General features: G+C 51.7%; 2 protein-coding genes and 1 non-coding gene across 6 annotated transcripts; 2 read left to right on the top strand and 1 right to left on the bottom strand.

Moving 5' to 3' along the window:
* The first annotated feature begins 5,293 nt into the window (after nucleotides 1-5,293).
* KAZALD1 (Kazal type serine peptidase inhibitor domain 1) lies at nucleotides 5,294-14,749 on the top strand. Of its 3 annotated transcripts, none has more exons than XR_010135282.1 (6): nucleotides 5,294-8,715; nucleotides 9,142-9,700; nucleotides 10,868-11,028; nucleotides 11,108-11,255; nucleotides 11,433-13,166; nucleotides 13,866-14,749. XR_010135282.1 is itself a non-coding variant. In XM_019035651.3 (6 exons), the coding sequence occupies exons 2-5, from the start codon at nucleotides 9,193-9,195 to the stop codon at nucleotides 11,525-11,527; spliced, it is 912 nt and encodes a 303-aa protein (XP_018891196.1). In that variant the 5' UTR covers nucleotides 5,294-8,715; nucleotides 9,142-9,192; the 3' UTR covers nucleotides 11,528-11,550; nucleotides 13,866-14,749. The 3 variants fall into 3 exon arrangements, 2 of the variants coding, with proteins under 2 accessions (XP_018891196.1, XP_004050021.2); XM_019035651.3 differs by having other exon boundaries at nucleotides 11,433-11,550; XM_004049973.5 differs by lacking the exon at nucleotides 13,866-14,749 and having other exon boundaries at nucleotides 11,433-13,674.
* A 21,190-nt stretch (nucleotides 14,750-35,939) lies between these two features.
* On the bottom strand, nucleotides 35,940-80,441 carry LOC101149787 (uncharacterized). Its single transcript, XR_002007502.2, has 3 exons — nucleotides 79,859-80,441; nucleotides 76,039-76,177; nucleotides 35,940-37,345 (listed from the first exon to the last, which is right to left on the bottom strand). It is a non-coding gene; the product is annotated as an uncharacterized protein (transcript).
* Nucleotides 80,373-86,879, top strand: TLX1 (T cell leukemia homeobox 1). 2 transcript variants are annotated; one of them, XM_063709787.1, is made up of 3 exons: nucleotides 80,373-81,197; nucleotides 83,260-83,461; nucleotides 85,758-86,879. In XM_063709787.1, the coding sequence occupies exons 1-3, from the start codon at nucleotides 80,615-80,617 to the stop codon at nucleotides 85,759-85,761; spliced, it is 789 nt and encodes a 262-aa protein (XP_063565857.1). In that variant the 5' UTR covers nucleotides 80,373-80,614; the 3' UTR covers nucleotides 85,762-86,879. The 2 variants fall into 2 exon arrangements, with proteins under 2 accessions (XP_063565857.1, XP_004050024.1); XM_004049976.3 differs by having other exon boundaries at nucleotides 85,781-86,879.
* Nucleotides 86,880-103,186: the final 16,307 nt, after the last annotated feature.

Raw genomic sequence — 103,186 nt, forward strand, 5'->3', positions numbered from 1 at the left:
CCATGCTAAGCTATTTGGGGAGGGGGGTAGAGGCAGGGTATCCTTATGTTCCCAAGGCACCTGGCCTCAAGTGATCCTCTTGCCTTGGCCTCCCAAAGCACTAGGATTACAGGCATGAGCCACTGCTCCTGGTCCTGTGATTGCCACATTTTGCTACCTCTCTTCTTGTACCTTACCCTTGGGGAAAATGATAGAAAAGGCACAAAAAATTCTGGATGTTGGCAGGCTGAGTATGTTGACATGTAATGCTTATGAACTTTTATACATGCACAGCATTCTATGAATCATATTCTGATGCTCTGCTGGGACCTGAGATTCTCCATGTGGTTTGGTTGCTTAAAAGCCAAGTAGTTCCTAGCTAATTAGTCTTTTTTATTTCCCATCAGCCCTGAGAAAACCCCCACTGTTTCTTGCTTGGAGTTCTGAGCATACACTTGTCAGGCTCTTCCTTAGTTTCAGTGAACTGGTCAGCTGAGGGGAGTCCCAACACTCCACAGAAGCCAAGACTAGACTCTGTTATTTCTCAAGTGCAAAGGTTGAAAGTGGGATATCCAGGCCGGGTGCAGTGGCTCATGCTTGTAATCCCAGCACTTTGGAAGGCCGAGGCAGGCAGATCACCTGAGGTCAGGTGTTCGAGACCAGCCTGGCCAACATGGTGAAACCCCATCTCTACTAAAAATACAAAAAAATTAGCCGGGCATGGTGGCAAGTGCCTGTAATCCCAGCTACTCAAGAGGCTGAGGCAGGAGAATTGCTTGAACCCGGGAGGCAGAGCTTGCAGTGAGCCAAGATCGTGCCATTGCACTCCAGCCTGGGTGACAGAGACACTGTCTCAAAAACAGAAGAAGAAGAAGAAAAAAGTGGGATATCCAGTGCTTTGCGAGACCAGGAGTTTAAGATCAGCCTGGGCAACAGAGCCAGACCCTGTCTCTACCAAAAAAAATTATCCAGGTGTGGTGGCATGCACCTGTAGTCCCAGCTACTTGGGAGGCTGAGGCAGGATTGCTTAACGCCAGAAGTTCAAGGCTGCAGTGAGCTATGATCATGCCACTGCACTCCAGCCATGGCCACAGAAAAAGATTCTATCTCTTAAAAAAAAAAAAAAAGGAAGGAAATAAAGTGGGATGTCAGCAAAGATATTGTCACAATGTGGTTTTGGGGTCTAAGATCTCCCCCTGGTCCCTATGGTCTTGATGGGGCACTCAGGAAGATGGCCTCCTCCCTTTACAGGGGTTGTCTTAATTTTGATTTCCCAGAAAGCAGATCCCGAGGCAAGGATTTTGGTACAAGTAGTTTATTTGGGAGTTTATCCCAGAAAACACAGTGAGGGGGAAGGGAAGTCAGAGAGAGGAGGAAAACCAAATAAAGGCTGCATTAATGAGCAGGTTACCACTGAGGACAACTGTGACTCAGTCTCTCTAAGCCTTCTGCAAAACTGTGGAGAACACACCTCAAAATTATCCCACTGAAGGGTAAGGAACAGGATTATCTGTCCTCCAGTGTTTTTCCTCACCAGATGTGGCTTGCTCCTGAGTTGTTACCTCCACAGCATTTCCAGCCTGCCCTGCATGTCAGCCGAGCTCACTCTAGGGGCTAAAGAACTCCCTCAGACAGACAGACCCACCGGGTCATAAAGAAACTATCTGCAGGTAACCTTTGGTGTGAGCCAAGGGTATATGAGTGAGGTACTGACTGCATCTGCTATGGGGTTTGTAGTCCAGGGTGGTGGCTCCTGGGCCATGTGGTGAATTATTGTTGAGCACATCACCCAAACAGAGTCAATAAAAGGTTTCCCTGAGATGTGATATACTGATACATTTTTCTGGGTGTCCTAAGTATGATGCAGCCGGGAGCTGTTTATGGACTTCTTCCTTGGCTGTGGAAGAAAATACTAGAAGTGGTTGTAGACGAATCCATGGAGTGATGTTCAGGAGAGAGGTTTGGGCCAGAAATAGAAATCTGGAAGTCTGGCAGAAGGAATGAGGATGCTGTGGGGTGTCAGCAGAAAGTTATCTCATTGGCCTCACCTACAGAAAGTTGTCTTCAAGTAAAATTGGATGTAAGGGCAGAAACTTATCTTTCCTTCTGAGTGTGTCATAATGCAAAGTAAACTTCAACCAGTGACCCTGGGACTTTACCCATGTGCACAGCTCCCCCAACAGGTAGACGCACAGTGTGCAAATGTGTGAGAGTGGGTTTTTGTTGTTTTTATAGAGACGGGGTCTTGCTATTTCACTCAGGCTGGACTTGAACTCCTGGACTCAAGTGATCCTCCTGCCTCAGCCTCCTGAGTAGCTAGGACTATAGGCATGTGTCACCACACCCAGCTGTGTGTGTTTAGCTACTGTAACTAGCTGCCTTTCCTATCACTGACTTTTGATATAATAATTTTAAAGCTACTTATATATTAAATGACATTGTGTTTAGTACTATAGAGTCTACTAGCTTTTCCCTTGGCATCAGTTTTACCCTGTCATACCCCTGAAGACCCATTTACTCACCTCATGGTCACACAACTCTACACGTGCAATAAAATTTCAATTATACACACACACGTAATATCAAACCAGTGATATCTAAATAAGGTCCATTGTTTAGCTAATAGTACTGTATAAATTTCAATTTCCTGGTTTTGATAATTATATCATGGTTATATAAGATATTATGTTATCACCAGGGTAGGCTAGGTGACAGGTACATGGGAAATTTCTTTGCTATTTTCACAACTTCTATCCAAGTCTAAAATTCAAAATAAAAGGTTTTTAAAAAAATATCCAAGAGAGGAAATCCTTGCAGAACTGGCCATTTAAAAATTTTAGGCTCTAAAATTTTTACCTAATGGCTAAAATTTAAAAGAACAACAACAATACCAACTCTTGGCAAGGATGTGGCATAATGAAAACTCATCAACTGCTGAAGACTATATAAATTCATACATCACACTGGAAAAAGTGTATGGTAATATCTACTAATGTTGATAATCCCAGCATTTTGGGAGGCTGAGGTGGGAAGATTGCTTAAGCCGAGGAGTTTGGGACTAGCCCAGACAGAGCGAGACCCTGTGAGAAAGAAAAGAAAAAAAAAGAAAGAAAAGAAAGAAAAGAAGGAAAGAAAGAAAGAAAAAAGAAAGAAAAGGAAAGAAAGAAAAGGAAGGAAAGAAGGAAGGAAGGAAGGAAAGGAAGGAAGGAAAGGAAGGAAGGAAAGAAGGAAGGAAGGAAAAGAAAATCTACTAATGTTGAATATGCATATCACGTGAAGCAGTAATTCCAATCTTAGGCATGTCCCAATTTCTATAAATGTCAAAACCAGGTAAACTTAAAGTATAGAGTTAAAGGTGGTTATTGGCCAGGCACAGTGGTTCACATCTATAATCCCAGCAATTTGGGAGGCTGAGGTGGGAGGACTGCTTGAGGTCAGGAGTTCCACACCAGCCTGGATAACATAGTAAGACTTTGTCTCTGCAAAAATAAAAATAAAAAAATTAGCCAGGTGTGGTGGTGTGCCTGTAGTCCCAGCTACTTGGGAGGCTGACGTGGAAGGGTCCTTTGAACCCAGGAGTTTGAGACTGCAACAAACCATGATCACGTCACTGCACTCTAGCCTGGGCAACAGAGAAAGACCATGTCTCAACAAAAACAAACAAACAAACCAAAAAAACAAACAAAAAAAAGGTTATCTAGGGAGAAGAGGAGGGAAAATTATCGGGGAGGGGCATGATGGGGGCTTCTGAGGGTGTTGGCAATGTTCTGTTTCTTGACCTGGATGATCACATGAGTGTTCATTTAGTAATAATTAATTTAACCATATATCTACTTTGTGCACTTTTCTGCTTGTCTGTTATACTTCATAATGAAATTAAGTTAAAAACAAAATGAGAACAAGAAATGTAGAAAGGGCCAGGCGCGGTGGCTCACGTCTGTAATCCCAGCACTTTGCGAGGCCGAGGTGGGTGGAGCACTTAAGGTCAGTTCAAGACCAGCCTGACCAACGTGGTGAAACACTGTCTCTACTAAACATACAAAATTAGCCAAGCGTGGTGGTGCATGCCTATAATCCCAGCTACACGGGAGGCTGAGGCAGGAGAATCGCTTGAACGTGGAAAATGGAGGTTGCAGTGAGCCGAGATTGTGCCATTGCACTCCAGCCTGGGCAACAGCAGTGAAACTCTGTCTCAAAAAAAAAAAAAAAAAGAAAGAAAGAAATAGAAATGTAGAAACAATGTACATGTAGAATGATTTAAGCATCTTTTCTAAGTTTATCAATATAACATTTGGCCAAGTCATCAGGTTGGATGGAGCTATAATCACCATTTCAAGGGTCAATGGGATACTGAAGGTGGGTGCTGGGGGGAGGGATTGCCTTTTGAGATATACAAAGGTAGACTGAGGCCTGATTTAGATGTCCTGAAGCTTATTCAACTTGCCTTAATGCCTAGGTATTCCAGAGAGCCAGTTCCTGGCTATTCCAGTCTTCATTTTGTAACATTACTTATAGCTGAATTACGTTTTCCTTTTTCTTTTCTTTTCTTGTTTTTTTTGAGATGGAGTTTTGCTGTGTCACCTAGGTTGGCATGGTGGCGCGATCTCGGTTCACTGCAACCTCTGCCTCCTGGGTTCAAGCGATTCTACTGTCTCAGCCTCCCAAGTAGCTGGGATTATACGCATGTGCCACCATAACCAGCTAATTTTTGTATTTTTAATAGAGATGGGGTTTTGCCATGTTGGCCAGGCTGGTCTCGAACTCCTGACCTCAGGTGATCGGCCCACCTTGGTCTCCCAAAGGGCTGGGATTACAGGCATGAACCACTGTGCCCAGCCAATCTTTTTACCTGGCCATCCCAGCTTTGCTACATTTATCTTGACATTCTAATTTACCTATAAAAATAGCCTCTACTAGGAAGCCAAGGTGAGCAGATCACTTGAGGTCAGGAGTTCAAGACCAGCCTGGCCAACATGGCAAAACCCTGTCTCTACTTTAAAAAAAAAAAAAAAAATTAGCCAGGTGGCTACTCAGGAGGCTGAGGTAGGAGGATCGTTTGAACCCGGGAGGCCGAGGTTGCAGTGAGCTGAGATTGCGCCACTGTACTCCAGCCTGGGTGATAAAGCTAGACTCTGTCTCAAAAAAAAAGGAAAAATAACTTATAAAATAAAGGAGTAGTGAGTATTACACTCAACCATTAGCCTCATTCCAAATTCTCTTAGGATGTTTATTGATGATATAGATGATAAATACACATACAGTTGTGATCAGTATCCATATACTTCTTCTTTTCTCTTAACCTTATTTTTCCATACATACTTTTCACTTTGTTTCCTACATACATTATTTTGAGTTTACCTATTTGTCATAGTTGGTAGCTACAAAGTATTCCATTTTAATTATCTATGTTGAGCTTTTTTTTTTTACTCAACCAATTCTAATATTCACAGGAAGCACAATTTCTCCATATCCGTCTCTAATAGGTCAGTATGGACCATTTGTTTCATTCCTGCTTCTTCCTCAAAGTTGCAACTCTACTATTTTCACCAGCTGTGTCAAAACAGGGTTTGTGAAGTGACAGGTTAAAATATGCAGATCATTTGAAGTAATTTCTTTTCTTTACCAAATTAAACAATGACTGTATGCCTTGTTTCATCTTTTGTTGTTCATCTGTATAGGGCCCTTTTCACTCTTTTATTTTTAAAATTCTATGTTTTATTTTTTGTTTTGAGAGGGGGTCTTGCTCTGTCACCCAGGCTGGAGTGCAGTGGCGTGATCTGGGCTCACTGCAACCTCTGCCTCCCAGATTCAAGCGATTCTCCTGCCTCAGCCTACTGAGTAGCTGGGATTACAGGCGTGCACCACCACGCTGGGCTAATTTTTGTATTTTTAGTAGAGACGGGGTTTCACCATATTGACCAGGCTGGTCTCAAGCTCCTGACCTCAGGTGATCCACCCGCCTCCGCCTCCCAAAGTGCTGGGATTAAGAGGTATGAGCCACCACGCCTGGCCCTAAACTTCTATTTTTAAAGAGACATGGTCTCTTGAACCCCTGAGCTCAAGGGATCCTATTGCCTCAGTCTCCCAAGTAGCTGGGGCTACAGGCGTGCACCACCACACTCCAGCTCATCATTCTGTCATTATATTTCAGTTATTTCATGTGTCAGTGACTGAAAGTGAACGTATGATAATCTTGTGAACACAGGGCTTCACAGTGGAAAGAAAACTACATTCTATACCTCATTCCTTCTTCAATACAAGCATCTGCAGGAAAAGAGGAAAAAAGAGGCGGGACCATCTATTATTCAACAAATTTCAACTTCACCCTGCCCATCTGGATCTAGTCTCCCTCATTAAATGCAAAGGATGCTGCCACCTGGCTCCTCTCCCTAGCAGTATTCACATCATCTAGGCTAGAAAATCCCTTCCCTTTGGCCCGTTTTGCACAAAACCGAGTAAACATTTTCAAAGTATATACACGCAAAATCATTTGCTATCTCTTTACTATGTATGATGCGCATAGGTGTTACTGAATATTTTGGAGCCTTGATGGATAAAGTATGGGATGTTGAGGATCGGGGAATGTATCTAAACTTTCAAGTTGTGTCCTATTCAAAAAACTCCCTTCTAAAAGCATTTTTACGGTATGTAGGGTTTTACTGGAACAAAATCTCTACTTAATAACAGCGGATCCCCTTTTATTATCTTTGTGCCTACCTAGATGCACGGTTCCAGCATGTTCTCGTCACGAACCACAAGCCCACCAGAGGGCGCTGGTTCCCCGTCTACCTACTGTTCTCCATCAACGACTCAGAAAATCCAGGTTAAACACTCAGGCAGTCTTTCACATTTAATCCACAAATATTTACCGAGAATTTGACGTGCCACCAGGCGCGGGGCTAGGTTCACAAGATACAGTAGTGAGTTAGGCACGATTCCTACTACCAGAAGCTTAGAGCATAGGGAAGACTAAAAGTAAGCCACCGGCTACAATAGTAGGTATAAGTGGAGAGTTTCTAGGTCCGTGGAGTTTGTTGTTGAATATCTGCTCCAGGCCTTAGAAGCCGGCAGCAATTCACTAAAAGATCCCGGACTTGTTTCTGCTCTGTATCCCAGGCAAGGAGCTCCGTCCCCAAGGTGTTTTGTTAGAGTCAGAGACCTCTCCTTGGGTGATTCCATTCGTCAGCCCCACAAGTCCCCGTCTCTGGCCTTTTTCAGGGTCTCCGGCAGCTCTCTGACAGTTCCCCTTATGCCTCAGGTCGACACTTACTCCAAGGACCAGGGATTACTCACAACCATCCGCCAGAGTTTGCTCCGCCCTTTCTTTTTCCTGTTTAAAATCCGCGGGCTCTTAGTGTTCTCGGTTCCTAGATTTCCTGTTCTGATTCTCGCGACAGTTGCGAGGCCTCGCGTGAAGTTCCCTTCTAGTCCCTATTTCGAATTTGAGACCGGGAGAGAGTGTCTGCCCTTGCCCACCTCCTCAGAACCCCTCTGGCCAGGGATGGCGCCTACGTGGCTCGGGAGCCCCTGAATGAATGGGCTTGGCCCAACTCAGGGGCACATTCCGACGGGAGAGTCCTGGCTGTATTCCGGCGCCCCAGTGCGCATGCGGAGTCGATCCCGCGCAGGCGGGCGGGGACGGCAGCCGGGTCTTGTGGGCGGAGCCTGACTAAGTACCGCCCCCTTGCCGGCTGCAGATTGCTATTTCTGCCCCCGACCCTCGCCCATCCCCCCGCGAGCTGGACTGCGCCGAGGCTTCTGTGAGCCGCTTGGGGCCGGCCGGGGCGGGGCGGGGCGGGGCCTGCCCGACCCGGGTTTGGCTGGCGGGCTCCTAGGAATGCTCTCCTCCCCGCCCCCGGCCCAAAGTGCCACGGTGGCGGTGGTGGCGGCCGCGAGGCCGAGTGTCCCCGGCCCTGCCAGCCTCGCAACCGTAACCTGTAATCCCGACCCGAGGGACGCCCGCCGGGGAGGCGCCAGCCCGCCTCTCCCTGCGGCCGCTGGTCGGCTCCGACCTCGAATCACCCGGCTCACCCGGGGGTCGCAGCACCTGCCAGATGTGGGGAGGAAGAAGGAGGCCAGATGAGGGAAGGCGGATGTAGGCGCCCAGTCTGTCCGCGCCTTGGTGGGGCAGCTGGGTGGGCAAGCCTGCGGTCGCTCCCGGAAACCAGCCCTGGGCTGCGGGGAGACGAAGGTGGTTGGTCCTGCCCTCCAGGAGCGCCCCGACATCGACGTAAAATGACTTGGCACCAGAGCTCCTGCCGCCTCCCCCTTATGCAGCTGCCCTCGCCGACGCCAGGGACTGTAAAGTCAGATGGGACAGGGCCTAGCCGTTCAGCCAACACTTTGAGCTTCCCAGCCAAATTCCTACCCCTACTCCCCGCCTCCGGTCCTCACCCCCTTCCTCTCTCCCAGCCTCGGTGTCTGGTTACGGCTCCTCTGCTCGCATTGTGACTTTGGGCCAGGCTGGGGGAAATGACCCGGGAGGGTCCCATGCGGCTACATAAAATTGGCAGCCTTAGAACTAGTGGGAAGGCGGGTGCGCGAAGTCGAGGGGCGGAGAGACGGGGGCGGAGGAGCTGCTTTCAGAATCCAAGTTCGTGGGCTCTCTCAGAAGTCCTCAGGAAGGAGCAGAGGTGGCTGGCGGGCCCAGCTGACTGCGCCTCTGCTTTCTTTCCATAACCTTGTCTTTCGGACTCGAATCACGGCTGCTGCGAAGGGTCTAGTTCCGGACACTAGGTGAGCACTCTGTGCCCCAGGCCATAAGCGAGGCGGAATCAGCTCCCCCAGTTCTCACCCCCCATTAACAGCTTCTTACTTCTGGAGCCGCCCATTCTCTTTGGGCAAGGATGCTCAGGGGCCAGGGATCGGAGTCGGGTGGTGCACGGAAGTGGTGCTGGTGGTGGGTGTGCGTGCGCCTGAGCCTTATCACCCTTTCGTCACCTCTCTTCACTCCCAGCCCTCCCAAGAACAGCCCAACTGATTGCTAACTGCCATAACTGGATAATCCCTAGAGGGTCACTAGGCCTGTGTGTTGGGGGAGTCTACTTGGTAGCAGGGGAGGGGGCGATGCTAGTGTCATGCTTTGGTACAAGAAGCAGTGAGGTTGGTCTTTCGGCACAGGCCCTGTTTCTGACCTCCTGACCTGGCTTCCCTTCCTGGCAGGGTGCCCGAACGCGCTGATGCCCCGAGTGCTCGCAGGGCTTCCCGCTAACCATGCCGCCGCCGCCGCCCGCAGCTGCCTTGGCGCTGCCTGTGCTCCTGCTACTGCTGGTGGTGCTGACGCCGCCCCCGACCGGCGCAAGGCCATCCCCAGGCCCAGATTACCTGCGGCGCGGCTGGCTGCGGCTGCTAGCGGAGGGCGAGGGCTGCGCTCCCTGCCGGCCAGAAGAGTGCGCCGCGCCGCGGGGCTGCCTGGCGGGCTGGGTGCGCGACGCGTGCGGCTGCTGCTGGGAATGTGCCAACCTCGAGGGCCAGCTCTGCGACCTGGACCCCAGTGCTCACTTCTACGGGCACTGCGGCGAGCAGCTTGAGTGCCGGCTGGACACAGGCGACGACCTGAGCCGCGGAGAGGTGCCGGAACCTCTGTGTGCCTGTCGTTCGCAGAGTCCGCTCTGCGGGTCCGACGGTCACACCTACTCCCAGATCTGCCGCCTGCAGGAGGCGGCCCGCGCTCGGCCCGATGCCAACCTCACTGTGGCACACCCGGGGCCCTGCGAATCGGGTACGCACGGCCCGGGGCCCCCACCCCAGCACTTAGGTTTCCTAAAGGCGCTGCTCCCCGACCCCTGACAGCATTGGTCTCTGGCCAGCAGAGCAAAAAAGATAAGGCCGTAGAGGCCTCGAGTCCAGTATAAAACCCTGCTCTTGCTACTGGTCCATAAAAGCTGCCACCTTAAGGTGGGGGTGGGGGGTGGAGTGGAGTGGGAGTCCCGGGCTTCGTCAGCAAGCTGCATGCGCTGAACCACGTGAAAGCTCCAGAGCTGGCTGGCAGGGAGAGACAGGTCCTCTGAGGGCGCAGGCACATAACCTATGGTTTGCTCAGAGACCCCCCCGACTTTTCCCAGACCAGTGGAGTCCAGGCAGCAAGACGGGTTCCTGTGAGATGTAATCACGTTTCATTCTTAGAGCAGTCTGTTCACCCAGTCTCCCCACCTCGCTGCTTTCTCCTGCGTTTAGGGATTAGTGAAGGGGAGCGGGAAGCTCAGCTAGTTCTCTCTCTATCCCTGGGGACTGGGGTCCATTCAGGCCTCTAGCTTTCCTTGGTAGCTTTAGCAACTTTCACTTCCTGAGCCCCGGCTCTGCGTCTGGCTCGGCTGGGGCAGCCAGAAAACAAACACCCCGTGGGGGTCCCAGCAATTTCCTCCACTCCTGCAGGCTTCCTGCCTGTCGCACAAGTCCAGCTTCAGGTTCTCTGCCTTGCCGCAGGACTCCCCCAGGGGGTACTGCGGAGGGAACGGCTGCTTTTCTTCCTTTGGGAACTGGGCCTGTTTAGAAAAGGGGAAGGGGGATCTGGAAGGTTTTGGTTACAGGCACTGCAGGAAAGGCTGGGGAGGGTGAAATGAGGACAGGGGAGCAGTTAGGGACAGAGTGGCTGCCAAGCTACAATGTAGATGTGTGTGCTTATTTGTGCATTGGGTCTGCATGAGGTTCTATGTGCACATGTGCATGTATACCTATCTCCACGTCTGCGTGGTACCCTTGTGTGTACCAGCATCCATATCTGTGTGTACCTGTGTGTGTCACGGTGTGTTTATGGATGTGTATTTACCTCAGCATATATTGTGTTCTGCCACAAGCATGTCCACAAAAATTTGTGTATCATGTCTTTGCCAGACTGGATGCCTTTGCTGGGCCATGCTATTCTCAGACCTCCCACCTTCACCCCCAGGGCCCCAGATCGTGTCACATCCATATGACACTTGGAATGTGACAGGGCAGGATGTGATCTTTGGCTGTGAGGTGTTTGCCTACCCCATGGCCTCCATCGAGTGGAGGAAGGATGGCTTGGACATCCAGCTGCCAGGGGATGACCCCCACATCTCTGTGCAGGTAGACTGGTGGGAGAGGCTTCCCTCAGGCAGCCCAGGGCCCTCCAGAAGGACCCTGCTGATTCCTTGCCTGGCTCCAGTTTAGGGGTGGACCCCAGAGGTTTGAGGTGACTGGCTGGCTGCAGATCCAGGCTGTGCGTCCCAGTGATGAGGGCACTTACCGCTGCCTTGCCCGCAATGCCCTGGGTCAAGTGGAGGCCCCTGCTAGTTTGACAGTGCTCACACCTGGTAAGGGGATTCCTGAGCTCTGGGGGTTGGGGGGATGGTGCTGGATTCCAGCTGTGAATGTGTAAGAAACAGACCATGTGTCTGTATACACAAGCATAGCCTTCCGCAGACTGGGCTATGTGGGCACCGACAGCCCCTCTCTCCTGTTCTGTCTTCTTTGCCCATGTGTGTTTGCAGACCAGCTGAACTCTACAGGCATCCCCCAGCTGCGATCACTAAACCTGGTTCCTGAGGAGGAGGCTGAGAGTGAAGAGAATGACGATTACTACTAGGTCCAGAGCTCTGGCCCATGGGGGTGGGTGAGCGGCTATAGTGTTCATCCCTGCTCTTGAAAAGACCTGGAAAGGGGAGCAGGGTCCCTTCATCGACTGCTTTCATGCTGTCAGTAGGGATAATATGGGAGGCCTATTTGACTCCAAGGTAGCAGTGTGGTAGGATAGAGACAAAAGCTGGAGGAGGGTAGGGAGAGAAGCTGAGACCAGGACCGGTGGGGTACAAAGGGGCCCATGCAGGAGATGCCCTGGCCAGTAGGACCTCCAACAGGTTGTTTCCCAGGCTGGGGTGGGGGCCAGAGCAGACACAGAGGTGCAGGCACCAGGATTCTCCACTTCTTCCAGCCCTGCTGGGTCACAGTTCTAACTGCCCTTCCTCCCAGGCCCTGGTTCTTGCTATTTCCTGGTCCCCAACGTTTATCTAGCTTGTTTGCCCTTTCCCCAAACTCATCTTCCAGAACTTTTCCCTCTCTCCTAAGCCCCAGTTGCACCTACTAACTGCAGTCCCCTTTGCTGTCTGCTGTCTTTTGTACAAGAGAGAGAATAGCGGAGCATGACTTAGTTCAGTGCAGAGAGATAGGTGAGGCCAGCTCGAGATCTTATACCACTCTGTATTGGACAAAGCCTAGCACAGGGCTAGGCACCAATAAAGATTTCTAATGATGCACAGACAGATGCACAGACAGTTTATGCAGATGTGCACATGAAAACTGAATATCCCTGGGAGGCCTCCCACACTAACAGAACTCTGGCTTCCAGAAGCTGCAGGGCCTGCTCTCTAAGCACATGCATGCCAGATGTACAAAGAGAAAGTTTGAACTTGGGCCTATCCCGCCTTTGAGGGAGGGAGGCTGGAGCCATCTGGCTGGAGGGAAGTTATCTTCCCAGTCTGCCCTCCATTGGGGCTGGTATACATTACCTGCTTCTTTGCTTATCTTATTCCAAACCCTTCCCCAGGCCAGAATGGGGAACAGGGCTATGTGGGTAGGCCCCCAAAATGAAAGCATAAACTGGATAGAGGAGGGTGGAAGTTTGGTCACCTGTGTGGTCCATACCCTTCCCCAGCTCCCATAGGAATCTACCCATTTCCTGCAGAAGCCAGAGCCATGGTAAGGCTGTTTCCTATCTGCCCCAATTGTGACCTGTCCTCTCTGGCTTGGGGTCCCCAAATCTCTTTCCTCATTCTCATTACCTATCCCAGGGACACTGGTGAGACTCAATGTTTATTTAATGATTGGAGGAAAGAATGAAAGCATAAGTCAGCGAGGCCGAGGCGCTGTGTGTAGATGGCGACAGCCTCCTACACGCCAGGGCTCCACCCGGATCCTGGCGCCACTGCGGGAGGGCCTGCCCTTGGCTCAGCGTCAGAGTTTGTCCTCTGGGGCCCAACGCAGGGAGCCTGGCCACATGGGAGGGGTGTGGTCCGGAACTCCAACCCCAGGTCCTGCTTGGCCGCCCCTCCCGCGGCTACGCACTACTCCATCTACTGCTGGCTTGCCCCGGGTCCTTAAGCCAGCGACAGTTTTTATTGCCGAACCCAGGCTGGAGGCGGGCGGCCCTAGGAGCCGCGCACAACAGCGCAAGCGGGCTGGATACCGGGAGCCGATTCCAGGGCGCCCACAGAAGCAGAATCAGAGGGGTAGGCGGGGGTGGGGCGTGCTGTTCGGCGCTGTGGCCAAAATCCGCCCGGCGCTGAAAGAGGGGACGTGGGTGTGAGTCCCAGCATCAGCCAGGGAATCCGCCCCTAGCTTGTTCTTCGCCCAGCTGGGCTCCAAGGCGCCCTCTGCGGGCCCATAGCTCCTACCGCGTCCACCTGCAGAGCAGAGGCTCCTCACCAAAAGCCCCACCCCACCGGAGAGGGTCACGCAGGTCCCGGGGAATCCGCACTCCTTGATCGCGTTAGCCGACTTTGTAGGTGTTCAGGATCAGCCTCCTTGCAGCCTCAGTTTTCCCCTCCCCGCCCTGCTGGTTCAAGCACCACAGCCTGGAATGGGAGAACTGTTGTCCACCGCCCCCTCCCTCCCCGCACCCCGCCTCTGCTGCAGCGGACCCGCTTTAATAATGTCGCTGGAAAGTGACACGCGATTTATTATTAAAGTAATGCGGGCGCGGGGACGGGAAAGGTTTAATAAACGTGCTGAGATGCCGAGGATTATTTACCGAAAATAAATGAGAGCGCGGGCGGCGTTTTAATAAATAATTTCCCGCTGCTCCCGGGGGAAGGCAGGGGAGGGGGAGGGAGGGGGAGGGAGGAGGAGGGGGAGGCTGAGCCGCTGCCAGAACTCCCGGTTTCGCCTGCCCACGGGCTTCCAAGCCATCCCCGCGTTTTGTGTCCTAGGTTGCTCACACCCGAGATGTGAGGTTCCAGGAGCGCCGACCCAGAGTTGCCAGGCCTGAAGGCGGGAGAGGCTCAGTCGCACCCTACATTTCCCACCTCCAAGATTTTAAGTATAGTTCGCTTGAAATCCCTGGAATGCGCTTTCTTCTGGCTCCTACCCGGAGATCCGGAGTCCGGACAAACCGGAGCGGGAAGGGTCCGTCGGACCAGCTCCTCCCAAGCCGAAGCTTCCAGGTCTCGGCCGGGCTCTTCTCCCTGCTTTTAGCTGAGCCGGGCTGGGCGTGCCTCTCTCCTCCATCTAGAGCAGGGTGTGAAGAGGAAGCCAGAGGGGGCCGTCTGAAAATGACCCTGACTCCCTCCTCGGGCTGTCGTGAGGAGGAGGGCCGCTTCGCCCGGCTGCTTGTCATCGCGAAGGCTCCAAAGAAGGGTTGCGCAGCCGTGCTGGTATAACCGAGGGTGTCCTGGCGAAGCCCAGCCCCTGGAGCCCTGGTGACCGGGGGGGTCGATGTGCGGACTGGGCAGAACCGGAGCCCGAAGCTGGAGAGCGCCCCTCAAAAAGAAGCCTGGAAGCCCGAGAGATGAACCCGACTCAGAGAGGGCCAAGACTGCAGAACTTGGGGACCGCGGACACCCTCGCCACGCTGGTGGGGGCTGGGGGGATGGCGCGGGCGGTGGCGTGCGGGGAAGCGCCTGGGGAACACCTGGCTCCGCAAGTTTTGTGCCTTAGCGGAAAGAGGCGACATCTCTAGCAAGTTGGGAGTACAGGAAGTAGCGAAGGAGTGCCATCTGGTGGATCCTTCTGGTAGTGACACTCAGACCTGGGCCAGGGGCCTTGAGACAATTTACTTGACTGGAAAAATCTGAATAAAATACAGATGTTTCAATTTGTATTCATTTAATGTATATGAATGTGCACATGTATGTGTAGCATATATTAGTATGATATCTATGTAAAATGTAATATAGTAGTTATGTGTGCATTGTATGTATACATGTATACATCTAATTTCATATATATATGTATGTGGATATATTATACATGAAGTTTTTTTTGAGATGGAATCTCACTCTGTCGCCCAGCCTGGATTGCAGTTGTGCTATCTCAGCTCACTGCAGCCGGGTTCAAGCGATTCTCCTGCCTCAGCCTCCCAAGTAGCTGGGATTACAGGCGTACACCACCATGCCCAGCTAATTTTTTGTATTTTTAGTAGAGACGAGGTTTCACCATGTTGGCCAGGCTGGTCTCGAACTCCTGATTTCCAGTGTTCTGCCTGCTTCGGCCTCCCAAAGTGCTGGGATTACAGGCGTGAGCCACCATGCCTGGCCTACATGTAGGTTTTGTATGTATGTATGTGTGTGCAAAAGTCCTCAACCCCGGGGAAAAAAAGAGGCCCTGAAGAAAGGGGAAAAAGGCAGTGAAGGGGCAGAAACCCTGGTAGTCCAGCAAGGGAGGGTGAGAAGGAAGGGGAGAGGTATGAGTATTACCATAGACCAAGGGTTGGGGTGGCACCTGGAGACTCCTGGACTTGACTGCATCTCTATGTATTGTTATATGTATATGTATAGACATTTATTTTCAAGTATATATTCCATTATGTATCATTCTTTCTTTCTTTTTTTTTTTTTTAGAGACAGGATCTTGCTCTGTCACCCAGGCTGGAATACAGTAGCGCTTTCATAGCTCACTGCAGCCCCAAACTCCTGGGCTCAAGTGATCCTCCTGCCTCAGTCTCCTGAGTAGCTGGGAATTACAAGCATGAGCCATGATGCCTGGCTGTGTCATATTCTTTCTACAAATACTTGTCATGTACCAGCACTGGGGCTACATCATGGGAAAAAATTGCCTGTAACCCAAGCACTTGGGAGGCTGAGGTAGGAGGATTGCTTGAGCCCAGGAGTTCGAGACCAGCCTGAGTAACATAGTGAAGCCCCATCTCTAAAAAAAAAAAATTTTTTTAATTTGTTGGGTGTGATGGCGCACACCTGCAATCCTAGCTACTCCAGCAGATAAGGAAGGTGGATTGCCTGAGCCAGGAGTTCGAGGCTGCCAGTGAGCTATGATTGCACCACTCCAGCCTGGGTGACAGAGCCTTAACAGAAAATTGTTCCTGCCCTCATGGAACTTGGATTCCAGTCTAAGATGTGTATGTATACTTACATTAGTTAGGTATGTTTATATTTCCAGGATTATGCGCACATGCACATATAATACTGTCTAATATGTGTATATGCGAGGAGTAGATAGGCCTAAACTCTGGTAGGCCTGGAGAGTCCCTGGTTTTTTACTCACAATCACTGGGCCTGTCACCTGGAGCTCTATTCTGAGCATGAAGGCAGCTGAGGGCAGAGGGAAAGAAACTAGAGACATAGGCCTGTTGCCTCCTAGGATGCATTGTGGTTATTTCCTCAGCCTTCTGAATGACTGAATTCTTTCTAAACCGGGAACAGCTGTGTAAGTCCACGCGTGGTAAGGAACTGTTAGTGCACATCAAGTCTTGCCTCTGCTCAGTGCTGGGGAAGGGTGGGAGCGGGGTCTGGGAGGCTGGGGTAAGAGGCTAGGTTCTCTGAGGGCAGTGATGAGGGCACTTAGAGACCAGGAGGGATCAGTTCTGGGAGGCAGTGAGCTCTGGGAGTCACTTGCAGATAATGAGGGGCGGTTTGAGGACACTTGGGGAGGGATAGGGTGGTGGGATAGAGAAGGGGGCAGAAGTGAGTAATGAGGTTGGGACTGGGGATGGAGTTGGGGTGGGGACAGGGCAGAGATAGAGGCTCTGGTGGCAGGGATACACCTGTCTGGGGGTGGAGCCTGGAAGCCATCTTGAGGGAGTCATCCCTCCCTCCCCACCCCCACCTCCCTTCCCCATGCTGGGCCCCAGTTTAGCCCTCTCTCTGCTGAAGCTGGCTCCCAGATGTGCTGGGGGCAGAGGAGAGCTAAGGCTCCAGGGCCTGGCCTGGCTTAGGTGACTCACTGAAGTGGTGGGCGAGGTGGGGCAGGGCTCACAATACCAGCGTCCCATGAAGCCTTGTCCCAGCCACCTGGGTCATCACCTACCTGGCTGCCATTACCAGCTTCCAGTTTGGGCTCAGCCCAAGGCGTTCAAACAAGGGTGGGGCATAGACCTGGAAAGGGTCATAGAATATCCACCCACTCCACCAACACACACATTTCTAGGACTGAAGTGGGAAGGTGCTTCTGAATCATTTCTTCCTTTCCCTGCTTTTGCTAGATGCTTTCCAGATGCAGTCAAGTCCGGGAGTCACCAGGTGCCACCCCAACCCTTGGTCTATGGTAATTTTCATACCTCTCCCCTTCCTTCTCACCCTCCCTTGCTGGACTTCCAGAGTTTCTGCCCCTTCACTGCCTTTTTCCCCTTTCTTCAGGGCCTCTTTTTTTTCCCCAGGGTTGAGGCCTTAGATCCCTGGGCTGTGTCCTCGCTGGTTAGGGAGTGGGGTGCGGGTGGGATGTGCTAAAAACGCAAGCTAGTTCCTGGCCTAGATTTATTTTTCTGATTGATTTATTTTTAGAGGCACGGTCTTGCTACGTTGCCCAGACTGGACTTGAAGTCCTGGGCTCAAGAGATCCTTCTGCCTCAGCCTCCCGAGTAGTTGGGACTATAGGTGCATGCCACTGTGCCTGGCCTGGATTTGGTTTTGACATTTACTCTGCCATTTCGGCAACTAAAGGCTCTCTGGACAGGGTGGACAGTTATGAAAGTCCAGTTGCGGTGACAAGAGTTACCCCACAATCAAATCTCATCCCATCCTCTTGGTGGGGAGCACCTTGAAGTACTCAGTATCTTCACTGAAATGAGGGCTGGAGTCCCCTGGAAGAAAAGACAGGGTCTCTATGAGAAGTGGTGACAGCTTGAGGGAAGTAATGGAGTCTCCCAGGATAAGGGTTGAGGACTCTAGGGACAATTGCTTCCTGCTACCCCCACCCCGAGAGCTGGAGTAGGGCTGGAGAAGGCCTCATAGTTCTCCCGGGCCTAACTCCTTGGTGTCAGAGGGGTTAAGTTCTGGGGGCAGTAGTGGGGGGTTTCTGGGGGCAGTAATCTCTGAAGGGTAATGGTGGGTCTTTGCATAGGAGGTTTTGCAGTATGGGATTGAGTTTCAGTTCTGCTTTTCTTTTCTTTTTTTTTTTAAGTCAGGGTGTCACTTTGTCGCCCAGACTAAAGTGGCACAATCATGGCTCACTGCACCCTTGAACTCCTGAGCTGGAGCAATCAATCCTCCTGCCTCAGCTTCTTGAGTAGTTGGGAGTACAGTCATGCACCACCCACGCAGCCAGTTCTGCTTTTTAAGTGCGTACATTGGGTAGGTTTCTTAACCTTCCTTCTTCTGTGTCCTCTTCTGCAATATACTGATAAAATTTACTCCATAGGGGTTGTGATAAGGATTAGAGATCTTATAAGCAATGTGTCTGTAACAAAATAGGTGCTCAATAAACGTCAGTTTTACTATGCATTACTATTTTGGGGTAGATGATCTGCATGGAGATGGGGGCAGGGTGCCCAGTGCAGAGCTTCCTGCTAAAGTGGGTGTGTTGGAGAATGGGGTGATTGCAGTCTTGGCATCTGCCTGGAGGAGGCCTTAGGAATTGGGCCTTAGGAAAAGGGGAAAGGCGGAGGCAGGATAGAGATGGGCAGGGACTGGGCTTCCAGAGAGCTCAGCAGTCTTCACCCCCACCCCTAACCCTCCTCAGGGAGCCCTTGTCAGAACCCAGGGCTCCACCTCTGGGCTTGTGAGGAGGGACATCCCCCAAAGTCACCTCCATCCATCTCTTTTATCTGGGCTGATGAAGGCCTAGAGCTCCAATGGGGCCTCTGATGGGGAACAGATACAGACCAGGCGGAAGCAGCCGGAACTGTGCTGGGCTGGAGCTGAGGACTGGGCCAGGGGGTCAGTGAAGACAGATAAAGCTCAGAGCAGCTGGAGGCTCAAGGGACCTGGGGCGGGGGAGCAGCAGGGCTGAGGGCCGGCTGTGTCCTGGGAGGAGGCAAGGCCGGAAGCTTCTGATGGGGACCAGTGTCCATCAAGGACTTCAAATGACCAGACAAAGCCTTTAATGACTCTTTGGGAGGAGGGAAATAGGGACGGAGCTGCCTCCCCCAGACATGTGTGCAGGAAGGCCAAGGTGCCTGCTGAGAGTGAGGGTTGGTCCTGGGGGAAGTCGAAACTTAAAACAGGAGGAACCCTCCAGGCACAGGGCTGAGGCAGCGGTTCTGGGGCTGCCTTACCTTTAAGGCAGAGAGAGATGGGAAAAGGATTGGGAAGTGATTCTGTGATTTTAGTTCCTGTTTTAATTAACTTTGAAGGGCTTGGGGCCTCCCTGAATGCCAGGGAGGGGAGCAGAGCAGACATTTATTTTCCTCTTTTCCCTTTTAAAGACAATTTTATTAAATCACTTTGTTTTCATTCTGGCTTGAACATGGGGCGTTTAAATGGAAAAGTAATTATTTCACCTCGTTTGCTTATGGAGAGAGGGGAGTCAGGAAAGGGAGGGACACCAGTGAGAGGAAGAGGCTGCAGTCTCGAGCCCTTTGTGCACACAGCATGCGTGCACACACAACCATGCTCACACTTACACCATAATCCACGTCCACATATCTCTCACACTAGCACACGTGTGTACAGTCCCAAATGCAGACACTTCAGTACTTGCACGCACACATCCACATTCTCCTGACACACACTCCTTTGCCACAGCCACACTTACAGACAGAAGCACTCTCTCATGCACACTCACAGCACATTGTGCTCACAGTACAGGCACCATCACAGTACCCTTAAACACCTTCCAAGCACCTGTGGGTGTGTATGCACACACCCGTTCACACAGGTGCATGCACGCACACACACAACCCCAATGTAGGCCAGTACTTCCAAGCCTATTGCATTACATCATCAGAAATACACACAGTTTCAGACACAAAATTACACAGATGCTCATTCTCAAATACACAGGCACACCCTGACAAGCAGCCTTGGGGACAGACATGTGAGGGGGACATTGTCATGGAGAAGGTGAAAGAGTGGTGGAACGCTCCCTCTTACTGGGGTTCCTGAGTCCCCAAATTGACCTAGGCTACTCCATGAGCCCCTTTCTCTGTTCCTGTAAAGTTCTCTGAATGATTGCTTGTGACCTTGATTCTGTAGCCTCTGGGACAGTCGCTCCCCGCAACCTAGCCCCCCACCTCAGATCACTGTGGCAAGGCAAGAGGCCCCACAGGTTTTCTGGGTTCAGCCGGCCCTCATCAGGACCCAGGTTCTAACTCCAGCTTCCCCGACTCCCGCCGCCCCTCCCTGCTATTGAACCAGCGTTGGAGGGGTTAAAATTTCTGTAGTGCGCCCCCCTCCACCCCCACCCCTGGCTGGTACAAGGAGGGCCGGTTTGCGCGGTACCTGTACTTTGTCTTCATCTGTCACCCCTTCTGACAGTCAGATACATCTTGTGGGGGGGGGGCGTGGGGGGCGAGGGAGCAATAATTAACCTCTCCCGCCTCATCCCCCAAATGCCATTGCCTCAGCAGCGGTTGCATGGGGGCTGCTGAGGAGAAAGAGGGAAGGGGAGGAGATGGAGATGGGGAGAGGGGAGAGGGGAGAAAGCGGGACGCTTCCAGAGCCACAAGAGGGAGCAGAGAGGAAAGGCCCTGACATTTTACTGCTCTGCCAACCTCTTTTCCGCACCCTTCTTTCCACCCCTCTTCCTGGGGGAGCTGCGGGCAGGTGGGAGAGGCAATTAGAGCGATAGGAGAAGCCTGCCGTACTCACCACCATTCCCTCATAGCAGAGGCTCCCGGCAGGGGTTGGGGGCAGAGCGTGGCGGGGAAGACAATCTTCATATATGAGCTCTTCAAGGGGACCCGCAGAACTTACAGCATGCTAGGCAGGGGTAGAGGGGGTGGCCGCCCCGTGCTGGCGTTTCATGTTGCTGTCAAATGAACAGAGCTTGTGTTAAGAACCAATTTTTCTTCCAATCAATGAAGGGGAAGATGTCTTGGGTCATTCCTGGAGCAGTCAAATGATTCCAATGCCAAAGAGCTGTGGCTCAAAGGGGACTTCAGATTTGGGCTGGGCAACAGAGGACACTCAAAAAAGTCAAGCAAGCCCCTAAGCAGTGGCTGGAACCAGAGCTTGGGTAAGGGGAAGACCAATTTGTCTTGGGCTGGGTCCTTGGATGAGGCAGCCGGTGGGGGAGAATAAGGATCTGTAAGAAACACCCAGCCAAGGAGAACTCTGTCAGGAGAGAATCAGCGGGGATGGAAAGGAGAGGGGTTGCTGTCACCGCTGGGGCTGGTGGGGACACAGAGAGAGAGAGACAGGGCCCGGCCTGTCCCCTGGGCAGCCTGAAGGCCAGGAGATTCTAGATTTTCCCACCACTCTAAGAAGTTGTTAGTCAAATCTATCATCTTTAAGGTTTTTTTGTTTGTTTTTGTTTTTTTGAGACAGAGTCTTTCTCTGTAGCCCAGGCTGGAGTGCAGTGGCACCATCTCGGCTAAATGCAACCTCTGCCTCCTGGGTTCAAGTGATTCTCGTGCCTCAGCCTCCCAAGTAGCTAGGATTACAGGCATGTGCCATCATACCCAGCTAATTTTTGTAATTTTAGTAGAGACATGTTGGCCAGGCTGGTCTCAAACTCCCAACCTCATATGATCCACCTGCCTCGACCTCACAAAGTGCTGGGATTACAGGCATGCATCACTGCGCCCAGCCTCATCTTTTAAGTTTTAATTTTAATTTAATTCAATTTAATTTAATTTTTTTGAGACAAGGTCTCTGTCTCCTAGGCTGGCGTGCAGTGGTGTGATTATAGCTCACAGCAGCCTTGAACTTCTGGGCTGCAGGGATCCTCCTGCCTCAGCCTCCTGAGTAGCTGGGGCTACAGGTGCATGCCACCAAGCCCCAGCTATTTATTTATTTTTTTGATTTTTAATTTTTTTTTTTGTAGAGATGGGCAACACCTTGTTGTCTGGGCATCTGTCACCTTTGTGGTGTCTGAGATATAGGACCTTTTCTCTAAGGTCTCTGAGAGAGTTGTGAACACAGTATTGTCCATGAGTCAGAATTCCTGGGTTTTAACCCTAGTTCTACCACTAGCTAACTGTGTGATGGAAGATAAGTTACTTAACCTCTCTGGACCTCAGCTTTCTCACTTATAAATTGGGGAGGGGGCTGCTGATGAGACAAACTCTATAGACAATGCTGGTACTGATATCTATAATCTTCTACAACCTGAGGAACCTTGGTTAGGGCCAGCTGTGCCCTCCTCCAGCACATACACATTCTGAACCCCTCCGTCCACTAGCAGCATACACACGGACCAAAAGGTGCTCTCTCTCTCTCACACACACACACACATGTGTGCACACTGTCTCCTTGCCCCATGTGCTGTGTACATCCCTGGACTCCCAATCAACTATAAAATTTGCTGTGTTTGGGAAGGACGCAGGGGCTAGGGCACCCTAATAGAAAAGCTGACTCTATGCATTTCTGTTAAAAGAAGAGCCTAGCAGAGGTGGGAAGTGGAGCACCAAGATAGGAAGTGAGCACTGGAAAGGGCTTCCCAGTGGGGAGAAGAGGCACTGGCAGGGGGAAGAGAGTCAGCCTGAGAGAGGTGGAGACAGAGAAAAAGAAGCCGACTTAGCTGCAGGGGACCTGCTGCTGAGAGTGAAGAGTGAAACGTGCTGACAGCCTTGTCAGGAAGTCACCTCGATGCATCCCACACCCCTGTCTGTCAGGTTCCATCTCCCCAGGGGAGGAGCTCTGTGAGTCAAGCTGCTCTCTGTCCATCCCCACCACCCCCCACAATACACACACACAGCCCTGCTCCCCAAGATGGAATTAATTTCTGGCAATTATTTTTTTCACCTGGAGAAGTACTGCGAGTTTTGACAGCATTAGGGAAGATGAGAGAAGTAGGAAAAAGTCAGGGCTACCCAGGGTGGGGCCACCTAGGCTGGGGCTGGGTCACCCTAGGTGGTGCCTAGGATCGAGCTGATCTTCTGGGTCGATGTGGCAGTTAACGTAGAGCTGGACTTTTCTCTAACAGCTCGGAGTCTGGAACAGCTGTGGGTCACCGAGGACACATCACGGCCCTGGAACAAAGCTGGGCTCTTGTATAGCTCTGTTCTCCTGAAGGGGATGGTTGGAGTTTGGAGAGACTGATGAGGGCAGCCTTACGTGTGAGGTGGAGATTCTATCTCCCTAGCCTTGGGAGTCAGAAGTGATTTCCACCCTCTTTGGCCACCCTCTGGGGTTTCTTTTCTGTCCTTGTCTCCTTGCTCCTAGCTTCCCATCTGTGGGAATAGGTCTCAAGTTTCAGCCCCAGTCTCTGGTTTCACCCACTCCTAGGGCTTCACCTATCCCCTTAATAACTCCTTAGTCTGTGTTTAAAAAATCCTTTTTTTTTGGTCCTTTACTTTAAAAATGTAGTCTAGGAACATACGCTTATAAAAATTTCCATTTTGGCCAGGCGTGGTGGCTCACACCTGTGATTCTAGCACTTTGGGAGGCTGAAGCAGGTAGATCACTCGACCTCAGAAGCTGGAGACCTGCCTGGGCAACACAGCAAGACCCCATCTCTACAAAAAAATACATAAATCAGCCAGGCATGGTGGTGCACACCTGTGGTCCCAGCTACCCAGGAGGCTGAAGTGGAAGGATCATTCAAGCCCAGGAGTTGAAGGCTGAGTGAGCCATGATCATGCCACTGCACTCCAGCCTGGGCGACAGACTGAGACCCTATCTCAAGAAAAAAAATTCGATGTCAAACTTCTGTATTGTATAAAGGAGTGAAAGCCTTTCTCTTTCCCTCTAATTCTATTCCCTTTTCCATAAGCAACTACTGTTAACAATTCAGTGTGTAGTCTTCTAGGTCTCTTACATAGTCACCATATAGACACACACAAAAATAGGGTTTAAAACAATTACTGTATATTTATCGTGTCATACTATTATTTTGCAATTTGCCTTTTTCACTTAAAAATACCAGAGATGGGCCAGGCACGGTGGCTCACGCCTGTAATCCCAGCACTTTGGGAGGCTGAGGCGGGCGGATCATGAGGTCAGGAGATCGAGACCATCCTGGCTAACATGGTGAAACCTTGTCTCTACTAAAAAAAAAATACATAGCTTTGGGAGATATATCTAATGCTAAATGATGAGTTAATGGGTGCAGCACACCAGCATGGCACATGTATACATATGTAACTAACCTGCACATTGTGCACATGTACCCTAAAACTTAAAGTATAATAATAATAAAATAAAATAAAATAATAAAAAAATACAAAAATACAAAAATACAAAAATTAGCTGGGAGTGGTGGCGGGCGCCTGTAGTCCCAGCTACTCGGGAGGCTGAGGCAGGAGAATGGCGTGAACCCGGGAGGCGGAGCTTGCAGTGAGCCGAGATCACGCCACTGCACTCCTGCCTGGGTGACAGAGTGAGACTCCGTCTCAAAAAATAATAATAATAATAATAATAATAATAATACCAGAGATATTTTCTAGGTCATATATGGATATACCTCAATATGTGTGGATATATTTCACATGACACTCCAGAATAGATTGAACCAATTCTTTATTCATAGACCTTTAGGTTATTTCCAAGCGATGCCACAATGATCCTGCTTTAATACATGTCATTTTTTGGTACAAGAATGAATATTTCCTGAAATTAACGTTTCTAGAAGTGGCATCTGTGAGTCAAAAAATATGCACTAGGCTAGGTGCAGTGGCTCACACCTGTAATCCCAGCACTTTGGGAGGCCGAGGCCAGTGAATCACCTGAAGTCAGGAGTTCGAAACCAGCCTGACCAATATGGTGAAACCCTGTCTCTACTAAAAATACAAAAATTAGCCAGGCTTGCATGCCTGTAATCCCAGCTACTCAAGAGGCTGAGACAGGAGAATTGCTTGAACCTGGGAGGCAGAGGTTACAGTGAGCCCAGATCGCATCACTTCACTCTAGCCTGGGCAATAGAGCGAGACTCTGTCTCAAAAAAAAAAAAAAAAAAAAAAAAAAAAAGCACTATATCTAACCCTGACTGTCCTTCAAGTTTGAAACACACATTGCCAAGCAAGCACCCATGGATGCTTGGAAGAGGGTGGTCTGCTGGTTATTGCAAGGTGAATGTCTCTAAGTGCTTCAAACTTGACAAGTCCAATGCCAAGGGCATTGCTCCCTCTTTTCCCATCCTGCTACTCTGCCTCCCAGCCTCCTTGCTTTGGTCAGCATCATTCCTACACATGCTTTTGCCCAAACATCATACTTTGAGTCATCTTTGACAAAGGCATCTGTGTGTTCAGATTTGCCCAGAGTTGTCCACAGTTCATGTCTATTGTCTAGGTAAAATCATTGCTAGAACTCCATTTATGCTCAAAACTGTTCTAGATTGCATGATAAATTATGTGCCCACATTATCTCTCTTCATCTGATTCCTGTTCAGTTCATCACAAAGTCCCAGCAGTTGTTTTTCCACTCTTCCCTCTGTTCCTTTGCCTCTGCATAGCTCAGGATCCCATCATCAGGCCTGAATGACAACAGGCTCTTAACTAGCCTCCCCACTCTTCATCTCTCATTCCTCCAACCCATCCTTCCACTCCACTCCCAGTCTGGTCTTTTTAGGCCACTTATTTTTATCATATAATTCTTTGGCTCCCCGTTTCCTACAGAATTGAGACCATTCAAGATCTGTCATAATGCCATGGCTCATCAGAGCAGACATCACCCATCCCCATAAAGTCAGAAATCTGCAGAACCTTATATGGAGCAAGGGCAATAATCAGGCACTAGAAAAACTTTTCCATGCCACTCAAATCTTCATGAGATGGCCTGGCATAAGAAAGGCAAATTAATAAGAGAAAAGACCCTTTGTGATCTGAATGAAGCCCAGAAGGTGGCTTGATGTCTCTTTGAACTCAGATCTGGGGCTAGCCATAGAGAGACCCCCTTGGGCAACATTCCTTCTAGCTCATTCTTTCTCTCCCTGCCCACTTGCTTTGCTACTTGCACAGTAATTCCAAGCACAGTTTCTTGTTCCAGAGCTAGAGTCTCTAGGGACATCTTTTTTTTTTTTTGAGACAGAGTCTCACTCTGTGTCCCAGGCTGGAGTGCAGTGGTGCGATCTCACCTCACTGCAACCTCTGCTTCCTGAGTTCAAGCGATTCTCCTGCCTCAGCCTCCTAAGTAGCTGGGATTACAGGCATGTGCCATGATGCCCAGCTAATTTTGTATTTTTAGTAGAGACGGAGTTTCACCATGTTGGCCAGGCTGGTCTCGAACTCCTGACCTCAGGTGATCTGCCTGCCTTGACCTTCCAAAGTGCTGGGATTAGAGGTGTGAGCCACTGAGCCCAGCCTGTAGGGACATCTTTTTGTTCTGCATAGTTTCTGATGGGCTCTTAACCAGCTGGTGCCTGCCCCCTGTACTCCATGCCAACTCCGAGGAATGCCATATATGATCAAAGATCAAAGAACACCCAATCCTTGAGTGAGTGGGAGGGTGGAAACACAGAGCCATATAGTATGATAAGAATTGACCCTCAAGCCACACCCTGAGGGGACTACCCTAGGGAACCTACAGGGAGGGCCTGGTCAGAGCTCCCTATTCCTCCCCACCATGTTAACTCTCACCCACCTGAGTCTTTAGAATGAGCTTCTGGAGCTCTTCACCAAACCTAAGGGCACCTGCAGCCTCCCCACTCCCTTCCCTGGCATCCCTTCCCTTCACTCAGATGTTGCCAAATGGATGGTGAGCTTGGATAGGTCCTGGTGGCGGAACTCCAAACAGGGAGGGAGGCATCCTGGCCCCCTGCCAGCATTCTGTCCATAGTAATTTGGCAGGGAAATGCCAGCTGCATATATCTGCACATCTGTTTATGCCTCTGGCTTGTTATTTATTCTCTGCCTTTCATGGGCAGCAGAGCCAGAGCACACCTCAACTCTTCCCAAGTCAGATTAACTGGGAAAGAAGGCTGGGACATTCAGTCACTACAATTGCTGATGCTCATTGAAGGGTTTGCCTTCTTCAGCAGCTGCTGCCACTTTTCATAGAGACACAGAGGAGAGGAGAGGGGGGAAGGGAGGGAAAGGGATAAGGGTGGGAGGAGAGGTGAAGAGAGGAGAGGGCTGTAGTGTTTGAGCCATAGTTGTGCTGGGAGTACTCAAATCAGGTGGGCTGATTCTGAGCTCCACTGGAGAAGGGGAGTTGGCCAGTCTGTCAGAAACAATCACCCTGACCTTCCTTCCTGCTAACCACCAGATTTTGGCGTGTGTGTTCTTGTATGGCTTGGGTAAGAGTCAGTCGTGGGAATAAGGCTTTTAACAGAGGTTTGGTGGGATAGGCTTCTTGGGGTGCTTAAATAACTTTTCTTTTTTTGAGACAAGGTCTCACTCTGTCACCCAGGATGGAGTGCAGTGGCACGATCATGGCTAACTTCAGCCCCGACTTCCCAGGCTCAGGTGATCCACCCACCTCAGCCTCCTGTGTAGCTGAGACCACCAGCACACACCATCATGCCCAGCTAATTTTTTGTAGAGATGGGGTTTCACCATGTTGCCCAGGCTGGTCTCTCCCTCCTGGGATCAAGCGATCCACCCATCTTGGCCTCTCAAAGTGCTGGGATTACAGACGTGAACCACTCACTGTGCCCAGCCTAAATAACTTTTCTTGAGGGATTCCTGGGGTGAAGTACCTGGTGGTGAAGAATCAGAAGCCAGGCTCTGTCCCTGGGATTAAGGACAAGGAATGAGAAGGAAGAGGGAGGAATAAGAGGAAGGGAACAAGAAGGAAAAGGAAAAGGTGTGTTGAAGAATGAGGAACGTTTAGCAGGGAAGAAGAGGGAAAAGCGGAGGGACCTGGAAGTTTGGTGATCCTTGAAATAGCGGGGGTGCTGTCCTTGGTCCTGACTGACAAAGGGCCCACGAATAGCCCAGACGGAGTGCCTACCCCAAACTCCCTGCAATTTCCCACGAAGGTGACCAGATGATTTTGGAGGAAGAACAAAGAGCTAGAGCTGCATCTGATGGGAACTGAATCCACAGGCCTGGCTTCGCTCTCACACCTTCTCTTTCTCCTTCTCCTACCTTTCCCCAAAGCAACTCCCTGTTTAATAAATGCTCCTTGCAAGAGGTAGACAGTTGTGGGCTCAGAGGAGATCTGGGCAGGACTCCTGGGGAAGGGTGCAGGTACCTGTGACCTGAAGACCCCTGGCCTAAGTCCCTCCTCATGAGATAAGTTGGCTGGAAAGTGGAGGTGCCCTAAGGTGGGAGTACTGGCCTAATCAGATTAAAAGCAACCAGATCCTGCTAAAAGCCTGGATTGACATTTTGCTTCCACTTTCTCTCCTGTTCCTTTGCAGAACTTGAATACCAACACCATTTTTCCCTCCTTTAAAAAATTGTATGTAACAAGCTGTTCACAGGCAGGCCTTGCACAGATGGGGGTTTAATCAGCTACAGTCTAAGCACACAAGCTTTCCAGCTTAATTCAATTCCTGTCAGTTCATTAGGGGAAATATTCATCACCCAGAGATTACAGCAGGGCCAAAACTCTGAATGGATTCTAAAGAGCTGTCAGTGGAGCAGCAACTGCACCAGCCTATGCAGGGGGCCATATCGTGTGGAGGGTGTCTGGCAGCCCTGGCCATGCTCTGAGACCCCTGATCCTACCGGGCTTCTTCACAGGGACTCTGTTTTGAGAATCACTGTTTGCAGACCTCAAGGCAAGGCACTGAGGGGGAAGATAAGAGAGAAATACAACTGCATTTGGGAGTCCCTATTTAAAGGGGACGTGGAGGCTCCTCCTTTTAGGGAGCCTCTAGTCCAATGGCGGAGACGTGGCTTCCACCCTCCAGAGTGCTCTCTGAGTTCTCTGAAGACTGCTGACTTATAAATGATTAGACTTTTCTTTTCTTTTCTTTTTTTTTTTTTTTTGAGATAGAGTCTTACTCTGTTGCCCAGACCGGAGTGCAGTGGTGCAATCTCTGCTCACTGCAACCTCCGCCTCCTGGGTTCAAGAGATTCTTCTGCCTCAGCCTCTTAAGTAGCTGGGATTACAGGCACCTACCACTATGCCCGGCAACTTTTTGTATTTTTAGTAGAGATGGGGTTTCACCATGTTGGCCAGGCTGGTCTCAAACTCCTGACCTCAAGTGATCCACCCACCTCAGCCTCCCAAAGTGCTGGGATTACAGGTGTGAGCCACCATGCCCGGCTGATTAGACATTTTTGTCCTAAAATCTCTAGCAAGAAATTACCTCCTCACAAAGGCACAGGTGGGAGTATGATTCCCACCAGTTCCTGCAGTTAAATTGGAGCAGAAGCTGGAAATAGAAGGCAGGGCACAGACTCAAGACCATGGGACACCATTACTTTTCTTGTGCCATGGGAGCCTAGGTCAGGTGAAGCTGGGCGGTGGAGGTAAGGGATCTCTTCCAGGTTGGATTTTCCCAAATAGATGAGACCCTCAATATCAAGTGACCTTAACCATCTCGTATGGAGAGGCTTGAGTATTTCCCTGTGTGTAGTTTCTGCCCACATCCCTATATGAAGCGTAGGAGCTTGTTTGTTGATCACCTCTGGCTTTCCCAGGGCTATCCTCTGCCTCCCATTTTTCTCCTGTCCTCCCTGGTGGTGGTGCAGAAGTCTTGCCTTGGATGGTTCACTAATCCTAGAGTGTCTGAACCAAAGGCAAGGCACTCACAGGGCTAGACTTTGGCCTCAAAGCCCATAGTGCTTCCTGCCATCCCGTTTCTAGGCTTCAGTCCTGGACATGTCCTCTGGACTGAGGAGAGCTGGTCACCTGTGAGGTCTATTTCCTCTGCCTAGGTCTTCTGCCCTTTTGCTCACCTGGGCTAAGACGGAGAATGGGAGAGAAGAAACACGGAGCATGTGGCCTACCCTCCCACGTGGGTGAGGGAGAGCTTCCTGCAGCTGAGACCCGAAAGATAACTGTGAGGTACCAGTTGAGGGGCTGGGGAGGATTTTTGCCCTCACTGAGCCCTTGTGCTCCCTAGACTTCTCTCCCAGACTCCTGAAACCCATTCTTGGCTCAGAGTCCTTCAGTCAGTCTCCATGAGCCCTCCCCCTCCACCCACAGCCTGCCCAGCATCCGGCTTCCTAGGGAGTCCCTCGGCTCTGAGACTACATCAGGACAATATTCCACAGGGATTCAGTTGGAAGACTTCTGACCTGGAGGGTGGGGTCTGGCTGTTTCTCAAAGGGAGCGACCAAAGCCTAGAAGGCACATAGGCTCTGCCACTCTCAGGCCCGTCTCCTTAGGAAGGAATCAGGGACAGCAATAAGAACCCAGAACAAAGGGCCAGGAGCCTGATAGAGGGGAAAAGATCCAGGTCAGAAACAAAAACTCAGCTTAGCCACAGTGATGCCTGAGAGTTATGAGATGGCTGGGGTGATCCACAAGCACCTTTTCATTGGGCACAGGTATAACCTACCTTGAACTTGGGACCTGGAGCCAGGTCCTGACACTGAATGGGCAGTTATAATCTAATTGGGAGCCTGGCTAGAAACCTTGTTTTCCCACTTACTAGCTAGGGAATCTTTGGTGAGCCACTTTTTTTGTTTTGTTTTGTTTTGTTGTTTTTATTGAGATGGAGTCTCCCTCTGTCATCCAGGCTGGAGTGCAGTGGCGTGATCTCAGCTCATTGCAACCTCTGCCTCCTGGGTTCAAGTGATTCTCCTGCCTTAGCCTTCCAAGTAGCTGGGACTACAGGCACGTGCCACCACACCTGGCTAATTTTTGTATTTTTAGTAGAGACAGGGTTTGACCATGTTGGCCAGGCTAGTCTCGAACTCTTGAACTCAAGCTATCGGCCTGCCTCAGCCTCCCAAAGTGCTGGAACTACAGGCATGAGCCACCATGCCCGTCCTGTTTTGTTTTTTAGACAGAGAGTCTTGCTCTGTCACCCAGGCTGGAGTGCGGTGGTGTAACCATAGCTCACTGCAGCCTTGAACTTCTGGGCTCAAGTGATCCTCCCATCTCAGCCTCCCAGGTAGTTAGGACTTCGGACATGTGTCACCACACCCGGCTCATTAAAAAAAATTTGGGGGAGCCAAACATGTTAGCTCATGCCTGTATTCCCAGTGCTTTGTGAGGCAGAGGTGGGAGGACTGCTTGAAGCCAGGAGTTTGAGACTATCCTGGACAACATAACAAGACCCTATCTCTACCAAAAAATAAAAAATAAAAATTAGCTTGCTGCAGTGGTGTGCACCTCTGTGCACCTGCAGTGGTGCGCAGTGGTGTGCACCTCTCAGCTACTCAAGAGGCTGAGGTGGGAGGACTGCTTAAGCCTGAGAGTTTGAGGCTGCAGTGAGTTGTGATTGCACCACTGCACTCCAGCCTGGGTGACAGAGCAAGACCCTGTCTCTAAAAATAATAAAATAAATTTTATTAAATACATACCAAATTTTATTTCAAGGAACTAGTTGATGCAATTGTGTGGGTTGGCTAAGTCTGATATCTGTAGGGCAAGCAGTCAGGAAGGAAAGATCAGGAACAAGCTGGAACCCCCTGGGCGCTAGCAAAGCTGCTGTCCACAGGCAGTCGGGATGGGAGAACCTAGCAAAGGGAGAACAATTCTACACCAAGCTACTGTTTGGAGCATCCTTCATCAGGGAGAGCCCTGACCCTTTACAGGCTCATCTGACTAGGTCAGGCCCATGGAGGATAACCTTCCTCATTTAAAGCCAACTGATTAGGGACTTTGATTACATCCTCAAAGCCCCTTTACAGCAGGACCTAGATTAGTGTTTATTGAGTACCTGGGAGAAGGTGTGTGGAAGCTGCAAAACACCTGCTTTTTTTTGGGAGGCTGAGGAGGGCAGATCACATGAGGCCAGGAGTTTGAGACCAGCCTGATCAACATGGCAAAACCTTGTCTCTACTAAAAATACAAAAATTAACCAGGTGTGGTAGTGCACATCTGTAATCTCAGCTACTCAGAAGGCTGAGGCAGGAGAATTGCTTGAACCTGGGAGGTGGAAGTTCAAGTGGCTTGAACTCCACCTGGGAGGTGGAGTGCAGTGGCTTGATCTCGGCTCACTGCACTCCAGCCTGGGTGAACCTATCTGACAGGATTCTAGCCATTGAGAAGCTGGGGCACCTCTTCCTTAGCAAAGGGAGGCTAAGGAGATCCCATCCTGAGTTTCCCATGGTCAGAAGTAAGTGTGTCTCTATGGGACTCCTGGGGCTTGTGGACATGGTGTAGGATGGGGAGAACCTCAGGATTAACCAGCACTCTTGGGGGTCCCCTGCTCTGGCTTTTTGGGGCCACCAGAGCCAGAGCTACAGTGGCAGTTGATGGGGATAGCCCTCAGTGACCAGTGGGGCTTCAGCAGGTAATTACCCGGCAAAAGCTGGGAACTGACAGGGTGATTATTAGTTTCTAATTGCAGGGCAAATTCAGGCCGGGATCCTTCTCTCCAAAGCAGAGGGCATTACTATTTGCATAGCAATTAATTACTTTGGGAGCTATGGAATTTAATTACCCACTAGTCCACAGGAGCCAATAATTAAATTACTCTCAGAAACAGGGTATTTATTTCCCAGTTAGTGTGAGCAGGTAGCTCTTCCTTTGGGGGGTGTGCCTGGGTGATGACCCCTAAATCGATTGTTGGTCCTTGGCCTGAGCAGGCACAGAGTGGTGACCACGGTGCCCAGCAGGGAGTGCCCGCACCGTGATGAGGACGGACACCCAAGCATACACAGATACAGGCCCTTGTAGGGCATGCAGACACATGATACCATGTGCTAGCCATGACTCATGGACTGGCGTTTGGATGTACAGTAACTCATTGTAAGTGGGGCACACACACTCAGTGAGAATTACACACATGGTGAGGAACAGGCAAAGAGGCCAAAGAGGGAATTTTGGCTCTATCATTTTGCCACTATTGTTTTGCCTAACTTGCATCAAAATGTGTTTGTGGTACTATGTACTTTGGTCAACAGGCTGTGGTTCTGAGCCCATATGGAATCCATCTTCATCCCTGATGCCTCTCAAAATGGGGTTTGGGTTGGGAGGGCCTCAGGACAGAGTAGGCGCTAGGGAGGGGCTGGCACTCTCTATTTTGAACATCAATTGATTTTTTTGTTTTTTGAGAGGGACTCTCACTTTGTTGCCCAGGCTGGAGTGCAGTTGTGCAATCTTGGCTCACTGCAACCTCCATCTCCCTAATTGAAGCAATTCTCATGCCTCATCTTCCTGAGTAGCTAGGATTACAGGCACCCACCCACCACACCCAGCTACCTTTTTCTGTTTGTTTTTGGTAGAGACAGGGTTTCACCATGTTGGCCAGGCTGGTCTCGAACTCCTGACCTCAAGTGATCTTCCCGCCTCAGCCTCCCAACATGCTGGGATTACAGGCGTGAGCCACCATGCCTGGCCACATAACTTGATTTTTTAAAATCCTGAAAGTTTAATGTTTTTGCATCAAAATGGCCATGCCAAAATGTCATATATGCCTGAGAGACAGGAGTTGATAGAAGACCCTGAGGTCTGGAGGAACCTAGAGACTTCCAAATAGAAAGCAGCCCCTTGAAGCAGAGCTGTGTTGGGTCCAGCATTTACTCTCCCTCTTCATAGAAAACAGGGTCCCAGAAGGAGGCATGAAGGGATGGGGTGTGTCTGGGTTAGCTTGCCCAGTGTCAAGACCTCCAGTCCCGAAGGAGAAAGCCCAGAGCTGGGTAGTGTCTGCCAGGTCCGCTCTCCCCGAAGTCCACTCCTCGCCTTCCTTGGCGTTGCTTCCCATTGGCTGCCTGGGGGCAGTGGTCGGAGGTAACTGAGGCAATGTGGTTTTCACCTCTATCTACTTAGAGAGTATGGGAAGTCCCTGGCCCTGGAGCTGGGGATTCTAGTGTTAGAGGCAGCCTTGCTACTTGGTGGGTTGCCCATTCCTCTGGGCTGGTGGGCCCAGGTCTTTGTGCACTGCTCCCAATAAGGAAGGGCAGAAGAATGGGGCCCGCTTCCCTTGTTCTCCACTCCCTTCGTCCTGAAGGTGTCTCAGGCAGGTCAAGTGGGCACTGGTTATTCTGTGGTTATCTTCCTTCCTCCTTTTCCCCAGGTGACTATGGAACCCCTCGCATGTGCAGGTCCAGAGCCAGGCCACCGCACAGCCCCACTGCCCCATCCCAACTGATGTCAGCTCCCAGCCCCTGACCCCTTGGAATTCCCCTCCAAAGCCTAGAGCTGAGTCCCTGCCGCCACCCTTCCAGCTTGGCCTTGGGCCCTTCCCAGGTGGGATCCTGTAGATGCTTCTAATGAAGTTCTCTCTGACTCTGTTTGGGGCACCCACCACCCGTGGAAAAGAGCGGCGGCCGCCCCGGCCCAGGCTGCTGACAGCAGCAATCCATCTCCATCACAGTAATGGCGTCCCCATTAATCGGCCATAAACTAATAAAGCAAGCACTTTCCACCCCTCACCCCCCCGCCCCAACTTCATTAAGTCTTTAGTACATTAATATGTCTTACTTAGTGTCAGCCAAGCCTCTTTCTCTGTTTGGGGTGGAGCATGCTGGGGTGGGCACCTCGCCCGGTGGGTGGGGGCACATGACCCCTCTCCTGGTCTGGGTAGGGGGCTGCTGACTCAGGGCAACCCACTCCCCCTCTCCCTCCTTCCTCTCCACCCGCTGTCCCCTTGAGGGCCTTGAAAGGCTGCAGAGAAGAGGAAGAGCGAGAGGAACAGGAAACTGTGGAGCAGGAGACGGAGGAAATGGGAAAGGAAAAGGAAGGAGGAAGACGGAATGAGCTGGGGAGGAAGGGGGGAAGCTGGGAGGAAGGGGGAGATGGAATGGGGGAGGAGCTGTGCACCTCCAAATTAAATTTGTGATTCAGGCATCAGATGGGCCGACAGCCAGAGATTAATTCAACTGATCGAGTTATAAAGAGCGGGAGGCCTGGGTAATCAATCTTGCAGCTGTCAGGCCGACAGGCAGGAGTATTAACCTGGCGAGACGGCACGTACCCAGGACTTTTTCATTTCATTCACCCCAACCATGTCCCTGACCACCTCTGGTCTGTCTCTCCAAGTAATAATAATTACGGCTGTTAACGATGACAGAGACAGGATGAGGGGACGGGCTCCTGCGGCAGGGCTTCCTCTCCCAGAGCTCCCACCCACTGCTCCGTCTGACCACTCCCAGAAGGTAGAGCAAGGACCAGCTCATGGCACTCTTTGAGAGGTGGGGAAATCGAGGCAGGAATTCCAAAAAGACCTTCAGACAGGCCAGAGGTGGGGCTGGAAAGGTACTTTGGGATAAAGGACAGTGTCCTAGATCCCTCTCAACTCTCGGGAAAAGAATTGTCCTTAAGTCAGCCAGCTTGGCCCCAACACGTTCAGCTGTGGCCAGGGAAGCTGGAATCAGGAAGGTGAGACAGATCCCCTCCTCCGGGCTATTTTGCCTCAGCCACAAACCTGAGCTCTGTGTGGCTTGGGTGGAGGTCCCATCCTGAGCACAGACTCCTGGGCTGGGGCTGCTGTTCTTCCTGGGCAGCCTTCTCTCCTCCTTCTCTCTCCTCCCGCCTGACAGTGTCAGTCCACACCTAGGGGGTGGGGGTCTCCCTGCAGAGACTTGTGGAAACACCACCCTTTGAGTAGAGAAGAGGTGGGGATGGGGGCGCCGCCTTGAAGTTGACACCTCTCTCAGCTCTGGCTAATTTTCACATCCTTCAAATTCTGATATCTCTTTTTCCCTCCTTGCTCCAGGGAAAGGAAGGGAGAAGACAAGAGAGGGAGAGAGAGGTAAATAGGTAAGAAGATGTGCTGGGCACCTTTAGGGTCTGCTGGGAGTGAGCCAGGGCCTCGTCAGTCCTCTGAAATTGTTATGCCAGGGTGAGCTGCTAGTAGCGGGGGCCTTGGAGGGCTGACGTGAACTGTGAGTTCTTTCTTCCATGCTCAGTGAGAACCAGGCACAGGGTTTGTGGAAGGGGCTATGGCCCCTGTGATGCCCTCACAGTATTCCCTATTATCATTGTCATTATTACCAATCAGGGACCACCCCGTCGCTACAGACAGCAATGCTGTAACAGTGACTAGTGCCAGAAACTGGCTAAAGGTTTTCTATACATTACTACTTTAATGTTCGCAAAGAGCCCTATGAAGCAAGTTCCGTGATCAGCCCCATTTTACAGATGAAAACCTGAGGTTCAAAGAGGTTGGAAGACTCACTCAAGCTCTCACAGCCAGGAAATAGCAAAGCCAATACTGGGCCCCTAGCCAGAGCCTCAGCTCAGCATAGGCTAACTTTCCCCCAAGGCCCTCAAATCTCACTGTCCCTTCTGACCCCTGCCTCCACCAAGGTTCCTCAGTGTTCTCCGTAGGTGGATTCTGGATTTCTCCAGCTGAGGTGACCTGGGCACCAGATCCTTCTGGGTTTGAGAAGGGTGGGGAGGGTGATGCTTCTGTTTGTTTAGAGGGTGGGGCGGGGGACCTGGTGTCAGAGAACACTCATCCAGGGCAAAGGGAAGAGTGGGGGCCCCACTCGGGGAGGCTCCCCAGTGCTCTGCCCTCAGGTAACCCCAGGGAGTAGGCTCTGCCCCCTCCCCAGGCCCCATGGCCTCTTGGGAAAGGAGAGAGTGCTGACTTGCCCATGCCCCCCGCCTTCCCCAGGGATGGAGCAATTGGAGGGGTGCCATGCTGGGTGTGTGTTGGGGTGGGAGTGGATCCTGACTTAGAAGGGCCTAGAGGAAAACTCTCCCTGTCACCTCCTGACCCTAGCTGGGGCTAGGCTGGAGGGGGACTGGGGACATGGGCCTGTCTGAGGCGCCAGGCGCTGGAGGCTGGAGCTAGGCCAGCCCCTCTCCCAGGCTCCCTAGGACCCATTTCAAGTGGTTGCTTCCAGGATGACGCAGCCCTGGGGAGGGGGAGCAGGAAGAAGGAGCCTGTTTCCAAGCAAAGGTTCAAGGGTTTCCTTTCCTGGGCTCCCGCCCCCTTGCTCAGGGCAGCCACCCATTCTGCCCTGTCAGTCATAATGTTTCTTCCTTATCTGAGACCAAAGCCGATGGAGGGACCCAAGTCCCTGGAGGTTTGGTGTGTGCCCCTCCTGTCCCATCTTGAGGTGGTTCTTGTGCTTGAGTGGGGATAGATGGAGACCCCTAGCACAAGGAACCAGAATCCTCAAGTCTTAAGGTTTTGATCAGTGGGGTGACTGGGAGAGTTAACGTATCATGGCTCCTCTCTGCTCCTGCCTCGTCCCGTTCCATGGAGCCTTCTTATTCCTGCAAGATCCTGCATCAGGGGCCTCTTGCGGCATTAGAGATGGGGGTGTTCTCTGGTTTCTAGTCCTCTCAACCCATCAAGGTGGATGTGGATTCAGATCCCGAGGGCTGTCTTGTCATGATCACCACAATTGTCCCTCGCACCTTCTCTGTGCTTTAATTCTCCGTCTGTAGGTAATGGAGAGAATGCTGTCTGTGATCTCTGCCTCCTCTGCCTTAGGATGGGGCAAGGTGGGTTGCTGGGGAAAAAGAGAGGAGAGATCTTTTCAGGCAAATCACATAGAACACCTGTTTCTAAACCTGTTGATCCTTCCGTGCCCCAGTTTCTGTGTCTGTAAATTGGGAGAAATCACACCTACTTCCCTGGGTTGTTGTGATGCCCAAGTGAGATGGCAGAGGGGGCCTAGCTCTGTGTCTGGCACATTGTGGTGCTGAATAAATATTTGAAACAATCAGCCAGAGCGGGGAAGTGCCTGGGGTATGGTGAGGGTGTGGGCTTCAGGGAAGAGGCTCTCCTTCCTCGCCCTCAGTCTTCTTGCCTCCCAGCTCTCTGATCTCTCACTGTGACAAGTCCAGGCAGAGGCCCTCAACATGAGCACCCCAGCTCTGAAGATTGCTTGGACGAGGCTGGAGAATGCTGGCGCGCTAGATTGGGTTGCGTTTGAGGGATGTGTATGTCCACATCCTTGATTTGAGACAGGGGCTATTTGGACATCAGCCAGGCTTTGTGTATATGTGAGTGTGTGTGTCTGCGTGTGCACATGTGTGCATGTGTGTGGATGTGTGTGTGGGTGAGTGGGCTCAATGGCTGGCACCAAAATACTTGCTGATTAATCTTTGTCTTCCGAGCACCCAGCCCTAGTCCCCGGGAAGCTCCAGGGCCTGAGCTGGTGTCCAGTGAGGCTGAGGGGGCAAAATCAGGCCCAGGAAGATGGATTTCCCTGTCCCCTCAGGCCCCACCCAGCAGGGAAGCAGGGAAGACTGCTTCATTTTGTTTAATGGGATACTGGGGGGGACAGTAGTCATGGGGCATTAACTGCTAATTGGGTCCATAATAAAGTTAATAAAGCTCTTATGGTCTTTGCCATTAAGTGTAATTAAGGGGGTGCTCTGTGGCGAGGAGGGGGTTGTTCGCGGGGAACGGGTAGTGGGCTCTCACTGGCAGGAGCAGGTGATGGGGAAGCTGGCAACCATGCCAAGGCCAGGAGCTGCACTGGCTTCTGGAACCACCCACCCCTGGCTGGGCTCCCGCACAGCTCCTCTGGGGATTGGAGGTGGTGAGGTGGACAGGAAGGGAAAGGGTTTACTCTGTGCTGTTCATAGAAGTCCAGGGGGAAAATCATTAACTTCAGCCCCAATGCCCACACCCTTGAAGAGGCTCAGAACATAGAAGAAATGTCATCTTCAAGGAGAGATGGCACGGACAATCTCTGAGCTTTAGGGCATGGCTTGACTTGTGTGTGCTGAATGACTGGGGACGTTGCATAACCACTCTCAGCCTCGGTTTCACCTTCTGTAACATGAGGATAAAAACAGCATGGTTAGGAGGGTTCCAGAGCTATGTAGTGGGAGACAGCTAGATGAGTGACTGTCGTGCTGTTATTCTTTTTGTGAGCTCTTGTTTGTTTTGTAATAACACAAGAATGTTTGATGAAGCCTTCTTGTATATACAGAAGCACAGAGTGACCCTCTCATCCCTCTGTCATCAATGTGGTTGTTATTTTTCCAGAGTTTTGGGGATATATTTATATAATATATGTGTACATGCAGAAACACATAGTTTTCTTTCTTTTTTTTTCTTTTTTCTTTTTCTTTCTTTCTTTCTTTTTTTTTTTTTTTTGAGACAGGGTATCACTCCATCACCTAGGGTGGAGTGCAGTGGCGTGATTATGGCTTACAGCAGTCTCAAATTCCAGGGCTCAGGCAATCCTCCCACCTTAGCCTCCCGAGTAGATGGGACCACACGTGTGTACCACCAAAACCAGCTAACTTTTACATTTTTTGTAGAGATGGGGGTCTCCCTATGTTGCCCAGGATGGTGTCAAACTCCCAGGTTCAAGCAAGCCTTCTGCCTCGGGCTCCCAAAGTGCTGGGATTACAGGTGTGAGCCACTGCACCCAGCCTACATTGTTTTCTTGGATGGCTGTATGATATTCCATCATATGGCTAAGTTTTAATCATGTTGCTTGTGCCCCAGATGGAACCTAGACTGTTTCTAGTCTTTAGCTCTTACAGTACTGCAAAAATACCTTGATATATTTCTCTGAGCACAAGTGCGGACATATATAGACAAATTCCTCAAAGCGGAATTGTTGGGTCAACTGACATGTTCATTGAACATTTTTGATAGATATTGCCAGACTGCACACGAAGATGATTGCACTGTCTACCCCCAGTGTCAAACCGGCAGAGGGGCTGCCTCCCAGGTGCTCAGCTCAGCCACCTCAGTTGCACTCAGACACACTCCTGGACAGCTCCCGGGATGGGGGAGTCCCAAGGAGAGCACGCAGGACAGGGAGCGCAGCTTCCCCTGGGAGGGGTGGGACAGGAGGGACAGGAGCCAGCCCTCCCCTCTAAGCCTGAGAAAGCCACTAGGTAAACTCGGTTGTCAGAAGGGAGGGAGAGTTTCAGTCAGGGTCAGGGGTTAATGCGATGGAGCTACTGGAACACGCTGTGCAAACAAAACAAGTTAGGGGAGGGGAGGGGCCGGCCCTCTGGCCACAGGGAGGGAGATGGGCCAGTCAGCCTGCACTTGGCTCTTCCCTGGGTAGCTGCCATCGTGGGCACAGGTTCTGGGCTGTTGAGGACCTTGTGGCCAGGCTGCTGGGCTCTAAGGCCAAGAGGGCAGCATTCTCCTTCTGAAGGCCGCCCCCCAGAGCTGGCACGGTAGGCCTGCTGAGCTGCCCTGCCCACCTTCAGGGCCCCTCCACAGGTAATCCCCCTGGAGCCCTGTCTGGGAGGCTTTGGGCGGTATTAGAGGTGAGCCGGGTGGCGGGCCCTGGAGCCAGGCCCAGCTTTTAGAGCATTCCTGAGCATTAGGCTCCCTGTCCCAGCCCAGCCTTGCCCTCACCCAATGGAGCCCCTGGGGCTTCTCTGCTTCAGCCGCTGCTGGCCTAATTACAGGTGTCCATGTCAGGGTCAGCAGTGGAGTTAATTCGGGGCTTGTCTTGGGGTGGCCGGGGCTCATTAATGGAGTCCCAAAGAGCCTAGGGATGAGCCAGGCAAACAGGGGATTAGGGGCTGAGGAAGACTGCTGTGGGGGAAGGCTGGCTAGGCAGGGCTGTGAGCTGGGCCCCGGGGAGGGGGTCAGCTTCAAGCCTGTGTGTTCACCCACCCACCCACACAGGCGCTCATGAGACCCAGCAGTGCTCAGACACGCAGATACACACAGCCACGGGCCAGACACTCTTCAGAGACACATATGGACTCTCATACACAGGCTCACACACACAGACACGCACCATTGGACTTAGAACTGCTCCCTGAGAAGCCTTGAGGTGTGCAGGAGGGGTGGGGGAGATGAACCAGAGATTTCCCTCTTCAGCCAGAAACTCTGGCCTGCCCCTGCCAGCCCCCTCCTGTGCCCTCTCCCACCCTGGCCAGGGCATTGAGCTTCCCTTCTCCCTTTCCTTCAGCATCTCCTCCCACCATGGACTGGAATTCCGAAGCACTGGTCTGTGGGTAGAATGACAGAGCCGGCTCCCAGCCAGGATGCAGGGAGGCGGGGGTGGTTTCTCCACACCCCTCAGTCCAGCCTGGCCTAGAGGGTCCCTGAGCCCAGCTGTCATCCCACCTCCCCCACACCAACCCTGTGCCTCATGACAGCCCTGGGGTTCTGTGGGGAGGCAGAGCCACACTGCACAGAGGTCACCAAAGAGAAGGAGGAGGAGGAAGACAAGAAAGGAGCTGACAGGAGCCAGGGTTGGGGCGGGGGCTGGGCAGGGGGAAATCGCTTAACCCCGAAGCCGCCACTAGTCTTTGGAGCCCCTGCATTGACGGGGGCCAGCTGGAGCTGGCTGAAGACAAGGGGCCCAAGTGTGGGAATCCAGGGAGGAGGCCTCCCCGGGCTTCCTGGGTCAGCTGGGAGGAGAGACCCCGGAGCCTTCTTCTCCAGCCCGCCCTCCTGCCGCCATCCCTCCCTAGAGTGTGGAGACAGGCCCCGGCTCCCTGGCTCTGTTGCCAGTGGGGGAATTTTTCCAGCATTGACCTCACCCCCACCCCACCCCAGGCTGGCTGGCTGATGTTCCTGCACTCCTAGCAGCGTGGCCATGGCAGCACAGGGCAGGCAGGGGATTCAGAAACCCAACCCTTGACTCTGGAAGAGTCAGGTTTTCCCAAGGATACCTCCTTCCACCTGTGCCCACTTACCAAGGCACCTCCTTGACTAGTATTTAGAAGTGACCCCAGGGATAAAGTGACTCCCATTACAGAAACAGCCACTGCTCCATCCCACTAACTTCACCTGCTCATCAGTAAAGGTGCCCACGGGTCAGACTGCCACCTGTCATCACCTCACTCTTGGTCCTAAGCATCAAGCCTTCCCTTCTGGGCCCCCAGTGTCCCCCATGCCATCCCAGGACCCCACACACACTCCAGGCCCATAATTGAATATAAAGGCCCAGAAGCTAGTGCAAACAGTGGCATTAATCACCAGCAACCTGGCAGCCTCCTGCCATAGATCTTTTCCACACGTAGAATAGCTCATGTTAATCACTGCCGCTGATTTATTGTCTTCTCCGCCTTGTACATAAATTATTCACTGTAGCTGGGCTGCGAAGGAATCCTGTAATGAGGCCTTCCATCCTCCCATCTCCAAGGTGAATCCTCAGACCTCCGGGTCCACCTAGTTGTGTTCACTGGTGGGTCAAGGCATGGAGCCACAGGCATGGGATTGAGGGGATGATAGGGAGTGGGGACCCCCATGCAAGAATATCTGTCCCCCCAGGAGCATATATAGGAGCTCTTCAGCTCCAGGAAACAGGGCTGTGGCCTTCGCCTCTCCAGCTCTGGACAGGAGAGACAGGGCAGAATGGGGCGGAGGAGGCTGTTGGGTGGCCCCAGGGCTTCCTAAGGCTCCGGGAGAGTAAAGCCTTCCAGCCTTTACCTGGAAGTTCCTGCTCACCACCTGAGAGACTCTCCCGCCAATCAAGGCCAACTCTTGGGAGTTCCCCATCACCGGAAGCAGGATGTGGGCGTGTCCACGGGGGCAGAAGACCTGCCTCTCCCAGCTCCCTGTCCTACCCTGGGGTCTGTGCTGCTCTCTGGCCACACCTCTGAAATGGCCTCAGCCTCAGGAAAAGGTGGTGGCAGTAGTTACGGCAATGGCCACCAGATGGCAGCCCTGATACCCAGGACAGTAGCTCAGGGAGGTGGGAGGCTGCATTTGGGTAAGGAAATGCCTTTGGAAAGGTGGGAATCCGCCAGCGGAGGGTGATGGGGAGTGGGTGGAGAGGGGGTCTTGCTGACAGGGAGAGCTCTTAGCCTCAGGGGACCAAAGTACAGGACCCACTTCACACATCAAACCACTCATGGTGACATCCTCAAATGGGATGGTCTCAGGAGAGGAAATTGGGGCCCAGGTGTATGTGGGCAAGTGGGACCCCAGAGGGTGTGGGTGCCGCCAGATGGACTTCCCTGGCCCTGGCCCAACACCCCTGCAGCCTGACTTTCAGGCTGTCCTTCCCAGGCTCTGGTCCATTGCATCCCAACCCTTCTCTCTTGGCTGGGGCACTCTCGGAGGCAGCCAAGACAGGAGCTACTGTGTACTGTGGTCAGCTGGGGGCCAGCAAGCCCCGCCCTCAGGATCTGTTTCACTGCACACATGCAGCACTGTGAGTTGCTTAGACCCAGTCCATCAAGAACACCTGTCCCCGCACAGGCCCACTGTCTCTTCCCACTCCTGTATGTAGAGTGGAGAGCTGCTCAGAGATACAAATGGGTCCTAAGATTCAGGAGACTTGTGGCTGCAACACTGGGCTTGCCAGAGGGCCCCTCCAGCCCTTCACCCCTCCACAACCCCCTCCCCACACACCTTACATCACCTACTGAGGCAGGGCGGAGCCTGCACTGGGATGGTGTAGAGGATGCAGAGTACTGCCTTGTTACCCAGCCAGTGAGCTGCTTTCCAGCAAAGATGCGGGCTCCGGTCCTTTAAATACCTTGAGCCTAGAGGGCAAAGCTGGCAGAACAAGGCTCTGAAGGCCTCCTTTTCCCCAGCTGCCTAGATGGGAGTCCTAGGAAAACATCTGGAACTCTGTGTCTCCTTGGCAGTTCTTGCCTAGGTGTCCTTGCTGTACATCCCACCGCTAAGCTCTCTGGAGATATCCGCTGGGATTCTGGAGTGCCCCTCCCGGACCTCAACAGGCCCTCTGGGTTCTGATGGGAACTCCCAACCCCAGGCAGGGCCCTATCTCCTGAAGGCAAGGTCAAGACATTCCCATCAATGAAGACCAGTGTTTCCCCAAGTGCAAGTCCTGTGCCTACTTCAGACCTACTGAGCTGGAAACTGTGGGGAAGGGGTCCAGATAACTGAACTGTTACCAAGCTTCCTAAAGCCTGAGAACCTCTGGACGAGACCCTTCCTTAGAGCCAGGCTCATGCCCTCGTTAGATCAGCTTCCTGAGGGCAGCCCCAGACCAGGATGGGTGAGTTGTGAGGTTTTTCTAGTTGGCCTCCGAGTATTGACTTCCCTGCCACCACCGCCCTGGAAGTGGGCACACCTTCGGCCTCCTCACTGTCCTCCTGCCTGGTCCCCTTCCCTTCCCGCCAGCCCTCTGGCCCTTCCCAGCCAGCTTGCCTGGCTTCCTGGACCTGCTGTCTTCATGTCTGTCTTCACATCTGTTCCAAGGCTGCCCCAGCCCCGCTTGTTTATCCTTCAGGGGGTCCAAGTGGGTGTTTCAACTTCAATTATGCTCTGACCACAGCCACCACAGATACCAAAACAAACGTCCTGGGCGTCAGAGGTGGTGGAGGCTCAGACAGGCTGGTGCCAGGGGGCCTGATAAAGGGGGGCCTGCTTGGGCTTGGAGGTGATGAGAGCTGCTCCTAGTGATAGGGCCCTGGGGAGCAGGGGCTCGTGGGTAACTGGCCTCCTCAGGTAGGCCCAGGCCACAGAGGGGACAGTGTCTTGGTCTTAGTACCTCTCTCTCTGTCTCCCAGCTTCTCTGCAGTCTCATGTAACAGAAGCCTTTTTTTTTTTTTTTTTTCAGTGGGGACGTGACTTGTAAAAGCCTTGCTTCTCCCCGGCTGCTGGCTAAGTCTGGCCTCACCTCCAGAGGACAAAGATCTTGACTCCTCAACCCAGGCCGGCCTATTGAGTTCTTTTTAAATCCCCTCTCAGACCTTGTGGTCAGTGTCTGAGGATGGTAGTAGAAGTCAGGGATCCTGGACCCAGCTCTGTTGGATTGTCCCTGTGACTTGGAGTGTGGTCTTTGCACAAGCTGTGCTTTGGTTTCCCCTCTCTAGGTCAATTAGCAGAACACATTTCCCAGTCTGATTGCCCACAAGGGAGAAAAATTCAAACCTTCCAGGCTCCCTGGAGTCCCTGGAGAATACAACGAGGTGTCTCAGGGAGCAATGGGAAGCAGGACGTGGTGCCTGCTAATGAGTGGGCCCTGATTTCCGTCTGGAGCATCAGAGGATGGAATGCCAGGCATCCATGACTAGAGAGAGGCCCCAGCTCCCATTGATCTCTGTGGCAGGAACCAGGAGACCCAGCAGAGGCCATGCTCAGCAGCCCCTCCAGCTGCACTTCTCCTTAGTGGGAAGGAGCCCTCTTACTCACTGCGCCCTCTCTGAATTCTCCCCCAGTACCTGCTTTTGCTCCTACCCTTGCCTTCTGCTTTTCCCAAATGGCCACCTCAGCTTATCTGCCCATTGGCTGATCTCTGCAATGATCACATCTGGGAACACCTTTAATAACAATGATAACAGGGCCAGGCACGATGGCTCACACCTATAATCCCAGCACTTTGGGAAGCTGAGGCGGGTGGATCACTTGAGTCCAGGAGTTCGAGACTAGCTTGGTCAACATGGTGAAACCCCATCTCTATTAAAAATACAAACATTAGCCAGGCATGGTGGCAGGCACCTGTAATCCCAGCTACTCGGGAGGCTGAAGCGGGAGAATCGCTTGAACCCGAGAGGCAGAGGTTGCAGTGAGCTGAGATGGTGCCACTGCATTCTAGCCTGAGTGACAGAGCAAGACTCCATCTCAAAAAATAAAATAAAATAAAAATAATGACAATAGGGCCAGGGGCGGTGACTCACACCTGTAATCCCAGCACTTCAGGAGGCTGAGTGGGGAGGATCACTTGAGCCCAGGCGGTTGAAGCTACAGTGAGCTATATATATATATATATATAATGATAATAGCAAGGAAAACAAAAAACAGCTCCTATTTATCGAACACTTCCCATGTGATGTGCCAGATGCTTTTGCGATTTGATCTTTCTCTCCGTCCTACAAGGCAGACGGATATAACAGCCCCACTTTATAGATGAGGGAGCTGAGAGGTTAAGTAAATGTTCCAAAGCTGCACTAGCTCCACTAGCAAGTGGCAGAACTGGATTCAAACCCAATTAGTTCTGACTTCTGAGCCCAAGGTTTTTGCTCCAGGCTTCGGATGTGCTGTAGAGAGCGGGGTTTACTTTGTGTTGGCTCCATCAGCCCCTTGAAATCTCAGGGTCATGGCTTCTGTAGGGGGCTCTCTCTCTTTAGTACTCAGGGTTGAAGAGACCCTTGGGCCACTCAGGGGGCCCCAGAGTCCTGCTGGAGACCCAGGGAAGCCGTCTCAGTCCCAAATGAACCTGGTCATGTGTCAGCTCCCTATCCACACGGCTGAGGGCAAACTTTCTCAGAGCTCAGCTCTGGCTCTGCTGCAGGATGTGAGTTGGGGGGTTCTGGTTCTCTGAGCTCTCGAGGAGGGTCTGGATGAGGGTGGGGTTTCTATTCTGATCTCTGTTCTGGTTCCTCTTACTCATTCAACCCTGGCTGCTGCCCAAACACAGGCAGCCTCTGCCCTGGGGCTGGAGCCACAATGTGGCAGGTGGAGGGATGGGAGGTGGACTATTGGAGCCAGACAGCTGCTTCCTATCCCTGCCATGCACATGCACACACACAGTGAGGAAGGGGCAGGGCATGTGAGCTCTGGAAGGAGGGAGGGCCACCAGGGGCTCATTAGGGTGAGTATGGGCACATTTGTGTCTTTGTGAGTGTGCACGCTGGAGATTGGGAGTGTGCTCGTCTGTGGCTGTGTGTGGGTGTGTGCCTGTGAGGTGGGGTCCAGGCTGAGTATGAGAGTGTGAACATGTGGGTCTTTGAAAGAATGAGTATGACAGAGCAGTGCACTAGTGTGACCAGGTGGGGTGTGACTGCTTACAAGTGTATGATTCTGTGAGCACACAAACACGCATGGGAAAGACAGTTGCTGTCTCTTAGAGGAAAAATCCCAGAACTCCAACGGCCAACGTCTGCTCTGCTGTTGACCAGCTCTGTGGCTTTGAGCACGTGACTTCTCTGAGTCTACATGTCGCTACCTGCAAATGGGGAGGAAACTGTCTCACAGGGTAATCATGAGGACGAGGTGCAGGTGTGGGTGGAGCACTTTGTCATCTGTCAAATGTAGGTCCCTGGGAAGGTCAATAAGCAATCTCCATCCTCTGCCTCTCTCCCCCACTTGCACCCCCACAACATGCTCAGGCCCCAGCCAAGTGCCAAGCTGGGGTGGGTGGTGTCCCAGAGCTGCAGGCTACATGGCCAGAGGTCCAGGCTCAGGAGGACTGGTTAGGGATGGTGAGAGTGAGCAGGTGTGGTGCCACACCTGTCTACTCCAGCTTCACATGTTTGACCCAAGGCTGCCCCGCCCCACCGGCACCAGCCCATCAGCACTCATTATTCTCCTCTGGATCTGAAGGGATTCTCCTCTATCTCACCCCAGCCCAGCATGCTGTGGCTTCTGCTGCCTCCTCCCTCTGGGGAGGTGAAGGCCCCCCCAGTAGGAGGCTCTCACTTCAGGTTCCCCTTCTGACCTTCTGAAGGCCATTCCCCACTAAGATCCCAGGGTCTTCAGCCCTGTTTCACTTCCATTCCCAGCCTCCCCTGAGCTTCTCAAATGATTCTGGGGCACCTAGTCCATGCACCTGCATTTGGAAATCATCTACTTAGCACAGTGGTTCTCAACCATGGCTGCACATCAGACAGGAATCACCCAGGGAAGACTTGAAAGATCCTGATGCTGAGGCTGCCCCCAGACCAGAATTTCTGGGTTGGTACTCAGGCATTATTATAGGTTTAGGCACAGAATGGTGGGTCACGCCTGTAATCCCAACACTTTGGGAGGCCAAGGCAGGAGGACTACTTGAGGCCAGGAGTTCAAGACCAGCCTGGGCAACATGGCAAGACCGCCTCTCTACCTAAAAAAGAAAAAAAGAAAAAAAGAAAAAAAATTGTTGGGCATGATGGTGCACACCAGCAGTCCTAGCTACTTGGGAGGCTAAGGCAGGAGATTACTTGAGCCCAAGAGTTTGAGGCTACCGTTAGCTATAATCACGCCACTGCACTCCAGATAGTCTCTAAAAAAGAAAATAAAATGACAAAATAAAATAAATATAGGTTTAAAGCTCTCCCAGGTGATTCTAATGTGCAGCCAAGCTTGAGAACCACTGCTAATGTTTCCCAAGCATCCTTGCTGAGAAGAATCATTTGGGACGCTTCAAGTATTGAAGTGTATTCAGGTATTGAAATGTATTGTGTTAAATACAGAGCTTCCCAGGCTCCCTCCCCTGGAAATTGTCATTGGGTGGGTCTAAGATAGGGCCCTGTAATTTGCATTTGTAATAAATACCACAGATGATTCTAATTATTAGGGAATTTTGGAGCTACTAGCCTAGAGCTGTGTTTCTCAAACTTTAATGCGCATCCAAATCACGAGGGGATCTTGTTAAAATGCAGATTCCAGTTGACTAGTTCTGGGGTGAGAGCCCGAGGAGTTATAGAAGTTCTGGCCAGTCGGAGCATAAATTAAGAGATGGTGAATAATAAGACAAGACCAGAGAAGAAGGCAGGGACCTTATAAACTGTGACAAGGAGCTCAAACTTGATCCCATGGCAATGAGGAGCCACCAGAGGATTTTAAACAGTGGGAAAGCTTGTTCAGATACATATTTTAGAAAGATATATTATTGTGGCTATGTGGGAGATGATGGATCATGCATCAGAGGATCAGACATCAGCCAGGAGGCTGTTGCCACATTCCAGGTGAAAGGTGGTGGCCTGGGCTAATAAGGTGGGTGCAGAGGGAGAGAAGTTAGTAGTCTTGTGGAAGACTCAGTGATCAGTTGGGTGGAGGCTGAGGGGGAAGATGAGGGAGGCTCCAGAGTAACCCCTGAGCTGGCTACTGACTTGGCAACTGGTGAAGAGGCGTGCCCATCTTGGTTGGCTCTGAAGCTTCCTTCCACATCTACTGACTCTATGGTCTGATCATTGTTTGGCTTAGCTTCTTGTGGGACCAGGGTGGGAGAGAGGCTACAGGAAGCTGCCTGAAATGCGTTATGGAACTGGTGCCTTGGAGAGCCCTTCTCCTTGACTTTGAGTGACTCTGGAGGCTCCCTGTCAGCAGTTGCCAAGGCTTAGAGGCTGCTTTGGGGATTCGGTCTTCTGCATACCTTGGCTCTCCATTTTTTTCCTCTCTGGCTCCCTTCCAGAGAAGGAAGCCCAGATGAAGAGAAATCTGCATCCAAATGGCACCCTTGCTCTTGGATCCCATCTGGTGACTCTCCTTGTGAACCCTAAGTGCCCCCTAAAGACCTCCCCCAGGCCATTTCTCCTGACATCTCTGCTTGGCACACCAGTCCCATCCTGACCTTGACCACAGACCCCTCCCCACATTGAGCTTTGTCTACCCACTCCAAGGACACTTGGCCTGTTCTCCTGTTTGGGGACCTTATTTTTCCCTTTTGGCAGCTAAATGTTGGCTCAGCATCCCCTAACCAAGTAACTGCTTCGCAGTTCCCAGCCTGCTTTGTCACATCTCTCTCTGGTATAGCTCTTTCTGTGGTACAAGTGTGCAGTAAGACTGAGATTCAAGTCACACTCACTAGGCTGGGAGGGCCATTCTGTAATCAATTGTCATCATCTTGAGCATCTGGTGAGAGCTAATAGTATGTTGGGCACCAAACTAAGGACTTTATATGTATTATCTCAGTGTATGTTCACATCTCCAAGAGATAGATTGTGCAGTGGTGCGATCTCGGCTCACCCACAACCTCCGCCTCCCAGGCTCAAGCCATTCTCCTGCTCAGCCTCCTGAGAAGCTGGGATTACAGGCACACTCCACTACCGCCCGGCTAATTTTTGTATTTTTAATAGAGACGGGGTTTCGCTATGTTGGCCAGGATGATCTCAAACTCCTGACCTCAAATGATCCACCTGCCCCAGCCTCCCAAAGTGCTGGGATTACAGGCGTGAGCTACCGTGCCTGGCCAGGTTCTCCTATTCTTATTTTACAGATGAAGAAATAGGCAAAGATGTTAAATAACTTGCCCAAGGTCACTCAGCTAGGAATTGGGACTGGAGCCTCGTGCATCTTCACCACTGAACCGCACTGCCTGTCATAGTCCTCATCACCAGCCAAGGCTCAGTTAAGTCCTCTGCCTAGGATCAGCCTCACTGGATTTTTCCCAGAGAAAATGTCAGGCCAGGGCTAAGGCTCATACCCAGAAAGCTGAGGGAGGGAGCAGATGGTAACCCCAGGGGGATTTTGCCACAGTGGAGTTAGGGACAGGAGGTCAAAAGGACTGCAGTTGAGTCTTGCTCTGCCTCTTGTTATCTGAGTGAATGTGGCCAAGTCTGACCTCTCTGAACTTCAGTTTCCTCATCTGTGACATGGGGATGGCAGTAGAAGCTACCTCTCAGAGGTTATGAGGAACAAATGAGGAAATATGCAAGGCAGGATTGTATCAACTGCAAAGGGCTGCCTGATGTAAGTGACTGTTAGTGCCAGCAGTCACTCAATATTTATCATGAATTACTAGGATCGAATCCAGGTGCTGTGAGTACAGCCATGAGCCCCTGGGCCTGGACTTGTCCCTAAGATGACAAATTGCAAGTCAAATAAGAATACAGTCACCTTGCCACTCTCCGCCTTCCATGGGCCTTTTGTGATCTTTCTGAAGCTATGACTTGGGCCCTGGCCATCTTTCCTTACCTGTGTAAACTGAAGGTCTCTAGCCCTCTAACAGTCTAGACAGCCCCCAATTTTAACATTCCAGGGGTGGAATGGAAGGCAGGTCCTTGTGACATTTGCTAAAGCAGAATTGCTGCCAAAAAGGGGCCTCTTTCTTCACGCAATGAATAAAAATCTTAGTGCCTCGTGTTTATGTATGTCAAGTCTCACTGCTGAAACTTTTGTTAATTCATTTATTCAAATGAACCACATTTATTTAAATTTATTTTAAATTTCAAAAGTAAACTAAAAATGCATTCTTGTTGTAAGAAATACAGATGAAATAATCCTTCCAATTCCAGAATCATCTGCAGAGGTCACTGCTGTGGTCAATTCACTGTGTATCCTTCTAGATCATTTCCTACGCATTTACCTACATGTATATATTATTCAAAGAGAAACATATGATTTTTTTGGTGGGTTTTTACCTTTGTACCTGAGTATTTTTGTTTTTCTGCAATTTGCTTTTCCAGTGAGCGGTGGCTCACGCTTGTAATCCCAGCACTTTGGGAGGCCGACGCAGGCGGATCATGGGGTCTGGAGTTTGAGACCAGCCTGGCCAACACAGTGAAACACCGTCTCTACTAAAAATACAAAAATTAGCTAGGTATGGTAGCGGGTGCCTGTAATCCTAGCCACTCGGGAGGCTGAGGCAGGAGAATCACTTGAACCTGGGAGGTGGAGGTTGCAGTGAGCTGAGATTGTGCCACTGCGCTCCAGCCTGGGTGACAGAGCTAGACTCCATCTCAAAAAAAATGTATCTATCTATCTATATATATGGCTTGGAATGAAAATATGGCATGCACATTTTCCCGTATCAGAACATGGAGGTCTACCTCATTATTTTTAATTGCTTCACCTTAAGTATTCCATAGATGGGGGTGCCACTGTTTATTCACCCATTCCCACTGGTGGACTGTTAGGTTGCTTCTGATTTTTCATTGTTGTAAATTTGCTTAGTGAACTCTCTGGTATGTGGTTCTGTGGGCAGACATGGCTATTTTGTTAGGATAATGGATATCTAGAAATACAGTTGGTCAAATGAAGATGGGTATTGTTAATTTTAATAGAAACTGCCAAAATACCTATCAAGAAGACTGAACCAATTCAGGGCACTTCCAAGAGAGGATGAGAAGACCAACTTACGTACACACTCTCTCCCATGCTGGATACTGTCAGTACGTTGAATTTTTGCTAATCTAATGGATGAAGCTAAAACAAATCTTATGTCTATTTTAATTTGTAGCTCTCAAATTATGATTGCATTTCTCTCATGTTGAGCATATTTTCCTCAGTTCATTGGACATTGTATTTTTATTTCTGTAAGTCACCTCTTCATATACTTTGCTCATTTTATTTTTATTTTTATCTTTGGAGACAAAGTCTCACTCTGTCACGCATGCTAGAATGCAGGGGGCGATCCGGGCTCACTGCAACCCGCGCCTCCCAAGTTCAAGAGCTTCTCCTGCCTCAGCCTCCTGAGTAGCTTGGGTTAAAGGTGCCTGCCACCACGCCCGGCTAATTTTTGTATTTTTAGTAGAGACAGGGTTTCGCCATGTTGGCCAGGCTGGTCTTGAACTCCTGACTTTAGGTGATCCACCTGCCTCAGCTTCCCAAAGTGCTGGGATTTCAGGGGTGAGCCACTGTGCCCAGTTGCCTATTTTAAAAACTGGGGTTTCAAAAATATTTTTCTTATTAATGTGTTGGAAATTCTTAATTCTAGTTATTAATATGTGTTGTATTTTGGCTGAGTGCAGTGTCTCATGCTTGTAATCCTAGTACTTTGGGAGGCCGAGGAAGGAGGATTGCTTGAGGCCAGGAGTTTGAGACCAGCCTGGGCAACATGCAAGACTCCCATTTTTACAAAATATAAAATAAACAATTTAGCCAAGCATGGTGGCATGTGTGCCTGTAGTCCCAGCTACTCTGGAGACTGAGGTGGGAGGATCGCTTGAGCCCAGGAGTTCGAGGCCGCAGTGAGCTATGATCTTGCCACTGCCCTCCAGCCTGGGTGACAAACCAAACACACACACACACAATTTTATTTTAATTTAATTTCTTTTTCTTTAGAGATGGTGTCTCCTCCTCTTGCCCATGCTGGAGTACAGTGGCATCATCAGGGTTCACTGCAGCCTTGACCTCCTGGGCTAAAGCAATCCTCCCACGTCACCCTTCGAGTAGCAGGGACTACAGTCACGCCACAATGCCCAGCTTACTTGTTGTATTTTAGTTGCTTGTCTTTCAATGTCCTTTGCCATCTTCTATTATACAGCAGTTTCAAATTTAGATGTAAATATTTTGTCAATATTTTCCTTTATGGCTTTTGTAGTTACTCTCTTATTTTAAATTGCTGTCTCTAGCCTGAAATTATTTAATTTTAACCCACATTTTATCTTAACATTTTTAGAGTCAACTCTTAATTTCCTCTCCAATCTACATTGTGAATAGTGTGAGATAGAAATAACCCTTTCGTGAAGTTTGGAGGGCCTCCCTGCCACTGTGGGTATCTGGACTATGAGTCTGATTTACTAATATCAAAGCACACCATTAGTGATTTCATAATTTAGAAGCAAGAGGATGTGAAGCAACAGTGGGCATCAGGTGAGGTGAAGGAAGGGTGCAGTGGAGTGGGAGTGATGGGAGGGGACCCCTCACAGGGCTCAGCTGACTGGAGATACAAAAATGGCTCCCTGCAAAGAGAATAGCAGGTGGCCCCCAGGGATCCTGGGGGGCCATCTACCCGTGCCCTGGTGTACAAAACATCTTTCCAGTACACCCTGTGTCATCATATAAATGATCCATTTCCTTAGCAAGCAACCTCTTCCCAACTACAATGTCAGTTGGAGGGCCAGGCATGGTGGCTCACGCCTGTAATCCCAGCACTTTGGGAGGCTGAGGTGGGCAGATCACCTGAGGCCGGGAGTTCGAGACCAGCCTAGCCAATATGGTGAAACTCCATCTCTAGTAAAAATACAAAAAAATTAGATGGGTGTGGTGGCACGTGCCTGTAGTCCCAGCTACTCAAGAGGCTGAGGCAGGAGAATCACTTGAACCCAGGAAGTGGAGGTTGCAGTGAGCCAAGATCACGCCATTGCACTCCAGCCTGCGCAACAAGAGTGAAACTCCATCTCAAAAATAAAACAAAATAAATATAAAATAAAATAAAATAAAATAAAATAAAATGTCAGCTGGGGGACAGGGACTGTGTCCTCCTCATTTTTGTCTCCCTTGCACCAACACAGAGCCAGCACCCCTGGGTGAATGCGCATACACCTTCCCGTGCCAGGCACATGCCCACACTTCCCTGTGCTCAGGCTGGTGTGTGTGGGGGGTGTCTCTGGGTAAGCACGTGCATGGCAAGTGTTGAGACTGCACATCGACATAGCCCACATGCTTGCGTCTCAGTGTGGCCATATGCATGCAGCTAGCACACCTGTGCTTGTGGGCATGAGAATACACATGTGTCTGCCTTTCTTCCCTTGACAGTTTTCTGCCCTCTACTTCCTTGGGTCAGAAAAAGCAGGAACTTTTTCTCTTGGCAGGAGGAATATTTATTAACAGGGACAAAGTGAGGATACTGCAATCCTTGTAGTTTCTCCTGGGAAAGCCTCATTCTTTCTGAGGCCTCTGCCCGCCTTCTTTGCTCTCTTCTCCCCTCCTTTTTCTATTTCACATCTCTTTCCTTCCCCGCTTTGGGAGGAAGCTCATCTAAGCTCAGCCTTCGCTGACAAGGCCATTTGGGCCCATTAGTTGCCTCCTAATGAGTGACTGCCTTCTCGGCCCCTTCCCCCACAGCAACTGGGAGGCAGGGATCAATTAGCTGCTGCTGTAAACACACACACACACAAACACACACACACACACCCTTACATGTGTATTTATGCTTCCACATGTATATGTACACATCACATACTATATATGATCATAAATACACTCATAGCAAATACACATACATCTTCTCTTCTTGACCAGTAATATCTCCTAGGAGTCTCTACTCTGCTCCTTGCTCTGTTCACCAAGAAGAACACCCATGGCCAACCCCACACTCCCCAGCTCAAACCCAGATTCCCATGATTCGAAATGAAGTTCAACTCTCATGTTTTACAGGTGGCCAAATTGAAGCTCAGAGTAGGGAGGTGACTTGTCCAAAATCCCTCAGTCAGTTAGAAGCCAAGCTGAGCTTATGCTCAGTCCTATGCCCTCTGATGCCCAGTGCAGTGCTACTGCATCCGAGAGAGAAACGGGGTGTCCCATGCAAGCCCACCCTGATCACGACAGAGCTGTGGGGCTTCGAAGGTAGCATGTCTAGGTTAGGGTGTGCAGGCATGATCCTTAAGGTGATAGGGACTGGGGAGGCTCTGCCATGAACCAAGGAGGGAGAGGGTGGGCTTTCAGGGAGGCCTGCCTTGTCCCCTGGGTTGGCCTGGCCTGGAAATTGTAGAGAGAGGGGTCCAGTCTCAGTCTCCCTCTGGCTTCTGCAAGTCTCACCATGGCTGTCTCTCCCTCCACCGAGTACTGACCTCAGGAATCCCTGATTCCTGGCAAGCTCCCTCTTGGCCAGATAGGAAGGGGGCACCTCACTGAGTACCCTGTTCCAAAGTGTCCTCTGGGGGAAGATAGGTTCCATCCTGGCCTTGGCCCTGGCCTGTTCTCCAGATTCCACACTAGGACGGGAGGTGTGAGGACTGGGTCTGGGCCTGAGGCACGCAGGACCCAGCAAAGTCCTACATGACCAGCCTAGGCCACCTGGGTCAGAATGCCGTGGCACCACTGTGGCCAGCCACTTGGAGACATTCGTAACAAATACACATACATCCTCAGCAGCTGGGTTTATGGCTGAGTCTTAGCAATTTTGTCTCCTAAGGTTCCAGCCCTGCCAGGGACCCAGGCCCTGAATGGAAGAGCTGAGGACGGGTCTGAGCGGCCCTTGGGGAAACTTACCCAGGAGGGGTCACAGCAGGGGCAGGGGCTTCCAGAGCCCCATTTCACCCCAGAAGCTGGAAATGATACTCTCCTTGCCCCCGCTCAGTCCCTCTCCCAGAGGCGGATGTTGTGGGGGGGCTGCAGTTCTCATCTACAGGCCCCTCTTCTCCCTGGGAGCCCCAGACCCCGCCTCCTCTCCCTATCCTGAGTCCCTGGCTGGAGGTACTGTGGAGACCGAGGCGTTACCTGCCACTCTCCATAGCCCTCAAGGCCGCAGTGAAGCCTGCCGGGGGCTCGAGGGGGCATCCTGGGAGCCCATCCCTTGGCTGATCTGGGTCTCAGTCAAGTCCCCAGGCCTGCTCCCTGGCCTCCCCCTCAGCAGGGCTTAGCTCAGCAAGTCCTCCCTTAGATTAAGTTTCCAAAGGGAATGTCCTTTTCCAGCACAGCCCTCACCCTACCCTGAAAGGCTCAGAGCAGCAGAGTCTTGGCTCTAGGGGTGTTGAGCCATCAGGTGCCAACAGGGGATGGAGGAGGCAATGGGCCCTGGGGCAAGGGCAGTGGGGGACACGGGCTCCAGGTCGGGAAGACTTGGGCTGAAATCCTAACTTCCACTTAGTACCTGAGTGGCCTTGGAGAGCTATGCCACTTTTTTCCTAGAGAGCTTGTTAAAATACAGTACCGGGCCGGCGCGGTGGCTCACGCCTGTAATCCCAGCACTTTGGGGGCCGAGGCAGGCGGATCACCCGAGGTCAGGAGTTCAAGACCAGCCTGGCCAACATGGAGAAACCCCATCTCTACTAAAAGTACAAAAATTAGCCAGGTGTGGTGGCACATGCCTGTAATCCCAGCTACTCGGGAGGCTGAGGCAGGAGAATGGCTTGAACCCTGAAGGCGGAGGTTGCAGTGAGCCAAGATCACACCACTGCACTCCAGCCTGTGGATGGAGCGAGACTCCATCTCAAAAAAAATAAAAATAAAACGCAGTACCCCACTCTTAAGAGTTTTTTGTTTGTTTGTTTGTTTGTTTGTTTGTTTTTGAGATGGAGTCTTGCTCTTCGCCCAGGCTGGAATGCAGTGGCACGATCTTGGCTCACTGCAACCTCTGCCTCCTGAGTTCAAGCAAGTCTCTGCCTCAGCCTCCCGAGTGAGTAGCTGGGATTACAGGTGCCTGCCACCACGCCCGGCTGATTTTTGTATTTTTTAGTAGAGATGGGGTTTCACCATCTTGGCCAGGCTGGTCTTGAACTCCTGACCTCGTGATCCACCCGCCTTAGGCTCCCACAGTGCTGGAATTACAGGCATAAGCCACCGTGCCTGGCCAGAGATTTCTTAATGTGTAAAATGAGGAGAACAAGGGGTTCTCCACAAAGACTTCCTCGCAAGGATGAGAAGCCATGTATAACCTCTATTACTGTTTACTTACGTGTGCACTGACAATTTTTGGAAGGGCATACCTCCAGAAATGGGAATAACAGGAGGAAGGAGGGAGCCTTTTACTTTTCACTTTATTCCCTTTTGTCCTGTTTTAATTTTACTATGAAGCATGCTTTATTTTTATTTAAAGAAAGGAAGGGAAAGAAAAGAAAAGATGAACTGCTCCCAGCCAAATAGCTGAGCCCCAGTTGAGTCAGTAAACGTAGTCTTAATTGTTATGTGTTAAATAGTTAACAACCCATCCTTCACTGGGCATTGTTTCTGGGTGTGAAAGTGATTTGTAAATAAATTGCTGTATAAATGTTAGTTATGATAAACAACTAGGTAATGATGTATTTCTATGCACAATTATGTATGTTAGGTGGCCTGTCCTAAATATGAGTGGGTGTGTATATCCTTCAGGGGAATTATGCAAATGTTGTAAAGCGGTGGTGAAGAGCACGCTGTCAGTAGCCATGCTGCCTGGGTTTGAATCCTGAATTCAGTATCTATTGGAGATATGATCTTGGGCAAGTTACTTAGCCTCTTTGTGTCTCAGTCATTCTGTCTTTAATATGGGGACAATTAGGCCAGGTGTCTCACACCTGTAATCCTAGCACTTTGGGAGGCTGAGGCAGGAGGATAGCTTGAGCCCAGGAGTTTGAGACCAGCCTGGACAAGATAGTGAGACCCCATCTCCACAGAACAAAAATAAATAAATAAATAAAAACAATGGGGATAATTAGCCAGACATGGTGGGGCACCACTGCACTCCAGCCTGGGTGACAGAGCAAGCTGCCTGCCTCTCTAAAATAAAAAAATAAAAAATAAAAAAATAAAATGGGGATAATACCTACTCCATAGGATTGCTGTGAAGGTTAAAGTGAACTAAGTCATGTAAAACTCTTAGAACATCCCCCAGCACATGGTAAGTGTTCAACAAATGTTTTTTATTTTGTGTATCTATGTGAGCATGTTAATGTTTCTCATCCCTTTAACAGGAGGAGCAGGTGGCCAGACACGGTGGCTCACACCTGTAACCCCAGTACTTTGGGAGTCCAAGTGGGGAGGATCACTTGAGGCCGGGAGTTAAAAATAATAATAATAATAATAATAATAATAATAAAAGGAGGAACATTGTCTGACCCTTCCCCCATTAGAGGGGCTTTGTGGCTCTGTCCATCCTTTCGGTCTGTTTGTAGACACTTAACTTTGGTAACTGCGAGCATCTGGAGTGCTTGAGGAAGCTGGGCTTGCTCAGAGCTCCCATCTTAACAGGGAGCCCTGGGAGCGGAGGAGAGACACACATCTAGCTTGCATCCCACCATCGATGCTTCCAGGACACTTCTGGGGGTGGCAATATACCCATTGTGCCCCTGGGTCACTCAGATAAAATATCAGCTGAGCCAGGAGGGAACCACTGAGGGTGGGGGTGGAGAAAAGTAGGTCACTCTCAGAGGCCATCCAAGAGCCAGGGGCAGGGAGGGGCAAGGCGGGGGCGGGAGCAGTTTATAAGGGAGGCTCTGCAAGCTCAGGTCAGAGAGAGGTGTCATTCCAGCAGCAGTGGCAAGCTTAATTCCCCATCCTCTTCTGCAGGGTCAGCCTGCCCTCCCACCCACCCCACTCCCAGCTCTTGCTGCTTCTGATGCTGCTGGGAGGGCTGTTCCAGTGCATCCCACCTCTGGAGGCACCTCTGGGAGATGCTGGGCTGCCAGGCAGGTTGAGCAGGTTTGAGAGAAGGTGGGAGGGACCCTGACTTGGAGGAGGGACCTGGGCCTGGAATGGAGCCGGGTTCCTCAGGCGCCCAGATAGGTGGCAGCCTGAGGAGGGGTGCAAATGTGCTCAGAGCCAGAGCCCAGCCTGGAGGGAGATGGGGGAGCTAAGACAGGCTGACCTCCACCCCTGGGCTGCACAGCCTCGTTCCCAGTGTAGGCCCTATGTCCCAGAGACCTGCAGAAGTCAGAGATTCTGAATGCAAAACTGGGACATAGGGTCAGGCAAGGGCTTGTGAGACACATGGGATAATGTAATTTAAAATGGGACCTACCGCTCTACCCCCTCCATGGGGCATGAGCACGCACACTGGGAAATCATCACCTGTCGGCTTGTGTGTATTCATCACACAAGCACACACTGTCAAACACATCACCCGCAGGCACGAGTACACAATCATAGATACTCGCAGGCACAGACACCACACGGGGATGGTGCTGGAGCCCAGAGTGCTCTCTCTCGCTTTCCAGGTTCAGAAATCAGATCCTGGGAGTTTAAATAGTGTGACCAAGGGCCTCCTTTGGAGGGTCCCCAAAGAGAGGCCCTCTTCAGGCTTTTGTCTCCTAAGAAGCCACTCCTTTTTTTTTTTTTTTTTTTTAATTTTAGAGCAAACATCAGCCAGAAGCCACTCTTGCCTAATACCCCGCAGCCACGACCTCCCTCCATAAGTCTTTTGTCCCTCTGTGGAGTGGCTGGCCTTCCAATACTGCCACATTTGTGTGCACACCTGAGGTCTGACCCCTTCCAGGACTCCAACTTGGGGGCTCCTGGAGGGCTAACTCCTCCCTGATCAGGGTTTTTCCCCCAGGGACACTGCTTTATTATTATTATTTTTATTGTATTTATTTACTTATTTTGAGACAGAGTCTCGTTCTGTCGCCCAGGCTGGAGTGCAGTGGTGCGATCTCGGCTCACTGCAAGCTCTGCCTCCCGGGTTCACGCCATTCTCCCCCCTCAGCCTCCCAAGTAGCTGGGACTACAGGCGCCCACCACCACACCTGGCTAATTTTTTTGTATTTTTAGTAGAGACAGGGTTTCACCATGTTAGCCATGATGGTCTCGATTTCCTGACCTCGTGATCCGCCTGCCTCGGCCTCCCAAAGTGCTGGGATTACAGGCGTGAGCCACCGCGCCCGGCCGGGACACTGCTTTAGAAGGGGATCAATGAGTTCCAGTGAGGAGGCCAAGAAAGCTGAGGTGGAGGTGGGCAGGAGGGCTGCGGCAGTGAGGAGAGACTTGGTTTGGACAGGTGTCTCACATTGAGGCTGGCCACCCAGATCCACGGGCCTCCTGCACAGAGGCACCTCACCTGGAGGGGTGAGGAGCAGAGAGGAGGAAGAGCACGGGGCAAGTTGGCGAGATGAGCCATATGGGCACAGGTAGGGGAAAGTGCAGGCAACAGTATTCCTATTCTATTTTGGGGGTAAATGGATATATGTAATACTTGTCCCCAGATACTCATGTTTATATACACACAGGTTCTCACACACATGAAAACATTCTTAAAGCAGACACACCATATGGACCTGGGATTTCACCCACAGATGCCCACTCTCACCCTGCACTCTCAGCCCCCACGCCGCCCTGCTTCTCACACACACGTGCTCACTCTCACATGCCGGCCAGCTCCCAGCTTCTCTGGCTCAGGCTCTGAACAGAATGTGAATGTGATAAAATCGACAGCTGAAAACTGTCCTGAGAGCAAAGCTGTACTTTGTTGAGAAACCTGAGCCCTTATTGGAGGAATACAAGTGTCTGTGTCTGAGGGCTCGGGGAGAGGGGAGGTCGTGGGGTGGTCCCCCAGGGCGCCTGTGGCCACTGGGCTGTTTCCATCATAAAAAAAAAATGATGAAAGGAGCCGGGCAGTGAGAGCATGGCTGTGAGTAAATAAAGCTGCCACCTTTGACCCTGGGAGGCCAGAGCTCATCCCAGAACGAATGCTCATTAGGGAGGGGGTGCTCAGGCCCAGCCCAAGTTCTCCAGCACCGGAGGCCCAAGGCCAGATTCCCAAGGGGAGGGGATATGAGAACCCCTGTGTGAGGCTAGGGGACATGTAGAGGGAGTAGGGGGTGGAGAAAGGAACAGGGGATGTGGGAGGGGGTTGGGGACATTAGGGAGAGGATGATGGTCATGGGGGAGGGATGAGGACAGGTAGGAGAGCTCTGACTTCTGGCTCCCCCCTCCCTGGACTCCTCTCTCTGCAGCCTCTCCAGGTCTCTTCCGCTCTTGGGCTCTGAAACAAGCATACATCTCTCTTCTCCTGCTGTAGGCTCGGTTTGCTTATTTTTCTGATCATCAGGAACTATAGGCAAACAGGGGTTAGCAAAAATAACAAACACAGGGCAAACTACAAAGTCACCAGGAATCCCAGAAAGGTTGAGAAGTGGTTGATTCTGGCTTTGATTCAGAAATAAAAGAATTGGCCAGGCATGGTGGCTCATGCCTATAATCCTAGCACTTTGAGAGGCCGAGGCAGTTGGCCTGCTTGAGCTCAGGAGTTCGAGACCAGCCTGGGCAATGTGGCAAATTGAAGAAAGAAAAAGGAAGGAAGGAAAGAAGGAGGGAAGGAAAGAAGGAAGGAAGGAAGAAAGGGAGGGAGGGGAGGGAGGGAGGGAAAGAAGGAAGGAAGGAAGGGGAGGGAGGGAAGGAAGGAAAGAAAGAGAGGGAGGGAAGGAAGGAGAGGGAGGGAAGGAAGGAGAGAGAAAGAGAAAAAGAAAGAAAGAAGAAAGAAAGAAAGGAAAGAAAAGAAAAGAAAAGAAAAGAAAGAATTGCCAAACCCACATCCTATGGGTCTGTCCCAAACTCCTTTCCTACAGATCTGTTCAGCTCAGCACCAGACAGTCCTGGCCTGGAGCAAAGCTCAATAAAGTTGGCTGCATAGATAAATAAGTGGGTACATAGATAAATGCATGGCTGGATGAATGAAAGAAGGGTCTTGGTCATCAACCCTGACTCTGTCTGGGTTCAAACTTCAAGCACTTATGTGGGGCTGGCCTCTCGGTGGGGCCAGGCAGGATCCTCTTCCCCTTCTCTGCAGCTGACCTCTGGGCCCCCCTCCCCCAAGGGCTGACATTCACTTTATTCTGTAGTCACCTTGGCTCTTACAGGCTCACCTGGTCCAGTCTCAAGAGAAGAAAGCACTTGGCCGGGCGCGGTGGCTCACGCCTGTAATCCCAGCACTTTGGGAGGCCGAGGCGGGCGGATCACGAGGTCAGGAGATCGAGACCATCCTGGCTAACACGGTGAAACCCCGTCTCTACTAAAAATACAAAAAATTAGCCGGGCGTGGTAGTGGGCGCCTGTAGTCCCAGCTACTCAGGAGGCTGAGGCAGGAGAATGGCGTGAACCCGGGAGGTGGAGCTTGCAGTGAGCCGAGATCGCGCCACTGCACTCCAGCCTGGGCGACAAAGCAAGACTCCGTCTCAAAAAAAAAAAAAAAAAAAAAAAAAGAAAAGAAAAGAAAAAAAAAAAGAAAAGAGAAGAAAGCACTTTGCAATGTGGCTCTGAAAGACCCCTGCCCTGCATGTATCTTCATCCTCTGTGGACCCAGCAGCCACTCCCTTTGTCCCTCCCAGAGGCTACTATGTGGCCACTAAGTAGGTCCTGGAAAGTCCTATTTTGGCTAATTTTAATGAGTGATATAATAATAAAATGTAGCAATAAACTGAGTTTTCACCAAAAAGACAAGACTCCCAGGTTTTTATATCAGGACATAGAGGCAACAGTGACAAGAAACAGATCAGTATACTTCCCACCCCTGCCACCCCATCTGTCCCTGACTTAGAAGGAGGAATAGAAAGAGGAAGTTCAAGAAAAGCATCCCTATTTTTCTGTAAGGGTGAGGTTGCTGGAGGAAGTCCAGCACAAGGACACTCCAGGCAGAACAGAGTTATCAGGAGGCCAGTCCTCGGGGGGGGGGGGGGGGGCTGTCACTGCCCCGTAAGACATGCCTGCAGCCACATGCCCAGAACTTGGCCTTTCTTTATGCCCCAGACACAATGCTTATTTTCCCTGAATCCCTGAGAGTGACCTGGCTGGGTCTTTGTCCCTGGGGGAAGTAGGGAAGCTGAACCCCCAGTGGGGAGGAGGAATCCAAGGTAGCTGACCCCTGTGTGTTCCCACTGGATGCTTGGTCTGCACCAATGGCCCCCTCCTGGCCAAATTTCTCTTGCTGCATCAGATGAAGGAGAAAACCAGGTGGGTTCAGCTTCAAAAACCAGCCAAAGACCTAGGAGACAGAGGCATCACAGAAGTCAATCACCATTTTCTGCCTCCCCTGTTAGAGTTCCCTCAACTCAACTCCAGCCTGAATCATCACCAACTTTTCCTAAGTTACTCTGGGACAGACACTATTCTGTGGGCTTTACATGAATTTAACCCTCACAGGAGGTCTATGAAGAGATGCTGTAATTATCCCCAATTCCAGATGAGAAAACTGAGGTCTAGAAAGTCAAGTTACTGGTCCAAGGTCACCCAGTTATTATTATTATTATTATTATCATTATCATTATTATTATTGAGATGGAGTCTCGCTCCATCATGAGGCTGGAGTGCAGTGGCGCGATCTCAGCTCCCTGCAACCTCCGCCTCCCGGGTTCAAGCAATTCTCCTGCCTCAGCCTCCCGAGTAGCTAGGACTACAGGCACCTGCCATCACGCCCAGCTAATTTTTTTTATTTTTAGTAGAGATGGGGTTTCATCATGTTGGCCAGGATGGTCTCAATCTCTTGACCTCGTGATCCTCATGCCTCAGCCTCCCAAAGTGCTAGGATTACAGGTGTGAGCCATGGTGCCCGGCCCAGTTTTTATTTTTTTATTTTTATTTTATTTTATTTTTTGAGACAGAGCCTCGCTCTGTCGCCCAGGCTGGAGCGCAGTGGCGCAATCTCGGCTCACTGCAACCTCTGCCTCCTGGGTTCAAGCAATTCTCCTGCCTTAGCCTCTGGAGTAGCTGGGATTACAGGCACACACCACCACACCTGGCTAATTTTTGTGTTTTTAGTAGAGACTTGTTGGCCAGGCTGGTCTCAAACTCCTGACCTCAGGTGATCTGCCTGCTTCAGCCTCCCAAAGTTCTAGGATTACAGGCGTGAGCTACCGCTCCCTGCCTTGCCCGGTTTTTAAGTGGAGGATTGGAATTGGCACCCCAGCCATCTGGCTTCTAGGTGGCTGGCAGGTATCTGAGTCTGGTTTGGGGACAGGAAAGCACAGGCTCAGGATCAGATTGGAAGATGAGTGAGTATCCCCAGCTAGCTGCCCTGGAGCTCTGCTGCCAGGACCCCCATTGGACCCACAGCAGGTAGAGGCGCAGCCCTTTCACAAGCAGCACCAAGGTCTCCTCTGTGCTGACAGAAAGGTGCAAACACATCCCTCTCCCTTCCCCATTTTACTGAACTCTTACCTTCTCAGCAACAAAAAACTTCATCAACATTAAACACCACCATGATGTATGTTTATATCACTCATAATGCTTCATCTCTTGATCTTATTAAGGTTAAAACCAGCGGTGGCTCACACCTGTAATCCCAGCACTTTGGGAGGCTGAGGCAGGAGGATTGCTTGAGCTCAGAAGTTCGAGATCAGCCTGTGCAACATGGTGAAACCCTGTCTCTACAAAAAATACAAAAATTAGCCAGGCATGGTGGTATGCATCTGTAGTCCCAGTTGCTCGAGAGGCTGAGGTGGGAGAATCGCCTGAGCCTGGAAGTTTGAGGCTGACGTGAGCTGCGATCACACTACTCCACTCCAGCCTGAGCAACAGAGTGAGACACACACACAAAAGCTAAAACCTGTGCTTTTTCTGAGTTTAGCCTGTAAAAATATACCATCTTCTTCAATTTTTTAAAAATTTAACTTTGCATTGTTTGTTGTTGTTTTGTTGTTGTTTTGAGATAAGTTCTGGCTCTATCGCCCAGGCTGGAGGGCAGTGACGCCACCTCGGCTCATTGCAACCTCCACCTCCCAGGCTCAAGCCATCCTCCCACCTCGGCCTCCTGAGTAACTGAGACTACAGGCATGGCACCACCACACACAGCTAATTTTTGTATTTTTTGTAGAGATGGGGTTTCACCATGTTGCCCAGGCTGGTCTCAAACTCGTGAGCTCAAGCAATCTGCCCAGCTCAGCCTCCCAAAGTGCTGGGATTACAGGTGTGAGCCACTGCACCCAGCATGCATTGTTGGTTTTTAAATGTTTTTTTAAATTAAGACAGGGTCTCGTTCTGTCACTCAGGCTGGAGTGCAATGGCACAATCACAACTCCTGGGCTCAAGCAATCCTCCCACCTTAGCCTCCTGAGTAGCTGGGACTACAGGCATGCGACACCATGCCTGTTTGCCTATTGTTTTGTTTTTGTTTTTGTTTTTTGTTTTTTGTTTTTCTGTACAGAGACAGGGTTTCACCATGTTGCCCAGGCTGGTCTTGAACTCCTGGGCTCAAGCGATCTGCCCATCTTGGCCTCTCAAAGTGCTGGGATTACAGGTGTGAGAATTCCCCAATTCCCTGCCTAGCCTATTTTTATTTTTATATGATATAAAATAACTTAAATTTATTTTTAAACGGTAAGGCTTTTCTCAACACAATTTATTGGTAATGTTCTTTTCACCATTTTCTAACACCTATATTAAATTCTTAGGTGTGATTATGTTTATTTCTAGGCTCTATTCTGTCCCATTGATTTAAGTGCCAATTTTGATGCCTATGCTACATTGTTTCCATTTAATTATCCTATAACAAAATGTTTTAACATCTGGTCAAACTTGCTCTTCTTTAGAAAATTATTTGACAGGTTCACCTATTTACTCTTTCATGTGAAATGTAGAATCTTTTTATTTTTCTGAGTTTCAAGAAAATGAGTTTTTGTTTAGTAGGGCATCAAGTCTGTGAATTGCTTTGGGGAATACTGATATTTTATAATGCATGGCGTCTTCACCTAGAATGTGGCACATCACACCATTTTCCTGTGTTGTATTTAGCAGTTTGATGGGCTGTGTGCTATTCCTTTGTGCTGATGTCCCCTAGCTGACTTAACCACTTCCCCAGTGTTGGGTATTTGGATTGTTTCCAAGGTGGAACTATTATGAATAGCGCTGCTATAAACATCTTTGTACAAATTGCTTTTTCATTTCCTTGGGATATGGTCCCAAAAGAGGGATTATCTGATCAAAGAATATGAACAGTACTGTATTTTTTGTTACATAACCCAGGGAGGATGGAACCAATTAGCAGCAACATATGAAGAAATAGCTACTTTTCCCTTACAAACCCTCAAGCAGCATGAAGACTTAAAAGGGTAACTTGTTCCTAAGAGAAAAAAACCACAGCTACCTGAGGACAAAAGGGGGAGTTTGAGAGCACAGGGTTCTTTTTTTTTTTTTTTTTTTCTGAGACAAGAGTCTCTCTGTTGCCCAGGCTAGAGTGCAGTGGCATGATCTCTGCTCACTGCAACCTCTGCCTCCCAGATTCAAGGGATTCTCGTGCCTCAGCCTCCCATGTAGCTGGGATTACAGGCATGTGCCACCACACCTGGCTAATTTTTGTATTTTTAGCAGAGATGGGATTTGCCTTGTTGGCCAGGCTGGTCTTGAACTCCTGGCCTCAAGTGATCCGCCCACCTCAGCCTCCCAAAGTGCTGAGATTATAGGTGCGAGCTACTGCGCCTAGCCAGGAGCACAGAGTTCTAAGGAGCACGAATCTCACAGCCAGAGGCAGGTTACCCACCTCTCTCCCCACCTGTGGCAGCCCTGCTGCCCCAGACCTTCTCAGAACCCAGTTCCTTGTCAGCGTGGGAACCTGGTTTATTCTTATTTATTTAGCATACATTTTTATAGTATTATATTATGTGATGGGTACTAGTCAAAGCACTTTACAAATACTAACTCACTGACTTCTCATAATAAGCTCACGAAGTAGATCATAATTACTATTATCCCATTTTACTGATGAGGAAACTGAGTCAGAGAAATTTTCTTTTCTATTTCTTTCTTTTTTTTTTTTTTTTGAGATGGAGTCTTGCTTTGTTGCCCAGGCCGGAGTGCAGTGGCGCATGATCTCGGCTCACTGCAACCTCCACCTCCCAGGTTCAAGCGATTGTCCTGTCTCAGCCTCCCAAGTAGCTGGGACTACAGGCGCATGCCACCACGTCTCGCTAATTTTTGTATTTTTAGTAGGGACGGAGTTTTACTATGTTGGCCAGGCTGGCCTCAAACTCCTGACCTCAGCCTCCAAAAGTGCTGGGATTACAGGCAAGAGCCACCATTCCCGGCCGACTCAGAGAAATTTTCTGTGGGTCACATAGCTAGTAGGATTCAAGCTGGGGCAGTCTGACATGAAATTGTTAAACATGTGCACCACTCCCTTGACCAGGAAAAGGCACTTCAGCTTGTAGTTGCTCTTCTTTTTGTGGGACCTGCCTTTGTCCCAGCAGCCCCAATCCTAAGGAGGACCCTAAGTCTTCCTGTCCTGGGTTTCAGACCTTCTTACACTGGCCTTCTAGTTACCTCTCTCTTACACAGCCACCATCTGTGGGATCCTGCCAAGTGCCAGGCATTGGGCTAAGCACTTTTACATCTTTTGATTTACTTTAACTTTCACCACAATCATATGGGATAGGTAGCATATCTCCATTTTATAGGGGAGGAAACAGCAGATCAGAGAGGTTAAGTGTGTTGCCCAAGACCACACAGCTAGTGAAGTGGCAGAGGAAGAATTCGAACCCAGTTGGCCATATATCAATGCCTTTGGTTTTTCCATTATACTTGGCTCCAATCTGGCTCCACTCTGGCTCCCTGAAGCCCCACCATTTACCCTAGTCCATTCCTCTGCCCTGATTGGTTTTCTTGAAGTACACAGAGGTGGAAACAAACTCTTTGGTGTAGCTCAGCTGTTCCTCCTAGCCATGGTCAGGCTTTATCAGGCATGGCCAGGCCATGGTCAGGCCTGGCTTTATCAGGCCCCACATGGCCATGCCTTCTGCTTTTTGGAACTGAGAGCCACTCCCTGAGAGAGGCCCAAATAGCTCCTTCTTTTTTTTGAGACGGAGTCTCACTCTGTCACCCAGGCTGGAGGTGCAGTGGCGTGATCTCGGCTCACTGCAAGCTCAGCCTGCCTGGTTCAAGCCATTCTCCTGCCTCAGCCTCCCCAGCAGCTGGGACTACAGGCACCCGCCACCATGCCCGGCTAATTTTTTGTATTTTTAGTAGATACGGGGTTTCACTGTGTTAGCCAGGATGGTCTCGAGCGCCTGAGCTTGTGATCCGCCCACCTCAGCCTCCCAAAGTGCTGGGATTACAGGCATAAGCCACTGCGCCTGGCCTTCCTTTCTTTTTTCAAAGTCCACACCCCACTGGAGCCTGCCCACTAGGTTCCTACTTCCCATTTAAGCTCTTCAATTGGCTTACAGAGTGCAGATGATGGGCAGATTCTGATGCCAATGAATAGGCCACGCCCCTCAGCACAGATTTTTGCTCTTCCTACTTCTCCAGGTCCTCCGGGATGACTCATAGCCCAGGTACCTTCTGGGGAGTGGTTTTTACCAATACTGTCGTACAATTGCACAAGGCCCAGATAGGCTGAACACATTATAATATGTACACAGAATTCCCATCAAGGATAAGAGAAGCCACTTTTCTCAACCTTGGCAAACTCCGGGATATTCCATGGCAGCATCACCTTTGGAAACAATGCTTGGCATGTGGATCGGTTGTGTATTTATGTGTGCGTGTTCTTTTGTGTGGACATGCACACCTGTGTGGTTGTATGCATCTCTGAGTGCATGCTTTTCAGTGGGGGATAGTACAGATGCATGTCTGCATAGCTGGACCCATGACTTCAATGATGGTCAATATGTTATGCTTACGAGTTTGCATACACATTTTTGAGAGTGAGGAGTCTGTATGTACCTCTGAGTGTGTGTGTGTGTGTGTTTGTCTATACATCATGTACAAGTCATGTGAAAGGCCTGGTTAGGAAGGTTTCCCATACCCAGAGCACTTAGAAAAGACTCGGGAGGGACACTGGCTAGGAGAGGTGGGGTAAAGAGAAGGTCTAATCCTTCATAAATAAGCAGAGGGATGTTGTGGTCAGTCAGAAATGTCTCCAGGCAGATTCAGGCAGGTTTTCAGTATTTAGCAAAGTCACTTGTAGCCCAGGGCAAGAATGGTGGGTGGGAGTTGGGGGTAAGTGTGTGCTGGCCAGATTAGGTCTAGCCCCAGTTTCAAGGGGCAAGGGATAGAAGAATATAGTAAAGCATTCGCTGTCCCCCCATCCAACAGGCTCTGGGCCCCATCCTGTCCCCTATGGCCTTCCAAAGGCTGAACAATTCTACCTTGATGGAGAGGTGGTGGCTGCTGGAAAGGGGCTCCAGGAGGCCTACAAAGAGGCCTTGCTCGTGCCCCTCACTCTTCTGCTTGCTCCAAAATCAGAGAGGCCTCCTTCTTCCAGAAGCTGCTTAAAGGTTTCGCTGACTTCAGAAGCAAGGAGGAGGAGGGAAGAAGGAGAGGAGGCCTCTGAGGTGGGGAAACTTTTGCTGAGATTGCAGGCTCCCCAGCCCCTCCCTGGTTCCTCATTACTGAGTCCTTGGGCATGAAATGTCTTTTTATTTGAAGGCCAAGAAGAACCAGGGGTTGTGTTAATGACCAGCAAGCAGCAGGGCAAGAAGTAGGCAGGGGGCTGGCTCTCTTGACCTTGAAATCCTGTCTGCATTTTTCTGCTGTGCAGATCCCCTATTTTCCCAGATCTCTGTCACCTTAGCCCTGCCCTCTTAATGGGACCCTAAAGAAGACTCAAGAAGAGGGGTTAGGGAGGCAAGAAAGGCACACAGTGTCTGAGGAACTCATCAACTGAGTCTGGAAAATTGAGCAGGGCTGAACCAGAAGGGATGATATACATCTTACATAAATTTCAGTGCAGTCACAAGAAAGAAAGAAAAATAGAGATAGCCCAATAAATTAGGAAACCTTTACACTATTTCAGCTTGATGAATTAGAAGACAGAATCCACTATACCTCTCATAAGCAAGAAAAGCAAGAGTTAGAGCAGTTAATTGATCTGTTTACAAACATACTATAAAAGCAGTGTGACTACAACTCTGTGTCCTGCGACTAGACCCATGTCTCTGTGACTCTGAATCTACGATCCAAAAAAGGATTGTTTTGTTGTGTTGTGTTTTTTGAGACAGAGTCTCTATCTGTCACCCAGGTTGGAGTGCAGTGGCACAATCATGGCTCACTGCAGCCTAGAGCTCCTGGGCTCAACGGTCCTCCCACCTCAGCCTCTGGACTATAGGCATGCGCCATCATGCCTAGCTACTTTTCTATTTTTATAAAGATGGGGTCTTGCTATGTTGCCCAGGCTACTCTTAAATTCCTAAGTTCAAGTGATCCTCCTATCTTGGCCTCCCAAAGTGCTGAGATTACAGATGTGTACCACTGTGCCTGGCCAAACACAGTAGTTTTTAAAAATTGTGTGCTCTTGGCCACTTGAGGAGGGACTCATGAACTGTGCTCTGAGAATGTGCAGGGAGGCGGAACTTTGATTTCGTTTTTGAAGTAGGAGTAGAAATTTTCTTTTCTTTTGGCGGGGCTGGGCATAGGGAAAGGGGTTGTCAGGGCTTTGCACCCAAGGGATGACTGGGGAAGGTGTGAGCGTTTCTATCAGTTGGTACAACAGGGCAAAGGGCAGCCAGCGACTGGGGCAAGGTACTACAGATGAAACGAAAGTAAGTGCAGCGCCTTGAATGGAGGGGGAAGGGATTTGGATCCCCACCGCTAAGGCAATGCGAAGCCTTGAGCAATTTCTGAGTGGGGGAAGAACACGGCCTGTACGCCCTTTAGGGGAGAAAACTTGGGCTCCTCCCAGCAGTGTGGATTCGTAAGAGAGGGGCTTAGCACCAGCCGGGACTAAACTGCTGCAGAAATAGACGATAAATGGAGGTGAGGGTGCCGATGAGGCTCCCGGCTTCGGTGAGGCTGCCTCCGGAGAAGGGGCGCAGGGGGAACTCCTGGCCAAGAGGCCTGGAAAGGCTGGGAACCCAGCACCCCTGAGAAAGGGCGCAGGCCGCGGCCCCCAGCGTGAGGTGGCCACGCTTCGCTTCGGCCGTTCTTACTGAGCGCGCGTCCCGGAAGCCGCGGGCTCTGCGTTCTGAGCCTCGCACCTCATTGAGAGGTTATTAATAGGGAGTTTGTCTGGTGTCAGAGCGCAGACATAAACTGCATTAGCATTACCCCATAATCTTATTTTGTAAACGCTCATGCCGTTCCGTCTCCTGTAATTGCATTGGGAAGATGCAATATTTATGAAAGGGGAGAGGGGAATGTCACTGTTCATCTCGGTGCTGCAGTAAAAGTCCCAGGAAATACGGTGCTGGCCGCCCAGGCCTGGCCGTGGGCCTGCGAGAATACCCAGCGTTGGTGCCGCGCGCCCTCTGGGTGTCCCGCTGGCTGCCCCCAGCCCAGAGCTCCCTCCTCAACCTACCTCACTGAGCCTTGGGCAGCAGTGGAGGATGTGCCGGCAGGGGCAGCAACCACGTCTCCCCGTGGTGTTATCCCTCCCAGGTGGTGGTCCCTGGCGAATGGGGCACAAAGATCTGAGATGCACTGAGTCTTTCTGGTGGGTGGGAGGCTCAGGCTTCGCCTAGCTCCCACCCTTAGTCGGGGTTTTCTTTTGCCAGGAGGCAAACCTACTCCAGAGCTGAGTAGGGTGGGGCTAAGGGTGGCAGTGGAGGTGAGGAAGTGGGTGACTTGGTCAAGTAGGGGCAGGGGGGCAGTAGAGGGCAGCAGCAGGTGGGAGGCACTCCACCAGGGGTCCTGGCTGGGGCTGTGTTGGCCACTGGGATGATCCTGAAAACTCAGTGCAGCCAGGGATTCCTAGGATGGTTTCCCTCTTCCACGGCCCTAACAGCCCCGAACTGGATCCCTAGGGCACCTCATATGTACATTCAGTCCAGAACCAGGTCTCCGGCTTCGCAGTGGAGAAGGCAAAGTTGCCCGTGGGACTCAGGGGCATGCCCCGTGCCCACCCCGCCTGAACATTCTGGTCTGCACCAATCTTGGGTGGAGCTCAACAGCCAGGGAAGTCTCACTGGTGTCCAGAACACCTCTGAGTGGGTATCTGCTGGTGACAAGCTGAGACTCTGGTCTGCCCCCAGGCACTTGCAGTTCAGGGACAGACACACAAAGTCTCTGCCCTAGGAGCCGCAGGCCACCTAAGTCAGAGGAGTTATTTCCCAGCCACATATCGGAGGCTTCCTATGTGTTGTGGAGAGGGTGGGGGGATCTGTGAGCTTAACCTCAAAAGGGCTACAAGTATTGGAACAGTCCGGATGTCAAGGATGTCAGGAGTGGAAGAGCTGAACAGAAACTGCTGGTGCTTCATCCCAGGAAGGCGGAGCCCATGGCGGGTAGGGGAGAATGGGAAAAGTGAGGTGCCAGGAGCCCCACTGTAAATTGCCAGTGGTCGGGTTGAGGGGTGAGGTGGCTGCAGAAATCTGGGCCGACAGGAGGGCAGATGCCAGGCAGCGACTTTATGTGGGCCCCAGGGCAGTGCCGGGACTCAGGCCCATCTCCCTGGTTTTGGGGCTACTGTGGCCCCCAGGGATGGGAGCTTGGTCTCCTTACAAATCCCATCCATGCGTCACTACAAACAGCTCTAATAATTCCTGCCCTGCAGTACCTGTGCACTTTACCATATCCACACCCCCCCCCCCAGCATCCCACCCCACTGGCAGGGGCTGACAGCTCTGGTGCACTTGCACTCTTGGGCACATGGCCGCACACCCAGACCCAATGGCTCATCTCAGGCTCATACCACACTCAGGAAGGCCCCTAACTGGTCTAATTCCCAGCAGTGGCCTTCCCCGCAACCGCCCCTCGCCCCTCCCCGCTCTAGCTTCCCACTTTGGTGGGGAAGGGGCACTGGAACGCAGGGCAGCTGAGAAGGACCGGGCGGAGGAGAGCGACGGCCCCTCCCGGTGTCAGCTTCCTCGCCGCAGTCCCATTAATCACAGTGCCGCAGTCCAATTGGGGATCCCGGGCGCCCAGGGCCGCCCGCAGCCCCAGGGACAATGGGATTATTTCCGGGGGGAGAGGCCGTCTCGGGCCGGGGCTCAGGCGGAGACGCCTCCTTCCCTCAATCCGTCCCTCGGCACCCAAGGAGCGCCTGCGGCGGCCAGAGACGAGTGGCAGAGCGGACGCGGGTGGCGCGCGGGTGGCAGGGCCTGGCCGACCTAATTCAATTAGCTGGGCCGCCGCCGCCTCCGTGCGACTCTGGGCCCGCCGGGAATCCAGCTCTGGGCAGCTGCTCTTTGTGCACGAAGACCATGCATATGGATGCGGTTCCTCCCCCTTTGGCGCTCACCCCACCCACACCCACTTCTGGCACCTGCGGCTTGCCCCGCCCCCCCACTCCTACCCCGCGAGGGAAGGCGACCGTGGCCTCCCCAGGAAAGTTGGGAAACTGTGGTTGCTTTTGAGCTCCCTGTGGCCGTCTTCAGAGTATGTGTGAGAGGGGAGGGGGTGGTTTTGTTTTTTCGCTTTGTGTTATCCGAGCAGGAAGGTCTGTGTGGAAGTGAGCGTGCCTGTAAGTCTGTAGGAGTGTGGTTGGGTGTGTCTGTGTGTACCTGTGCACCAGCAACCATAGGGCTGTGTGCACGGAGGGAGAGGGTTTCGTTTGGTTCTGGATCTGTGCTGCAGAGACTGAGTGGGATGGATGTGTTTGTGGGCATCTGCACATGGGTGCATGAAGGAGGCTTTGTGAGCACGTGTGGGGACTGCACACCGAGGAGTGTCTGTGTGTTCGTGTGCAAGGTGACTGGGCGTCTGTGCATCTGCGTGTGAGAGTGTTGCCTCTGTGCCAAGCCTGTGTCTGGAAGTCTTCGGGAGTTGGGTATTTCTGTGTGTCACCATTGGTGTATATGCTGTGCTTCAGTGTGTAGTCAGGACACCATGGGGAACATGTTAACCTCCCCGCCCCAACTACCACCGGCCAGCAGATGGGTCTCCCCAGCTGAGGCCATTTTCTCCACCGCTCCCCACCCCGCCTTGCTTTTCTGGTGGAGGAGGAGCTTGGCAAGTTAATATCAAACCTGAACTCCATCCACCAGGCTCGGGTGGAGGCAGAGACCTGGGTAGCCAGGCTCTCTCATCTTGAGGAGGTGTCCCAGTCAGTTTTCCACTCCCAGCACAGTCCAGCCCTGGTTCAGCAGGAGCCTGCAGCTTCCAATGTGCAAACAGTCCTAAGCACCCCCTGAAATAACTAGACCTGCCTGTGTCAAGGTGACCCTAGCACGTAGGAGGGACTGCATGACCCCCACCTCCACCTCTTCAGCCACAGTTCAGGATTGGGTCCCCTGGGAGGCTGGGTTTCCTGTGCTTGGGCATCTCCACCCACCCTTACTCTGAGGCCAAATCTGCACCCCCAGCAGAGGCGAGGAATTGAGATGAGAAATCTGGGTAGAGCTGGCCACTGCAGGGCCGTCACCCACCCAGCTGGAAAGCTTGCCTCATTCCTCTGTTTTACTGTGCACAGGCAAAGTGAGGGATCCGCACACCTGTAGAGGTCCTTTCTGCAGACCGCAAAGGGAGCTTGCCAACCCCAGGAAGGAATAGGATGGTTCTTAGAAAGCAGCGGGGCCCTCAGAGGCCTGGTCCCACAGCAGGCTGGTGCTCTCTTGGCTTCTTCTCTGTCCCCCACACCTTAGTGCAGGGCTTGGCTTCTGGACCCAGCACAGACCCACCTGGCCAGCAGAGTGGAGCCAAGGGAGACACGAAGGATGAGAGAGGTTGGGGCTGGTCCACAGCCCTGGGTCCTAGGCTCAGCTGCCCTACTGATGGGACCTACTGATGGGACCCACTGATGGGACTCTGAACTCTGTGCCCAGGGAGCCCTTTGAGAGCTGACTGGGGAGAGCAGGGCCCTGGGGGTCTGTCCTTCCCTAAGCCTTCTCTTAGCCTACTCCCTACCTGCCCCTTTCCAGGTTTCTGGCATCCTTGGAGGTGACTCAGGATGGGAGATTCCCTAATCAAGGCCACCATGGTCAAGACAGTGCTGGATGGATGGTGGAATCTGAGGATCTCTGGGCCTCTCTTGGGAGGGAATTAGTCAGAGAGAGGCCTGAAGCCTTAGCTCAATGCCCAGGGGTAATGAGGCCAACAGCTTCCTTTAGGGTCAGAAGCCGAGCAGGGAGGGGAGACAGTGAAGGGAAGGGATCCCTACAGAAGCACCCTATTTCTGAAGCATCCACCTGCTGGGCTCTGATTGAGAGGAATGGGCAGGGGAGGAGAAGAAAATTCCCTACCCCTACACAAGGTGACAGCTAAGTGTGGCCTACAGCAGGGACATGTCTGTCTCCTGTCTGTCTGTCCTTTATCCATTCAGGGTCTCTCCACTGATGGGAAAATGTGTCTGTCCATTGGTGTTGGAGAGGTCCTCCATATCTTATGTAAGAATTGGGTAGGGGGACAGGGGGCTGGCCTTGGAACAACCCCCCCAACCCCGAGGACTCATTGAGCTGAGTCACTTGGCCTACTCACTCCCCCCACCTCCTCAGTCTAGGCTCCTAGAGACCCTCCTCCCCAACCCAGGGCTCCTGGAGTTAGAGTGCCCTTTACTGGGTCTCTAAGTCCCTAAGTCACCAGGTGATCCTGCCTCTCCCACAGCAGGGAAAGTTTTCTGCCCCTTTTCTGAGACAAATGGGAAGGTAGAGGGAACACTTTTGGTACTAGGAATGCAGACCCCATTGGCCCCGCCATGGATCGCATCATGTCACACATCCCCTTACATATTTCTCAGCCCCCTTTCCCTACTATATATCCATTGGGTATACCCTGTGTCCCCCTCCCCACGACCACAGGCCCATACACAGCCACTTCTCTGACAATTCCATTGGAATAAAAGACACCCCTCCCATGGTACACGCCATCTGCAGCACGCAGTCGTAGCAGAGGGATGCCCTCATCCCATCACAGGCACTCACTGCAGAGGAACAGTTGTAAACACATACTCATCCTGTTGCAGAAAACACATTCACTTGCATTCTCACTGACACATACATCCTCACATGACAAAATCCAGTTGTATAAAATACCCAGACTCCCTTCTTTTCCTCCAACACTCTTACCAACATGCATTTTGCTTGCAGTTGTATCCCAACAGCCTAACACAGTGCCTGATACATACTAGACGCTCTATAATTATTCATTGAATAAATTGTTAAAATTATTTCTTAAAGACATGCCCAGGACATCTGCACAACCCTCTCAACCCTGACTGTCACACACGCTTTCCCATCCAGCTTTCCCCTCGTGGATGCATGGCCCCACAAACACAAAGTAATTAAGTTTCCACACATACCCGTAAGCTAAAGGACAACCCCTGGCCCGGGGGTCTCTTTCAGAGTGGGGAGGAGGAGGAGATCGTGTGGGATCCAAAGGGGCCTCCCCCTGGGCTGAGCCCGTCCTTTCCTCCTCCCCCAGCCCGGGCCCTGGCCCCAGCTGCTCTTCTTTTAATTGGAGGCACTTTTTTATTCTGCAGGCCAGGGGGAGCCGGTGCTTGGGGGGAGGGGTGTTACCAGGTGGCCTCACAACCAGAGAGAAGGATCTGCAACTCACCTAGGTTCCTGCAAGATAGTCCTGTGAGGCAAGAGCCAAGTTTAGGCTTAAGGAAGCAGCTTGTAGTGAGTGGAGTCAAGAAAGCAGTGTTTGCGTCTGGTCTGCCCCTTTCCAGCTTTCAGTGCCTTGGTTTTCTCATCTGTAAAATGGGGATAACAAAAACCACATCACAGGATTAAAGATGAGTGGAGAGATCATTCTGGTGGCTCACACATGGCAGTTGCTCTGTGAGTCCTGCTTTCTTCCCCTCCCTCCTCGTTCCTATCAGGGCTGTTTTGCAAGGCATGCAAAAGCACGGTGGTAACACAGAAGCTGCAGCGAATATAAACTTGTGTGAGTCTCCTCTCCTATTTCAGAAAACTTCCCAACCTTGCAACACCGTGCTCAGGTAACACTGCTCTCAGGAGAAGGGGTGGGCGCCAGAGCCCAGCAAATCCTGACCCTCCGGTCTCATCTTTCTAGGTAAGGAAGGGACAGAGAGGGTAGTCTTGGCCCTCAGTAAATACCCTATTGGAATACAAAGGCTGGGATTAAGCTGACTCACAGAACCCCAGCACCTCATTGAGGGTAAAAGTTGGGAATATCCCCAATTGGGATAAAAGTTGACTCTGATAAACAAAAAAGGTAGGAGGGGAAAAAGGAAGAAATCCGTCAAGGAAGCGGCTGTGATAGCAGGGGAAAGTCAGTATATCCCTGGGCTGCTGGATTTTAATGAGAAGAGCTTGACAGTCTTAGTGGGCCATGTACAAGGGAGTGGTGACTCTGCCAACCTTAAGCTGGGCCAGGAATGGTAAAGTCTCCTCCCAGGTACCCTGGACAACTGGTACCAGATCTGAGGAGTTCAAGAGGTAGATCAGGCAAATGCCAAAAGGGTTGGAAGGCCATCTGAGCTGGAGATGTGCACCTGGAAAGATAGGTGGTTTATTTTATTTTATTTTATTTAGTTTTGTAAATTTTACCTTCAACCAACCCAAACCAAAAGATGGGGTTTTAACTGCAGCAGGTAAAACTGTGGTGAGACTAAAAGGAGTGAGGCCACTAGGACCCAGCCTCAAAAAAAGCTGCAGTACCCTTCCCCATAGTTTTCAGCCTCAAACAAGGAAAATAGCTCAGATTTTGAGATTCCAGATCAATCTTCTCTGCCTATGGAACTTGGAGCAAGTTTGTTCTCTTCACTGAGTCTCAGTTTTCATTTTCTTTTTAGAGATGGGGCATTGCTATGTTGCCCAGGCTAGAGGTGCAATTATAGCACATCTCAGGCTCAAATTCCTGGCCCCAAGTGATCCTCTAGCCTCACCCTGCAGAGCTGCTAGAACTACAGGCACGGGCCACTGTACCCAGCCATTTTTTTCTTTTTAAAAATGAGATATAATTCATATGCTATAATATTCAGCCCCTTTAAAATGTATAATTCGGTGGGTTTTAATATTTTTAAAAGTTATGTAACCATCACCACTATCTCATTCCAGAATGTTTTCATCACTCCAAAAGGAATTCTGTATCCATTAGCAGTCAATTTCCATTCCCTGCTGCCCCCAGGCCCTGGAAACCACTAATCTACTGTCTGCCTCTGTGGATTTGCCTATTTTGGACATTTCATAAAAGTGGAATCATGCAATATGTGGCCTTTGTGCTTGGCTTCTTTCACTTAGCAGAATAGTCTCCTAGGTTCATCCATGTTATAGCATGAACCAGCATTTCCCTTCTTTTCCTTTTTATGGCTAAATAATATTCCACGTGTGGATATACCAAATTTTGTTTGTCTATTCATCAGTTGGTGGACATCTGAGTTGTTTCCCCTTTTGGGCTATCATGAATAATACTGCCATGAACATTCATTCAATTCTCTCAATTATAAAAAATTGGGACATTTCTATTAACTTGCCTGGGTTGTTATAAGTCTTAAATGAGATAAGTATGATGTGGTACCTGGCACAAAACTGTCTTTCAATAAATAATTTATTTCTGCTTTAGTTCCCTCAAGATAAGAGGCAGGAAGAGATTCATTCGGGTTCAGACAACTTCCAAAGTAAGTTATGGAACTCCCTGGGAAGGGGTAGAGTACCTGGATTGAGTAAGTGGGAAGAAGAGAACTGGCGAGGGAGCGGAGCCCTCTCATGTTTCTGCTTAGTGTTTTGTTTGTTTGTTTGTTTTTTGAGATGGAGTCTTGCACTGTTGCCCAGGCTGGAGTGCAGTGGCGCGATCTCAGCTCACTGCAAGCTCTGCCTCCTGGGTTCACACCATTCTCCTGCCTCAGCTTCCTGAGTAGCTGGGACTACAGGTGCCCACCACCACGCCTGGCTAATTTTTTGTACTTTTGGTAAAGACGGGGTTTCACCGTGTTAGCCAGGATGGTCTCGATCTCCTGACCTCGTGATCTGCCCGCCTCGGCCTCCCAGAGTGCTGGGATTACAGGTGTGAGCCACCGTGCCCAGCCTTCTGCTTAGTGTTTACAAACAACTACCAATTTCACATTTGGCTTTGTCTTGAGTGGGCCTTTGTCCACCTGGCTAGAGCTCAGACAAGGTTTTCCCCACAGATACAAACTTCCAACCAGCACGTAGGTTTCCAGGCTAACCCACAAAAGCAAGTTGAGTCTAGCTCCTCCATATTGATCCACATCAATCATAGCTATTCTGAAATGTACTTTCCTCACATCTGTAAAATAGGGAGAATACTCATCTCGAAGGATTGGTGTAGAGTTTATATTGTTCTCCATAATACTTACTAACATCTGTCTTGTTGTATTTGCTTCTCTGCTTATTGTCTGACCCCCTCTATAGAATATAAGCTTCATGAGGTCAGGACCTTTGTTTTGTTCACTGCTATGTCCCCCATGCCTAGAACAGTGCCTGACACATAGTGAGTACAGTACTCAATAAATATTATTGAATAAAGAGATACATTCATTTGTTATTCACCCAAGATGACCATATTTTGTTGTTTGGGGCTGTATTCTTCAGGAGAGAACAGAAATGAAAAAGCCACTCTCTGCCTCCAAGAAGATCTCTTCAAGTGGAGGTGACAGACATGCCCAAAGCAAATAGATTGCAATAAGACTTGATGGGAGAGAATGTGAGTCTTCACATCCTAGCATCTTTCCAGATAGAGACAGGGCCTACCCAAAAGTCTAATCTGAAACTGAACTGAAATAGAACAGAAATAGATCCCAAGTGATGGAACCTGTGCCTTTCCCAAAGCTTGGCTTCTAAAAGGTAGCAAACATTTTCTGCTGGAGAGGGGAAAGACAGGAAGAAGAAAAAGGGAGTTTCCTCCTTTTTTCTTGGGCTCTCAGCCAGACAGCCACTGGCAAAACGTTGGAAAGGCCTAAATTTGTCCTGGATGCACTTCCCTGATCCTAGTCCCGCCAATCCCAGCCCCCACGGCCTTAAGCCCCTATGGCTCCCTCCCAAGATTCCAAAAGTAAGAAAAGAACACACACCGCAGTCCAAAGGCTTCTTGCCTGGAATAGCCAACCCTGGGGTAATTGTTAGGTGGAATGCAATCTGGTTGAATTCATTCAAACACTGTAGGAATTGCCTCTTTCAAACCCTGTAGGATTTTACTTCTTGAGGCATCTGTTTATTTAAAACCAAAGGGGTATGTTGAGGCATGGGCACCCTGGCAGCAGACCCCAAACCAACCCTCTTGACTTGTGCCTGCCTTTCAGGAAATGTTCCCTTCCTGAATTTGTCTAAGAAGGCTGAGTTGGGGGGTGGTTGCTGATTTTTATAACATATAGCCAGTTGTTCATAGGCCTGTGTTTTAAAGAAGGGCAAGCCTGAACTCACCGTCCTGCCTCAGGGCCTGGGCTCCATACCTGGGGAGTAGACAGTCTTCTACTTTCTAAAAAGCTGGACTTGAAATTTGGAGTAAATCTCCTGGTTGAGTGACAGGTGTTTCCCAGCTGAGCCCTTGGGGAGATTCTCCAGTTGGGCAGAGACATCCCTTCCTCAGACGCCTTGTGGGCTGGACTCCTTTGGCCCAGTTCAAAGTGAGGGGAGGGCTCCCAACAGGCCGGGAAGACAGTTGACTTCACCCTCCTTGGGTTTGTCTGTCTGTCCGTCTCTGGGAATGGTCGCTTCCTGTTTTCCCTTTTCCTTTTAAGCCTCTCCTTGTTCCCCTCTTCTCTCTCTTCATGAACTACTCCGAGTCTTGGTCTCCGTCCCTCTATCTCTGGCTCCTGCATCTGTCTCGGCTTCTGGCCTTCCTCTCCCCCTCCCCTCCCCTCCCTCGCGCTGTCATTCACCCCGCTCCTCTCCGCGCACAGCCAATGGAGAGACCCGGTCGAAACCGCGAAGCTCTCTTGCACCGGGCTTTTTCGCCTGGTGATTGATGTCCCAGAGTCAACAGCGAGCGAGCAGCCGGAGCGGGGAAGCAGAAGCCAGAGAGGGGAAGAATACGGCGCCCCCTCTCTCCCTCCCCTCCCCCTTCTACTTTAGCCTTTCTGCGCACTTCGCTTCCAAGTCTCCGCGCAGCCAGGAGCCGCTGTTGCCTCCCAGCCCCTGCTAGCTGCCCCCCGAGCCGAGTGCAGCGAGCGCCGCCGCCCGGGCCCCCCCGTGGGGCCAGGGCCAGCATGGAGCACCTGGGTCCGCACCACCTCCACCCGGGCCACGCAGAGCCCATTAGCTTCGGCATCGACCAGATCCTCAACAGCCCGGACCAGGGTGGCTGCATGGGGCCCGCCTCGCGCCTCCAGGACGGAGAATACGGCCTTGGCTGCTTGGTCGGAGGCGCCTACACTTACGGCGGCGGGGGCTCCGCGGCCGGGGCGGGGGCTGGAGGCGCGGGGGCCTATGGTACTGGAGGTCCCGGCGGCCCCGGAGGCCCCGGCGGCCCCGGAGGCCCGGCAGGCGGCGGCGGCTGCAGCATGGGTCCTCTGACCGGCTCCTACAACGTGAACATGGCCTTGGCGGGCGGCCCCGGTCCTGGCGGCGGCGGCGGCAGCAGCAGCGGTGCCGGGGCACTCAGCGCTGCGGGGGTGATCCGGGTGCCGGCACACAGGCCGCTCGCCGGAGCCGTGGCCCACCCCCAGCCCCTGGCCACCGGCTTGCCCACCGTGCCCTCTGTGCCTGCCATGCCGGGCGTCAACAACCTCACTGGCCTCACCTTCCCCTGGATGGAGAGTAACCGCAGATACACAAAGGACAGGTTCACAGGTGAGTCCGGCCCGCGCGCTCCCCGCCTGGCCGCGGCCCGGGCTCCGTGCTACCCCTGCCCCCCCGGGTGGCTCCCCAAAGCCGGTTCTGCGCGCCAGGTCGCCCAGCTCTTCTTGGTGCTTCCCCCAAGTTGAGCCGCCCGCCCGATTCTATAACGCAGACTCGCCATGCTTGAAGAGTTCTCTCAGCCTGGACCCCTCTCTGTCTCCCGAAGGACCCCTGCTCGGAGGAGCTCTCCCTGGTCCCCTCTCGGGATCCACTAGCCGGGTCAGGCAGAGAAAAGGAGGCCATAGATTCAGGACCACCTTCTGCAGCTACTCTGGGCCTGGGAATCTTAGAGAAAGGGGTGCAACGTGAACAGTTTCTTCCGTCCTGGCTGCTGTTCTAGGACCCAGGAAGCGAGCCCCAGGATCAGACACAAGAAAAGAACAGGTTCCCCCACCTCCAGTCCCCTACACACATGCACTTCGCGCTCCTAGCTCCGGTGCCCGTGGTGCTGCGGGGCCAGTGGGGGCTCTGAGCCCCGGTAAATCAGCAGAACCAGTGGCCTTTTTTTTTTCCGGAGAGCAGGCTTCATCTGGGAGGATGGAAGCGGGGCATAGCCGCCCAGGACAGCTAGCTTTTCATTTTCGTTCTCTCCCGGCTGGGTGTCCTACCCCGGGCCCAGCCCTGTTATCTTGGGCACGAATAATGCACCGGTAGGCTGGTGTTCGGTGGCGGGAAGACTACTCCCGGGACATTGGGTACTAGGTGGTGGCCGCTGCCGCCTTCTCTGCTGCCCGCTCCCACCTTCCTCTGCTGGCCCTGGCTCCCTCTGCTCCCGTTTCCACTCTGGGCACCCAACTCTCCCTCTGGCGTGGATCCCTTCCCCCGTTCTCACTTTCTGCTCCCCTTAGGGTTCCCTGGATCCTAGACCACGATCCTCCCGTCCGGGCTGGGAAGCAGCCACAAATTGAGCCCAGGTTAGCCAGCCGATCTTAGAGAGAGGAGGCAGGAGGCACTGGCTGCTGCTGGCAGAGATGGGGCCTCCTGGGGGTCCCCCGGTTCAAGGGCCCAACAGTGGAAGGGGGGTTTACATAACTACTTGGGAGAAGCTGCTGAGAGCTAGATACTGGGCCAGGAGATTCCAAAGCACCCCTGGCTGCCTGCTTCTGTTCCAGGCAGCAGCACAGCCAGGGAAACTGCTCCTGCAGCTTCTTACCAGACTCTGGGTCCACGGCAGAAGTGGTGAGGAGGCTGGTGTCCAGAGGAAGAACAGTTGCTTGGGTCTAGGCCTCAGGAAGGGCCCTCCCTAGAGGGGTCCCAGTGCCCCCAACCTAAGTTTTCTCTGGCCTGGGGCAGCAGGGCCTGGTGCCCATCCCATTCCCCACCCAGGCCAGGCCAGTCTTGAAGGGCCCTGCTGGAAACCCAGCCGGGAGTCCACTAATCCTGGGCCTCTGGTGAAAGGTACTCGGTTTAGGGCCTACCTCGGGGCCCTAATACTGTGTCAGGCATGAAGGCGGTTTCAGCGAGTGTATGGCTGTGGCCTTGTGTTGCTCAGTGTCCTGTGTGCTTGTCCCGTGCCTGTGCTTGTCTGGTCCTGTTTGGGTGTATAGATCTGTGAGTTTGCCCCCATTGTACGTTGTGTTGGTGTGTGCTGCTGTGGATGGAGGCTCAGGTCGGGTTCCAGAGTCAGGCTCGGCCTCTTACTCTGAGCCTGAAGGCCTGGGGCTGACTGAGGGGAGGGGAGCGTGACCATTAGCTCGCCTTAGACTGCCCCTGGAGGAGGGGCGGCAGGGAGGTGGTTGGGCTCGCGGGAGCCCGGGGCTAGGGAGGCCTCCGTGGTAGCGGCGACGGCGGCGTCGGACTGGCGGGCAGGAGGAGGCCGTTTCCCGCCGTGGGCTTGTCGCTGAGGGCTAACGGGAGGATCTCGGCCCTGCTCGTGGGGGTTCAGCTGCTGCGCTCGCTGGCTCGCGGGGTGTTGGGCCTGGGACGCTTCCTGACGCTCTGCTGCTTGCCTCTGCCGTCTGTCTGTCTCCCGCTCCAGTGGCCCTCTCACCCTTCACTGTAACACGCCGTATAGGTCACCCCTATCAGAACCGGACGCCCCCCAAGAAGAAGAAGCCGCGCACGTCCTTCACACGCCTGCAGATCTGCGAGCTGGAGAAGCGCTTCCACCGCCAGAAGTACCTGGCCTCGGCCGAGCGCGCCGCCCTGGCCAAGGCGCTCAAAATGACCGATGCGCAGGTCAAAACCTGGTTCCAGAACCGGCGGACAAAGTGGAGGTGAGCAAGTGGGGCGGGCCGGCCGCCCGCGAGCGGCGCGGTCTCAGGCAGCTCTCGGTTCATTGGCCTCTCGTGGGGCGCACACACTTCCTCCGCTCGCGGTTTCTGATCCTTTCGGAGGAGCGAGCTCCCGCTAGGCTTGCGGGGAGCTGGAAGCAACCGAGGCCGATAGCTGGGATGGGGCTGAAGAGCCCTGGCTCTGTTTTACCGGAGGCTTCAGGGCTTTCTGGTTGGCACACTCTCTGCCGGTGTAGACCCGGCAGGTCTATTCCGCCGCTTGGGCAAACAGGCGGGTTAGTGCACTCCACGCAGTCTAGGCTCCAGGGATCTGTGAGTCCTGGGCAGCTTTTTGTTTGCGCAAACTCTTGCTTATGGAATCCTGCTCTGTCCTGGAGACTGGATGCAGAACAGCCCGCACCTTGTTGCAGCAGTCCAGCCGGGCTCCCGGCAGAGGGTCTGTGGCCCCAGACCGCGGCCCTGCTGACGGTCTCCTCCCCCAGACACCCGGCCTTTGCGCAGCCGGTCCCTACCCTGGAAGGAGAAAATCAATCCGCGCCGGCTGCGGCGGGGTTTCGCGGGTCCCACTGAAAGGGGAATCAATTAGGAGCAGATGGGTGTGTGTGAGAAAGAGAATTTTCCTTCTCCCATAGCCACAACTCTAGTTACTACGCAATGGGCTTTTTGTTTTGTTTTGTTTTTTCACATTTACGCTCACGGACGTGAAGCGTCCCCAACACTCGAGCAGCCTCCCTCTCCGCGCGCACTGACGCTTTCTCCGGCTGCACCCTCTGGCACGCTGCACCCTCCGGCACGCTGCACCCTCCGGCACATCTGGCCCTTGCCCGCGGGAGTTTCTCCCCTAGCTCAGGCCCCGTGGGGTAGCGCGGGAGAGTCTGGGCGAAGTCGGCGGCGCCGAGACGGGCGGGCCTTGGGGCAGGAGGAAGGAATTGGAGTTTCCTCTTTTTCTGAACGAAGGCGAGGAATCTGCCTGGGATTCCGCCTACGGGGCCACAAAGGAAGCCATGGCCCCACGATTCTACCGCACCCCACAACATTTCTGACGCTGGGGAAGGAGTGGGGGATGCGGCGTCAGACCTTGGAACGCTAAAGAGGGAGCCAGGGCTAGCTCGGGGGTTGGGGGGACTCCGGTTTCCAAGGCCTACTGAGGGCTGCTGGCCTAGGGGAGGAGGGGCAGCCTGGCAGGCCTCCCAGAGAGAGGGGCACAGAGAGAGAAAGAGGCAGGCAAAGAGAGAAACTGAAACACAACCAGCTTCAGAGGTGGGGAGGGATAGGGACCCCGCTCAAGGAAAAAAAAGGAGAAAAACAGGCAGCCTGCAGAAGTCTTATTTATGTATAATAAAGAAAAAGCAATGGGTGACTGAAACCACCATTTTCTTTTCAAACAAATTCCTTTAATTCAGAGAGAACCAAGTGGGTGGGGAGGAGAGAAAACGAGAGATAAGACACAAAGCATAAAAGAGAAATATTCAGGCCGTTTGAAATGCAGGGGATAAGGGAAAGACGAAAGACGGAAAGATACACATAGTCAAGAAAAGGCGGCCCAGAGCAGGTCAGCAGCCGCTGCTGGAAGAGGCCCTTGCAGGCTTCGCACGGCTTCATCGATCGCCTACAAATTGCTTCTGAAGGCCGCGGGGACTCCCATTAGGTCTGTCCACCTTAGAGACAGACGTTTGATCTCAGTTGACAGGGTGGAGGGGCGGCAGTAAATGGAATAAGTGAGTCATCGCCTCCCTGAACTGCCTCAGAGGAAGCCAGTGGGTCCAGCAGGAGCCCCCGTAGGGCACAGGGCTCCACACAGAAGGCCCAAGGCCTAGAAGACATTCGCAGAGAGAGGGAGGAAAGAGACGTCCCGCAGAGCAGATCATAGCCGCTGGTCCTTGTCTCTCTGCCCTGGACTTGTGGGTAGGGTGAGGGCCCTCCGGCTTGGAATGGCACCGGGTCTCCCTTAGGGCCGGGGAGTGGGAGGCGAGATGCCATCCTACCCCGGCTGCCCCTTGTGAAGCCTCCGGGGTGTGGGCGCTGCGCGTGGATGCGAGTCCCAGCTGTTTGGGCCTTGCAGACTTTCCCACCGCTCCTTCTCTGGGATACCTTGGCTCCATCCGCTTTGGGGTTTCCAGTCTTTGTTGGAGTCAGGACTCTCAAAAGAAGGGAACGCGTTATAGGGGCCCAAACTGGATTTGGGGACTGCAAAGGCGAGCAGCGCTCGTTCAGTTTATCTCCTGGGAACGCACCAGGAGTTGGGCACACGCGGGAGCTGGGTCGGTGCTCCTGGCAGGTAACGGCTTGTTCCCGGTGCAGACGGCAGACTGCGGAGGAACGGGAGGCCGAGAGGCAGCAAGCGAACCGCATCCTCCTGCAGTTGCAGCAGGAGGCCTTCCAGAAGAGCCTGGCACAGCCGCTGCCCGCTGACCCTCTGTGCGTGCACAACTCGTCGCTCTTCGCCCTGCAGAATCTGCAGCCGTGGTCTGACGACTCGACCAAAATCACTAGCGTCACGTCGGTGGCGTCGGCCTGCGAGTGAGCCTGCCCATTCTGCCCTGTGGGACCCCAGGCCCACTCAGGGGTCACTGAGGCCTGAGACCCAGGACTCCTCCCCACCCTCCTGGTCTCAGACTGCACCCAGGAGGGGAACACTGCCCTCGCACGGCCCCGAAGGGCCCCCACATTTGTGCCGACACTGTTCTCCCTTCGGTGGAAGAGCTCAAGGGACAAGGACACGCGCCCCCCTCCCAGAGGCGTCCCGCACCTGTCTGAACTGTTAAGAAATCTGTTTTTGTTTATTTCATTTTATTTTAATTTTTAACGTGGGATTCAGAGAGAGGCAAGGGAGGTAAGGGAGGAGGAGCTTCTGGGGTCCCCAGGGCTGTCATCTGAATTTGCCCTGGGAAACCCCTTCTCTGTGACCCACTTCTCATCACACACATGGAAACCCATAGGCCCACACACAGGTGGTGTCACTGTCCCTCCTGGTGTCACCCCAGAGCCACACATGGGCATCTATGGCAGAGTGTCATCCAGACACAGGGTCACAGTGTTTACACTTTGGACCTTACGATCAGGCACAGGTCAGGGGTGACACAGACTCATCCTGAACAGCATGGCACCCCCTCCAGCACAAACACAAGGTCATGGCCACACTGTGACACACTACACCATACACAACAGCCAACAGCCACAACAGCCTCACTTGGTCTGCCAGGCCCCCACCACACATCCCAGCCCAATCCAGGTACGCACAGACAGGTTTTCACATAAATGCAGCCCATTTCTCCAGAACCCATTTGAGGGGTGGGGGGGTGTTAATTTATGCACTTATAAGGTGTTTTCTGTGTAACCATTTTATAAAGTGCTTGTGTAATTTATGTGAAAAAAATAAATAAAAGCCTCCGGATCCGGAGTCAGGGCTGCCTGCTCCTTGCGGACCCTAGCGTCCTTCAGCTACTTGGGTTTGCTGTGTGAGCTGATGCTTCGGGGGCAGCCCTTGGTACCTGAACTTGAGAGACATGTTGCGGGGCAGGACCCTAAGGCTCTGGAGAGAGGAAAGGAGGAGGACAGATGGAGAGAAGGCAGAGTTGAGGAGAGCAGGGAGAGCCAGGCTCTCCTGGGATTACCAGTGCCTGAGAGGATGTGGATTTATTTGGACGTGAGAGTCGTGTGTGTGTGTGTGTGTGTGTGTGTGTGTGTGTGTGTGTGTGGTGTGGTGTGTTTGTGATAATGTGAGCAATCAGCAATGCGAGCAAATAGTGTATATTTATAATGGTATTTAAGTGTATAATTGTGTTTGCAATTCTTGCGTGTAAATGCTTGTTTCTGCTTAAGTTGCAAATCGAAACTATCATTGTATGCACGGGCTTGTAGTGGTGTGTGTGTAACCATATGTGAATGTGACTGTTTCTTTTTGGGTAATTGTGTAATCAATCATTGTTTGTGATTATGTATGAATCGTGTTGATGTTTGGGAGAATATGTATGAGTTTCTCTTTGTAAATCTATTTTTCTGTGAAATGTGTGACTGCTTCTGAAGTGGATCATCTTGAATTTTATGGGTGTAATTGTGCGTGAGATGTAATCATGTGTGAGCTGTACATTTTCCCTGTATTTACTTGTGTGTGACAGAATGTAATTGGGGGAGTAAAGGTAGTGGGGAGTGTGGATCACTGTGGGAGACCATCACTGCAAGTGGGTGGGTATGGTTCTGTATGAGTGTGTGTAATTGTGTGCTGATGGTGTATGTGTTGGTGGGAGTCTGTTGTGCGATACGCAGATACATTGTGGCAGGACCAACATCTGCTGAAGTTCTGGGGCTCTAGACGCTTACCCAGCAAGCTGCAGAGACTGGGGCACATTGAATCAGAAATTAGGGCCAGAATCCTCTCTGGTGCTGTAAGTGGGACCTACCAGTTCCCAGCACTAGCCTGGCCTAGGAGAGATCTAAAGAATTGACTTTCTGGGAACCTCCAGGAGCCCTCCAGACCACCCTTGCCAGACCTGCAGCCACAGTACACATGCACACAGGCATAACAGCCAGTCCCCAGCCTATTCGAATTATCCTAGACAAGACTGACTTGGGTCTGCTTCTCTGGAAGAAGCTGTGTGGTGGAGGGTCTACAGAACTCATCACCCTAGGGGTGAGTTGAAATGGAGGGGTAAGAGGCTTTTTCTCTGGGATGGGAGAGTGAGAGAACTTTTCAGCTGGAAAGTGGAAGTTCGTGGTGTGGGGGTCACTGGAAGCTCTGCAGAAGTGTTTGCGGGATACTGAGGGTGGGGAGCCACCCTAACCGTCAGAACCACTGTCCCCCAACCCTGCCCCTGCCCGGCAGCCATGGGGGCTGTGACACAGGTCGTGAGCACAGCAACTTCCCACCCCAGCAAGCCCATGGGGAAGTTCGGCTGAGTGGAGGGTGGGCTTGGTCATCCACTCCCTCATCTGGGGTCCCCTGGGATATCCGCATGAGAGGGGGCTTCTGTCACTCACTTTGTGTAGACATGAAGAAAAGAGAAAAAGAGGGGAGGGTTCAGGGTCCGAAGACAGCAGCCAGCCTTTCCGCCCCATCCCCACAGGCCCGCGGAGTGCTCAGGTTGGGCCCTGACGAGCTGTGTGGGGCGTAGTGAGCAGGTTCTGGCGGCAGCGCCGGGTCTGCTGCAGGTCTCCCGCATTCACCGGCTGTGGCACCCAGCGCCAGGCCGCGCAAAATCCAGAAATAGCTTCCAGAACCTCAGAAGTCGTCTCCCTCTACCTGGGCAGGTCTGCTGTCCCCTCTGCTCCCGCAGGACTGGAGCCACCGAGCTCGCGCCTTCTTCTCGGGGTGCGATTTCTCTCCTCTTTTGGACTCAAGATCAGTGCTTCCTGGCCGGCGCAGATCACACAGCAGGACCCCAGGGGAGACTGTGGCCTTCTTCCCGCCTCCCAATTCCCCAAGACCGCCTCTAGAGGCTTCTGTGTCCGGAGAACTCCGAGCATTTTCTGGACACAGATTGCCTAACAGAGGAACAGGGGTTAGGTGGGGAGCGGCTGGCCGGCCCAAACACAGCAGCCCCAAGCTGGCTCCCAAGCCTGGGCTCTCCACCCCCGCTCCTATCCTCTCTTGAGCAAAGTTAGGCCCAACACCCCTGTCCCCCAAAACACCTCCTACGCTCCCTCCCCCCCTCCCCCCCAGCCCCCATCTTCAGGAACATCACAGGGCTCACGCTTACTAACCGCGCAGAGCACATGCAGGCCGGAGCCCTCAGCCCGGCAGCTCTCGGACCCTGCCCAGCTCGACGCGGACTCATGCAGAAGAGGACATTCCGTAGGTCGGTACAATCCCAGCGCTGGGGCCTGGGGCGCCCGGGGGGCGGCCTTTGAGCTTCCCGGATACCGCTCGCCTGCGCCCGGAGCTGTTCGGCCGCCGGCGGCCCGGGTCGTGCACTTTCAGTAGGGCCCCGCTGACTCTCCTGCCCTTGGGCTAGGCCTCCCAGGGGTGCCAGACTCCTGGGGACGCTGGGACCCGCGGCGCGGCGGGACACGCAGGACTCCCGCCTCTCCGCCCGGAATTCGTTGAGACGGAATCTCAGCGGATCCCGCGTCCGCCGAGCGCCGCGGCCAGGGAGAAAGGCCGGTGTGGCGGCTGGACCCGCAAACTCCGTCCCAAGTGGGGCGGAGGCTGGAGGGGAGGGGGGCTGCGAGGGTCACAGTCAAGGCCAACTACTCACAACAGAAAGCTCGAAACTCTCCCTCTACCTCCCCTGCCGGAAATGACCTGTCTCTGTTCAAAAATAGAAAAAGAACGATCGGAATAATTGTGTGCAGAGGTGCCGGGAGAGAAGGGGAATTAACAAACCTGCCTGCGCAGAAAGGTCTGCTTCCTTCTTTGGCTTGAGAACCGACGGCAATCACCAAATTCCTGCGGCCAGCGAGCCCTTCCCCTCAGATCTGGCCCTCTGGCTGAGTGGGTGGCGGCCTGAGGGGCCCCAGGAACCCAGGCAGGGATGGGGTCCTAGAGGCCCTGTGCGGTGCGGTGGGTGGCACACAGAGAATCTGGCTCAACCTGTTAACTATAATAGCGGCTTTGTGTGGCCGCATCTGTGCTTGGGGGCTGTGTGGCACCTCCTGAGCACTGACTGCCCTGTCGTGGCTCCACTACCGGGCAGTTGTGGGGTTTGCCCTGGGCACAGGACTCAGATGGGTGCCCTGCTTGTGGGGCGAGTGACTCGCAGGTGGGCAAGGTAGGTTTCAGGTGCTTGAGACAACTAAGCAAGGACCTCTAGCCAGCTGAAGCAGCCGGGACTCAGCAGCCAGGCTGCAGGGCAACCGGGAGGCTGCGGCCTTGGGGCTGCCCTGAGGGCCCTTCAGCTCAGGTGCCAGAGGAGACCTCCTCCCTCATGCTTTACTCCTTCTGCTGCCCTCATGCCCACTTTCACACGTATGTATCACCCCCGCACAGCCCCCCAGTCCTGCTCCCTACCAGGGCCCCCAGACCCTCCAGATCAGCTCAGAGTTCGAAGTCCCACAGCCAGGCTGTTGACAAGCAACTGGCAGGAGCTGCCACCACGTTCCCTGCGTGGCTCAAAAGGGCCCATCCAATGCCTTCTGCCCCCATTCAGCTCTGGCCTGGTTGGCCCAGGGAGGCCCCTCCCACCCCGGAACCCTCACCTGGATTTCTTATCCTGGAGAATCTGATAGGAACAGGCTGAGCAGAGGCTGGAGTCAGGTCAGGTTTTCCAAGGAGCTCAGAGCAGACTCCAAAGACTGTGCATGATAGGGGTGAGGGGTGGCAGGTTGGGGTGTGAGGAAGGGCTGGGTGAGTTCCAGGGAGTGATGGGGTACCTACATTGTGTTGAGGGGTGGGTACAATTCACATGCCCCCACTCACAGCCTGCATTGCTGGGTACAACCTCACATACCTCCTTCAACTATGCAACAATCAGGGTGTGCAGTGTTACACGAGGGGAGCTACAGGTGTGCTGTGCCAGGCACACACAGAGCCTGCACTGCTGGTGCAAGCTCACACCCGACCAGGCCAGCTCCTGTAAGTGGTTACCCCTAGACACCCCTCCTCTCCTTCCCTCCTCCCCCAGCCCCTACAGAGGAGGATCTAACTCCATTCCCAGCTGGCCTGGGGGTGGGGGTTGTCTTAGGAGCTGGCTTCAGGTTCCAGCCCTGCAGCTAGGGTGGTAACGGAACCCCATGTGCCTAAGGCTGAGCTTGGGGATAGCAGCGGCCACCCTAGATACTGGCTGAGGACCCTAGCAAGGCCCAGAAGGTCCAGCGGCCGCCACTGCCTGCCCAAAGCCTGGGGAAATCTGGCCTCCTTGTGTGTGAGAAGATTGTGAGGGGTGCGGGGGCCCCCTGCCACTGTGTGCCTCCTTGGGGAAAGGCTTTGGTGGGAGCTGCTCCTGCCCCTCCTATTTTCTGCCCTACGGACCCAGAACCCACATTTCTTTGGTTGCTGCGAGAAGAGCCAAAAGACCCAAAAGCTGGAGGCCGCGGCCGTGATTCAGCAGCCACCCAGAAGTGGGAACTGGACCTGGGACTTGGTCACAGAAACCCAGAACGAGTGAGTTCCGGGCGCCCTCTAGGGGCCGCGCGTGGCAAGGCACTTCGAGCTGAGGCTCTGGGAGCTTGTATTCTCCGTGGCACCCTCGGAAATGCAGGGGCGGCTGTTACTGACTAGGTTGGAAAATACGAATGATAATCACACTAGCAAGCAATGTTATGGAGCATATGCTGGTGCCAGGCACTGCACTATGCTTTAAGAGTACTAATTCATGCCTAGCAACTACCTTATGAGGTACTGGTATTTTTATCCCTACTTTATACATAAGGAAAATTGAAGTTTAAAGAGACTAAGCAGGGGCCAGGCGCGGTGGCTCACGCCTGTAATCTCAGCAGTTTGGGAGGCCGAGGCGGGCGGATCACTTGAGGTCAGGAGTTCGTGATCAGCCTGGCCAACATGGTGAAACCCCGTTTCTACTAAAAATACAAAAATTAGCCAGACGTGGCGGCGGGCGCCTGTAATCCCAGGTACTCCAGAGGCTGAGGCAGGAGAATCGCCTGAACCAGGGAGGCGGAGGTTAAGCAGCTTGCCTGAGAGCCCGCGGCTGGTAAACAGTGAGGCTAGCATTCCAACCATGAGGTCTAACTCTAGAGCCACAGTCTTTGAGAGGGATGGCCGAGTCCTGGAGTATCATGGAATTAGTGAGGATTGGAGATGAGACCCTACCAGACTCCTGTCAGATTTGGCTTTATGGAGGGAGCTCTTAGTCTAGAGGTGGGCTGGGTGTTTGTCCACTAGAGCTCTGGGAAAATCGCCTTCAGTCCCATCCAGTCTACTGGAACCTTCCTCCCCGTGAGGCGCCTGGCTTCCAGGCCCCACTCTGCCAGGCCTCTGTGGCCGCCCGCTCTTCTTCCGCACTGACTGCAAGCGCACACTCTACCTCTTCCCAGCAGGGCTTGAAGCCTTGTGGGATTGGAAGGGGGTTCCGTGCACTTTCACCTCTTCCCCTCCCTCCTCTGGGTCAAGAAAATGGAAGGACTCAAACTGACAGAAAGTTAAAAATAGAAGCCAATGAATCACACTTTATTAGACAAAGGAACAGAGAACCAGAAAGGAAAATCCTTCTTCTCCTTGTCCATCTGCTCTGTGGATTGGAGGATCGGGGAGTGAGCTGAGGTGGGTAGGAGGGTGAGACTTGAAGGTCAGGGAGTTACCAGAGGTTTTCTTGGTGACCTCTTAGTAAGATTCAATCAAACTATAAAAACAAAGAGCATGGCAGGCCAGGCGTGGTGGCTGACACTTAGAGTCCCAGCACTTTGGGAGGCCAAGGTGGGAGGATCGCTTGAGCCCAGGAGTTCGAGACCAGCCTGGGCAACATGATGAGACCCCCCCGGCTATATATTTAGGCCAGGCATGGTGGCACATGGCTGTAGTCCTAGCTACTCCGAAGGCTGAGGTGGGAGGATTGCCTGAGCCTGGGAAGTCAAGGCTGCAATGAACTGTGATAGTGACAGTACACTCCAGCCTGGGTGACAGAGTGAGACCTTGTCAGAAAGAAAGAAGAAAGAAAGAAAGAAAGAAAGAAAGAAAGAAAGAAAGAAAGAAAGAAAGAAAGAAAGAAAGAAAAAGAAAGAACCGAGCGGGTGAGCTTGGCCTTGCCTCCTTCCCTCACCTTCTCCATGATACAGGAGGTGGGGGTAGGGGAACATCCCTGGAAGGCTCTTTTGTATACTATATAAGGTGTATTCATTTATATACAAATAGCCCCTGCCAGTGTCTTAAACTTTTGTGTGTGCAAAAATCACCCAAGGATCTTGTTAAAATGTGGATTCTCATTCATTAGATCTTGATGGGGCCTGATGAGATGAATCTTGATGAGACTGCACATTTAGAATAATCTTTTGGTAATGTTGACACTGCTTCAGGCATCAAGGTCTTAAACTACTTCCCCACATCTAAGATCTAATCCTAGGGTTTTAAAGTTGCCTGCCAAACATGACTTGTAATCTTGTTTTATTTGCTTAAGAGCATTTTTCCATTTTATTTAAAGAAATGAAAAATACAGACACAAATAATATCCCCTTCTGATAGGCTGTTTTGGCTTTTCTTTTTCCCAGAGCATTGATAAGGCATTTTAGAATGCACTGTCCACATGCCACAGGCCTCACCAGTACCACTGTTTTATGTCCTGCTATTTTCCGTGTTCCTGGCACTGCTCCTCTGATGCCAGGTCCCCTCTCCTTCTGCACCTGCCCTCTTCCAAAAACCCTCTTTCAGTCCCAAGCAGCTGTTGAAGTGTCTTTGAAGATCAGCCTAAATGTTAAGCCTGGCTTCTCTGCTGTCCAGCCTCGAGTAAGTTCATTAAGTTTTAGGATCTTGCAATTTCCTTGCCCGTATTACAGGACCAACCTGTAATTAACCTGGATTAAGAGGATTAAGGAGATAACTCAGGTAAAAGCACTTGGCTCTTCACAGATGCTCCAGGAATGGCATAGAGCACCCCAAGGTGTTGTGGCCTGGGTTTTCCACCCTCAGGACTTCCTGGGGCCCTCAGGGTGAGTCCTACAAATCTCAGGGGCTCTACCCTCCGCACCTCATTCCCAGACCCTCAATTTCTGCAGGGAAGTTGAAGGGCAGCTTTCCCTTACCTTTGGCCTAGGGAATCTCAGGATCACATGCAATCACCCTGTTCCCAGGTGGCCACACCTGATTGCACAGACTGGGGAGGCCTGTCCAACAGGTTCATAGGAAAATGCATAGGGGTTTCATGGTCCCTCACCATTCACTTGCTGTCAGAGAAAATCGGCCCCCGCACATTGGCACACCTGTTCGCAAGCCCAGCCATGAAAGCTCACAGACACACAGTTGTATTCTTGTACCCATTTTGGGAATCAGAGGCTTCACATCTGCAGGCTTTGACTTCTCTCCCCTTCCCATCTCAGGCCAGAAATTGGGTGCAGCGCAGCGGTGGTATGGTTATTGTGATTATTGCCCTGGGGCGAATTCTGCAGAGGAGTGGGCAAAAGAATATGGAGGGACCAATTTATTAACCCCATAGAAGCCCCAAGGTTTCCAGTGCCTGTGGGACTCCATTCAGCCTGGACTCTGCAAGACTGGCTTCTCTCCCTCGATGTAAAGTGGAGCAGGGGGATGGGAGTGTCTGGGTGGGAGATGGGCTGAAGAAACTGATCTTTGGAAGGCCTGGAGTCTTTGGTTGCACTAAATGAGCAGAACCTTCAGTTCCAGGGAGGCGCCCCTAGCCATCCCTGAGCCTCCGGCCCTGGGGTGGGTTATACTGTCCCCTCCACAGAGCAGCCTGATGTGCTGGCTTGTCTTGGGGCGTCACCTCCAGAAGAAGCCAAGCACAAACGTTCACAGAGATCCACTGAGCTCCTGAGCTGCCAAGGGACACCTGCATGGAGGTGCTAGGCCATGCGCTGGAGACAGCCCGTAAGTGAGAAAAACTCGCTTCCCTCCAGCCTCACTGTGCCCAGGCCGCTCTGTGCCCTGCCGCAAGCTGGTGGGGGGCGGAGGGAGGGCTTGTTAGTAAATGACCCAGAAGCGCCCCACCCCACACCCCACCACAAGGACTTGTCCGGGCCGGGCTAGATGCCGAGATGTAATTCACCAGATTTGTGAAAAGACGAGAAATCTGCTCTCATTTTGAAGCGCAGCCCCGTAGGCATCCAGGAGGCCGAATATAAACCTCTTCCGGAGGGCAGAGACATCTTGCACCGTCGCCCTCCAAATCTGACCCTCTAGACTGTGGAAGAGCGCGGCAGGGGTGCAGGGAAAAACACACAGCCCGTAGCCATCTGTTTGGCTCTGACGAGTCCCCAGACTCGAGCCTCCAGTCAGCTCGGACTCCAGACCAGGGCTCCGCGAGGGGTGGTGCGACTCTAACCCCACGGTCGCCACAGCAGCCGGAGAATTCGGCCAAACCTGACTCTCCAGGGGCGAGGGCTCCGCCAGACCGCATGGACAAGGAACCGGCCCCGCCGCGCTTTCCTGGACTGCGGAGACGGCCTGAGAGGTGGTGTCCCCGTCGCTGGCAGAGAAGGGCTGTCTCTTGATTTCTGAGCTTCAGGGCCACATGTCTCAGGCGGGTTGAGCCTCGATGATGTCTGCCGTTGGGTTCGCTTGTGGACGATCCCTTCCTGGGACCCCAGACCCGGGCTAGGGCCTCCAGGACGCCTGGGTCTTGCACCCCTTGCTTTTCCCGACGGGCTCCCGGAGTCTCATTTCTAGAATGAGGTGGGAGACCTCGTGACTGCGCGGAGGCCGCCCCAGGGCTCCGAGGGCACCGCACAGGGCACCAGGCCCTTCCCAGCTCAACCCGGGCTCGTCGCAGCAGTGAATTGGCGCCTGCCGATTGCGCGGCAGAGGCTGGCGAGCAGCGCTGGGCTGGAGCCGACCCGGCACCGCGCGGCGCCCGGATCCGGAGCTGCCAGCAGCAGAGGGGCAGGCTCTAGGAAAGCGTGAAAAGGGCTGGGTCCTTTGGGTCAGGATTTGCCCTGCGACCGGAGGATGGGGCGCACGATTCCAAGGCGCGGACTTCGAAGGCGAGAACCTGGAATGAGAAGCACACTCCCCCTGCCATCCCCCTGGAGTTCTCTTGCCCAGCTCGCAGCCTCCCTGAAGGATCGGGGCAAGGGCAAGGCCACGAGAGCTCAGGTGCTGTTAATTTCCGTTGAGGAGAAGCACCCTGGGGTCCCTGTCACTTGGAAATTCCCTGTAGCAGTGCTGTAAGCTTCATCACAGTCGGCCCTGCAACTCCCTCTGCACATCCTTGGAATCTCCAGGAGTTAGGGGGCGGGGCGAGGAGCTAACCCAGCCCTGGCTCTTCCTCCCCAGGGAGCCGAAACTTCTCTACTTCTCTGACTTTATGGTCCTTGGAGGCAGGGTAGGGGTTCAGGGGACTGATTCCTTTGGATTTCTGGGCGACTGGTCTGGCAAGTCAATAACCACCCCAGTTGTCCTGACAAACGGGTCTTCTTTGTGATCAGAGTCCATAAAATGGGCCTGTAGGAAACAGTGTCCCCTCCAACCAATACGAAGCCAGAAGCCCTCTCCTCTGTATAAGGTTTAGAGAGTGCTTCTCCACCCTGGACTGCAGAGAATACTCGCCTCCCTTGAGTCTTTGATTTTCTGCAGTCCCTCGGTGTGTGGAGTCTGAGTCCAGCTAACCCGAGAAGAAAAATGCACTGATTCCAGGGATATTCGGTAGTTTACAGGATCAATAGGAGGGCTGAGGAATTAAGGAACATCAGTTTCAGGAAACACAGGAATGCTTCGTTAAGGCACTGCTGCTAGCACCACAGTGGCTAGACTCCGGCATGAACATCACTGAGAGTAATTTCCCAACTTTTCCTCCATCTTCACTTCACTCCCTCAAGATTCAAAACTCATGGAGTATCATTTAACGATACTAAGAGTAGGACATGTGTCCAGGCACTAGTTGTCAGAGATGGGAGGGAAGAGCATAGTCCCTTAGACTTCCATATTAAAAGCTAAAACTGTTCCACCAATATTTACCCTGTTTGAGGACAGTCTCCCTATCAGGAAGTGTTCAGATGCTAGGTTAAAAAAGGGTGGGGGACCCACCCTAGGGGACCCACCCCTTTGGCTGCCCAATATCCACATATGCCTTTCTTCCTAAATTTACAGGCTTTTCCTCCACAAAATGCTCCCACCTAACATTATGTTACTGTCACTCATGACAGAAAATATATTCAACTTTCCTGACAATCCAAAGCCTCATAGCTCTACGTGCAATACCTTTGTTCTCTTCCTTCTCTAGTTCTGTTGGAATCTGGTCTCAATATTGTGCAACTTGTGGATTAGACTAAATTGTAAAGCTAATAATCATCACACATAATAATATAATAGTGGCCAGGCATGGTGGCTCATGCTTGTAATCCCAGCACTTTGGGAGGCCGAGGCGGGCGGATCATTTGAGGACAGGAGTTCGAGACCAGCCTGGTGAACATGGTGAAATCCTGTCTCTACTAAAAATACAAAAAAAAAAAAAAAAAAAAATTAACCGAATGTGGTGGCAGTTGCCTGTAATCCCAGCTACTCGGGAGGCTGAGGCAGGAGAATTGCTTGAACCCAGGAGGTGGAGGTTACAGTGAGCTGAGATCATGCCATTGCAATCCAGCCTGGGCAACAAGAGTGAAACTCCATCTCAAAAAAAAATAGTAATAATAATAATAATAATACAATTACAAGGGAATAAGAATGGAAGAAAATGCATGAAGTCAAAATATAGACTGTCTAATATGACAACAGGTCAGGACGTAAAAACCATTGTCTTTTTTTTGCATATTTCGTATTCATGACATCCCTCCTCCCTTTTCGATTCTGTTTCTTTTGCCTTCAGGCAGCACCTGGGCTGATTTGGGTTCTTTATCCTGGAGAGAGCCAAGCCTTTGTTCCTGAGGGATCTGAGCCCTTGATGGTCCTGCCTAGAAAGGGCTGTCATGGTCTTCCATTAACTTTTACCCCCGGACATAACAGCACTACAAGGGACCCCAAGGGAGCCCTGTGATTCCATGAATACTCCTTTTTGCCCCATTGTATAGGAAAAAATTCTACTTGAACTTGCTACCACTCTAGCCAATTCCATAGTCTCCTTTAACCTTGCTCATCCATTGACAGGAGCAACCAGAAGTGACCAGGTAAGAATTTATGCTCCCATTTCAGTGAAAACATTGTTTCTCTTGGTGGGAACTTTCTTCTTTTGGGGACTCTAACTCTAATATAGCAGAAACAAGAGTCACAGAAAGTGAGGGTGTCACTGGGGACTTATAGAAGGTATTGCCCTCTCTTTTTGGGGTCATACAATCAGGCTATGGGGGAAATAGCAGCAAATATTAAGTACTAGCTCATAGCATATGTTTCATCCTGAAGTACTGCACCACACTACCGTAAAGTACAAACCAGGCTGTTCTAATGACACAGAATACAGTGGCTCAAACAAGATATAAATTATTTTTTCTCTTGCATCCAGGAAAGACAGATAGCTCTGCTCTGTGAAGGCATCGGGAGGCCCAGGCTAGTGAGGAAGCTTTGCCATTCTCCGCAGCCACCTTCCAAACTTGTGTCAATCCTTGACAGAGGAAGGAAAGGGGGCAGCAGCTCCAAGGCAAGCTCTTTAAGAAGATGACCGCAAAGTTGTGCATATTTCACTTACATTCCTTTGAGAAGAGCTAGCTGCAAGGGAGGCTGGGAAATGTAGGCTCTAGGTGAATCTAGTGGATATTAGCCCATTGTTAAAACTGCAAAATGTATTCTTGTCAATAGCAATGTTGTGTGGAAAACTAGACAATTATAAGGCCTTGAATGAATGTATTAGCTGAAGCTTGACGCTCAGAAAAGGCATATACAAGCCTACCACCAGATACCTCATTGGTGCCGCTGGCGTTATGGTATAGAGGCACCAGTGAGGTATCTTGTGGTAAGTTTCTACACAGTAGGGGCCTTGAAGCTGATCCCAGTTGCTGGCAAATTGGTTAATTTTGCAGTAAGCTTAGACTTGGGAGATGTTGAGTTTATGCACAGCTTTCTTTCTTCTTGATCTTGGGCCCATTTGTTTAAGAGCACATTGAGCAGGACTTGCAGTGCCTGGGAAGGAGACTGACTGAGATCCAGAGTAGGTTATCTTGTCCACTTGATTTTGAAAAACCATTTCTTTATTTATTTTTTGAGATGAGGTCTCACTCTGTCACATAGGCTGGAGTGCAGTGGCAGGATCATGGCTCACTGCAGCCTCAACCTCCTGGGCTTAAGCAATCCTCCCACCTCAGCCTCCCAAGTAGCTGGGACTACGGTTGCACACCACCACACCGGCCTTTTTTTTTTTGGTAGAGATAAAGTTTGCCATGTTGCCCCAACTCCTGGGCTCAAGTGATCTGCCCACCTTGGCCTCCCAAAGTGCTAGGATTACAAGCCTGAGCCACTGTGCCTGGCTGAAAAACCTTTTAAATCAGATATTTTTGGTGATCATTTTCATAAAACACAAATATTTTTACACTCTATGTCCATCCCAAAAGATTATTCTTTGTACTTTTTCCCACCATGTCCTTTACCCAGACCTGTGGCCTGCAGTGAACAGTCTACTAAAGCACTTTTTAGGGGTTCTGTTATTGCCTTGACCAAAGTATTTTTTAAGTTTTTTGAGAAGGAGACATCTTCTGGGATCCTTTCCAGAGACATCGTGGCTGGGTGAAGTGGCCCATGATAAATCCTCTCCAGTGTTCCTGTCTTCAGAAATTTTCAGCCAGGCATGGTGGCTCATGCCTGTAATCCCAGCATTTTGGGAAGTCGAGGTGGGTGGATCACAAGGTCAGTAGTTCAAGACCAGCCTGGCCAACATGGTGAAACCCCATCTCTACTAAAAAGACAAAAATCTGCCTGGCATGGTGGTGCATATCTCTAATCCAATCTACTCGGGAGGCTGAGGCAGGAGAATTGCTTGAACCCAGGAGGCGGAGGTTGCAGTGAGCTGAGATCCCGCCACTGCACTCCAGCCTGGGGGACAAGACTCCGTTTCTGAAAAAAATAAAAAACAAAAAACAAACAAACAAACAAAAACTTTTCAGGTTCCTTTCAGGGTATACTGTTTCTGACATTGTAACTTTAGATCAGGCTGATTTTAATGATGTAAGGGCACTTATCAAAGACTCTGAAGTTGGTGTTTTAGTTTGAGCACCTGGGAGTCCAGGTTTCTTTCATTTATCTGCTCCTTCAAACAGAACCACCTCCAGATGCTAGAACCAACCTTAGACTCTTTGGCAGGTGCTCCTACATATGAAATTCAGTGAAAATTAAAATTTGTCGCCTTCCCCGTTCCTGTTTTAAAGACCTGAATTGTTTTGATATGGGGGACTTTTCTTCTCAGGCTTGCTTTTCCAGTTGGCATGCTGGGATTTGGTAAGTCTGAAGAACATGTTGGGTTGGAGGGTGGGGCATGAGGATAAATGATGTCCCCTTGCAAGGGCACTCCAGAAAAAGTCACAGCCTTATCAGACAAGCAAAGAGCATTGTCCGACATGGGGAGAAGTTGCATAAGTTGTAAGGGAAGCTCAGTGACAGGGGGGCCTGAGTTAGTCTGAATCTTCTGGACATCCCTTATATATCACCAGCCCAATTCTCCAGGTCCTGCTTTTTTCTAATCCATGTTCTAATTTGATAGGACTGTGATTTGTCTAACATTTAGTCCAAGAGCCATTAGGGTCAGATTTCAAGATTGGTTTTCATTTACGTCAGCCCTGATGCTACAAGAGATAAGGTCTAGTTTTAGCCATGATTGAAAGTCCATGGGTTTAATTCATTACTTTGAGCTAATGTAGAGTTTGAGCTTGTTATCCAATTTCTATAAGCTGTCCTATAGCATTAGAAGCAGCACTCTAATCCAAGATGGTCTCCCAAAGCGTGGTCCTCAGTGGACATGTCGTTTTATTTTACCTATTTATTTATTTAGAGACAAAGTCTAGCTCTCTCAACCAGGCTGGGGTGCAGTGGAGTGCAGTAGCATGATTACAGCTCAGTAAATCCTTGAACTCCTGGGCTCAAGGGATCCTCCTACCTCAGCCTCGTGTCTGTAGCCTGGGACTACAGGCATGCGCCACTACACCCAGCTAATTTTTTAGAAAATTTTATTTGTAGAAACAGAGTCTCACCATCTTGCCCAGGCTGGTCTCAGACTCCTGGGCTCAGACTCCTGCCTCAGCCTCCCGGGATGCTGGGATTAAAGGCACCCAGCCAGGTTTTCATCCTATGGAATAAGCTACCAAATTCCCATTCTTGAATCCCAGTAGACCTACAGCCCTAACTAAGCCAAATAACCAATTCCAATTTCCCCCATTTCTCTGATAATCTTTCACCTGGTATCGTTTTTCTGGTATAATTTTTATGCCAGTTAGAATTCTTGGCAGTAAGCACAAAAAGTATTAATCTTGGCTTACCTAAAGATAACAGAGAAAGGGAGTTTTGGGGAAAGATTTTAAGTAGCTCATAGAATCTAAATGCCAAAGAATCGCTGTGCAGAACTGGGAAGGCAGCAAATACAGCCAAGGTCAAATCACAAGAACATCCTGGCTAGGAGTCTCCACTGGTGTCTCTGCCACTGAGCACTCAGTGTTGCTGGCACTGTGGTCTCAACCCCATTGCCCCCATGTTGAATAATATTTTTGGCTGTCCCTGTGTTTTTGAGTCATCCTGGGCAGGAGCACGCATTGGCTCAACTTGGGTCATGTGTCCATAAGCTGCTGCTGATAGGGTGGAGAGAGGAAACCCTGGGCCTTTTCCTTCTGTGGTGGCCGATGAGATTCTGCCTCCCTCCAAGACACACACGAGGGAGATTCTTCCTGGATGGTAAGGGTGTTTAGATGTGGAGCGGCCACACACACACACACACACACACACACACACAGCTGTTCACTACAGTTGGGGACTTCCTGGCTTTCCTTTCTTTCTCCATACAGCCTAGAACCCCTCACTTGTCCTTTCATCCAACTCATGCCCCAATAGACCCCGGTGGAGCCACATCACCACCTCACGTTTTCTCTTGGTCAAGTCACAGAGCACTGCTGGAGAAATTCACACAGCTGCAGGACAGGTAAACCCATGGGGTCCAGCTTTTGTTGAACCTCACCAGGGCTTAGAAACCCTTTTAAGTCAAATACCATAATATTAACTCTAAAAACCAAGAACCTTTTTGTACATGGCTAAAATTCAGAATAGTAACTTAATAGCATCTAGTATCCAGCCCACATTCAAACCTGTTCCCCAAATCTTGTGAAAGAGATCTTTCTGTAAGGCAAATATAATTATATCACTTCATTCATTAAAGTATTATAATATATAAATATTGCCAGACTCAGTGGCTCACACCTATAATCCCATCTCTTTGGGAGGCCAAGGCAGGCAGATCACTTGAGGTCAAGGGTTCAAGATCAGCCTGGCCAACATGGTGAAACCCTGTATCTACTAAAAAAAAAAAAAAAAAGAAAAATACAAAAATATAGCTGGGCCTGGTGGTGGGTGCCTGTAATTCCAGCTACTTGGGAGGCTGAGGCAGGAGAATCACTTGGGAGGCTGAGGCAGGAGAATCGCTTCACCAGGAGATGAAGTTTGCAGTGAACGGAGATTGTGCCACTGCACTCCAGCATGGGCAACAGAGCAAGACTCCATCTCAAAAAAATTATTATAATATATAAATACTGTAAAATATGCAAATGCAAACAGTACAAAGTGGTTTGGAGTCAAAACAGGGGTCACCCTTTTTCCGCTCTCCCTTTTATTCTCCCCTTTTCTTTCTGGTTCAGGCTGCCTCCCAAGAAGTGCCAATTGTTTTTTTGTTTGTTTGTTTGTGTTTTTTTTGACATGGAGTCTGTCTCTGTCACCCAGGCTGGAGTGCAGTGGCGCGATCTTAGCTCACTGCCGCCTCTGCCTCCTGGATTCTAAGCGATTCTCCTGCCTTAGCCTCCTGCACAGCTGGGGTTACAGATGCCCACTACCATGCCCAGCTAATTTTGTATTTTTAGTAGAGACGGGGTTTCACCATGTTGACCAGGCTGGTCTCAAACTCCTGACCTCAGGTGAGCCACCCTCCTCAGCCTCCCACATTGTTGGGATTACAGGTGTGAGCCACCGCACCCGGCCCCAGTTGTTAATTTCATGCATTTTTCTCCCAGTCATCTCCCAGACATTCACATGCATGTACA

This window comes from Gorilla gorilla, chromosome 8 (assembly GCF_029281585.2).
Source record: "Gorilla gorilla gorilla isolate KB3781 chromosome 8, NHGRI_mGorGor1-v2.1_pri, whole genome shotgun sequence".
NCBI lineage: Eukaryota > Metazoa > Chordata > Mammalia > Primates > Hominidae > Gorilla > Gorilla gorilla.

Coding starts and splice junctions, on each gene's coding strand:
- KAZALD1 (XM_019035651.3), top strand. CDS start 9,193: ATGCCGCCGCCGCCGCCCGCAGCTGCCTTGGCGCTGCCTGTGCTCCTG. Junction 9,701..10,867: donor CCCGGGGCCCTGCGAATCGG/GTACGCACGGCC, acceptor CTTCACCCCCAG/GGCCCCAGATCGTGTCACAT. Junction 11,029..11,107: donor ACCCCCACATCTCTGTGCAG/GTAGACTGGTGG, acceptor GCCTGGCTCCAG/TTTAGGGGTGGACCCCAGAG.
- TLX1 (XM_004049976.3), top strand. CDS start 80,615: ATGGAGCACCTGGGTCCGCACCACCTCCACCCGGGCCACGCAGAGCCC. Junction 81,198..83,259: donor CACAAAGGACAGGTTCACAG/GTGAGTCCGGCC, acceptor CACGCCGTATAG/GTCACCCCTATCAGAACCGG. Junction 83,462..85,780: donor AACCGGCGGACAAAGTGGAG/GTGAGCAAGTGG, acceptor TTCCCGGTGCAG/ACGGCAGACTGCGGAGGAAC.